This window comes from Apus apus, chromosome 4, assembly GCF_020740795.1.
Source record: "Apus apus isolate bApuApu2 chromosome 4, bApuApu2.pri.cur, whole genome shotgun sequence".
Taxonomy (NCBI): domain Eukaryota; kingdom Metazoa; phylum Chordata; class Aves; order Apodiformes; family Apodidae; genus Apus; species Apus apus.
The window spans coordinates 10,415,689-10,555,861 of record NC_067285.1 but is presented as its reverse complement, the minus strand read 5'-3'; the positions used below and the strand labels follow the sequence as shown (position 1 = coordinate 10,555,861).

General features: G+C 41.4%; 1 protein-coding gene across 4 annotated transcripts; it reads left to right on the top strand.

Annotated features, from left to right (window-relative positions):
• The first annotated feature begins 28,189 nt into the window (after window positions 1-28,189).
• Window positions 28,190-134,333, top strand: RBM20 (RNA binding motif protein 20). 4 transcript variants are annotated; one of them, XM_051617715.1, is made up of 14 exons: window positions 28,190-28,535; window positions 106,153-107,326; window positions 108,912-108,973; window positions 109,130-109,221; window positions 109,594-109,685; window positions 113,351-113,494; window positions 114,557-114,688; window positions 116,421-116,500; window positions 117,322-118,006; window positions 119,830-119,928; window positions 121,340-122,009; window positions 125,393-125,512; window positions 126,257-126,378; window positions 130,258-134,333. In XM_051617715.1, exons 1-14 carry the CDS (start codon window positions 28,390-28,392, stop codon window positions 130,366-130,368), a joined length of 3,729 nt encoding a protein of 1,242 aa, XP_051473675.1. In that variant the 5' UTR covers window positions 28,190-28,389; the 3' UTR covers window positions 130,369-134,333. The 4 variants fall into 4 exon arrangements, with proteins under 4 accessions (XP_051473675.1, XP_051473674.1, XP_051473676.1 ...); XM_051617714.1 differs by having other exon boundaries at window positions 117,319-118,006; XM_051617717.1 differs by lacking the exon at window positions 28,190-28,535 and adding an exon at window positions 52,243-52,291 and having other exon boundaries at window positions 117,319-118,006.
• Window positions 134,334-140,173: the final 5,840 nt, after the last annotated feature.

Sequence of the window (140,173 nt, the reverse complement as noted above, 5' to 3'; positions counted from 1 at the left end):
GTGTATATATACTTGCCATAAGAGGTGGGGTAAGAGGAAAATTCTAAAGTTGTTATGGAGTAACTTCCCCAGGGACTGATAATCCTGTCAGAATTGACCACCAGCAAAAAGACTTAAGCCAGAAGGATGATCACATATCTGACATAATAAAGCTTTCTGTGGTTCTAGGGAGTCCCTAGCTACATGGTAGAGTTCTTTCAGCGAAGAAGAGGGTAGAGTGCAAAACATGAAACAAACTTTTAAAGCCAAAGTGACCCAAATCTCCCCCAAATTTGTGGCATGTGACTAGACTTTGTATTTGAGAACCCTGAAGATTGTGAAATTTGTCCTCTGTGTACAGAGCTCTGAATATGCATTTAGGGTGGCTTCAGAGCAAAGCAAGATGACAAGAGGAGGCTGAGGGGGGACCTTATTGCTCTCTACAACTACCTGAAAGGAGGTTGTAGGGAGGTGGGAGTTGGCCTCTTTCATCAGATGAATAATGACAGGACCAGAGGAAATGGCCTAAAGTTGTGCCAGGGGAGGTTTAGACTGGGTATTAGAAAGAATTCATTTATTGAAAGAGTGATTAGAGAGGAACAAGCTGCCCAGGGAGGTGGTGGAGTCACTGTGCCTGGAAGATTTAAGAGAAATACAGATATAGTGCTTAGCAGCATGATTTAAGCACTGAGTGGGTAGATTAGGTTATGGTAGGAGGATTTAGGTTATGGTTGGACTAGATCTGGAACGATTCTGTCCAGGGTTAGGACTCTAGTGTTAAGGGTCAAGGTTTAACTGTCTAGGTGTAAGCGTCTTTAGATTAAATGGTCTAGGGTTAAGGGTCTAGGGTAAATGATCTAGGTGATGTGGTGGTGTTAGGTCATAGGCTGGACTTGATGAGCTCAAGGGTCTTTTCCAGCCTTGGCAATTCTCTGATTCCTGAATTACTCACAGATGAGTTCAAAATCTAGAGAACAACCTAAAGAACTAAGGTTACTGATTTCATGCTGTTTGATCCAGTGCATGTAAGGACACACTTGAAGTGCCTGTAGTCTATGACCATGGAATGCAGGCCTTGCCAGTGGTAACAGCAGGCTGCACTCCTAGCTAACACACTAGGATTGCCAGTGCTAGGGCATCAGCTTGACTGTTCTTAGAATTTTGGAAGAGAGAAGCAGTTTGTAGGCCATGAAGCAGATTACTGTGCTTATTAACAAGTGTCATACTAAATCCATCTAAGTGGTCATGAATTGAATCAAATAATCTAATTAAAGTGGAAGTAGTTTAGTACAGCAGATTTTTTTTGTACAGTGCTCAGCATAATAAAGCCTAAATGAAGCTGAGTAACTTTCAGCTGTGTTAGTGATTTTCTTCTGGGTTGAGTCTAGCATTGAGTTTGTTATAAAGCACAGTAGGAAAGTGGGTAACTAGCAAGCTGGTGGAAACAACTGAACACTGGGTCAATACTAATCAGGGTGAGAGTAGACAAGCCTTTAGCTATCACTTCTATTCCTTGTCTGCTAAAGACCAAGGTTTAGAACTACTTGCATAAAACTTGCAAGAGGTATCAAGACTCGGAATCCCTTTTCAAGGTAAGTTTGGGGGATGGTGGTAATTTTTTTGTTGTTGTTGTTTAAACCTATGTGAGTACTAAGCTTTATCCTGTAACTGACATTTCTAGAGAGGCTGCTTCCTTAGTTGGTACCTTGTTTTCCATACCCCTTCTCACATGCTCATTGTGGGTGCTTTGATGCCTCTGCTGTGCAGCCACATCCTGCAAGAGTGAAAAAACCTGATGGCATCAGTTCCTTCATCTGGGTCGCTGAGGGAGTGTGCTGCCAGTAGTGCTGCTGTGTATGGGACTGGAATGGGAAATGCTGAAAGAACTTGCACAGCCTTGGTGTGGTGCTGCAGGTGAGACTGATGCCCTACAGGAAGCTTGGGGTTGCTGAGTTTAAAGCTAGTTAGAATCTTTAGTTAGAATTAGGGAGGGCCTCGAACAGGGTTGTGATAAGATAAGAGGATTTAGCAAAATCCATACCAGCTCACTACATTGGAAAACAAATTGCGTGAGAGAACTGTGTGAAAATAAGAAAATCAGAAACCTCATTTCTTGTATGTTTAAGGAAGGTCCTGGTACAAAGCAGAAATAACTACCTTGATGAATTTCCACTACGTACAACCTAAAGGAGGATTTTATTTTCCTAGCCTGGTTTTTGCCATGGTTAAGATCAGGAGTGGCAGAAAAGTTTTGTTTGCTGTCTGCCCCGTAATGACTTGCTCCTGATTGCTGCATAAATCTGAAGATCTGACACAGCTATTGCAAAATGCGGTGATTGGAGTGATAGGTTTACAAGGTGTTTGTGTTTGTTGTGTTCTGTTTGTGATGGTTCGTATCAGGTCCATCTGCCTTCTCTGATTGTCAGTGTTTTACATTCTTCCTTAAAAATAGGGACACCGGAACTCTCAACAAAGCTTAAGTTTCTTCACATGCATCCTCTTGGTTCCACCTGGGAGTTTAAGGCAGGATTTAGTGAAACTATACACTTGCTCTGAACTATAGGACATCCCAGAAGTTGTAGGCATCATGGGTGTCCCAGGGTACTCCAGCTCTTTATGCCCAGGGAGCCTGGGCTTAGATGTATTGACTGCAGGGTCTGTGAAGTGGCTTTGGGAGATGCTTCTCAGAAACATGGCAACGTGGGATTGGTGGTTGTATTCTGAGTCGCCATCAGCACAGCTTCTGTTGCCCAAGTGTCCTAGGAGAATGTCACTGGTGGCATGGTCCAGAAACATGAAACTTCAGAATATTACCTTTTTATTTTCATTTTTCTGGGTATATTTGTCCTTTCAGTAAAGCAATTCAATTGTTTTCTGGATGTCTAACGGGCTGCATTTCCTACTGTAAGCTGGAATGTCACCTGGGAAAGTACCGATGTTGTAACTGCTCAGTGTCTCCATTATATCTGTTCAGCTGTTCATTATCAACATGTAAAACCTATCAACTGAATCCATGATAATTTCTGATAGGATAGTTTTAATCCAAAGCAAACGTTTTTCAAATGCTTTGTAAGATTGAAGCCTTTGAATTATGTTTTTTAATCTTATGTAAATGTTACAAGATGCAGTTTGTATCTTTGGGCAGCAGATGGGGCCAAACTGGACTAACTGGAAAAAAAAAAATATTGATTTATTGCGTTGAAAAATTCAATAAAATTTGAAAATCAAAGCTATTTTGTGAGGTTTCTGGAATTCCAGAGACTTAAAATGGTCACAAGGATTCTGAACAAACAGAGTGATGCAAATTAGAAATAGTTTTACTTGGACAAGAATGTAAGTAAATGGGAATAAGTAATTTTAAAATTATTTCCAAAAATTATTGAAGCCTTTAAGATTTTAATAATATGCTAAAATGTTCTTATTGGGTAAAAATGTGCTATTCCAGAAAAATATATGCATATATTTATGTAAAAACAAGCACCGTACAGGTAAAGAAAAAAAAATACTCTGAAAAATTGTCACAAAAGTATAAGAATCTGATTCTTCTATGAAGAATGATTAAGAATTCTTTCTAGTGAATGAAGTCATCATTATCTTCTTGCAGCTGAACCTGTAGGTGTGGGAGGTGGTGATTCCCAAGGCAGGGATGAACAGAGGGAGTGAGCTGATTCTGTTAGAGTTCTTCCCTCACGTTGGAGGTATGAAGTGAGTTCCCTGACTGCTGGAGTTGGCAACTGCTGGGATCCTTTCAGCTGCTCCCATCTGGGTGATTTTATCCATAGGCACACAAGAGCAGCTGCTCTGATTTTGGAGCACCAGGTTCTCATAGATCACAGCTCTTCACCTTGGGGGAATGGCACTTTTTTATTGACTTTTAGTGGACCCCTACTGATTTTACAAGCTGAGAGTCTTCAGATGTTGTTTCAAAATATATACTTAGGAAAAGGTAACCACAGACTCTGAAAGCTCTGTATTTCCAGCATCTGCCTTCATTCCTCATTAGGCACAATTGATGTTTTTACTGCCTCCCTAATAGTCAATAAAAGCATCCCCAGTAATAAAAAAATTATTTTTTCACAGTTATACTTTAGGTTTTTCACTAGTGATACTGTCTTGTTTATCAGAGGGTTATAAAGGAGTAGATTTTGTTTTTATAGGAAAGCAAACACTTCATTTTAGTTTTACTTGTTTTAATTGGAGGCCTTTTTCACCTTGTTCCTGGCATGATGTCTCTTTTCTCCTTACAGCCAGCTGAAGTGCAGAAAGAAGACAGTTAAGCTGAGATCCTTATTTCTAGTTATTCTGCCTTACTATCCCTTCAGTGTATTTTTTTCTCTGTTTGTCATTCGTTTGCTGCCTTTGGCTGGAACCACGAGGGGGCATCTCTTGTTTTTCTTAACCTTGATTGCCTGAAGTTCAGCTTCTTAAAATTTAGTTTTCTGCCTGTGTATTTTGCCTCAGACAAGCATTTCTTACATGTTGCAGCAACGATGACGGACAAAATCATTGGTCAGTCGTCCTTGGATTCCTCTGTTGCTGCAGTTTGAGCCAAGTGTTCACTGTGTTCAGAGAGGATACATTTAGCCTGAGAATTTTTATAACAACGCCGAGCCCAGCATCGGTTTTCAGTGCTACTGAGTCAGCAGCAGCTTCAAGTTGCACTTCAGTTCTAGGAGAATTACATTATTCTTCTGAAATACTTCCAAACCTCTATTTGCTAAGGGAAAAGAAGAACTTGGGATTTCTTATTACAGTCATGGCTTGCATTTGGGATAGCTTTATTACTGTGTGGAAATGTAAAGATGATAAATGACATGCACATTCTCAGGTTCTGATGCCTGACATTTCCCACCATTCTAGAAATGAGATTTACATGGGGTAGGATCATCATTTAGAATCCACTTCTGCAACTATGCTCAAGAGGATGTATCAGGAAGACGTTTGTTGGGTTACAGGACCTCACTGATACATCATCTGTGTATACTCTGCTTTAATAAGATGTTGTGTGAATCAGAAGTACAACATCTGATTGCTGTTGATATCACTAAAGGTTGTAGGTAGATGCTGCTGGGGCTTTGAGCACAATGAAAATCTGCCTCTGTCTCTCCAGTAAAGCTTGAGTCCTTCTACTTAGTTTAAGAATAAAAATGCATCCATGAACTTCAGTGTTCAGATCACCTAAACAGCATCTAGCCAGCTGGATGCAGGACCCCACCGTGCAGGGGAAAACACCTTCTTGCTTAAAAGGGGGATGTCTGAGCTTGTAAATGAATTTCTGGTCAGTTTTAGATTTCAAACATAAGTATTGAGTAGGTGGAATATTTCAAGTACAGCTGTAGTTGCAACACTGGCAACTTGGGAATAAATTGCATTCCCAGTGTTCTGTAATTACTACTGACAGAGAGATGTACTAGTGTACTAGGGTTCCTCTGTGTAGCTGCTGTAACAGCTAGGAGGGATTAATACATTTTAGAATATATATGTATATTATATGTTATATATGTATTACAAAGTATTATTATAATAATACAAAATATATTTAGAATATATAAAGACATTTAAAAAGAAAGATTCTTTTTCACTTTACCCTAGTGCTAGATTCACTATTTTGTCTGAAATGGAACCGAACAGCATAGGGTTTGTTTGCTTAGATGATAAAATTTTAATGTAGAGGAGATATTTACACATAGGTATTACAATGGTGGTATCTAAAAACTATTAAAAAAAAAACACAACAAAACACAAACAGCATTTTTCCTTATTTTTTAAAAAGACTCAAAAAACGTGCTAGGACAGTTTTGGAGTCCTCACAGTTTTTGCCTGTTGGACTTGCCTACAAAACTATCATGTAGATTTGTCACAAGATCAGAGTTTGGGGGTATCTGATGGGTTATGATGTTGATGATTTGTCTTGAAAAGATAACAAGTCACTCATCATTGTTATGGTTAGAGCCTCTTTAAAAAAAAAAAAAACAAACAAAAAAAACCACCCAAAAAAACACCAACACAACAGTCTTTTTGCTAAGCTTCTGTATTTTATGCATGATAATTTTTTGACTGCTTCTCAGTCATTGCCCCAGTATGAATTTTCTGCAGGACTTACCAAGGTGATAGAGACTGAGGATGATGTTCAAGCTGATCTTCCTTGATTGGTGCCAGATCCTGGCCATTATTTGGTTTGTTCTTTGATTCATTCAGAGAACAAACTTCCAGGAGAAAAATGCTCTGGTGCACCAGATAGTGCTTCTGAGCCCAAGCTTTAAATTACTCAGCCTCTTTGTCCCTTCATGAGTTCTCTCTTAAGGCCACAAAAATAGTTATGCTGAAGCTTGTAAGTTGGCTCTGGTTCTAAAGAAAGAGATTCAGATGGGTACCTAGGTAGGTAGACAGATGCACAACTTGGAAGCATGACAGCATTCAAATCTCTTGTTCAATAAGAGATACTCTAAAAGGAGTGTTCACAACTGTACTTACAGAATATATGTAAAAGCTTTAATACATAATGGTCTGTGTATCTAGATTAAGTCTGTAAAAAGTCTTGCATGTTTTGGGGTTAATAAGAGAAGGGAACTCACACATTTGTGCAACTTCAAAAGAGGTGAGGAAGTAAAATAATGGGTTGTTCTAGTATCAGTCACCTGAACTCCTAATGCCCATTTGGAGCTGTCTCCTGAGGGAGGCGTCTCCATCTGCTACACAAAACATCAAGGGTCCAAGCTGTAAGAGAATCACACATAGATTATTGGCTCAAGGTAGAGCATGTAAATGCTCCCTCCAGTGTAAAGGAAAGCAAGGAGATCACAAACTGGGTGGAGCAAGAGGACTAGTTTTGGTGAATTGATAGTGTGATGGGCACCTGGAGGAAGCAGGGAAAATTGTAGAACGCTTGCTTGCTTTCTGCTTTTTAGTTCCTTCTCTTCTCCCTCTTCCTCAGGAGGCTGGAGCATTCTCTGGATGTTGAGTAGTTCTTCAGTGAGTAAAATGTTCCCTGTTAGAACAGGGATTGGCTAGCAATGTTCAGCACAGCACACTTCTGCTTTGTTGTCTAATTCCTCCTTGGTTTTGAGCTGCTGAGTGAGGTGGCTTGGGCTGATTTCTGGAATGTGCAGCGAGATGAGGGGAAAGCATGGATGGATACAGCTGGCACAATAAAACTGGAGAGGAGTTTCCCAGGATAGCCTGGCTTTCTGGGTGTTCTTATTATCTTCACTATGTAAGAGTTCAAGGGAAAGTGGCTTCACTGTGGGAGCCCATGGGGTCTCGCAGGTAGCAGAAAGGTGTGTTATTCTGGTTCTCTGACATACCACCAACTTCTAGGACAGCAACCAAGAATCATGAACTTGAAGACCAGCAGTCAAGTAAGGACACTTGGACTATCAAGTGTATTTGCTTATTGAACCTATTTGCATGGACAAGTCCCTTCTCCTGTCTGTTCCTTCTGAGGTCACTTGGCAGTAAAAGGGAGGACTGCTCAGGGGGCTGCAGTTTCAGATTGGTGACAAGAATTTGCAGTTAATACCGTGTGCTCCTAAGGAATCCCTGAATGGAGCCCTTGGATCTATGTGTGGGCTTTTACATTGGCTCCTGGTGGAGGTTGTATTAATAACTCTTTGTTGTATAAGTGCATAGTAAGTGTTGTGTCAGTGGCCAGCAGAGAAAGGGGCTGGACAAAGACTGTGATAAAGCTCTGGCACTTGCTTTGTGACATTCAGCAACTCAGTGACTGCTGTTGTCTTTGTAGGGAAGTTGTGCTCACAGAACTGCTTGGGAGCACTCAGCCTGTGCTACAAACAGCATTATTGATACTCCCTTTCCTTGCTCTCTGAGAATTTCTAGGTGCCAAAAAATCCAAGGCAGGACTCTCCTGATTCTTCATTCTCCTTGCAAAGAAACTGAAGAACATGGTATGGGGAAGCCTCCATTTGGTCTGCATGCCATCACTCTTGAGCAGTGTCACCAGCATTGACAGTTCCTATGAGGTACTCTGCATAGTGACTAGAGCACTTTATTTAGGAGGACACGCAATCAGGCAGCTCCAACTGGGAAACTACTAAGAGCAAAATTTTTTTAAATGGTATTGAAAGAAGCTAATTATGTACATAGTATCTAGAATCACATCCATAGATAACTTAGTTATGCATTGCATACATGCATTGTTTATGAATAGACTGTAATATCCTGTCAGTCCCTAACTTCTACATGCTTTTCGTTCCACCAGGGCTTGGATAATCATTTTATGAACAAATTTCCTGAGAGCTGAGCACCCTTTATGCTTTGTAGTTTCTCCTGACTTCACCTTTCAGAAGCTATGCACAGTGACTGCAGTATGGATGTGTGTATAATGTCTTGGCAGGCCTCCACAGCTGTGGAATTTACAATCATTGCTGTGTGTGTAATGCTTTGGAACAGCTTTTTTTTTTATTTCTGGTGGATGATGAATGAGGCCATCTGTCTCCAATGTCTGCCGACCCTTCTCCCCTACTCTCCTCTTGCCTGGTATGTTGGCACTGTCACACAGTCAGCCAAGGTCAAGGTCTGGAGCCTGGGTCTGCGACCTTCACTGCTGAGACCACGACAGCTCAGTCCTCAATTTCCTGGGGTAATTCTCCAGCATGTAATGCACCCACAGGTCTGAGATGCCATGCAAGGAGGAGGGATCCATTTACAGTAACATTAAGAATGCGATAAGAGCAACTTCCTTCATGCATGTGTCTAATACTTGAAGAGTACTTTATTTAGGCCTAAAGTTAACTAAGGGCTGGTTATAGCATAAGCGGGACACTTCCTGATTGGCACAAAAAAAGGCAGAGGACACTTGAAATCAAATTATTTGAACACAAGTCTGAAAATGTTAAATGCAGACACACTTAGACATCACTGAGACAGATGGAAGCTTTGATGAAACAGAAATAGAAAGCCAAATAAATTTGTCTCGTTTCATTCCATTTTGCCCTTTGCCTGAAATAAAAATATAGGATAGTGATGTAAGTAGCAGCAGCCAAGCAGGTACAAAGGGTTGCCCCTATAAACCAAGGTCATATTAGTAACTGTAGAACGTGAGTCAAAGCTTTCTGAGACTAACAGGAACTTTTCTACTGAGTGTATTTGGCTTTGGATTAAGTGCATAGATGCAAAAGGCTTTACCTCATAGTTTGCAGTGGTAAAGATTTCTGCAAGCACTTTGAGAATATTTTGGGAAGCTTTTCTCTAAGCAGCTAGATCTTTAGCATGGGTTTAAGACTGAAAGGCTTATTTACTACTGTTGGCCTTCATCTTGAGGATACATGATGAGCACCTGTGCAGCTCTGCAGGAAAGGAACTTTTGTGATATTCCCAGTGGTGTTACAAAATGATGAGTTAAATATATATAAAAAGATAAAATAAAATAAAATAATGGAGAGTATGAAAATCATGGGGCTTTGTTTTTAAGTAGAAGGTATTAGATTCTTTCCATTTGATGCTTCCCTTTTGTGCATGCACACCACACATCAAAAGCAGTTGTGTGTACCTAGGAAGGCCTGGAACTTCTTTTTAATTGAAATTTGAAATTCCTGTGCAGCAATATGACTCCATCACATAAGGCTAAAAGACAGTACAGAGTATAATGACAATTGCATTAACATTTTTGGAAGAGGTGATACTGAGCTAGTGGAGAGAATGATAGAGAGATTTGATGGAGCTGACCAACAACGAGGAAGAAGGGGAAATTCCTACACGTGAAAAGTAATCAAAACACAACATCTGATGACAGATGTGGAATGCTTGGAAAAGAGTAACTCTCTTGTGATTTTAGATCAGGAATACCTCCGACAAGGAAAAAATATGAGTCGTGCTATGCAAATTCTATGCACAATATTATTTAGCTCAACAGATCCAAGAGGCTGTTGGTTTTCACCTCTTTTTTTTTCACTTGGCTAATTTCAAGTCTGTTTTTGCACCTGTTTTGGCTGCAGTGTTCAGAAGTTTGCCTGGTGGGTCCAAGCAATCCTGAAGTGCCTGGATGCTGAAGGATGGTAACTGTAAAGATAAACACCTGCTCTCACCCCCTTGAGGAAACCCACCCTCTTTTAAAGATCACAGCCTGCATAGACTCTCCTGTGGTTGTGTATTGGCAGATGAGATTGCTGCTCTGAGATGAGACCCTGTCTGTTCTGCACCAAAGGGTTGATTTTGGGGTGGTTGCAGGTATGTGAGTCCCCATGCTTGCCTGCTGTGGCACACAGGGCAGCTCCACCAAGTTGGATGCTGTGCTGCTATCTGACATGTGGTCCAGAGCGTATGTTCAAAAGCAGTTGCAGGACCATGGTAAGGAGAATGAGTAGTTCTGACATGAGAGAGCCTCCTTGGCCTTCCTATCGGAGCCAGCACAGACATAGCCTTGGCTTTTCCTCCTGGGATTTAGCTTAAAAAACCCGTAAGCCTCTTTCTTTGTGACTTCACTAGGACTCCTCATTATGGAGTAGCCTGGAGGAAGAGAAAATTAATAGACTGCATGTAAACCCAACGTGAGGAAAAGGGGGTGGTAGTGTTGGTGTGATTGATAAAAAGTTCAATGAGACTGTTTTCTTGATGCTTTTCATTAGTCTTGAACTGTTAATGAGCCTTTGAGACTGGGCAAATTTTGATCAGATCTTAGTCTCTACCACAGAATAAGGGATCTCAGTTTCAAGAACAGAGACAGGCTTACGAGTTGATATGGAACATTCCCTTCATTGTTTTTATAATAGTTTCTCTGTCTTAATAGTCCTTTGAAGACCAAAGTAGAAAATGTTTTGCTCCTTGTAGGGAAGAAAAATTTGGAACCATAACATTCAGATTACTTTGAGACTTCTGTCTCTCTGAATTGACCAACTGACAGAAAATTAGATGACATCAAAGAATCATTAGAAAGGGGCTTATTTGGTTTTGAAATGTATTGGAAATTGTCACATGGCTGTAATACTAACAGCTGCTTTAGTGTCACTTTACCAAAAAAGAGAAAGGCATTATGCCTGGCTAAGGGTATAAAAGCTGAAGCTGTGAGCTTCATGCTTCCATGAACTCCATGGTGAGATGCACCATGAACTTTCTGGGACACACAATCAGTTAACTCCACTGTCTGCACTACACGTGTTAAGGGCTCAAAAGTGCAGGAGTTTAATATTTTTTTTTTCATAGTGCTACTCTTAGAATGAATTAAATCAATTATTAAGTTAAAAGAATGTTAAAGACCGTTCAGAGGAGGCATGGAAATAACAATCCTGTCATAACAAAGAGCTGGAAAAATATTTATCTTTCAGGCTTTTTTTTTAAAAGACCTCGAAGATACATCTATTCAATTTGAGTTTTCTCTGTGCAAACTTGGGGTTTGAGAAAAATGCAACCCTTTTTTGAGAACAGAAGACAATTCTTCAGGTACTCAGAATTGACACCATACTGCAAGTTGGGTGAGAGATTTCCAAGACATTCCCACTTTTAAAGACCTTTGCAATTGTTGGTTCACTCTGCTTCATGAACTGGTTCCTCAGCCTGTCTCATCTTTCAACCAGATTGAAATGAAAAGAGTGATGATATGTGGCTTTGTAAGAAAAGTGAAATGTTTTAAAGCAGTCAATTTTGAGTTAAATTCCTCAGGATACTTAGCTGTAATTTCCCAGTTAAAGTCCATGCTGGTGTGAGGACCTGAATAACAATTTTTACTATATCTATTTTACTATATCTGTAATATCTATCTATTACATATTCTTTGCAGATTTGATCTACAGTTGCTATTGATCTCTGGAAAAATATTTCAGCAGTTACTTAAAAATATTTGAGAAGGTAAAATAAATGCTTTCCACAGAATCAGGAATGGACACAAGGTGAAGGAACACACTGTGAACATTGGAGAAGTGTCTAAATGCTCCATAGGAAGCTCACCCCTCCTGTAATTTCTACACATTGATCTGGGTCATAGGTTTTTAAGGAAGAAACTTCAAAGGGAAAGCAGTTGACATAAAAGATCAGCTGTAGGCAAACACTCCCTAGTTCTGGCAATAAAGTCTACTTTGGTTTAGTTTATTGGTCCTTCACCACCTGTGATTTGGGTGGCTTACCACACAACTACTGGATGCCTTGAAAGATCTTTGGAAAGCAGACTGAGAGAGTATGCCTCTAATGAAGCAGCAGGGTTTGAGGCACAGTGTATTTCTGAAGGATTATCAGAGGCCTTGGGCATGCAGTGAGAGACAAGGCTGTAGGCCAAGTGCTTTCAACCCCTATCAGTGTAACAATCCATACAAAATGTGCCATCTTGCCTGTCTAATGGTAGAATTTACAGAGAGAGAGAAAGAAATCAAAGCCAAAACTGTGTAGGGTGTATAAATTACTTGTCTGAAAGGCTAACTTGTTTTCAAATTTTCACATGTACCCTATGACCTAAAAGAACAGCTCCTTAAAAGTACTTCTAAAGCCCAATAAAACTCATGGGCTCTACCAGTTCTCTACAGTGAGACTTTAAGAGCATCCATGTGTATTAGTGGGATCCCTGCTGGAGTATATCTGAGATGGGGACTTGGGTGCTCCGCTTGTTTTAACTTTATTTCTACCAAAACTGACATCCTTAGAACAGAACCAGAAACTGCCCTAATGAAAAATCTTATCATAGATGATTGAAAAAAAAGTTTTAAGACTAATCATTTATTGTTCATTTAAAGTAGTACAGTTTGTAACAGCAGAGCTGCAATGATGATGAAGATCTCTCACCTGCTGCTTAGCCTGCCAGGAATACTGGGAGGTGGGAAGGCAAATATGGGTTCAGAACAGGCTAGGGGAAGACTTCTAGCTGGGCAGTGTGATTGCTATGAGTTTTTAGGCCTTGCCATCCCTTGCCTTTGTGTATAGGATGTTCTTTCCACTGAAATTCCTTCTGGAATATTCAGTGAGGATGCTGAGAAAACAGCTTCCCTGAGTGTATTATGCAATCTATTATGTGGAATCAGAGCTGAAACAGCCTGTCCAGTGGGAATGCATTTGTTTTGTGTTATCCTTCCAGCAGGGGTTTATTCATGTGTGCTGGAAATTACAATATTAACTGCTCCAGCATGGAAATTTTGTGTGAGGATTATCGGACTTAAATTTTCTCAGTGCATTGCAGCCCGAGGCTCCTGCTGGCACAAGAGTCCTCTGGAGCTTCCTCTGCAAAGGTTTTGAAACACTGCCTGAAATCACAAAATCTGGCCTCTGTGGAAGAAAAACAGAAAAGAATATTATCTCTGTTTCACTCCTTCTGCATGACAATGCCTATTAAAAACCTTTGCTCTTCTCTCACTTCCCTCAAGTGATTTGTTTAAACCTTCCCACCTGAAACAGCCCCAGCATTTAGTAGAATGGCTCTGTTTTCCTAAATGGCCAGACTTGGGTACCAAAAAGTTGTGGGGTTTTTTTTTGTGGTGTTTTTTTGTTTGTTTGTTTGTTTTTTTCTTTGCTCCAGATTTATGCATAAAATATATGTACAGAGAGCGCTGAGGTGTTTCAGATACTGAGTGTATCAGCACCCTCTCCTGAGCTGGGGCGAGGATGGTCATCTGCAAACGAAGCAAAGGCAGCTTCTCTCCTCAAAGTAAAGCTTCAGTTGCTTGCTGTTGCCACCTTCTTCTGCTGGATACATCTTGGCACATCCAAGGTCAGTTCTTCCCATTCTCCTGTATGTGTGGGGGGGGGGGGGGCTGTGAGTGTTCACATCCGATTCCTTGGGACCAAGTCCCCAGTCCAGTGCTGAGAGCTGTCCGAGCGGCAGCACATGTCTAATCTTAAAACACATCCACCAGATGTCCAGTAAACTGAGGCAGTGTGATCATTTAGTCACGATTGTTTTTATTTAGGTTTTAGACAGCAGTGCAATTGTGCTGTTTTTTGGTTTTTTGTTTTTTTTTTTAATTCTGTGGTCTTCTCAATAACTGCACCCAGTGCTGGGAGGCAGTTGTTCCTGAATCCATGTGATCTATCCCTACCACGTGCTTGGTGCCTTGCTGCTGGCCTGGTCCTGTGAGGTGTTCATCACAGTCCCAAAATAAAACTTGCTCACAGTGTGATGTATGGAATAGTCTTACAGGGGAAGAGAGAGCTTTATAGCTTGTATCACTTGACATTGGGACTGCATGAAAACTGGAAAATATTACACCACAGTACTAGCCTTTCAAATCACCTCTGGGTTCAGCAGCAGCGCTTACAAAGCTTTGTAATATAGTATAAAGCTTTTTTTTCATCTTTCCATTAGCTTTTGTTTGGAGAGTTCCTTTCTTCTAGTGAATGTCAGGTAGTCCAGAGGGTAAGGGGATGGTTTCTGAAAAACAGTTGCTCATGTTTCTATTGAATTCTCTGTGAAAAGGTTAAATTAACAAACAAATGATTGTTATAAACAAATGAAATTCCATCACTTGGCTGCACAGTCCTAGCATTTCACTGCCATCAGTTTGAGCTACAGCTATTGCCTCTTCAGCCTCCCTCTGCTGAGGCTGCAGTGCTCATGCAATAAAACAATTGGTCACACCTCATTATTGAGGTTATTTGCAATATTGTACAAAAGACCAACGAACAGATGTTTTGAAATGGTTAATCAATTGTTATAGATTTAATTAAGTTGATGCCTGCACATCTTTCCAATGTGATTTTTTTTTTTTTTACCAAAGCTGGGGAAAGGATCTTAATTACACATTCAGTCAAACCTCTGTGAGGCTCAAGCTTCAACTTTGTAGCATAAATATTGCTTGCATGCAATCACGATACTCTATTTTGGCCACCTAACACTGGAGTTTTGCATCTCTGAATTTCGCTCTTGGAAAGTTACATTTGGACTTAGATGTATGACACTTGTTATTTGGAGTGACACACACAAATCCCCATACACCAGAATGAAAATTCAGCCCTAATCATCAAAGGGAAGTGAGGACTAAATGAATGAATGTCATGCGTATCCAGTTTCTCCACTGATCATCCAGAGAAAATAAATCACAACGGATGTCCTTCCATTTCTTCTTTGATAAATAGCTAGAAGGAGCTGTGTGTTAAAGTCACTCTGGGTTTCCCCAGGGAATACTAAAATAAATTAATATTGGCTGACTAAAAGTTTCGACCCATATTAAAGCCACTGGAAAATGATAGGCCTAGTTTGTCATGGCAGCACTCCAGCTTTTTTGGTGTACTACTGGAATCAGAGCATAAGACTGGAGAAGCACATCTCAACTAAATTAATAACCAATTTAATCAATTTTTAACAAATCCTTTTTCTGGGACTGTACTCTTTGAGATAGATTTCTGGTGCATCAGTCTCTTAGTGCTGCCTAGTGTCCAGCTGTGCTAGGATCTCCTGTCATCTGCCCATCATGCATCTTAGAAAAGACAGCAAAAGTGATCCACAGAAAAAGAGATAAAAATGGGGAAAGGCACTGCAGAAAGATCTGGCTTGATTAAGGGGAAAATTTTAAAAGGCACAAATTGCAGATAGGTAACCCAGTGGTACTGATTTTCAATGAGAATAGCATAGCTTGCAGTCCCTCATCTCTCTGAAATGTTCCCTTACACCCTAAGGCAATTTAATTTGGAAAGAATTGTTGGAAGAAATCTGATAGGTGTATAAAATGAGCAGTATAAAAAGCATGCTGTCACAGCAAGGGCAGTGCCCCGAGACTTGGAACCTGCTCAAGAGTTAATTCAAATCAATTGGAAAGACTTCTGTTGACTTAAATAAGCTCTGGATGAGCCCTAGGGAGAACTAGTTGCAATACCCAGGTTTACCACAAATTTCTTGAATGGCTGAGGGCAAGTCACTCAGGGCCAAATCCAGCATGGGGGCCGGATATGGTAATGGGATGCTTGAAGGAAGGAGAATGGGAAACCTTCTCCACACAGCCTCACATTTTAGGGCTCTTTTAAGAAGTGGGTTAAGAAGCTGCTAACGTAAAACAAATAAAGGCAGCACAATTAAAAAACATCTTGAAAATGAGGATTTAGGCATCTAGGATTATAAGAACGGCATCTGTAGTCAGATTAGCTTGGATAAAATCCCAGGGGCCACTAATCCTAGTGTTTCAGAGCATAAACTCACCACCAGCTGGAAGCAGATACCTCAAGGAATCAATATGTTACTGTTAAGCAATTTAAAGCATCATTTACTATGTTCTGCCATCCAGCCATACCTTTAGGTGTCCGCTCCCTTGGAAGAGGGTCTTTTCTCACTGCCTGGGGAATGCCAGAGCTGTCCATAACTCACATGACTGGAGCTGACTCTGTGGGATGAGGGAGGCTCCTGGTGGGTGCTGCACCCCTCAGACCCACTGGGCTGGATTCTTCTGGCTGCTCTAAATGCTCATAAGGTCCAGCAGTGACTTTGGTGCTGTCAGGAAGGCTCTGCCAGCTACAGGAGCTGGGCAGTGCTTTGCAGGATGGAGCCTTAGCTACCTGTCCTGGTTCAAAAAGTGTAAATATATACACATCCCTATGTCTCTCTGGGGTCTCCTGTTGGAATTGCCTGTTTGTGCTAAATTCCAGATCCAGGGTGATGTTCCTGCTGCAATGCTTCATCACTGCTCAGGCCAGGGGCCCTGGGGGTGAGTGTTTGAATGCCTCTTGAGCCTCTGAGAGCTGGGGTTCCCCTACCTACAGTTTGCTTGGTTGGTTGCTGCTTTGCCAAGAGGTACCCAGGGGAGCCCATCCTGGAAGTCCACCCAGTCCTTGGCTCCCTCTACCTCCTAACTTCTGTCCATTTTCATCCACAGCTGCCTCCCCACTGGCTCCCAGTCCTACTTTCCTCTTTCAGCACTCCAGGCAATAAGGTGCAAAAGCTGCACCTTTCCACTACCTCCCCCCAGTCTGGTGCAGCACTTCTCCCCTGCAGGGGGCCCAGCAGAAAGGCTGCTCCTGTCAGCAGGAGATGGGCCCACAGTCACTCTGTCTTGTGTTGCCTCAGCCAGCAGCAGCAGTTGTGGTTTGGGAAGCCAGGATGAGCATTAACAGCTCTTGGCTGAACGCACTCAGCACAAGGTGGGTGCTGATCACCACCAGCTAAGTCACTGATGGCTCAGCCAAGTCCAATGAGAGGAAAGCAGGAGATTGTTCAGATGACTGAGAAAAAACATTTTTACACAACACTAATAAGGCAGAAGATTTACTAGGAAAAAAGATGGGATTTAAGGAAATGCAACACAGAGATTGCAATTTTTCCCAAGCTTTGAGGCAGAGAGGACAGGGAGAAGGAGTCACCAACTTCTGAAAATTTTTGGATCTCCTCTTTCAAGAGGATTTTGTTGCTAGGTAGAAGTTTTCTGACATTTTTCTGAGCTGCCTAAGGTTACCTAGGGAGGCTGGTGCCAGCTTACTTCAACATATCTAATACCTATTGTCTTCCAGGCCATGATAATGGCTGCAAGCCCTACATATTTAAGTTACTGAAAGTTCAATCACAATTAGGGCTCTTGGCTTTTCTTTCCTACATCAAGAACAGAGCAGAAGTGTTTTATTGGAAAATACACAGGAAATAAAAGTATGCTATCAAACTGCAATGTTTGATAGGCAGTTTGAGCATCACGATCTGTGCTACTAGAGCAGAATTTCTGGTGGGCTCATTGCTTAGTTCTGATGTGCCTCTGGTGATAACTCCACTGAGCCTCAGGTAGCTAGGCCAGGAAAAAGATTAAGAGTGATTGTATGTCCCTACATTGTTTCCAGCACCCTGGGATACCAGATACCTGCAGCTTTGCGTGTTGCAGCCAGCGCAAGACGAGCAGCCTTTGTTCCTGCTGCCTACAAGTCCCACAGACCTTTTACAATTAGGGCCTTCTAGGAAGGGTCTGTGGCTTGGTGGATATGCTGAGGCAGGTGGGGTGTATAATATAACCCATGTTGAGCCAACTCCTGTCACCAATTTGTACGGAAGAGGACTTGGTTCCATGCTGACCAACTTTTTTCCTACCATCACTTCTACTCCATAATATGTCCTGGAAAAGCAAATATACTTCTGCCTTCAGCATGTCTATCCTCCACAGTGTGGAGATGCCGAATTTCTTTATGAAAAGTTTGGAAAGTTGTTTTTCACAATGCGAACAAAATAATACATTGCTCTGTACTTGTGTCCTAGGAAAGGACAGATGTTTTAGCTGAAGACCTTCAAAAAGATCATCTGGAAACAAATAGTGCAGCCGAAGAACTGCTGCTGGTCATTAGCCCAACTCCATTTTGTTTTAGCTTGACCTAAAATATAACTTGTATGACAATATTTTGAGAACTGAAGGAAGTTGTTTTACACTTGGATATTAATTCCAAAACAAAGAGAAAGAAAAATAATTTCTGATCTTGTGGAGGCTTCACCAGAAGTCAGACCTAGGGAGAAGTGATGTACATATGACATGAATTCCTGCTGCTTTGCCTTTTGGGTGTTTGTATTAGCTGAAGCAGCTGCAGTTCAAAAGAGACCAGTCCCAGAAACCTAGCAGACTGGTATCTCTGGAGACATGAGGAAGTTCAAATTCATGCTCTGAAAAGGCAGAGGAGTTTGAACTTTTCTGACTAAGACTTTTGACTGCTTTATTAAGAACTGGTTTTAGTTACTTACAGTTTTATCAAACTGAAGCTATTCAGGATTAAATCTCTCTTACCTTTGGCTGTACTTACCACTGGCTTTTTTTTATATCATAGATGCCCTGAGCAGTTCCCTTGCTTCCCTTCAGCATGTCACCTCACTTGTAATGGCTGTGATGCTACTTAAAGTTTTCGGGTCTGTTTTGAAACTGAGAGGGTAATGGACACAACCGTGACTGTGATAAAATTGAAGATGAATGATATAATTCTTCCAGGAATGTTACCTTTCTGATGGGGTGAGTTCAACATGAGCTGATTGATAAGTTTGCCTGAGGCTGCATTTTTTTATGGCAATTGATCTGCTTACTGGAAAAGACCATGTGAAATGTCCTCTACAAAAAAAAATTAAAAGTGAAAAGGGAAAAAAAAATAGTAAAGGTATGATTTTAAAATTTACTTTTTCTTTTTTATAGATTTTTGTCCTACAGGTGCCCAATTAAAGAAAAAATATGGAAAATTCTGTATGTTGTAACTACAGTCTAACGAATTTCTTTGTAATCTACTAAAGCTAAGGAAGTTTCAGTGCCTAAACAGATCGTGTGTTGTTTGGTTCAAGGAGATTACTGTATGTTTTCCTAGTTTTGTAACTGAGCATTTCTGGAAATCAGAATTCATTCCATAAGTGATTTCAGGTAAGGATTTCACCTGCCTGAAGAGTGTTTGGTTTTGTTTTTCCCTTGAATCCTGGGACTGAACTCTGTTTATGGGCTGTATGGTAGTTCTTGTGTTCCAGATGGTATGTGTGTGGTGTTGGGAAGACTAGTAATGATGTGTTATCACAGCCAAGGGCAGCACAAGTGAAAGTTTCATGGCTGTGACTGATGACAGGGGCTTATGCCACTGCTTTTGGTGCAGGATTACTGGCCACGTTCTCATCACACATCTTTTTTTGATGGTGGAGGGAAAAGGGGCTGGGTTTATGAGAGGATTAAAGCATCTGACTCTGTTCAGCCGGGATTCTTTTTAGGTGCAGAGTATCCTGACACAACAGTATTTATTTTGTATGTTGTATGTGGAGACATGGCTTCTTTGGGGCTCCTGCTTAAACAGATACTGCCTATTAGATAAAATATTTAATCATTTGGACTTAAACAAGTGTCAGTTACACCAAGCTTTCCTTAGGCTCTGGTTCAAGGTTTCATGGATGGAGCTGAACTTTAGACACATTCCATGTGTGAAATCTTGCTTTCTGTTAAGGACCTGTGCCTGCAATGGCTCCTGTGTCTGGTAGAGGGAGTTGGTCCATGACTTACCTTCTCACTAGATAGAGAACAAATTTTTTAAATGTGTGATCTCCACTTTTGTCTCTCTCCCTAATAGAATGTCCTTTTCTTCTTCCCTACTTCGACTATGTCTATTTGTTACTTACAAGTCCCTCTTTTGATGTGTGGTTTTACCATTTATCAACACAAACTGTTGGCCATCTTAAAACCTCCTGAACTGTGGGCTTGTAAGGACTGTGAAGAATTGCTGGAGCCTGCAAACTACACAGGCTGTATCAACTTTTGCACTTATTGCTTTCCGAGGTGTTTCGCGTATTTCATTGCAACCCCAGAGTCTGCCCACTCCTGTAGTTATGCAAAATGTGACACCTAGGAGTGATCTAATCCCTCCTCCTGCCCCAAAGGTGGATCATATTTAAATCATTCCTGAGATATGTTTCGTGAAACCTATTTTTAAAACTGCTCCTGTAAGAGGTTTCAAAATTTGGCATACTCTCTTGTTTGCCGTTAGGAGGTTTAATCTGAACTTTCACTGCTGTAATTTAAGTCTGCTTTCTTCCATCTTCTTTCCATTCCATTATTTTGTAAAGGTTATTTTCTGTCCTCAGTCTTCTCATTTCTACACTGAACAATACCCTTTCCATCATCCTTTTTTGTTGCTCTTCTTTTGTAGCCTTTTGATGAGTCCTATCCTTTCTTCTGAGCTGCTCAGTCCACTTCCAGCTGCCAGACTGAACATCGCGTTCTAACTGGGGCCTTAATGCCACCGAGGAAAAAAAAAGGAATTGCGTCAGACAAAACCTCCTATTTGTACAGCTCAGGTTGATGCCTTCTTTGTAACAGCATGATACTGTTGACTCATGTTCAGCTTTGATCCTCTGTCATACTCCCCAAGTCCGGTTCAGAACAACTGTTACCCGCCTAGTCATTCCCCATCCTCTGCTTTCTCAGACAGTATTTTCCCTTCCTAAGTACAGGACTTAGCACCTGTCCTTGCTCAGTTGAATCTTGTGTTTTTCAGACCTTTTTTCTGATCTCTCCAAATCATTCTGAAAACTCTTTCTCTGCTGCAGTTTTTGCCTCCAGTACCTTACCCCACATGCACATTTTAAATATGTTACCTGTTCTATTATCCAGACTGTTGAATAACAATATAGGAAAAGGACTTAACCCTTACAGATTCCCAAATGATACACTTTTCTAGTTTGACAGTAAACTATTCGTACTAGCTGTGACTGAAGTTTTTCAAGAAGCTGTGCATCCAGCTTCTTGTAGCCTCATCTGCAGTATGCCACTAGTTTTCTTTTAAGGATATTTTCTGAGATAGGGAAAATTTTGCTGTGTTACCTGTGACCGTGACTTATTGCTCTTCATGTTTCTTTTTACCCCAGCATTTGTCCTTGCTGTTCCTTTTCTGTGCCAGTTCTCACAAGATGCTGATAAAGAAAGTGGGAAACTTGCTGCTAAAGTGGGAAATAACAAAGAAGGTTAAGTCAAGGTTTTAAAAATTCTTATTATTTCCCTATACTAGATGTCATATGTTTCAATAAACTAATCTGCCCTCAAGATAATAATTGTTACTTTTTTCCTCACTGGTTGCAATAATGGTGGTTTGTTTTTCTTTTTCCCTCCATAGTTGTCTGTCTCTCAAGACTGCTTTGTTATTTTTCAGTCTTTGTGGTAATTATTAAAAAACGTCTGTGTCTAGAATCCAGTGGAGAGTCTTCAGATAGCCAGTAGGAATATGACTTTAAAAGCTCTTTAACTTTTCTAGAAGAGAAGGACCTGGCTAAAGGTTGGCAGCTGTGGTAGTTCAGTGGAAGAAGCAAGAACTGTAGGTTCTGAACTGAAAGGCTAATTTTAGAAGATAACCTCAACAGGTGAGCAGATCATCAGGTAACTTCAGAGTCCCCTTGCTTCTCTGCATTAAATGTCACTGTGAATTTGTTGACTCTGAATATATAGGACGTGGGAGCTGAGCTGCATTCCAGGTCAGCAAGATCATGTCTTCCACTGTAAGCATTCCAGATGATGATCAACATCATCAAATAACTCCAGGCTCACCATAAATGTAGATGGCAGCATACCTCAGTCTTCAGAGACATGTAGTCTCACCTACCTTATGTGTGTGCCACGAGAGGCGTTTGCAGTCAGTGTAGTATCTATGCAGCAGGGATCCAGCACATTTTTCCAAGACGTTTTCCGCTGCAGCCCTGGCATCGCAGTCCCTCCGTGCGTGGCTGTGGGGCAGCACGTCCTTGCATTCCCCACTCTTCTGCTCACTCAGGGCCCACGGTTCCCTCAAGAAGGCTGTCTACATGTAATGGCTCAGCGCCACTGTCTGGCATGCAGAACATTCCTGGTTTGTCTCTGGAGATCCGCAACGCAAGTGCTGACATGTCACACCACAGCTGTGCAATTTGTCAGCAGACCAGGGGGAAGGCGCTCCCGCGGGGTCCGTGGGGAGGCAGTGCAGCCCCGGCGGTCGTACTGCCCCAGCCTGGCACCTGCCCCAGCCTGGCACCTTCCCAGAGTCTCAGCACCCAGGCAGGGCGTGCCGTGCCGTGCCATGCCGTGCCATGCCAGCAGACCGGCCTTGGACAAGTGGCCTGTCAGAAACTCGGTCCTGCAGAACATCTTTTGCAAGTGAGAGGTCCCAGGAATAGAGCCGTTTGCCATGGAGCAGCACAGTGTCTGTCAGTCGTTCTAGAGCAGACCAGCCTTCCTGACAGGGAGAGGTCTCTCATCCCTGGCTACTTTCAGTGATATTTATTTTTTTCCCATTGCCCATAACATGCTGGGCTCTAAGGACACTAGAGCAAAACTCAGGCATGATAACTTCATCAGTCTCCAGATGTTTCCAATAAGTGGATCAGAGAAAATTCTCATCAGAAAAATAATAAAAAATAAATCAATCTGATTTTGTTTGTGTTGGAGACAGCATGCTGAGCACAAAGCCCATGTGGACTGTACTTCATAAGGAAATACAAGGTTTTCTTGATAGCTGCTCACTCCTCTTTCTTGTTTGAAAACCCAGATACTCAGCTTAGTCCCTGCTGTGGTTCAGCATCCGTAGCAGAGTAAAAGAGCAATCAAGTGCATCTCTTAAGTGAAGAAGGGCTTGATTTGATACTAAGAAGACTTGCAGCAAAAGTAATGCAGGACATCTATGATTAAATTAGTATTTTGCTTGGTTAATAAGGACCCAGTTCTACAAGATAATAAAATCATCATGGCCAAACATCAGCTATAGGCTCATAAGATGTGCAGTGGTTGGACCTGAACTGCTTGGATGTACTTTTAGAAATCAGCTGTCTTCCTATAAAATTTAAAAAGGCCTTACTTTGCCTTTATGTTCTGTTTGCCTTTGAATGTCAGTAGTATTCATCCCTATCAACTGGTACCCAGCAGTTTTGCAAAAATCAGGTTTTCCATGGGGAAAGAAGATATTAAGGCTTAGACTTTACCTCCAACTTTGCATAGATCCATAGAACTTGAATGCACAGAAAGAAGAATTAGTATTTAGTGGCTTGAAAAATAATTTTTAAGGGCTAGTTATTATTTCTGATATAAGAAGCTTAAAAAGTAAAAATTACTGAAATAAAATCTGTACTAAATATATTCATTTTGGCTATGTTTACTAATAGTAAAGGGGTACTGCTTATTATCCACAATTTTGGGGATGAAATGGAAAAAAAGTCTGCAAATATAAGTGCACATGCATTAGAAAGGCGTAGAGTAAACAAGTAAATAAACAATTATTCTAAATTCTCTTGTGCTTCTGAGGTCATGAAGGATGAGAACCAGAAGTGAGGATGACTAGAAGCAGACCAGTTATGCCGTGATAGGAGCTGAAGTATGTAATAGTGAAGGCAGGGAAAGATAAGTTGGGCTATTAGCGCGCGTGTTTTGGTTATCTCAAGAGCCAAAAGTAACATCAAGGACTTTTTAAAAAGCACAGTTGTGCCTCAGAGTAATTTAAGATTCATTTTTTTACTGTGCCCGTTATGCTTGCTTTGCTTCCTTTTAGCTTATCTTTAAGCGGATGGCTAATTTAGTTAAATGGTAAATATTTGCCATTTCTGAAGCTAGAAAGGAGCATGACACAAGCCATTAATGACATAAGCCAGTATTTTGGGATCAAACAGCATGTGTAAACATCCTAGGTATGATCAGTTGCACATTCCAGTCTTTTCTAAATTTACAATATGTGAATTGAGGATTATACTGTCACTGCCTTGAGGTGCTGAGGGAGTGCACGGCTTCTCACAGTACGTGCAAAAGCACAACATTTATTTCACATTGTTCTGCATCAGGACTGAAATTCTACAGTACTTCCCTTTCATTAGCTGGCTGCCCTGTCATATTTGAAAGTGTCAGCTCTCTGTGGTTGAGTGTCTGCTAGCTTGTCTCTGAAAGTTATCCTTTCATATCTGGATCTGCTCGAGTCTTGAAGGCACATGGACATCACTGCAGTGGTCAGCCCTGCTCCTGAGTTTTTTTTTCTCCTTTTGCAGATCTGCAACAAGGCTGTCTTTCTTGGCCTTCACTTTCTGGTTGTTCATAAGGTAATTAATCTGCTTTCAACCTAACGTGTTTAGTCAAGTTTTTCAGGTGATGCTGTTCCCCTGTGAAAACATCAGCTAAATACTTTTAAAGAACTAGATCTCCCCTGTGTTTCCCTTCCAAGCCATTAGGAAACTTTCCGGTACTTTAAAAAGTCAGACTTTGTTTGTTTGTTTGCTTATAAAGCAACCTGTGGCCTTGAGCTTAATTTTACCTGGTTCTTTGTAAATGCACCCTGAGTATTTCTGAACATCACCATTCCACTGACATGCAGTCATGGGCAGCGCAGCCTGCGCAGGTGCGGGCCAAGGCAAAGCAGGATTAACTGCAGAAGAACCTACCAGTTGTGGCCACCTGTTTGCATTCACATCCAGTGAAAAGAAAATCACCAAAAAGGAACAACTTAAAAGTGGTGCTGACTGAAATATCTGTCAGGAGAAGCTGATAGGAAAAGCTCATAAAAGCCAATACTTTATAAACATGAATTAAAATTCCTGTGCGCTGTAGTAACAGGAAAAAAACAGAGTTTATTTTCCATTATTTCTGGGTGCTTTACCCAGTCTGGGAATGAGCCACGTTATGTGTGCAGTGGTACCTAAACTGATTCTGTACTTGGCAGCTTAATGGAGCAGGGCATTTACACTAGGGCACAATGCTCATGAACACACCAACCCTGGTCCAGAAGTACCTGTTGTATCTAAGTTTTCCACCTTTCAGTTTTCTCAGCCCCCTGCTTCCCCTGCTAATGGAGGGTTGATTATATAATAATTTCACAGAGGGTTACACTTAGGCTATTGAATTCACAAAAGATAAAATTTCGGGTCACAGAGAAACAGGTTCAGGTCTGAAGCAAAGAAAGCTCTTAGTCAAACTAATAAGCGTATTTGCTTGATATTTTATTCTTAGTTGTGCTTCCTTGCTACTGTGTAACTCCATGGTTAATTGAGCTCTTAAAGCAATGAAGTTACAGCTATTTTTGTTATTTGATGCTGAACTATTCAGGGACACAGTATCCTGTGTGTGCCTGGCTCCATCACTTTCCTACTTTGTTACCCCTTTCTTTTTCTCGAGTTCTGCCTGTGCCTTTGTTGATCTAACAATTATATATTCTGGCTGTGATTTCATGTATACCAGAGAGCTGCATCTGATTTATACTCATGCAAGTTAGAACAGAAGCTAGATCAGGATTTCAGTTTTATCATGTAGACTCCTTCAACTGAAAAACCACAAATGGCATTGTAAAAGGTGGGGGTTGTTTTTAATCATGTTTGGAGATGCAGTGGGCATATTAATCTCAGCTGAAATTATTACCTAGGAGTGATTTTTGCAGGACTGTTCAGTAACATGCATGGCAGAGATAGTTTGGGAAAAAATCAACTGTTTAAATTCATAGACATTTCATAAATTGGACATCAGCAACAGGAAAGCCAAGTTTTGCCAAGTTCATTGCTAAAATCACCATTAGCTGAGAGTTACACTAACAATGTGACTCTAGCCAGGGAAAAAAGCTACCGATTATCCATGTGCCTAAGTAGCCACATTCCATATGAGGAGAACAGGAATCACTTGTTTAGCAGTCTGCACTTGTTCCGTTCTACTGTAAAATCCAGACCCTAAAACTATGTTGTTTGGCCCAGCTACTGTTCTTCCTCTCTCCTGTGGCAGCGCTCCAGAAATATGGCAAGGCTTGGAGAGAAAAATGTTGATGTCTTGAACAAGAATGTCCACAAACCTTAGTCAGTCTGTGCCTGCTCACAAGCAGTCATACACCCACCCATTTATTTTCACGTAGGACAACCAGCAAAATACCCCTGCATCCAAGGAGCTTTGTGGTAGTGTCTTATGGTAGGGCAGGGACCAGCTCAGGGTGGGGGTGAGGGGACAGTGCTCCTGCCATACCAGGTTGTGCCAAGCCAAACACCACAGTGTGCCAGAAAAAGAGAAAAAACCTGGGCAAAAGAGCATACTTGGGGATGAGGACTCTAGCTTTAAAGGCAGCAAGTAGAGTGTTAAGACCCTGTGCTGAGTCTGAATGCTGAGTTGTACACTGTGTGTATTAAATGCAGAAATAGTAGTGCCTAGTAAAACACACTTGATCCATTTTTACAAGTGATGTAATATAACTGTCTGTGCAAAGTAACACGTTCTTGTAACTATCCACCTTCTAATCCAGGGCCATGCATTAGTGTCATAGCTGTGCTCTTGCTGCCCTCTGAGCCATGAGTCACCATCTTTCACTTCCTCAAATAATAACAGGCAGCAGAAGGTGGCTGTTGCTTGGTCTCTCAAGGGCTTCCTCTGCTGGTGGGACAAGAAGAAAACTCATACAAAGCCGTTTTTCTGTGGATGATCAGTGGACAACAGAGACTCACTTTAAACCTCAGGCAAAGATAGCACCACATGCTTAACTTGTTTTCTTCACCTGTCTGCCAGATCCTACCTTTCCTATTCTGGAAGATCAGCCATCTATGAACTACACAGACCTGACCACCCCTTGGCCCTCCTCTGAAGTAGAAAACAAATAATGTTGCGAAATTTTCTTCCTTGGGGGAAAGGATGTGAGGCTTTGTTGTTTGCATTTCTCGGAATACAGTGTAAGCTGATGTGTATAACCAAGTACTGACTGCCATTCATTTTTAGAAGGTGCATTTAGTGTTACATTACTGCTAAGTAACTGTGCAACAGAAATACAGCCTGATTCTCCGCTATGCTGCACCCTGGTTAGTGCTTTCCATTTGTAAAGTGCAAAGTACGTGATAAATGCAAATAACTTAACATTTTCCAGTCACTGGTGGGAGTATTTTGTACCCACTTACAAGGCTATGTACTGGTAAATGACTATGCCAGGTGCAGAGGGGAGGAGAACCTGCCCCCTCCCAAATGGATCTTTCCCCTGAATAAGGATTAATTTTTCAAAGAAGCCAGGATGTTTCTGCTTTCCTCTGCGTGTGTTAGGAGGAGGGTGCCTAGAACAGAAAGTCAGGGCAAGAGCAAGTAGCTGCAATGGCCTTCGACTCAGCCCTCTTCACAGATGGAGCATGTTGCAAGCAAGAAGACCTGAGATGAACGTTTTCAGTGGTGCTTCTTTGGTATGAGCAGCACAATTTCTGAAATTCTGAAACATCCTCCCAACTTAGTGCAGGAAAACCTTTCTGTCACCCTGTACCACTGAGCAGCAGTTCCAACCCTGCATGATTACAGCAGTGCGTAGAGCCTTGCTGGGTAGGTCTTGACTCCAGTAGTGTGTGTGTGTTTGGAAGATGGTCGCCCAAGACTGACAACCTGTTATTAAAAGCAGGTTCTTGGTTGGGCCCAGACTGGGGATGTGCTTTAGGGGCGGCTGTTACTCGAGAAGGTTTGTGTTGTTGGCCGGGGCATACTCTCCTCTCCTCTTTTGTATCAGCTGACAGAGCCTATGTCTGATAAATGACTAATAACATTTTTGCAGAGGTGTTACTGGAGAGGGATTAAAATAATATGCACACTTTTCCCCCCTGCCCTTGGGAAGGGGAAAGATTTTATGTTTGTAAACCACTGCCGGGGGCTGACAGGGCCGCTGCCGCTCACTCCGCAGCACGCAGCCCTTCCCTTCCCGAGCACAGCCCCCGGGCGAGCCCCCGGGGCGGCCAGGTGCCCCCCGCCCGCGGGACACGGGCCAGACCCGCCTGTGCCGGCCCTCGGGGCGGGGGTCCCTGCGGCCCGGCAGGTGCTGGCGGAGGGAGGAGCGGGCCCAGCGCCCAGGTGGGGCCGGCGCGGGGGGCGGGGGGGGCCGGCCCCGGGGGCACCGCCCGCCCCTCCGGCCCCGCCGAGGATCCCGAGCGGCGCCGGCCGCCCCCGGCCCCCCGGAACCGCAGCCCTCCCGCAGGGCGGGCTCAGCCGCCGGGGGCTGCCTGTCCCGCCGTCGCCAGCCCGGCGGGGGGAGCGCGGTCGCCTCCGGGGCCGGTCCTCTGCCCCCTCCCTCCCTCCCTCCCTCCGCCCCGGCGGAGGGCTGCGCGGCCACCCGCGCCTCCCGCCGCAGGGCCCTCCCCGCATGGTCCCCGCCGCTGCCATGAGCCAGGCTCCGGCCCCCCGCGGCGCTGACCCGTCGGAGAGCGATGCCCGCAGCGGGGCCCCCGGCCGGGGCGCGGGCCGAGGGATGATGCCGCAGCCGCCCAGCCTGCCCCAGCTCCTCCACAAGTAAGAGCCGCCCCGCGTTCCGCCGGTCGCTCTCCCTCCGGGGCGGCGGTGCCCCCGGCCCTGCCCTGCCCTCCCCCGCGCCCAGACTGACAGCCGGGCGGGCGGGGGGTCGGCCCGGCCCCGCTCAGCCGAGCGGCTGCCCCGCGGGGCCGTGCCCGCTGATGCCGGGCCCTTCTCCCCCTTTAACACCCGCACCGCGCCCGCTTCCCAGCCGAAGTTTTCCGCCCCCTCAAAAAAAAAAAAGCTCCTCGGGTGGGTTTTCCAAGGGCACCGCTTTTCCTCCGGGCCGCCCGGGAGGTCGGTCGGGAAAGTTTTCTTCGCCTTCCCGTGGAAGCTGCCGTGCGTGCCGCCCCTGCCCGGCTCCGTCTGCGGGCGGGCTGGGCTGGCCCCTCCTCGGGCCGGAGCGAGGGGGCTCGGCTGCTGTCAGAAGCGGCCGCATCCCTGCAAAACTGTCACAGAAAGTGTAACCTGTGCATGCGTGGAAGGCGTGTTAATGAGGGCGGCGATGCTAACGGTGTTTTGCTGTTTTCGTTTTCCCTTCGGGAAGAGAGGGGGGGGAAAAGCACTTCGGCGACACCGATGCAGTGATGTGAACGGTACTTTTCTGGTTGAAGGAGAAGCTTGAAGACAAACCGAGCGCTCCGTAGTTAGTGCTTGAATCCTGGGTAACGCAGGAATGGATCTGTGCTGATTCAAGATGGTTGCAGGCGCTGAATCTGTTTTTTCCAGAGTTGTAACGTGTTAAAAGTCTTGGGGCTTCTAGGAGAGCGGGAGATCCACTATCGATCGCCCGGTTGTGGAGCCGTTAGAATTGTCGTCTATGACTTTAAGGTTCGAGCTTTGCTGCTGGCGGTGCCGAGCAGGACGGGGCGGCGGCGTTGGTGGAGAAACGCTGGTGACATTGTGTCCCAGGCCACCAAGTGGACTGAGCCTGTCCTGGGCCCGCAAGCAAATCGCGAGTATGACAAAGCACTGCCGAGCTGCGGCCTGGCAGCTGGGCTGGGCTGCTCCCCTCCTTGCTGAAGGGCGCTGCCTTAGGCATCTCCTTTATCCCTTTTGTCAACAAAACCCAACAATGTAACTATCAGAGGAAGCTGCTTCAGTCCTCTCACTTGCGTTTTCAAAATATTTACATACATGTAAAGGAATACGCCCGTGCAGGCAGGCTTTAACTCTACAGCAAACTTACAGGATGGAAGTTATTTTAAGTGGAGAATCATATGATCTTCTGTAAATATGTGTGAGACTGGGCTTCTAAAGTTGCTGTGGAGCGTGGCCCATGAATTTGTTGATGCTTGGTTTTCTTTTTGTCTGTTTGCTTCTAAATAACGATAGTATTGTAACTTAATTGTGAAAACGTTGACAATTTATGTTACCCACGTTTTTCTTCCTAATTGGAAATACAGGCTTGGGAGTTTGCACTGGAACAGAAACGTTAATGGTTTCTTCCTAAATCCTCTGGGCAGCTGCAGTGCTGCATGTTAATCATTGTGCAACCAGAAGGTAATTTGCACTTACTCCAAATCAGTCTTTAATTTTAAACGATGATGTCTGAGGACGGCCATTACTTTTTCACGTTTATGAAGACACGGTGTGGATGCGCGTTTCAAGTTAGGTTGGTGAGGCTGTCAAGACTGCTTAGTGGTTGTGTTTCTGACGCGGTGAATATTACTTACAAAGGCATCATGGTTTTTCAGTCGTGCCTGCTAGCACGTTATGGGTAGGAAAACTTGAAACGGTTTGTTTTTGAGCCTGTCTTTAATGGAAAGATTTGAGAGAGGTGCCGTGTTCTGACCACTCTTTGTCATGGTAATGTGACTCGGAATGGCAAATGTCAAACGTCTCCATGTAAGATCCTGCAACTTGATCATACAGTTTTGCAACCATACAGCATGACTTGATGTGCACTTCTGTGTTTACCTGGTCATCAGTAAATCTCCACTCTGCATTTCATTGGAAATGCAGGCAAATTATATTTTGCTTTCGTGATAGAAGCTTGGTGTTTTTTAATCTGAACTGGAAATTCAGTGATTGTTAGGAAGTAAGATGTTAGGGAATATCTGAAATTGCTCTTCTGAATCTTTTTCTAATAAGCTAGAACAGGTATTATGACTGGCAAAACAAGATGGAAAAGAAAGCAGTAATTCTTCTACCAAATGAAGTCATGATTTCTTTACTTGGAAAGAAAACATAGACCTCTTTTTCTCCAGCATTTTTATTTTATTGAATTTTTTTTTTTAAACAACAATTGCAGTCTTTTTGCTTTGTGAGCTGCAGTAAACAAGTGTGCAGTCAGAGAATGCTAATTCAGAGCAGTGTAGGTCAGAATATTGTGTGGTGTGTAAGTGGGATCTCCCTGTTTCAACACTTTGGTTTTTCCATGTACCATTTAAACTTGAAAAGCTCTCTGGATTCCTTCTTCCTTCCTCCTAATACTTATGCAAGAAATTTTTACAGATGTTAGGTGAAAACCAGTGTAAGTTTAAAAAAATGGCTTCCTACATGGGTAGCTGGGAAACTTTTACTGTGAGCACTGAGTGCTGAAGCAGGATTCAAATTTAGCTAAACTGAAATGTTTTTGCTAGCAGCTATGTTGGCTGAACTCATGCAGTGCAGGTAGCATGTACAATATCCTTAAATGTCCCTCTGCTTTAAGATATATGATGTAACTTTAATACTAAAATATGACTGAATCCCTAGTTTAAAATTCCATGCTGATAGTACCCAAATACAATATGATACAAATTGAAATATGCTGTCTACAAGTTGTATGTTTGCCCGAGTGACAACGTCATTTCGGTTGATAATAAATGTCCAATCATAAGATTTACAGAGCAGTTAAAGCTTTCTATTTGTGCAGGTTGTTGTGGTGTTTGCTGGGAAAATACTTTTTGTTTTCCAAAAGTAAGAGCCTTATTGCAGTCAAAGCCCTTAGGCAAAGCCCTGAGGATGAGAAGCTGGTGGGGAAGGGAGACCTGAATTTGAGGACTGAGGAGGATGAGTTGCCAAACTATACGCTTCCAGAACACCGAAGACTGAGAAGGAGGAGAAGGACAGTGGTGGTGTTGGTTAGTGTCCATAACCTGTCTCTACTGTGGTTGTGAGGAAGGAGTGGAAAAACAGGGTAGGGCCTGTCACGCCAGCTAGTGAAACATGTTTGGGAAATCCCTGGAAAGACCCTCTTTGCAGAGAAAGGTTTTAATATGTTTTTGGAATTGCTGTTTTTGCTTTGGTTTTGTTTTCTTCTCTCTTTAGGTAAGTCTGTGCTCTTGTGAGAAGGTTTTTATTTAGGATTTGGAGGTAGTGTTGCAAAATGTAATTTTTAGATGACAGCTCAGTGTATGACAAATTTTAGCACCTGCTGTTAGATTGACTGAAGTGCCTAAGCAGCATGAGAGGGTGGAGACTTTTATTAATAATTCCAGGTGTGTGATTCATTGCAGTCTGATGGAGCAACTAGCTGAAAATAATTGAGAGAAAGGACCGAGTGGTGGCTGTGGGCTAACTGTAAAGGTGTCGCATGAAGTGCTGTGAAAGTTCTCTCCTAAAACATGCTGCAAGTAAACTTATAGGAGACGTAACTGTATTGAAATGCAATCTCTTTGTACATTTTAATGGCTGGTTGCATGCTTCCAGTTCTAATGATTTGTCATGGGTAATATCTGTCCAGTGGAAATGAAGTAGTTTTTAACTCCCTGTGTTGGTATAGGACTATATGTTTGTTTTACTAATTGAACAAAGATGTCTTAAAACAATGGGGAGAAAACCAAAGTTCATATTTTTTCTTCTAAGGGGTTGTGCCCTGGAGATTTTGAGCTCTTCTGGAAAGAAGATGGAATTTCCAACATCTGTGCCCAAGTCGTCATCAGTTTGTGCCAGTTCTGGGGGCAAACAGGAGTAAGCAGGCTGGTGCTGAACACTTTAGAGTTCTTTATTTCCTATAGAAGTGAGGAGGAAACTCGTAGGGAAAAATTAACTTATTTAATAACTTTTTTTAAAAAAACTTGAACCCGTTATGTTTAAACATGTGCTCTTTTATTTGCTTCCTTATGTGTTTATTTTGTGTAAAGTGTGTTGTTTTCTTTTTCTTATTTTCTTTTTTTTTTTTTTTCTCCAACTCAAGGTCTCTCAGGAGAGATAAAATATGAAATGTACTCCCATTATGTACATTAGTCATGGCGAATAGTTTGGCATATATGGCACAGGCCAAACTGACACTTAACAAGGGGACATTAGGAGAAACACTGGTTTTACTGTTTCTCTTCTTACTGTTACTGATCCAGGCTTCCCATATTTATTTGCATTTTAAAGTACATCTCCAAAAATCTGAGCTGCTTCCCTACCTGTCAGAGCCTTGAAAACTCATGGAGTTTGTGTTGTAACAACTGTAACAGCCCTGAATGGAAATGAAAACAAAACAGAAAGTGCTGTAGCCGACTTAGCCGAGAAGCTTTACCAAAAAGGGGGGACAGGATCTGAAAAAACAGGCTGCATGGTGTGGGACTCACCAGAGAATGTGGGAACTAAACGTATGCTATTAAACTCCTCCTCATGTTTCCCATTCATCGTTAAGAAACACACAGTGGGAGAACCTCATTTTTTGTGGAATTGTCTGGCTCTGGGCTGTGCAATTTTTGAGTTTTTTTTCTTAGACCTCACCTGATATTAAAATCAAGACTTAAAATGTGTGTACCAAGTGGGGTGGTGGAAGCAGAGACAGTGAGACCTGGAGGGTGCTTCACTTTTAAGCTTAGTTGCTTACCAAAGTAGCATCAGTGGTGGGAATTACCTTCAAGTCAGGTAGTTAAAACTTCTCTTTTCTTGTAACATTTTTCATTTAAAATACTTTTTACATTTTTCTTTTTGATATTTTTTTTTTTTTCGTGGAAACCAGGGACTCCTCCAGAATATCAAATATGACCCAAAATTTAAAGATCAATTAATCATATGGATGTTCTCGGCTTTAAACAAAAAATGGCTCAAAGTGTGGATTTATCTGTCTTGAAGTATTTTGTGTTTGTTTGCTTCTTTGTTTAAAAAAAACCCCACAAACTAGAACAACCTCTCATTTGAAACCCAAAAGCTTGTTGGGAGAAAAGCACAATAAAATTGAATTTAAGGCTTGAAGAGGGAATACAGAGGTTCAAAGTGGAAACGGATCAGAAAATACAAAAAAATTAGAAGGAATGCCTTGCATACAAACATCTCCATGTATTCTGGCTTGTATTATCAGTTAACAATCAATGTTTAGTTGCCCAGAAATGTCAACATTCTTTCACATATTTTAGTGGAGAGACAGATAACACCAGTGGTAATAGCTTTAGTAAAATGTACTTTGTAAGAAGTAATGTAATATGTGTTTTTTTGACCACAATACATGACCATGGAGACCTTTTTACTGAAACTAAGTTGCCTGGATATTGCTCTTTTATGGGAAATCTAATACTACTGTTCCCATCAATGGGAAGACTGGGAAATGTGTTCTCTTGGTTTTACTCTTAATCCAGCCCTTGTCCATTCAAAGCTGCCTGCACCTGACAGCGGGTAGTTACATGTGACCTGCTGAGCTACTGCGATGCTGTGGTGATGATGTTAAAATCTTTCTGACCCCATCTGGAGGAAAGAAAAAGGGAGATGGGTAAAAACCTCAATACCTTGTAGTTCTCATCCTTTCTGGGGGTTCTCAAAATGGGAGGAGCTAGGTCTTCAAAGATATATTTATACTTCATGTAATTGTGAAGTTACTGCAGAAATTTGTTTAGGAGGGTAAAAAATTGATTGTTTGCACAACTTTAAAAGTACTTCTTCAAATAGAATGTTGTTGGGTTTGTTTGTGTTTGTTTTGTTTTTCCTGAAAAGTAAACTGTCTTGATTTTTTTTAATGTAAACTAACTCCTTAGATCTGATTTGCAGCTCGGCGCTTTATCAGACTGACTTTATTGCCCTGAATACGCTTCTCCCTTTTTTCCCCCCTCTTCATCCTTTGTAACGATTTATAGTTGATTTAAGGATGTAATTGCTCTGTTAGCCTCTGCCCCTCTATGTCCAGCTGCTTTCTCTTTGTCACACTAATGACCCATCACAGTGAAGCTGCCAATTGACATGCTGAGTGAAACCAGAAAACCTGCCCCTTTGGGTTTTAGAAACGTTTAATATCTGTCCTGTTCTGACATCTGAAGCCTAGCCCGTTTTACAAATGCCTCTTGCCTATTTAGAAAAAAATGCCAAATAAAAGCTTTGGGTATTCTGTTGCAGGAAGAGGGCAAAGACTTGTTTTCCTAAAGGATCAGTATTTATGAGTGCACGGGCAATTATTTTGTTGCAGGCTTACTGCATGGGGGTTTTTTTGTGCGCGTGTGTGTGTATGTAAACTGGTGATAACGCGAGTTTAATTGATGTTAATTGCACCAGAATCTGCTCACTTACCTCGTGCACCTGAGGAGCTACGAGGAGGATGGGTTTGCGGTTAGTTTTCTGCATATCCGTGCTGGGAGATGAGCTGAACGGGCAGCGGGTGTAGCTGGGGGGGAGTTGTGCCGTGCGGCTGCCGCGCTGCGTGGCCCCCGTCAGGTTTGTCCTCTCTCATCTCCTTTGTTTAAACTCGTGCAGGTGTCTCACCGGCCTTTGCAGAATGCTCCAAAGCTGCCGTGAGCCCTGCCTGGCTCTGGGATTGATACCAATCTGCGGTTATACTGGCTGTGTAGTCCACCTCCTGCAAGTTTCGAACTCTAAAAGCCTGTGTTACCTGCGATGTTAATGAAGGTGGCTGCATTAAGAGGGATGGGAGAATGTTCTGCTTCGTCACTTTGGATATACTTCTGACTCTGAAAAGACAGGGACAGGAATAAGGAAGCGTTTAACTCCTATTCCCTTGAGTAGTGTCTTTTGCTGGCCAGGATGGACAGAGAAAACGCTATCTTGGACAACTTGTGAGCAAGCCCCCCTGCTGATTTCTGGTCGCTTGGTCCCTTCCCTGGCTCACCGACTTTCGAGATACCTAAAGCATTTAATGTTATCCAGTCTTGGCTTTCCTCAACTTACCCCAAATCTGGTGATTTTCTGTACAGTAGGCTGTAGGGTAATAGAATTCGCTCAATGTAAAATGTCTGTAATTTGATGGTGTCCAAAGCTACAGTTTTTTGTGTTGTGGCTTTTTTCCTGGAGGAGGGAGGTGTGTGAGTTGATGGTGTTGGTGAGCTAGGGGCTCTTCTTTGGAATTGTGCAGGAGTTGTTCTTGCATTTTTACTTACATTTGAATCTTTGCTGGAAGAAATAGACTTTAAGTGCCTCTGCAACGTGTGTCTTGATGTTTCCTTCACCGAGATAACAAATACTCTTCTGTGGGCTTTTGCAGATTGTATGGTTGAAAAGCAGCAGTAAATTGACCACAGTCTGTTTCAGAAGTAAGAAATATAATTTCTGTCTCTGCTGATAGACTTGTTCTACTCTTAGTGGAAGATGTGCTAAGTAATTTTATTAGGTTGATGACACATACATTTAATTACACTGACCATTTTTTATTGTTCCCTATTTGGCCTCAGTTTAAAAAAAAAACAAAACACAACTTTAAAATAAAATTGTGAGATACTTACTGGGAACAAAATTACTTATAATGCTTTAATAATATTTTTTTCATCCTGCTTTCTGCTCTGCCTGGAACTAGAGGGAGAGCAGATTAACTTCTGGTACAGAGAGGTTTGCTCGAGTCCCTGCAGAGCTGTGCAAAGCTACGTGTGTTTGTGTGGTTTGCAGTCTGGATGCCAGAGCAGAGGTTGTCAGAGATTTTCTCTGCTCCCCCACATAAAATTCTTTGTCAGAGACTGCGCACAGTTCAGACGGAGGATGGGACTTGGAGAAAAGATGACTCTTGTCTCCTGAACCGCATAGAAAAATATTAGCAAACTAGGATGAGGGATTTTTTCAGCCCTAGGCTTCTCTTATCTTCCAAACTCTTCCCCTAACACATCTTAACTTTCACACTCCTGCTATCCATGTGCTATGTGCCATCCATTTGTGCTCCACTCATGGCACATTCTTGTAAGGTCACCTATGGCTTTCCAACGTCCTGCCAACCAACAACCAAACATTGAGCTCTTTTCTTTATTTACTGCTTCATTCAAGGTCACCATTCTGTCCTGCAGCAACAACCTTCTCCTCACGGTACAGGCAGGACTTGCCTTTTTGCTGGCATCTTTCTGTTGACTCTGAGATAGCCCAAGAGGTTTGCCTCAGGTTACTCTGATGTGCATTACACTTAGGAAAGTGTCATTGATGTGTCTAGAGGTGAACATGTTTGCAACTAATACAGAAGAATAGTGGTTGGCTGGGATGGTGTTTATAGATACCCCTGCTGGCAGCATTGGCAAACAGGTTTATATGTAAAGTCATATAAACGAGAACAACAGAAGTTCTGTACTACTTGAATCCAAGCCAACTCTTGTATTTTCTGCACTGTTTTCGGTATTATTTGAACATACCTTCTCTTTTCCAGCTCCTGGAGAACTAAAAAAGTGCTAACTAGTTACTTCAAATTTGACAGTAAATTTTAAGTTAATCACATATCAGTGTATCTTTAGTAGATCAGTTTTCTAAAACACAAGGGATCATTCTGTTCAATCTAGAATTTGTAGGCTTTCTGCATTGGAAGGTATTAAAGGATTGAATTTCCTTAAAAAAAAAATTAAAATAGAAATTTGTAAGGGCTAGAAGTGATTGAGTAATTTTAAGTTATATCTGTGCACAGTAAAGCAACACATCTTATATATTACATAAATATGTTAGGTGGCCAAGCCAGTTTAGCTTGTCAGTGGTAAATCAGACTTAAATTCCTCTTTGGATATAGTGTATATATTATGAGACTGATCTTGCAAAGCCTTATTCATACACATGAGGATTATTTATGTGTGTAAAGCTTTAGAGGATCAGATCCTTTGATCCTGGTTGCACAGGAAAGACATGGAGCTGTTGGAGAGGGTCCAGAGAAGGGCCATGAAGATCAAAGGGCTGGAGCACCCCTGCTATGAAAGCAGGCTGAGAGAGTTGGGAGCCTGGAGCAGAGAAGGCTCCAGGGAGGTCTTACAGCAGCCTTTCCAGTACCTGAAGGGGCTACAGAAAAGCTGGGGAGGGACTTTTCACCAGAGAGGGAAGTGATAGGACAAGGGGTAATGGTTTTAAATTGAAGGAGGGTAGATTTAGGTCAGACATCAGGAAGAAATTCTTCACCATGAGGGTAGTGAGGTGCTGGAATAGGTTGCCTAGGGAGGTTGTTGAGGTTCCCTTCCTGGAGGTATTTAAGGCCAGGCTGGATGAGGCTTGTGCAACCTGGTCTAGTGTGAGGTGTCCCTGCTCATGGCAGGGAGGTTGGAACCTGATGATTTTTAAGGTCCCTTCCAACCTTAACCATTCTGTGGTTCTATGATCCTATCATCTTAAGTCTGCAAAGCTTCATGACTATTTACTACTTGGGTTTTCTTCCACAACCCATCCCCACCCCAGGGCACTAGGAATCCTGCATAGAAATGTTAAGAGCAGTAATTGCTGACAGGAGAGACTTCATACAGCAGAAGTCACAGAAAATATCGGACCATTACCTTGTGTTTCAGCACTGAGGCTTCAGTTTTGAAAGAGAGCGTGGAGATGTGCAGAGAGCAGATGAATCCATGCTCCTTTGTGCTTCTTAGTAGCTTATTAATAGCCTGACATGTTTTAAAATCAATACCCTGGAGTGTCAAAGCCTCACCAGCCACAGGGATTTGTAGAGCTGGAGGTGGAGAGGGGTTTACAAAGAGCCCATCAGCTCCTCTGCACAGTGCTGCACTTCGAGGTGACCATCACTGCTGTGGCCATCACTTCTGATTGTGCTGAGCATTTGGGAGAAAAAAGACTTTCAGACCTCTCATCTAAGTTGGCTACTTACTGTTTTCTGTATAAGTTCGCTGGACTTCTTTGTTGTTACATTCACTGTGGTTTTTAAATTGAGTAACATGAAAATACCAGGTACAATTTTGTGGTATTTTCTGTTGTATTCAAAGAAGCTTTTATAAATTTTAAATTAAAAAACATTAAGTAACATTATTTTATTTTTATACCTTTTATATTTAAATATTTTAATTGTATTTTATTCTAATTCATATGGCAAGGACATAAAATATCAGCAACTAAGACTACTTTCTGGAGTGAATTTGCTCTAAACTGCAACACAGTCTTTTGTAGACTCTTCTGTACAACATCCTGCCCCTTACTGTGCATTTTGGCAGTGCTTAGCACCATTTGTTTTTCACTTGTCCTGCTCTGTGGAATATAAGAACCTTTTACACAAAGATGCAAACATACCACAGAGACTCCCCACACATTTCTTATTGATCTGTTCACTATGATAGATTTTTCTTTTGTGTGTCCTCCTTTGGAGCATGAAACCCCACAGTTTTGCTTTGGCGCTTTTATAATTTCAAGCTATAGTAAATGGAAGTTGGTAGCAGTGTTCCAAAGCCGGGGACTTGATTGGCAAGTTTTAGCTGTGAGTAAATTTTCACAGCTGATCCATAAATCCCCGACAGACCATTAGGAGCTTCAGAGAGGCTCTGGCAAGCTCCCCTACAATAATTGTAGTTTTAAGTTTGATATATTTAGTTTTCTCACCTCTTAGCTGGATGCCAGGGGGACCTCATGAAAAGCAAACCAGCTCTGTGCGTTTTTGTTTCCTCCAAGTTGGCAGTTTGTACAAACAGCACAGCATGGGAGGAGGACTTGCTGGTTGACTCCTAGTGGACGAGGCAGAGACAGTCCAAGGATTCCAAACAGACCCTCAGATCTGGGGTTAGACACCTAGTAACTCAAGGAGAGTTAGAGTACATAATTTCTCTCTCCTCACATCCAGGCCCTGCTCTTAAAAAATAACAGGATCATCAAAGGAGGCAGAAAAAAATCAAGTTTAAACATGACAGAGTTGTATATAACTCTGTGAGACAGAGACACAGCTCTTAATTTAAATCCCCTGAGGTAATTATACTTATTTATCTGAAGTGAGGCTGGCTGAGTGACCAGTTTTAAGAGTGACTACTGCCCTAAGAACAGACCTGCATGGGTGGCAGTGGTGAGGGCAGCAGGCGTTTCTTTGGGGTGCCAGGGTTTGATGGTAATGATGTTGCTGGAGCAGCCGGAAGCCTGGCTGTGAGATCACATCCCCTTTAGGCTCGCTCCTCTATACACTCAGTAAAACCAGTGCTATAGAGACTATAGTGCATCTTTGATAAGCCCTGGAGAATGCTTCTTATGTCCTAGGGCCCCAACAGGCAGCCCAATAAAGCCTGAGGAAAGATTCCTGTCATTCCCCTGGATTTGGATCCTGCTAGATGGGCTCTGGAAGCAAACTCCGACTCAGCTGCTTGTTTGAGCAATTAATTAATATTTTGTATGTTTCCTTCTGAAATCTGAACCGCTTTGCCAAGGATGTACTTTCCACTTGGTGTAGTCTAGTGTGTTACCTTGCTGAAGGGGCAAGGGGACTGTGTAGAAAAGGGGGGTGTTTCTGCACTGTAAACTCTTCAAAGGGATTTTTCTTCTTTCATTGTAGAAGGAAAGATAAATTTAATCTCTTTATCCTCTGCTACATAAAACCAGCCTTTCATATCTGCAACCCATGAATGATTTATTTACACAGGAGGGTTATAGACAAGCTTTATCTGAACTATTTATAAGAAGTAGAGGAAGAAAAAAGGGTGGAGGTATTTTAACTGAATTTTCAATTTATTTTGGTTTTTTTTTGGTAGAACATGAAAATGAAAAATATAATTAATATTTAAAAGCTCCTTCAAACAAAAATTCCTCCATGTTAAAATCTTAATTTAGGTGGATCAGAAGCTTTGTTGATAAGGGTCTTGTTAGGGTAAGGATAGAGTAAGTAGCTATAAATAGTTATACAGTGAGTGATGATCTCGTCCTACAAACTTTGTGTTGCACTTAAGCAGGAGAAAGTAAAAATATCAGCTGACAACCTTCTTGCAAGGAGGCATCTCTGAATAAATCAGAAGAATCTTCAGTAAAATAATTTAAATTGATCATCTTTTCAGTCCTTAGTTTCAAGTGCTTTAACTTCATTTGATGCAAGAAGTCAAGTGGAAGATGTAATTTCTGTGGTGGGAGTAGAGTCCTGTTGATGCCTGGGGCAGTTTTGGTATCTGACACTTAAACTAGAAATGCCAGGAGTGATATGAGAAAATGAGCTAGTTACATGTGTACCAGTGAAATGCAGATCATGCTTCAGCTGGAAGGAAAGCTAATGCCCTTCATCTCTATATCACAATGGAAAAAAGTTTTCAGAAGGGTACGGAACTTCTAACTCCAAGTGGGATTAGGGTAGGATTGCAGAAAAAATATACAGTAATTAAAAATGGAAAATGGTTTTAAGATTAAACCCACAAGTTATCAGGTATATGGGTGTAAGCAAACTACCTACATCTTCCTAGGTTCACCTGCATAAGAGCTGTGATCTGCTTCATTTCCTCAAGAACTGAATGGATAGACAGCAAGTCACTAAGAGGGCAGCATGGAACTTTTTGGCAAACAGTTCACTAAGATAGCAGGGCATCCTTGCCTAGTGATTGCTGACCACTAGGATGTTAATGCAAACCTCCACTAATTTGTATTTAATCTCCCTAGCAAATAAAATTTGCAAATGCTTATTCACAGAAGTAGCTGGAGTGAATCAGTGACCAGTATTTACACATGTGAGAAGCTTACAGGTGGAGCCTAAGATGAATCCATAATTAAAAGCTAAACATAAGAGGGAGTGGATGAATCTAGAGTGTCACTGCTGATTGTTGCTCTAAAATACAAACGAGGGAATGCAACTGTGAAAGACCAGAGGAGAGCTTGTTAACCTCAGAGTTAACTCAGACTCCTGCCCAGGTGTTAACCATTACCATCTATCAAGCAAAATTAGTTAAAAAGGTGCTTTTGAGACAGTTGAGGACTTTGGGGAGAATCTTACTTTCACTTGGATAGCTGACACTTTGTGAAGAATGTTAGGGAAAATAATCTGTATGCTGACTGTCCTTCCATTTCTGCCATTCCCTGAAGTACAAAAAAGTTCTCCATGTGGTGCTGTTGATAAGGAAGTTTCAGCCCTGCCCTGCTACAACAGTTTGCCAGACTGAAACAGTGTTGGATGGGCTGGAGCCTGCCATGGGGAAGCTTGTGCTTGGGTTAGGTCAGTCAGGTATGTCAGGAAGTGTGTGAGGGAGCCATACCCAGAAGAAGAACCAATCTCTCTTTATGTGGGGAAAAGTGTACTTCCCCCAGCTTCTTTGGAAGAGCCTCAGCATTGTGCTCATGTTAAGTCAAGCAACTCTTTTCCTCCCTTCCCCCTTTCCTGCAATGTGGTCTTGGTCTGGCTGGTATCAATGTTTTCTTTTCCAGCTGTTAACTAAAATGAGAATGAAGTTAAGCTTACCTCAAGGTGCAAAGTCAGTTGTTTGCTCTTTCCTTGTCATGAGAGGAAAAAGTGGCATCATTACAGCTTTAGTAATTACAAGAGGTGACTGATGGGAAAATGAAGTAAGAGCCTTTTCCAGTGTGGATGTTTTATTTGCCTGTGAAGTGGCCGGGGCAGTTGGGATGTTCTCCAACTTGTGTTTGTGTCTTTGAGAGTACAACTGGTTTGAAGAAACAAGCCAGAACTTTTCCTGATTGAAAGGGTGCCTAAACTTATCTAGGGCTACAGCAGGATATTAATAGAACATACTGCATTTCCTTCGCATAAAAATACGAAGGGCACTTTGCTGAGAAAAAAAATCCTGCTGTGCCTTTCTGTCTTTGGGACTAGCTCATCACCCAGCTAAAATTAAAAGGTGAAGTCAGGCAGTTCTTGCTCTCTATTTTTAAACTGCTTCAGCATATGAATGTGAGTGTGAAATCTTTCTTTAGGCCTTTCTTAACTTAATTACCTACTTATTTAAAATATTCGCTTCTCAAATTGCTGAGCTATAATTCTATTCTTTTTTCCTGTGGACACTCTTTAGCTACTCAATGTTTGTTTTATTAGTTTTATGCTTAATTTGTAGTTCTGTAGTTATTTACAGTGATGGAAGCCTTGTGGTAAGTGTTCAAAATCTATCTAGATCTGTTAAAAAATTAGCAAGTAGATGTTGTTTTTGTATATCTGTTCCATCTTTTCCTTCTGGAAAATATAACGAGGATTTACACTTTAGAAAAAAGCAACAAAACAATAGAAAGATTTCAAATTAATAATTTTAGTTTGACCTTAATAATAGAAAATGATGTAATAACTAAAAACGTTTTGTAACACTTTCATTTCTTCATACCTTTTGTTCTGTGCAAGTTTGTTCCTCTTTTGTTGTGTTTATATGCCTTTTCTTCTGTTTGGGTGGAAGGGGCGATGTGGCCCCAGCACAGAAGATGCAGTGGAACTGCTTATAAACCATAAATTTGTACATTTTTTCTGCTGATTTGGGTATACTGAGTTCGTTTTCATTTCAGGGAATCTATGAAAAATCCCTGTCAACCACTTAGGAAGTTAAATTGTGTCCTCTTCGCTTGCCTATAGAAATACTCTTTCCCAGTCTCTCAGTGCCAGCCTGCAGAGGGGGTGCTTCCCTACTCTAAGCCACCATCTCCCAGCACCGCGCCCTACGCACCATCCCCCTAAAGCTGCCCTGAGAACCCGGCATTGCACCCAGGGGTAGGATCTGCTCTTCTCTGTCCCCTGTGATGCCTGTCCCTCGATTTCTTTGACTATCAGCTGTTGGAAGCATAGGCTGTGTGGGACTTCTTCCCACTGACCCCTTTCACAGTGAAAAGGACGCTCAGAGAACACCGTATCTTTGCAGCCTCTTTGGGATGGCTATTGAACCTAAACGTGTATAAAATGGAGATACATGTGCTTTCCTTCTCAGCGTCTTTCTGGTTCTTTGGTTTTTCTCAGTGGGAGCAGCTGTGTTGTTGGAGGTCTTGGGAGTCTTTTCCCTGCAGTTTCCATGTCTATCAAGCAGTGACCAGGCTCTTCTGGGTGAGGTGGTTAGTTTCAAAAGGCATTGCCTTCAACATCCACACACCCAGGAGTGTGATGTGGGAGTCTGATGTAGTCCTACAGCTACACGAGTGAACTACCTGCTGCAAACTGGCTGAGGGTGACTGGTGCCTGAGGTGGCAGTAAGTGTGGTTACATCTCCCAAGGCAAATCCGACATGCTGCTGATCTCACTGATACACTTCCACACACCTCCCTCTGCTACTTTTCAGAAATACTGGAGGTTTCATAGGCTTGGGTGTTAGATGACATTGCATTTGTATTGCTGGTGAGAAACATGTTGCTATTCTTGGTGTTTAGTGGCAGTATATATAGATGGCTAGACAGTGATGTTAAGTAGGATAAGCCTGGAGTCACAGTTTTCTGGACACATCTTGCCATGCCAGTCTTAATGTTTAGAACAGTTTGCCCATTAATTTGTTCTGAGCTTCCACTCCCTCCCTGCACTCTCCAGAAAACCCTTTTCAAACCATCTCTTCTGTAAGTCCTTCTGCCCCAGGTGACCACTGTCCCTCTGTTCATGCTGTTCTGTCTTGTTGTGCATCTGTCAGCTCAAAGATTTATGTGAGCATTTTACATCTTGTAAAGAAATACAAACTCCTTTCTGTGATGGAAAGGTGCATTTTAAGGCTTAAATACGGTCACGATGTTCTCTGCAGCTGGAGTTTGTAGTCCAGTATTGAAAATGCTACACTAACAAGTATCCACAGAACTTCTGGTGTTGTCATCTTGGTGTTCATCATCTGCTGCTGCTTACCTTTCAAAACTGATGGGTTTTGTTTGTTTTGTAAATGGACATTGTTATTGTGCATTAGCAAAACACATGCTTGACAAAAGCATCTTGACAAAATCAGTAGGTTTTAATGGTGTTCATGTACTTCTGTGCTTGAAATGGAGCCTGAAGAATTTGTCCTCTGGAATCTCACATTATGTTTTGGCCACTGGAAATGAAGCACCTGACAACATGAAGCTATCAAAAGGATTTCCAGTCATGGGCAAGCAGCCATTATGTTTATGTTAATCCACAGTAGGAGGTCTGGACAGCTTTTGATTTACTAGTGCTTCTCTGTTCAGTATAAGCTGGAGATCAGCACAGTAGCTGCCTTTAAAGTTGGTTGAAGAGTACTGAAGGGGAAAGGAGAATCTAGTAAAATTGTTAATTGTGCTTCTACGTAATCTTAAAAGTGCATTTCTCAAGGTGGCCAAAGGAACTGTTTTGTAATTGCTATGCCTTTTTTTGCTAGATCTTAACAATTTTGTCTAATTTTAAAGCATACACACTATTTAATGTACTTCTTAATAGATTAGTCTGAATAACTGGAGTACTAGAAACTTCATATGGTTTTTAGCAGCTTGAACATTTGAACATTTGTTTGAATGTTGCAGAGTCTATGTGAACAGATTTGTTGAGATAAACATATGGTTTTAAAACTAAGCTATAAAAATCCTTAGTTTTTTTTTTCATATTGTGGCTTCAAGTAGTTTTAATAGTAGACTTTATTAGAAGAGTTTGAAGCAACCTTGTTTATGTTTCCAAAAAAGATACATGAAATGTATTTCCTTAACTGGGTCATAAAATAAAAGAGCCAGGTCATAAAGTGTTGTTCACTAAAACATACAAAAATAATGCAAAGATTCCTGTCATGTGATCTGACAATGAAACCAGGGGAAATAACTGTCTTGTGTAGCATATTATGCAGGTGGAATAGAAAACATGTATTATCTCAATGTTAGTAATAAAGATGTATGGGATATATCAACATTTTAATGTGTGCATGTGTTTTTTGCTCTTTGTGTGTTTGTGCACTTACAGCTGTATATATTTATATAAATTATATATTTATTTTAAAGATCATTCACAATTGTAGCTATTAATATTGCTAAGCTTTCTCAACATGTAAATACTTTATGGTGGTCTCCCACACCGCTGTTGTGTTCTCCAAAAAGACCTGTGCTCCTTTAACCAGAGAATTGTGTAAAAATGGTGTTAGCACAACGATGCATATGATAAACTCTATTGTCCTAAAGGTCCATTGGTTTCTTGTCACATTTCTGGGGCATTCTGATCCAAAGCGCTAATACAATGGAAACTGTCTTTATATTGTCAGGGGATGATTTTAAAACCAAACAGACCTGAAGTGTTCCAGATTTCCCCCAACACTTAGAATTTTCCATCATTTGAGATTTCAGATTATTGCACGGCCTGTGGCATGACCTAACTTGTACAGCAGCTTCTGTAAGTTAGTCCTTCTATAGGTTTTACAAGATTTGTAATACATTTCTATGAGGTTAGCCTGAAGTGATTGTTTGGAGGGTTGGGGATTATGGATGAGTTGAGAATGCTGTATGGGCATGACTTTGTATAGAGAGAGTGTGTTTATGTATGTATACATATTTATGTATAGATGCACATACATAAATAGGTTTTCTTGAGCTGTGGATAATAACCCTGTTGTGTATCTCCTTAGGGATAGTGTAGTCTTGAAAGTAAAATGGGAATGGCTGTCTGGGAAAGCCAGTCCAGGTGTTTCATTTGCTGAGCTCTCTGCAGGTTGCCCTGTCAAGGGCTTGGCTTTGTCTTTCTGGAAAAAAAAACTCTCAAGGAGCATGGTGGGATGTGTCAGCCTAGGGCTATCTGTAAAGGGGATCCACTGTGAAATTAAACTGCTGTGTGTTGTTGACCCTTGTTGGCTTTGAGCCATAGTGCAAGTTTCATACAAATGGTTCTAAGTGCTGTTGTGTAAGCTTTGTTTCACATGTCAGAAGTGGTGCTAGTCCCTTGCTGGCAAGGAGCAAGTCCTGCAGCACACCCATCACGGGCCAGAAATAACATGGGATGCTGGGCATCCCTGATGGGAGATGTGGGTGATACTAAAGGCAACTGTGACTACACAAAACACAGTGTTTGGCTGCTGAGTTGCTCTCTGGTGCATTCTTGGGCAACTGACCATGAGCTGGTCTTTTTTTTTTTTTTTTTCCTGCCCCTTCCAGCACAGGAATAATGTATAGCACAGAAATAGCCTGTAGTCCCTGTGACTGCAGTGGCTCTGTCCACTGCCAGCCTGTCCCACCCACTCCCTGAGCTGGTTGGAGCACTGACCTTACATTTCTGTGGTGTTGTCAAATGCCATCACACTTCTGAAAATTGCTGCATACTCAATAGAAGTTGCTAACCAGTCCCTGGGGAATCTTTGAGTCACCTTGCTGGTCCTGGAGAGCTCTGTCCCAGTATGGTTTCTCTGAGCTAACTAATCCACCACAAGAATGGATTTAGCTAGACAATTTATCAGTAGGGTTTTGCATCAGTATAGGATTGGTTAAGGATATAAGCTGAATTTCAAATTTGTACTTAGATATGGTTTTTATTTAAAACAATATCCTACTTAGGATTTCAGTAACATATTTTACAAATCACTCTTCAGATGCTCTTTCTGGAGCTCTAGCAGTTACATTATAAATGAAGAACAGATTCGGGAGGCTTCACAGTATTACTGATTATCTTGTAATGTTTTCCAGATGGCAGAACATGATGTAATCCATACTGCCCAGTTTGTTTCACTGCAGTGTATCCTTTGTTATACCCAAAAAGTAACCAAGAGACTGTAAGAAGCTCATCAGGCTGTTCTGTTGGTAGCTGGTTAATCCAAATGTGCTTTATTGCATTATGAAAACTACAGATTAACAAATCACTTGTTGGTGAATGCAGGAAGATTGATTGCTACTCAGAGCTCTGTGAGAACAAGATATGCAACTTGGATTAGCTTAGATCCAGCTACACTTTGGTGAATGAATTCCATTTTCCTCAGGGCTATGAAGTAGTTTACATCTGTTCCATTGTAAATTTCTCTAGCAGGGTAATTTTGGTTCCTCTTCTTTGGAGACATGATGGGAATGTTTCTTTATCATTTGCATTGATCTGAAATAAAACCACAGCACTAGCATCACTGGATGTGTGGGCATGGTGGCTAAGATCATTGCAGCTTGCAGTTGCTCATAACTCTGCCAGTGTTCATGCAATAATGTTGTTTAATAACTGGTGCTTTTATTAGGCTGAGAGACCATCATTTGAATGGCAAACCCATCAAATTTATATAGGTACTTAGCTCAGGATTTTCTCAGCATTAATTGAAGGTGCCAGGGTACTGTGTTGGGACAGGTGCAGTCTTGCTGGGCACAGGCAGGATTTGAGGAGTACACGGGGAAGGAAAGCTCTTTGTGCATCCTGACATCCAGCTGTGTGGGGCTTCCCACTTGAACCCATGTTCAAGAAGTCTTCAAGGGAGATTAGGGCTGGGTGATGGTGTTTCAATCTACTGGCAGTTACCTTGTTAGAGTGGGTTTTGTAGTCACTTCTTTAGCCTATCTGATCCTTTGGGTAAGCCCAGAAAAATGGGATGGAGAGAAGAATAACAAAAGAGACACAAGTACATGGTATTAACTAGCTTCTGGGAAGGAGGAGAAAATTTCCTGAAGTGGTTTTAGTATCTTGTGATTGTTTCATACTCTGTGGAGCAGTTGCCCGTAGGTTGCCATTGGTAGGACACAGATGGTTGGGCTGGTTGATCTGATTTGGCATGGCACTTTTTGCCCTGTCTGTATGTTTTCAGGGAAGGAAAGCTGGATCAGGAGCTGAGCAACATTGAAAAGAAGAGCAACTTCCAACACAGTTGTCATTTTGATGGTTGTGCCATGTTTGCTTGTGTTACTGTTTCACCCAGTGACTTTCCTCATCTCTTTTTTGACATGTATGGCATTGCTTGGCTGGTAGATGTTCTTATTTCTCCTTTATTGTGTCTCTGGGGAATTTCATAGTTCAGTGTCAAAACATCCCCTTGCAGGGGAGGAGGGAAAGAGGGCAGGTTTACACGATGCACGTCTCATTTTACAGTTTCCCAATGGTCTTCAGTTTGGCTGCTTGTAAGGAGCATTTGCTGTTCAGAGTCACTCAGTCTGGGCTCATTTAGTGACTCAGGCTGTCTTTGCTCACTGCACTATTGCTGGTGATTGATGTGCTTTGCCCTTCTGATTTCTACAGCTCGTCCCGGGAAACAAAATTAATGGCAGTGGCTTTTGGAAATGGGAGAGTAGCAGAGTGCTAATTACACTTTTCATTAAATATTCCTCCCAGTCCAGGAGACTGGTAGCAGTGCTCAGTTTTACACAGTCTCTTTACTTCTTTCTCTGCATCTTTTGAAAAGAGTATGTGGAAAACGGGCTTTCCAATAAAATAAGGACTCGGAGAGGGGACAGAGGAGGGGAAAGAGTCCTGAAAGGATTGCATTTTCATGTCCTTCCTCCACAGCCTTTCTCCCTTTCCTTCCTTTAGCAACTTTTCCTTCAGGTTTTCTTCCCCACAAAAACCTTTCTTGTCTTCCTGATGCCCTGTCATGTCCTCATTTGCAAGATCCCTGGTTTCTCCTCTAGCAAACTTTCTTTGGCTTTAATTTTATTTGTGTAAGAATTGCTTGCTTCTTCCTGAACAGTTCAGCCTTGCATACAAAGAACAAATAAGAAATATCCATTGCTTTTTCCTGTTTGCAAAAAATGCCCCAGAGAATCACAGCAGACTTGACGTATGGCAAGGTTGGTTTTTTTTTGCTCAGTGTTCCAGCCCACTGACTGGGTTGAAGATGATGGGAATGCGAATTCAGCATTTGTCTGAGAGCGGCCAGAGATTTTCAGAATTGGTAGAAAGAGGAAACTTCATGTTCTGGGAAGGTAGCATTTATCAAAGGCCCCAAAATGCTCTATTATAGTGCTAGAAAGCTGCTGTTAGGTGCTCTGCTAAATAAATAAATAAATGGGCTTTTTGATTGAAGGGGTGAGCAACTGCAAAAGACATTACCTTCCTGGGGAGGAGTAGGGAGCCTTTCCTGTATTTTAAAGAGACTATAAAACAAGTTGCAGTCCTGCCTCAGAGGATATTTGGCTTGCAGAGATCTGCTGCAAGCACAGATTTTTGTGTCGGCTCAGCGCACAGACGCCGGGTCTCGTCACTGTGGGCGCAGAAGGGCAGGATTGTGTTTAGCCCAGAACCATCAACGCTGGGGGATACACTGTTAGTCATAGAAACCTGAGAAATTTGTGAAGATATTCCAAGTTTGATTTTTACATACTGGGACAGCTTTTGAAATTCTGTCACAGTTTGAAGTGGTAACGCCAGCAAGGAAGTCAGTTGATTGAGTGTTTTTGAAAAGATTTTACTCTTCTTCTACTTTGTGCAAGTTTACTGTCATTCTCTAATATTAAGACAAAAAAGTTATCTGTAAGTGTAAAAACTGTCTGTCTCGAAGTAAATTCTTTATGCTTAACATGGTTTAAATGCTTTCATGTAGCTTTTCAGTTGCAGGAGTAGTACAATGTCATTTTAGCAGCAATAGGTTAAAAAAAATTCAGATACAAGTAAGATTTTTTTAATGTTGCAAACATTCCTTTAAAATTCTGAAATATGTTTTTCTTCCCACCTCAGGCCCCAATTCCTAATTAATCCCAATTAGGCAATTTTTGTTAATCAGTCGTGCAGTGCCATATTTTGTCATTGTTTCCTAGGAGCTGTGCTTATGTAGATCAATTATGCGAAACTGTAACTTTGGTAGAAAATCTACAGAGCAAACCATGAACCACTTGTCCTGCATGAATCACTTATTTTAAACGAGGTTGTACATATTAGCCTCACCCTTTTGCTCTTTAAAGGTGGAGGTTTTTATGAACCAGTTATGTGTCATGGCATGGTCTCTCGAGTCTTTTTTTCTGTAAGTGAAACAAAAGAATAATTTTTGCAGAAATCACAGAACAAGCTCTCAAACTGTATTGCTCATTTTTTCCCCATTGACCATCGATAAAATCAAACTGATAACCATTTAGAAGTCTTTGTTCTGTGCAGAGAGACTCTTGAGTAAGCTGGGGGGGAGTGATGTGATATAGCAATGTGGTTGGGACAAACAGAATGGATAATCACTCATGTTTATCCATCAGTCAACAAAAATATACTGTGGCACATCAGACAATTTTACTGTAATTAAATATTTTCTATCTAGACACATTAAACAAAATAGTGTCTCAATGTTTGTTCATATTGTAGCTCATTCTTTCCTAACATATCAGTATTTCTGCTCTAAAAGGTGACTGCAAAAATGTCCCATTTTTGTGCTTATTCTCTAGATATGTTGAGCATGGAAATTTAAATAACTCAAGAAGCTGTTACTTTCTGAGAGATACTGGCTTATTCTTATTTTAAATTGTTTCACATTCTTGTATCTCGATGTAGTTCAGAAGGAAAAATATATGTTTTCATCTGCATCTCATCAATTCTAATGTCACTGAAAAAACCCTCTTCCAATAGGAGGATTTTTTTTTTTTTTCTGGAAAAGAAAGTCCTTTTGGGGTTAGAATCCCACATTGGAGACTGGCAGGTGAAATTCTTTATCATTTTTAAGCTGAACATAAATAACGTGAAAACTGGGCATGTTTGAGTCCCCATGACATTTTGAATTATTTTTCAGAGTACAAAACCTTGAAAATTTTTATACATTCAATAATTTTTAATTATTTGCTTTTTAATCAGACTTGGAAATAACTATTTAAATTTCTGAATCTTTTAAATAAGAGAAAATGTACATTCAGGAACAAATTTAACAAAATAATGCTAATTTTATCTGGTTTAGTACCAAATAATAGCTGTCCTGTCAGTTAATATGTACAGATTATTTTCCCTCTTTGATTTAATGAAATTTTTGTTATCTCTGCAGCTGTCCAGAATCTTAGAATCCCCCCTATACCTGAAGGTTTTTAAAGTAACATTAATTATTTTCTAAAGCTTTCTGTAAAATATCAAAGTTATTGATAGAATTTTCTTTTAGTAAAAATTCTAAGTAAAATGCAAATGATTTTTTACTTGTGCAGTTATAAAAATAATCCTTCAATACACCTTACAGTGAAGACATCTTTATGCAGCAATGCAGTCTAGTCACAGTGCAGAATTCCTAAACTATTACAACTTTTAAAGGTTTTTTTTTAAAAAAAAAACTTGATATCTGATACTGAATTTAAAAAACTTTATAGAAATTTGTTACTGTGTAGTCTTGAAAAAAATCTATCAGTTTATAGAATCTATAATATTTGCTTTTTAAATAGGAGCAAATATGTTCCTTAAAAAAAAGAGAGAGGTTTATAATGCAAGACAGCCTTGCAATGGAAAAAGCTTTGTTCTGCTGTTGGGAGAAGAAATCTGCATCTCAGCTAAAAAGCACACTATCTTTTTATTAATTAAATTGCATATCTCAGAAACTGGTTTATTTAATTTTGATGTGAAATTGTAAAACTCTGGTGGAGAAAGTGGCCCCAATACCTGCCTATTTGAAAGTGATTGAATTAATTGGTTAGTAATTGGTAACATCTTGTGGCAGATGATCCTGTCAATGCATTTACTTGATTGTTAATCTACAAACTCTAACAGAACATTAATTTACAGACTGTCCTGGCCTTAAGCTCTGTTTCAAGCAGTCTGTTTCCTTTCACAAGATGAACTTCCCATAGGCCAGTGTTTATCTGCCTGACTCCCCGGCAGGCTGAGATTTAAGCTATACAGGCCTGGGCAGCGCGTGCAGTTGAACCTTGCTAACCTGTGTGAGTGCTGAGGAAGAAGATGGGGAATTACTGAGCTGTTATCAGTAAGAGGAAAAGCTCAAATGCAATATAATGAATCAGAAAAGGTAGCGTATTCATTTAACTTGATGATACTGGTTTTTTATAATTGCTTAGCATAACATTTAATAGTTCATGATATTTATTTCCTAGGTCTGTTTAAAGGAAGAGAACGTAGGTTGTCTTACTGCTGGGTGGCTATTCCATTGTGTGCTGGGAGCTTTTGTGCCTCCAGTGTGCAATATTATTGTGTTGATTAGCAAAGGCAGGTGAAAGTTTTTGGTTTGAGTTCTTACTGTGAACGGGATGGTGGTGGCTTTGGCAATAAAGACATCTACCGAAAGCGTAACGCACTGACACACAGGAGAGGACTTCGAGGTAGGATTTATTTTTCTTAATTGTTCCTGCTGCCCCTGACCAACATGGGTTTTTTGTTTGTTTGTTTGTTTTGGGGCTTTTTTGTTGGTTTTGGTTTTCTTTTCTTCCCCCCCCCCAACATGATTCAGCATTGTTGCTCCCAAATGAGTTACAGCAGATACAGATGCTGTTATATGAAGTTTGAAAAACAACTAACAATGAGATAACAGTGGAAATGTTCCCTACTGCTTTCTGATGCAGACAGTCTATTTTTGACCTGGAGACCAATATCAAGCCCTGGATTTTGTCAGGTCAGGGGGTGGGCACTGAAGACCTTATCTCTATTTTTTTTTATTTTTTTTTTCCCTTTGTTGACAACATATCCTTATCCTTCTTGGGTCCTGGGGTCAGTGCTTGATAGTGCTGGTATTTAAAATACCTAAATAGGAGAAGTTCTTTTTTTCTATTTTTAAGGATGCTCATTAAAGTTGCTGGCAAGGGTCAGGGAGCCACAGGGGTGCGAGATGAGACTCGGTGAGAACACTCCTAGTGAGAACAGGGAGCTGCCTTCAACTGTGCTTTGTTAAACACAGATGTGTTAAAACCATAAATTAGTGTTACATAAGCATAAACAATTTACTTGTATTAAATATTTTAGACACATCTTCATTTATTGTTTTTATTGAATAGCTGTACATAAGGAAAAGTGATAATTTTCTGTGTATCTGGAAAGTTTTAAATGAAAGTTATTTTGTTTGCGTTTAAGGAGTATCACTGCAATTACATAATGTTTTGTTTAAGGAAAGTTACTTATGTGCTTTTTTTTTTTTAAGATTTACTATTAGCTAAACAGCAAAAACTCTCAGCTTCATAAAGGCAAAGAATTGAAGGAAACTTCAAAATAGTGAGTAGAAGGAGCACATCAAATTCTGTGCAAAACTGTAGAGCGTGTAGATGAGTGCTTGGTTTGTGTTGCAGTCTGGCAGGAGCCAGATTCACTCACATTATGTTAAATGAATTTTTTAAATTAACTGTTTGGTGTCTTGGCTCAACATGGCTTCCCTGCCCCAAGTTCTTGGTCCCTGCAGTGTTGTAAGGGCAAAGCAGCTTAAGTGCAGAGTTACTACTCTGCCTCTGTGGGTTAATAATAATTACATAACTAAGAAATTATATGTTTTAATTTGCTTTATTTATATTGGGAATTAAAACGAGAACAAAATAATGTAAACAAACAGTAACTCTGGGGATATTTACAAAATTTGCAGCTATAAATAATGCAGTTTTCCAGAAGAAATAATGAGTATTGACTCAGAAGAAAGAAGTATTGTAAGGGCTTGTGCATAGCTTCTTACTGTTATTGTATCGCTGCAGATAAATATTTGTGGTTTTGGCAAAAAATGGCAGTTTTTCTTCTGTTTTCAATCTCTTCATATCTTCCTTTACTGGAGGGTGGGGAGCAAAGGGAAAGAGAAGAAACAATTTATTTGGTATAGGCACTTAACTGGTAAATGGTTCCCTACCTGAAGATGTAGGAAAAATTTAAGCAGGACCTTGAAAGAGGAAATGAAAATGCATGAATTTATGTGTAACAGAAAAATGAATGCTCTTTAGTGTATTCAGATGGTATAAAAATGTAATTATTAATAATCTACAAGTTCCCTCTGTCTCTTCAAGTTAATCATACCATAATATATTACAGGAATATTTTCCTCATGGGAGCTATGGAATTTTCTTTTTGTTCAGTGGTTACTGAGGGTTTTTTATACTATTTTCTGGAATGCCTACTGTCACAAAGAGTCACTGTGTAGTCAGCAATAGTGGTGAATTATACCTGAAAACCAAAATTAAGGTGACAAATAATATGTACTTGAAGTTGTGTTAGCAAAGCCTGGCAGAAGCTAGTGTTTAATACATGCGTCTACATGATCTTATTAGGCAAATAGGTGCAGATCTGTGTCTGAGGAGGAAATACTGCTTTGAACCAAGGAAAACTGAAATTTTTTTGGTTTTCAATATAAGTTCTTAACTGGAGAAAACAGTGTAATTGCAGTGGCGGTTACACAGTCCAGTAGCTCATTTATAAGGTCTTCCCTGCACGTCTTCAATATGTTAGCTGCTGTATGTCTAAATTTTCATTATCTGCAATATTAGTCTTGTGGGGTTTTGTGTGAACTGGTTTTAAACAGTTGGAAACAGTTTTCTGAAATCTGAACAATGATAATATGACTCAGAATTAGTAAATGAAAACAAGTGCTACATGTTGGAACTGAGTAAGATTTGAAAGTAGTTAGAAAGGCTGAACGGATGTTCCTTGATGTTGTACTTCTTATTTATATCAGTGTAGATAATTTCTCAGTTAAAGTCTCAGGTGAAATTAGGAATTAAGTTAAAGCCACAGAATAAATCATAGCTAAATGATGTCCCTGTTTTTCCTGTAGCAACAAAGATCTTCATATTCTTCAGGAAAATGATAGTGTATCTTATTAGTTATTATTATGATAAATTATTTCTGTTGCAGCCATCCCGTAAGTACTACTCCTGTATTTACTACAAACAGTCCTAGTTGTTAACTAAAAAATCCAAATCACACAACTCAGTCTTTCCTTATCCTGGCAGTTGGTAATTCCAGCTACTGATTTGTTAAGTGTTCTCATAGAAAATATAAATGGAACAGCATAGATTGCTCTAAAAAGTTATCTTATCCTATGGATTTTAAGTGTAGATTAATCCCCAGTGACTCGCAGGACTAAACAAGTAGGTACAAAAGCATTTACTTGTTAAAAACTGTGCCATCTGTTTTTTAGTGGATTGTATGTGGTTGTTTCTGTTTAGACATCTGTAGAGTTGTCAATGGAATTGTTTATCTCTCTTAGTGTCATTCACCTGTCTTGAAGCTGTCACAAAAAAAAAGAAAATAAAAGAAAAAACTTAGGCGGGGGGGGGGGGGGGGGGGGGGAAAGAATTATAGTAAAGAATGAGCTGCTTTGGTCCCAGCCAGACCCCTCTCTACCTCTCCAGTTGAGATTTCTTCTTTAACCTACCTAGCTTTGAGAGTTTAAATGGCAAACACTTTCCATTTGGGTAGCAGAAATGGTTTAGCATCCACAATGTATTGGTATTTTTTATGTTAAAGTATGCCATGGTGACTTTTTACATTACCTGAACCAAAACTTCCAGGCTATTCTGTATCAAACAGATAATACAGGTCAGCAGAACTGTGCTGAGCATGGGAGATTGCTGTAATAGTATTTTACTGCCCTTTCACTCGGAGTTTGTTTTCTGAAGCAATGACCAGTGATTTCTACTTTTGCTTTAGCTGGAGTGAAAACTATAAAAGTTTCTTTTTAGTGGGTCTTACTGCTGATCTTCGATGTGGCTTGAGTCTAACGTTTCCCAGTGAATGGACTAGCAAAGAAAATCTAATCATCTCGCTGCTGATACAGGTTGTATGCCTGAAGACTGGAGTTGCTCAACTGTGAGATGAACTTTTCAGTGCTGGCAGCAACCTGCTGCATACAGCACTGTAAGCAAACTCGTGAAGGAGATTAAGCTGCAAAATACTCACTTGCATAGTATATCAAATATCACCTTGATAGAAAGTGAGATTTGTTTATCTTTTTAAAAAATATTCTGAGTCCATTAAGGTACACTAATAAAATCAGGAAGGAACTATATTCCTTAGGAATAATTAACTCTGGAGCAGTTCCTTACATGTGCCTTTGTACTGAGTGTGTATACATTATAGGCATATAACTAAGCAAATTGTGCAGTTTTAGAAAGCCTATTATTCCAAAAATTATATTCCACCTTATTATCCCCAAAGAGCAGCAGGAAGCATGAACTCTTCCTTTCAGGAACACACAAATACATTTCATGTTTCTTTCTGTCTCTTTATCATATATCACAGTGAGCTCATTCAAAAAAATAATATTTTAGGGACTCTGTTCAGCTCTCTCAGAATTGCACTTGCATGCAAGGTTGCCAATGACAGTTGATTGGGAGTTTTTTCTTTGTTATCCTTTAGTCCTACTGGAGTTTGAAAATTTCCTTTTTGAAATTAGTAGTTCTTTTTCTGAATTTTTGCTTGAGGAAACATGCCAGAGAATCCTCTACATTCTCTCTGCTGTCTAGGCAAAACAGAGTTAATGTCCAGTATTAAGCTTTATTAAACACCCCCCAGAATGAATAAATACTGAATTTCTCAAGAAAATTACTAAAAAAAGAATGGGAATCTTGGCTTTGTTGGGCAGGGATATAATCTCATTGTGCTCAGTGATTTCAAATGCTCCTTTATGAGTAACTGAAGTGGGACAATTTGAAGGCCAAGCCCCATTAATTCACATCGATGGATCTAAAATCTTAGAGCATTAACAGAAATTAATTCACTTACATCCTTTGGCTTGAGAGAAAAACAAAACAAAAATCACCTTGAAACAAGCCAGCTGATGAACCTGTGGAGGTGTTGGTAACCTTGGCCACTCTCATTAAAAGTGCCCCTTAAAGAGCTCGTAGAATTGGTGATTTTTTTTCCTTCGTAGCACAACTGGGACACAGAAACCCTGTTTTCTTTAGCGAGAATGCTTGGACGCCCTCCAATCGAGTGGGAACAAAGACTTGTCTGTCATGGTCCCGGGAGCCCCCACATCTGCTTTTTAAAACAGGATGTGGGGAAGGGGAAAATCCTCTCCATCTGTGACGCTAACACTGCTTTGAGAACACCTGGAATTACTAGACCTGGCATTTGAAGCTTATCACTGGAGCTGATTTCTGATGGACTAGCTGCTTTTAGGGCTGAATTTCCATGTTTCTGAGCTCGGTGTTAGGGCAGATTTTCTACTGGAGGATCTGGATCCTAAAATCTGAACCCAGTGCTACTTTGGAAAATTATAAAATAATTCCAACCATTAACTTCTAGAAGACTGTTCAGCCTGGTTTTAGATTTTATTTTTTTATTTTTAACCAAACTAACAACAACAAAAAATCCTTTGGGTAATTTTTTGCGCATTTCACTATCCACTCAGAATTTCATAAGCAAAAAATAAAATTTATGCCTTTATTTTTGGTAATTGCTTTTGGTTTAAGTTACTTTCACTTGTGTGAATGCCCAGCAAAGCAGCGAACATTACCCACGCAAACAGGTTGTTTAAGCAGAGTTCCTTTGGTGCTTAGAAGTGTATTTAAAAACGTTGTGTGTTTTCAGTAGAGCCTGAAGTTGTGATCAGTGAAACTCTGTTCAATGTGCAGTGAAAACAGTTCAAGTATGTAATTTTATCAATCAGCTTCAGTCAGCCTTTAACAGAATGTAATTTAACAGTTATTCAGATAATTTGCTAGCTAATAATAAGGAGAAATATTTTGGTGAAAGGAAAATTGTTTCTGGACTTCTTCATATTAATTAATAATCTGTTTTCAGCTCAAGATACTGTTGGTGAATTCTGTTAATAGCTTCAGATAATGATGATATTTTGATAATTTGATAAAAGTTGTTTTGGTCTGTGTATATCATGTCAGGAGGATTTGTTTGGTTTCTATTATTTTCTTTGTTTCATTTGCAATGGAGAAGCAATAATGGGCTACCGTGTCCTGACTCCAGCAGTTCAAGCTTTCAGGAATAGCAATAATAAAACTTGGCTGGGCAACTTACAAAAGCTCTGCTTTCTGTTTCAAAGATTGTTCGTTTAAATCAGTGGCCTAACTAGCTGCATATTTGTAATCGTAGATTTTCTTAACATGAAAATAATGTGGTTCAGAATGCGAATTACTATATATTTTAGAAAGCAGTCACAATAAAAAAAATGTTGCCATAGTCATCTTTATTTCTGGAATTTTAAAGTTTGCAGGGAAACTCTGAAATGGAAAGATGGGCAGCGTTAATTGTAATTATATGTTCTTGAAACTAGAGGGTGAGTATGTTAATGACTGCTTTTTGTATTCACTACTCATCATTTATGATGGCACGTAATCTTTAAAGTTATCAACTTGTGTTTGATGCTTTTAATATTAAAAAAATCCCCTGCCTGTTAAGGAGGATGTGCAGTATGGATTGAGAGGCAACCAAGTGCATTAATTCTTGTTGATTCATTTTTATGATAAATCCCAAATATTAAGGATACTCCTGGCTTTTTCAGTCAGCTGAGTTTGTGCTGGTATTCTCGGGTACAAGTCTGAATGATGTGCTCAGAGTTTTAAAATGTAATTGTTTTGAAAGTCAGCTTTCATTACTAAGAATGAATGTTAAATTTAATCTCTTGTATAATTTTCTTCTTAAAGAGAAATATTTAAATTGCCACAAACTGCGACAGAGTTGGTGCGAGCTGGGTTGACTGCATCCTTTTTAACAGCAAAGCCTGCAAAATACTGAAACTATAGCACTGGATGATTTTAATTCAGAAGTTCAATAAAGATAATAATAAGATTTTTTGAAGGATGAGTTTTAAAATTAAGAAATAGAGAATATGGCAAATGGAAAAAAAAATTATGAAATCAGCTGGTTGGAGGAAAATCCTGGTGACAGAAAATTTGTGTTAATCTGGCTCATGCTCACAGTTTGTCTTCACTCTCTCTTCTGACAGTCTTAATGTTGTATAATGCTCCATAGTCTAAAACTAGGTATGCACTTTCTCTGTGAAATAAAGTATCAACTAGAGAGAAAAAAATAAGAAAGAGTAACCATTAAAATAAATAATAACACGCCCCCAAAACAAAAACAACAAAACAACAATCCCAAACCCCCCAAAAAACCCCAACCCCATCCTGCATGTATCAGAGGTTTTTCTAATTACTTGGGAGAAAGTATCATAGCTGCTATAACTTTTCGAATAATTTTACATTACTGCTGGGTTATCTATTAAACATTTAAGGAATTTATGTTTCTGTGTTGCTGTTCTAAAAGGTTTGAGTTACAGATGCAGCCAGAAGCCACTGCACTGTTGGCTTGTTGAAAAAAAATACAGTCACAGTTTCCCTAGATGCTGGCTGTTATGGTAGAAATACTTTATTTAAAAGCCACTTGCTTCTCTGTGAGGGCACTGAAAGGATTTTTTTTTTTTATGTTAGAAGCTTGTTTTTAAATAAATAGTAACTCCTGTCTTGAATTGACACTTCAAAAAATTCTTTTCAGACAGATATTTTCCAAGTAATTTTAAAAGTAATTTTTCATTATATTGCTGTATATTTCTAGGAGGCACAGTATAACAAATATAAGAAAGATGAAGGACTATGGAATGGTGGTAAGGAAGAACAATCTCTTGAACAAGGCATTTCATCAATAGGTGAGAGTAGTCAAAATGTCACATAATTTCTGTTTCTTTTAAGTTAATATAGTCATCTTAATGCTGGCCTTAATAATTTTTCTTCAAATCCTCACTGAGCTCAGCAAGTAGAGTTTTGTGCTGTCCAGAGGGTAGAGGGGACGAATGCAAAAGCATTTTGATGTTACAATGAAGCGTCCGTCTACCACAACGGTGGAGCAACATGAGCTTTTCATGTCAGACAACGCTTTGGTGTGTTTGGCACTACGTTTTTTGAGGGAATGTAAGTGATATATTACATAAACACTTCTAATTACTATTAATGCACATATTAAAATCTAGAAGTCAGCTAACGATTGTGTTTAACTATTGCAGTGTTTTTAATGTTAGAATTTAAAATCGTAAAGGATAGAAATTTTGTTTTCCTTTGCATGAATTTAAATGTCTTGGAATATCTTCAATTTTCTTTCAGTTGTGAAGCTGTGCTTTTCCTTTATGGGAGCCAGTTTTGTTCTTTAGCTCAGGGGAAGGAGTTCACCATACAAAAGTGCCACAGTGTGTTCCCCATACCCTATAAAACAGTGGGAATACAGAGAATTATGGATTCCTTGTCTAGACAGACACATCATACTATCACTTCTTTCTTCTGTATATGGTGATTTTTAAAAAATTACTATTATTTTTTATTTTTGAAGATGAGTTTAGGAGGCTTAAACCTAGCAGGCTTTTCTGAAAAATAGTTTGTATTAGATTCCTTTTGATTTTTATATTCAAAGTGATTATCAGTGCTTTATTTTCAAGTACTTTTAAGGGATACACAAAACAGAAATACCTGAGAAATATCTGGTAGCTCCTGTGAGATTTGTGAAGACTGATGACTGGAATATATAGAGGATGAAATTACAGACAGGGTAATAATCTACCGTTACACTGCAATAACTAACTAAAAATGTCGTAACTAAGGAAAAGCAGGAGGACATTATCCTTCCCACAATACTTAGGGCAGAAGCAGCCTGTCGGTGCTAGGAAAAGAGTGGGCAGTTGCAGTAAAGCTGTGGTGTTACCCACCTGGCCATCGGCGTGCGGCAGGAGTCTTTGGGCACCAGGAGTGCTGCCGTGGCTGGGTGGTGGCATCTCTGGTGGGGCTGCAGCGGGTGGGTGCCCATCCCACCGCGCCGGGCTGTGCCCGCAGCCGCAGCGCTCGCCCGCCGTGTGGCACGGGTTGGCTTGTGCTGGGGCTTGGAGGTCTCGGTGCCATTCCCCTAGGCGATGGGCATGTCTAACGGGAGTGGCTGCCTCTACCTCAAAGACTTTGTTAGGGATTAGAGGGCTTTAGCAAGGATTGTGTGGTTTCATTGCTCTGAGCGTTGGAAAATGCAGTCGTGGCTTATGCGGGTAGAGGTCACAGTCGGGTTTGAAAGATGAGCTACGGGAGGTTCCCTGAATACTGTGAATTAAATAATGTGAGTTGAAGCACAACAGAGAAGATAATAAACATGGAGAGAACAAAGGAGAGGAATAACACCAAGAAGTAGACTGAGCACATGGACTAGTTCTGGGAGTAGTTTGGTTGCCTCGAGACAATAATAAACAATTTAATATTAATTTGCCAATATATATTTGGCTACTGATAAGGCCCTATGATATCTTGCATTCTTTTTCTTTTACATATTGATTAAAAATAGAACATACTGCTCTGTCTCATGTGAATGAACTGGGATACTCCCTGAGTGCACTCTAAAAGATCAGTATTATAATTTAAACCATAGAAAACACAGGTGCAGAGAACATAAATAAGATTGCGCATGCTTTGGCCATTCCATATCATGAACTGCTTAATTATACTTCTTTGCTTGTAACTGAATATAGCCAAACCAGGGTTGTGTTTATGAACACCAGTGGGTGATGTTTCTTTTGAGATTCCTTGATGAGATTGCTGTATCATCTGACACTCTTGACCAAAAGTCATTTTCTTACCTCCAAGCCTCTCAAGATCAGTAGACTTTTTTTATTTTTCACAGCTCGATGACAGATGAGACTAGTGTGCTGCACATGGGAATCTCCTTTGTGCTAATCTGCACATGATTGAGTTTTATAGCAGAGAGTTAAGAAGGCTTGTGCCTTTTTTTTATTTTTAATGAGCATGAAGAGCATTAATATAAGTCATTAAGAAAAGGCACCTGCCTGAGAGCTTCATGGGGATAGGGAAAGGCCATCTAAGTTCAGGCCATGATTTTGAGCTTAAAGCCTGGCTGGAATTATCTGAGGTTGGGTGTTTTTGGTGACTCTTGCACAGAAAACTGATAAGTCTGATTTAGATTCCCAGTGAATAATCATTGGTATCACAAAGCCTAGTTATTGGTCTCAGCAAAGGGAGACTGCATCACTTCAACCTCTGGAAGGAGTCAACATTCTCCGTTGTGTGGGAGCTACTTGAGTTTACTTTATCAATTCCTGGCTGTTTTGCTTCGTTTTGGTGCATCAGCAGGTTCCTGGTGGCCAGGCTGGATCTTTTCCCTGTAAACTCAGGACATTTATATTTCAGCCTTCTAGACAAGCAGGATTTACATGTGGGTTTCCATGGCCTTCTCAAGAGGCTAAAATGTTGTTCTAAGATTGCCCATCTCAGCCAGTCACAATTGGGCGTTTTCCATAGCTCATATAGAATGTGTTAGAGAGAAGGAAAATACGAAAAGGGGATGAAATTCCTGTTGAATCCAGTGGACTTCTGAAATCAGCGTCAGAATTGCAGTCAACTTGCTTGTTAGTAATTAAGAGTCACATTTGAGAAATGCCACCCCCCAAAAAAAAACCTCCAAACAGACCTGCCGTCTCAAACGAGATAAACATCACCTTTTCTGGAAGTTTATTAGGTGAGAGCAATTTACAGGCTTTTACATACTTTTTTTTTTTTTTTTCAATTTGGGGAGGAGCTAGGTTTTTTCACACCAGTGTTAGGCTGGAGAGAGGTTTGCAAAGAGGTCACCCTGCTGTTGGGAGGACATCCCTGCAGTTCACATGTTTGTCACTTCGGGGCACTGGAGTGATGATGTGGCTGGTTGATCTCTTCCAGAAACCTCTGGACTCCAAGAATAAGTTTAAAGGTGATTATAGTATGTTGTATCATTTACATAACTTATCTATCAGTATCACTTCCCATGTTGTCAAACGTGCATGTGTTTTTATATATGCCTGCTGAAAGGATCAGGTTCAAAGGATAAACTCTGACAGTGATGTGGACTCTATTTGACCTTGAAAAAGGTACCTCCTCCTTTGTTGTACTTTTTTCATAAAAGAGAAAGCAAATGCCTCCATTAGCCATTTCTTCTTCCACTGTGCAGGCTATGAAGGACTTGTGAGAAAAAGGAGCACATCAGATTATAGAAAGCGCTTGACTTAAGCTTTGACAACAATCTGGTTTGGTTTTTGTTCATAAGCAGTTTCTGTTGTTAAAGGCTCTACTCACCATTGGGATAAATGGCTGGAATAACAAGGATTTGAGTCACTGTTGATAGTCAGCAATGTCCTTAAGTGTGGCCTTTCACCAGGCTTCATGCCATATTAATCACAAAGTCGGAGAGTGGTGGTGCTGTCAGTCCCCCAGCCTGTGCACTGGACGTGGCAGCACAAGGCCCCTGGCAGATGGACGTGCTGCAGTAAATATGCAGAGTTACGGTTTAAGTGAAAAAGCTGTGGGAAAGGAAATACATTAATCCATCGTGGCTGTTTTTTTCTTTTAAGTGAGCCCCTGTAATAAATGGCGAGTTTTTCCTGGACTTACCCTTTATATTTCTAGGTTCCTTTCTTGAGTGAGGGAGGTAGTGGAATAGAAGTTCAACTGAAGCATAAAAAAATATTAAAATACAGAAGCAACTAAAAATTACATCAGGTTGTGCATGTGGAAAGAAATCTGTTCCATATGGTCTCTTTTGTGAACACGCTTCAGGAAATCCTGGTCTAGCAGATCATAGTGATGCACTATGCATGTGAGTGCATCATTTATCTAGGTGATGTGGAGGCAATGTTTGGAAAATGCTTTAAAAACAGAAAAAGTTTAATCCCCAGATCTAGGAGGAAATCAACTTGATGAATGATTGCATATGAGATTGCTTTTTGAAAGTGTACTAAACATTTGGTCTTTTAACTCTTTGGACTTCACATACCTTCTTCCTACATAATCAAAGTTTCATGTCTGGTCTTTCTTTTTTGCAGTTTTAAGAACACTTATGGCTAAAAAGGAGAGGATGTTGAATATTGTACAAAACATGTTTCAAATTCAAAACTATTAGTATAATTTTGAAAATCCTTTTGTTTCTCAGATGCCTAATTTTTATTCTTGTGTCATAATTTTGCTATTTTTCCAGTAGTTTCAGTTTTTATGTGCTAGAGGGACCAGATACAAGAAAGCAATTTCCGCTGGCATACAGATGTGGAGAAGGATAACAGAATCACAGAATGTTAGGGGTTGGAAGGGACCTCTGGAGGTCATAGAGTCCAACCCCTCTGCCAGAACAAGACCAAATCTAGGGCAGGTCACTCAGAAATCTATCCAGATGCATCTTGAAAGTCTCCAGAGAAGGAGAGTCCACATCATTTTCTTTCCCATTTCCCCTGCTTCTTTAGTTGTGAATCACCTCTGAGGTGCATGAAAACTTTATTCCTTACTTTTAAAAAAGCTATGGTCCCTGCTCAGTGTGGCAGTGACGTGGGATGTGTGCTGTTCCAGCTCAGGATCTCCTTCAGCTCTGGGGTGTCTCCATAGGGTTACGAGGGAGGTTCCTGCTCCCTGTGGATGCCGCAGCTGCTGTTGCTTTATGTGGCTCTGATAATTTGCCTGTTGGATGTTGACGTGGGTGTTGCTGCAAGGGCTGGTGGGGAAGTCGCTGTGCCCAGAGGACATGAGTAGCAGGAATCTCTAAACTTTCTCTGCAGAAGTGCCATTAAAATGGAATAAAATGCCTGCTCAAAGATGGGCTAAGAGCAACAGAGCCTGCACCCGAAGCTGAGCTCAGAGGTGGCACTGATCCAAGTCTAACGTATCGGCAAGCAGTGTCAGTGGCTTTTGGTACTTGTTGGGAGAGATGAAGCCATGGAAGAGCTCTGTGTTGTTACATGTAGAGACATTTCTTGTGCTCAAGTCAGTTTATTTTAAGCTTGCTTGAAACATCTCTGTGCTGTACCACTGTAGATAATGTATGTAAAGTATTTCACTGGTATCACTTGCATATTACTCTTCTGTCACATGGAAACCTTACAGGGGAAAAAAAAAGACAAATGGAAATAAATAATGTAAAACTTCAGCTAATCTGTTGCTGACTCTTTAAATATTGGTCTCTTGCTTTCCAGAAATTTTGTTGAAGCTGGAAATACTCTAGGAAAAGGTGGCCACCTAAGGACACTTGGCTGAATTAAGTCATGGCTTATGTGGGTTCTGTTGTGTCAGTAATTTCATATCCTCCTAAGAGCTTGTTGATCTTCTTACGAGGGTTTGATGTGAATAAAATCAGGACAGAAGCTGATGTAAAACGTATTACACGGCCAGGTCACACACAATTAAATGGGTAAACCCACATGCATTTGTCCTGAGGGTGCCTCCTCATTGGCTAAATGTTATTTTTGTCAGGTCTGGCATGGTACTTACATATGCATGATCAGTTTTGTTCACCTTCCGGTGGCTGTCTAATATTGAAAACACAGTGAAAGATGTGCAAATGTTACCCTAATAAGCTAAGATTCTGAAAAAATGTAGGAGAGCTGATTTTTTTTTTTTTTATGTCACTGAAGTACATTGTGAGCAGAATAGCTTCAAGTTCAACTCTCAAAGCAGCTTTTGTCCTTAGAGAAAAATCCCTTCCAAAGGAAAACTGGACGCTGGCTAGTGCTGGCTCTGCTGCGGATGGGGCACCTAATTCCCTTGTGAAGGAGAAATTGTAGCCATGTAAATAGGAAGAGATGCAGATGTTTTCCTTGTTCAGATCCGCTGCTCAGATAACGCTGTGCTGTGCACCATGTGTGCACCGTGCCATGTGGATCCTGCAATTCTCAGAAGGGCTTTCTTTAAACATACGCTGCTGCATTCCAGAGCTGTGGTGACATGGATGCCCATCACAACCTTTCTCCTTCATGCATCTTTTCTGCTGCTTGACCCATGCCAGATACATAAGTATCTTAGGAATTAAGCTTTTATGAACTAATTTTCCATGCTGCTTATTTTCTAATGTACATTTTATTATTTTTTCTTGCATGAGTTGTATTTGCTTTTATATTAAAGGTGCAGTGTCTTGTTCACAGCTGAGGGACTGCAGTCTGAAGCTTTGTTAATATTTGTGCAATTTTCTGCCCCCATTGTACTTTGAGATACCAAATTTCAATCTCCTCTACTCCATAAGCTGACAGGTTACTTCTGAAGCGTTTAATTGTTCTTTTGCTCATCAAAGTGAGATACTTCAGATGTCTCCCCCCTACCCCTGTAGGGGAGAAGCTTCCTTGACCTCAATAAAACAGACTCCTGTTTCTCTCAAGAAACAGTCTGATGATTTGTTGAGACAGTAAACCATGGTTCTGACCTCTTGTCTGAGTGCTTTGTGAGCAGTGCACCTAATGGAAATAGGTAAGTGGGGACTGAGAGGAAGGATCCTACTATGTTTTTGAGGTTATTTCAGCAATAAGGGAACAACTTCAGCTGGGGGACTGAAATCCTTATTATGTTGTATTTTGGGAAATAAGCTTCAACTTAATTACTTTAAAACATTTTGCAAGTACCTTTGTTGCATCAGAGGAAGAAAACACAGCAATCTTATACCAGCTGTTGTTTTGATAAATGCCCCTACATAGACTAGCAGAGGCTGTGACATTTCTTTTACCCCCTCTCGATAATCTGAAAATTTTCTGTGCTGAAACATCTGCTCCAGGATAGTAACATAGGAACGTCAGATAAATTTCGTGTTTCATTCCCTGGTGGATACATTGCCAGTGAGTTGTACAACAAGCCTGTGTGGGAAAAAGGGGTCACAGCAAAACCTAACGGGATGTCTTCCCTAGGAATTTGAAAATTAGGAGTATATTAATGGCAGTGCAGAAAGATATTGATGACTCGAAGAAATGGGACTGACTCATGACATGATTACATTATCTAAGAAGGAAATCTTATACTAATCTTCAGAAAGAGTATTGTAAGCCCACTGATTAGTCCCTGTATATCGCAGAGCCCTAGCCCTGCTGCACTTGAGCTGGAGAATTCCATTCTGCTGGGTGTTCAGTTTTCTGAGGACTCTAAAATCACAGAATCTTAGACGTTAGTAGTGACCTCGAAAGGTCATCTAGCCCAGCCCCCCTTCAGTATCTTTTCTTGGGCTGTCCTGAAACTTGGGGCCTCATTGTATGACAGGATAAACCTTTTAAGATTGCAGATCTTCTGTTGTGCTTCTCAAAATACAGCATCCCTTCACCATAAAAACTTGAATTTCAGCAAATCTCACCTTTTTTTTTTTTTTTTTTTTTTTTTTTTTTAATATGAACATGTGAGAATAACTCTACTGTTATGATCACACCCCAGAATCAATAGGATCACTTGTGTAGCATGGGACTTCCTTTAGCTTTAGCAGAACAAAGCTGAAAACTTGAAAATTAATTTGGAGGACAACAGAGCCAGAGGCTGATGTGCAGGAGATACAGATTTTCCTAGGTGTGCAAAGATCACACTGCCAGAAGGACTTTCAGTCTCTGAGATATCATCAGAGATGGATAGCCTGAGGAGATGTACAGCAGCCAATTGAACAGCATTTTTAACCAGTCAGTTCCTTACTACTGGTTGTCTTGATTTGTTTTAGCATGTTCATCAGAGGGATGTGAGGCTTTTAGCCTTCCTCTGAAGAGCTGACTGTTGTTGACAAATACGACAGGAGGTTTGTTCATCAGTGAATGATTATTTATTGTAAAGAATGAAATAAATTATTATTTTTAAATAGTAGTTGCAGCAATCAGTAAGTTCTAACAAAGTTAGCACCAGGTGCCCTGCTTTTCCTTTTGGTGAATCTGATCTCTGAAAGCCTGTTAGCACTCCATCTCTTAAGAGTTCCCCTGCTTTTCTGCAGAGACGTACATCAGTGACATCTTGTCCTTGTTCACCTCTCCTGTGCTCTGTTAGTGCCCAGAAGCTCTCCAGAGCCCCTGGCATTGCTCTTCAACCAGTTGTTCACGCATGCTGGAATGCAAAGTGATCTTCACTCTTAACTAATGCTATGGAGATCAGTGGAAATGCAGCAGCATACCCCAGGAGTAAATCTGGCATTCTTAATTTCAACAACACGTATTTTTCTAAATCAGTTGTGCAACTGGGTGAAACTGGGCTCCAGGTGGCTCAAAAGTCTAAGTTAATTCTAGAATTATGAATAAGTCTGATTTTTCGAAAGCTTCTTCAGCTCAAGCTGGGTTGACAGGAACACAGATTTTGAAGATATTTAACTGTGTCAAGAAACAATTGAATGCAACAGCCTAAAACTTAATTTACTTAAAACATTTTTTTGTAAAGCTTGACACCTGGCACAAGAGCTCCATAGCACAAAACTATGTGAGAAAAATGGATAATTATGTTGTTTCACAATCCAATGTGCTTGCCAAGGAGTAGAGAACTATAATCTTCATAGAAGAGGGAAACAGTAAGCTGTTCATGTATTTATTGCCCTAGCTACTAATATGTGCAAATGTCGGATTATTTTGAGAGGTACTTACATATGTGATTATATGTAATAAATAATTTCTTCCATGTTCCATTCCAGGACAAGATTATAATAATGTGCTGAATTTGGCACGAAACATGAAATCATTTACAAGATAAAGCCAGTGCAGAAAGTGTCAGCTTGCTTTTTAAAGCAAGTGAAAAAACACAGCCTGCATTGTGTGATCTGAACTAATGGGCTTTCTCTTGCAAACATTTAAGATATAGAATTACTCACTTGTCATTTTTTCCTTTCAAATGATCCAAGCAGGAGCTCTCTGCTTGGGAGACGCGCTGCCTCTGCATCCGTCGCTGCGCTGCAGCTGAAATCTTCCAGTTGCTTTGGCCTTTTGGCTCAGGAAGCTGAGGATGGAGGAGCTCTCTGCAGAGAAGCTGCAGGTCCTGATGACTTCAGCAGTGTGTCCCTGGGTTCCCAGGGCATTCCAGCCTCTGGCTGCAGAGCCAGGAGCCAAGCCCTAGCTGCAGCCAGTGCTGGAAGTTCCTGCCTCCACAAGTGCGGAGGTGTTGCCCAGCTGGTGTTGCCCAGCTCTTTGCTGAAGACTCAACAGATCAGTATCTTAAGGAATGAAGTTGAGGAATTCATGGTAATTATTTATATGGTAGATATTAATTCACTTTATAAAATTAACAGTTAGTGGTTGGACTCAATTATCTGAAAAGTCTTTTCCAGCCAAAGTAATCCTATGATTCTGTGATATTTCCATTAGTATTGATCTAAGCATGACAAGTGATAGAGACTAAGATTGGGTTCTCTGGACATTAATTGCTGAAGAATTGCATCCACCCAATAACAAATGACAATTCATCAAAAGTAATTTATATTGTGAACTCAGGTTAGTGAGGAATGAGGTAATCGTTGTGTTTTGGAAGTCAGAATTCAGATTTGTTTTCTGAGCTTAGAGAATGGCTTCCAGGTGAGGCTGTGTACCTGGTTTAGATGCAAGGTGACCTGTGTTTTATTTAACATGAATTCATTATGAACTGAAGAAAAACAGGAATCTAACTGTTTTGTCTTCAGGACCTCACATTCTGTTCATTAAGCTTATAAAGAAAAGACCAAACTTGGTTTTCTTGTGTCTAAGTCATGGATAAATGTTATGTTGTTCCCAATCTAGGCAATCTAAAATCCAGTTTATAACCTTCATGTGTCTTTATTTGTTGACCATCATCTTTATCTGTTGACTACAAAGGAAACTAAATGTAATCATGAATCTAGGCTCATCATATTTGTAGTGTGGTGGGTAAATACAATAATGCAGAATTCCCAGGGGGAATTACATTGATTTGCAAAAACATGCAATTCCTTCCCCCGTCCTTTGTATTGTTACTAGACTGAACAGTAGACCAGCTTTTCTGGCCTGAAATGCAGTCACTGTTTAAGAGCAGAAAAGACCCGAGTCCTGATCCTGTAAATCACTACCTATGATCAACTTATTGTGTTTCCCAAACCTGTTGAATTAAGATCTTCTTGCCTTTTACAACTTCCCTCAGCTCCTGTGCCCAAAGCAGTCAGCAAGGGAGAGGTCGACCAGGAGATTTCTTGAGGCAGCTTTTGATGAGTTTGCTGTAAGGAAATAGATAATGACAGACAACAGGAAATGAATGCAAACATAATAAGTAATAAAGGCAGTAGAGGAGATATTTGAAATACATGGCTTTGCATTTCATATTTGAATATTTCACAGGGATTTACAATCACCTGCAGGGTTAATTTGATATATTACCTGAAATAATACTGAAATTGGTAAAATGTGCAGTGGTGGATACTGAGTAATATATCTAGTTCTCAGGTTTGGGTCCGAACTTCTTTCCACTGCCTTCTGCAGATGGGCTTGTTTTGTTTTCCAGATAATTTATCTGCTGTCTCTAGGAGGTTTCCTGCAGGATTTTGGCTCTGCGTGTGTATTTGGCAGTTCCCACTTGAAGACCCAAGCAGCACGGAAAGCTTGTAACTCAGAGGTCAGCAATTACCCTGTTTGTTTCTATAGGCACAAGGATTAAGAAATACATTTGAGAAATGCTACAAAGGTCACTGCTGTAGTTTTCACTCAGAAGCTTTATGTCTGAGAGAGAAGAGTTAAAGTTATTTGTCTGTTGCAGAGTAATAAACAGTTGTCACTGATAATAAATTATCTAAACTGCAGGTGGTCTTTGGTAATGGCAAATTCAAACTTTATGACTCGTGTTCAAGCTAGTAAACACTTCAGTGCATCTCTGGGCTAGCTGGGTTAAAAATAGCCCCTAACCCCAGTGAAATCTGCTTTAAGGATTTCTGCACTTAAATAACATTTGTGTCTGGACTGCAAGTGAGAATGAGTAAGAGGGGAAGACCAAATTAGGTAAAACCATTATGGAAAATAAGAAAAGTCTAGGAGGCAAGTGATTACAGCAGTCTTGTGCAAAGGCTGATGGGTGACACTATAAACATTTGTTTATATTTGTGTATTTAAATTATGGCAGTGCTAGAAGCAAGAAAGCGGTTTCCCTGCAACATCTGTAAAATCTCTATTACCAAGACTGCCATTTGCTTTAAGTTGTTTCTTAGTGTTTAGAATATTTTTATGCCACAGGATAGTTATTTTTATATGATCATGATTCCAGTTAACTGTTAGAAATCTTGGAACTTCTGCATGTGGTTATTAATTGTAGTTGCGGGACAAAGAAACACAACAAGCCTTAGATAAGCGATCCTCTTTCCCTGAGATGTTTCTGGAAGTGGCAATTATTTGCCTTGTGCATTGTTTCAGTCAGTCTCTAGGTAAGCTTAAATGAGCAATGAACACCTTTGCTTCAGAGCACTGTTTACTGAACTTGTGGAAGGCTTCCTGAAGTCATATGGGTACACCTGCTAGTCAAACATGTGTGTTAACCTGATTTGTTTAAGAAAATGCCAGTGTTGTGGTCCTGCTTATGGTGACTTCGTTTTGTTTCTCTGCCTTCCCTCTCTTTGCTCACCTGTAAAATACACATTACACTCAATAGTCAACAAACCAAAACTGTAAACCATAACTTAGCAAAGATACTAAAGCACCCTGGAGTTATTGAATAAAGAAAAGACTTTGCAGGTGATTGGAACACCAAAGGTTCATTTTGGGGAGGCAAGACCAGCAATACAAAACTTAAAATGGTTAATCCAGATAGAAGTTATTACTCAACCTCTTATGAAGTTCTGGGACAACAAGAAGTTAGTTCTGGATGTGTTTCATAGTACCTACCAAACCCTCTATGTTTTGCTGTGGCTGCTAGCAACAAAGGCAGGATGAAGTGTTTTGCCTGGAATCTGTTTTATTCGTTCACTGGAAAGTCCTATCCCCGTGTCAGCAAGGATATTTGTGGAATGGGTGAGATTCAATCTATCTTTCTTCAGTAACACACTGAGTCAATTGCTTATCCCATGCTGGGAGTGGGAAGAGATAAGGACAATTTCTAAAACTTAGTGTGGGGAAGTGCTGAGAGTATTTCCAAAGAGCATTTTTGTTTTGTTTGCATTCTCTCATACAAATTAAGATGTACTGAAGTGTTTGGCCTAACAGACAAGTTTGTCTACTCACAGTTCCTTATTTTGAAGACTCCGTAGCTGCTAGGTTGACACTGTTCGTTCCAGTGCTGAGGTGAAGTCCATGCTGTCCCTTTTAATGAATGGTATAGGATGCCAGTAGTTGCAGACAGGTGTGTGTGCCATGTGGATCTCAGCAGTCCTTGCCTGCCTTCATCCACAGAGCTAAGTCATTAGACTGTAAAACCAGTAGACAAAATAAAAGTTAGTTTGTATAGAGTTAATTTAATTGAATTCTGGTCACATATGCTTCACTATGCCCTGTTCTGAAAGCATGTGTGCACACCTGCTCCAACAAGGGCCTGTAAGATAGGTTGTGGGAATAAAATTATTCCTGTGCTTTTATCTCTGCAGGATCAGGCTCTTGGTGTTGAACTACTCACAAATGGGTTTAAAATAACCCCAAAGGAAGAGGGGAGCTATACTGTTTCTATTGTAAAGCTATCTACAGAGAATGTTTGGTAAGAGTTACTTATGCTAAATTATGACTCTCAAAAGAATTTCTCTTCCTGTAACTACTTTGAATAGGGAAATGGAGAGAAAGAAAAAGGTTCCTCACAGTCTTTCTTGGATTCATGCTTTTTCAGTGTATTGAATGAGCTTCTTTTCTGTGCTCTGCAGCTTGTAACAATCACCCACTGCCCTTCTTGTGGGAATGTGCAATCCAGTCATGCTAGGTCTGTCTTGACTCTTGGGAAGCTAAAAACAGCTTGCCCATCCATGCGTAGATGTTGCACACTGTGATTTGCCCAGGGGCAAGTGAATCCCTTTTTTGCATCTGTTTCTGTGAAAGGTTTGGTGTTCCAGGCTATTTATATCCTGCAGTTATTGCCAAATATATGATGTAATTTCCTAACTTGCAGCCTCATGACTACTTGCTGATGCTATTCCATTTCACAAATAGCATGAATGAAATACAAACTTCATACACCTAAGAGAAAACTTGTCTTGTCTGCTTCTCCCACCTGTTGTCTTGCTGTACCCAAAGATGATGCTGCTGCCATCGCTGGCTTTAGAGATCACATGGCAAACTGCTCCTCCAAGGACAGGTCTTGTATCTACCAGCCTGTAAAAAATACAAAACACCTTTTCTCTTTTATACATGTGCATATCTTGCAGGTTCAGTGTTCGGACAGATCCCAAGATGCTGGTGCACATAGTTTGATCTGGTTACATGTGTATTTTTCCCAGTTCAATAGCCTTGCATTTCTTGAATTGGCAGGGTCAGGCAATTTTAAATCCACTGTCCTTGTAAAAACAATGATTTTATGGTTTATAGCTGTGTGGCGTGTGCACAGTAGGCTAAGCTGATTGGTAACACCAGGGTTTCCCGTGAAGCTGGTGGGATTGACAGCCACAGCTTGATGATGAAGACAGATGTAAATGTGCTGTGTCTGCAGCCAGTCATGCCCAGCAGGTTTTGAGGCAGCAGCTATGTGAGTACCAGTTGCACATCGAAGTCAGGGCCCCAAAACCCTGGTCCCTGGAACCAGCAGGATATGGAGGAATGAAAACAGCTTTCTCTTACTGCCTTTTATTGTTGCTCTGGAGAGGAAATGTAAGATGCAGATATTAAGACAAGCTGCAATTAATGCAGCAATCACATTGAGGTGAGCAGTGAAGGCTAGATATATTTATCATTCTTCACCTGGTGAAGAGCTAACCTACATCTGCTTCTGTGGTTGGTGTATTTGCTGAGTACATGTCAGGAGAAATTGCTTGTCTGGAATGTGTCCTCTTGTGCACTGGGCTGGAGCGGGTGACAGCCAGGGTGACTCTGTGATTGTATTTGGTGATGTATCATGGTTGTCTCTTCTGAGGCACTGGGACCCATATGTCAGTTGTAATCAATATGAGGAAAGTTTCCCTTATTCCTTTGAGTCTTTTGAGACAGATAACCAGAAGTGGCACTTTTTTTCTGATGAAGAATAGGAAAGCTTCTGTTTCATACCCATCTCTCATCTGCAAGAATATTAAAAAAACCACCAAATATTATTCTCATTTTCCTTTACATTTCACATATTTTGTTTGTTTTTTCCTTTCCACCAATTTTAAATCAAGATATAGACCATGTCAATGGGAAATATGTGATTCATTTCTCTATGTTTGCCTCCTTTTTTTAACATACAGATGCAGTCACTCTAAGTATGTGACAGTGTGAGACAGTTAAGTTATTTACTCTTACACATGAACAGCCATCCCTTAGTTCTGGTAGCCACCTTTAGTCTCTCCATCATCGTATAATTTTAGGTTTGCAGACTGGACCTTCCTAGCTATCTACTTATACTTGCAGAACATGTCTGTAGGTGTAGCTAAGAAAAAAATCTTGTTCTTCTTCATTCTGATCTACACAAAAGATAATTGCCAGGAGAAAGGAAGAAATATATGCAGCAGCTTGTAAACTGTTTCCTTATAAGCAAACTAAATTCATCCTGATAGCAGAGCCCAAGCCCAACTCTGGGCCATGTTGCAGGGAGCTGCAGAGCTCTCTGCATGTGGCAGCCTGTACCTGAGCACAGGTAGAGCCTGTCTGGACATTATAAGAAGCAAATACAAAGACATTGAATTAACATTTAATTTACAAGATTGTGTGTTGTCAAATGTGCAAACTGAGCTCAGCTTGCTGTGAACAAATTGATTCTGTATTATAAAATACGTGAGAAACTGCTCACATAGCACTGATGGGCTATGGAAGACCAGAAGGGGAGAAGTGATCTTCAGCAATTTTAGGAAATGTGTATCTCTGAAGCCTTGGAGAACTATTTGTGTGCCTAGGGTCATAAAACTTGTGGGATCCTTGGTGGATCCCACCAAGTGGTTGAACCAGAGCCAAGGCAGTTATCTTGATGGACAGTGGCTTTGAGCACAAGGTGCTCTCTCACAGAAGCCCCCATGGAAGCAAATTTACAACTGCCTAAGCTAGGGCTCTGTCATCAGGCTGTCTGGTCTTCAACTTGCTGTTTGGTGCCCATTCATTTCTCATCCTTTCAAAGGCACTGCTTGTTTGTGTGTGTCCAGTGCAATGCAGTTTGCTATGGGGTACGCTCTGTAACTCCTGTTTCTGCTCATGTGGTTGTCCATACTCTTAGAAAGGATGAGCATAAAAAAAGAAATGATGCTGTATGTTGTAAAGAACTGATGAGTAATTAGTATCCACTGAGTTTTGACTGCAAAAGTATTAATTTGATAACCAAGTTCTGGAAAAAATTCAGTTAAATAAAACCAGAGACCAGTGGGAACTAGTCTGTTGTATGGCAATGTGTGGGAGGAGAAGGAAAACAGATACGGAATATTTAAAAATGGGCCATTCAATATACCAGAGATCTGATGCAGCCAATAGTAGCATGCTTAGCACTGCTAAAAACAGATATTAATCTTTTAATAAGAAAAAACCCCCACAACCCAGCACACAATACCAGCTGAATCCATTTCAGACGTCATGAACAGGGATGCAGATGAATTGATCAAGGGAGTGAGATTTGGTGGTTGCCTAGGGACCAGTGAGCATGACCTACTTCCTGCTTCCCAATGAAGGGGCATATACTGGTTTGTATGAGCAACACAGTAGTTTGGTACTTTGGAAAGGCTGAATTTCATCACGCTGGGAAAAATCTTAGAGCAAAGTTGATTGAGAATTAAAAATAATAAGTGCATAAATTAAATTGTAGTTAATTTTAGCAAAGTATCTACTGCATTCCTCCTACTCAATAACTGTAAATCCAATAGGGATATTCTGGCTGAGAAGATAAAAATAAAGGAGTAAAATCCATGGTTGATGGAAGAATTTAAATGTTTCAGTAGAATGATGCTAAAAGTGAGGGAGATCCAGTACCAGATAAAGTCTGTAAAGTCACTAGGATTTATGCCCCCCCCAAAAGCAGAACTATTCACTAAATACCTCAATTTCTAATAAATACTTCATTTTTCTATTTGGAAAGGAGAAGGATAACCTAGTTGTATTGAATTAAATTGATACAGTACTCTGAAGTCAATATTGATTGAGGATATGGTAAAGTTTATCCTAGTAGAACTGCACTGAAAATCAAGCTGTCTGGTTAGCTGCACCAAAGAGTTGGGTCTGGAAGTTCCTTGAGATTTTTTTCCAGAAAGTTTAAACAATCATAGAATATGGGAATAAATCTAGACTGGTTAAGGACTAACCGTTGAAAAATGATGAGTCAGGTGGTCTGTGTAGCTGTAGTGTGGTTACTCTGATACAGGTAAGGGACAATATTACAGGATTTTTAAAGGTGAATACAATTGACAAAGAATAAAATGACAAAAGCTTAGAGAGTACAAGTATGATTATTTCAGTCAGTATAATCTGTTAAAATGAGTTAGAATATTTTTTCTTTAAACTTTTTAGTTTTGTTTACTAAAGGTAGATAAATAGATAATAAGATTTTGTTTGCCAAGGTATTTTGCTTCATACCTCCCAGTCTCTTGATTTTTAGGAAAAAAACCCCCACATTATCTGTGCAGCAGCTCCTAACAATTAAAAAACTCAAAACTTAAAGAATAGTCTGACAACCACTGCCAGTAGTGAATTTCCATCTTTTCAGCATGATGGCACAGAGACTCAGAAATAGTCTTATTCAGCATTTTTACCAACAGTTTGGAGTAAACCTAGATGCTGTCTACTAGAGGTAGAAAGATTTCTGCAGTTTTAAATAACAGTAGGACTGTAGCCTCAGTGTGTGTAGCGAGATGGGCTGTTGTTAACACAACACATTTTCATGCCAAATCCGAAGTAGTAAGTGCAGAAACTGATATTTAAATTGGAATGAAATTCCATTTTAATAGTAAGAGCAATTAGTCACTGCAACAAACCAAAAGGAGATGAACTAAAAATATTCTCCCTCTCTGGACTAACTTAGATCTTGACTGTGGTGTTTGGTGGGAAGTCTTGCTTTCAGCAAACACATGTTGCTGGGATAGCTGGGTGAAGCAACCCAGGCAGGGGCACGCAGGGTAATGCAGGGTCTACCTTTGGACTTTACAAAACTCTGACTTCTTGCAGCATTTTGATAGGAGTGGTTAAGGCAGATGAGGCAGAATCCAGATTGAACCAAAGCCTGCAAAAGGAGGAAAAGCTTGAACAAGCAGTTTCTAGGTTGAGGGAACTTGAATTGCATTTATCCAGAAGAGATGCAGTGAAAGGATTAGAAAGGGAGCAGTGGAAAAAAGTGGTATCAATTTCAAGTTGGCCCCAACTTCTTTGCTTCCTCCTTTGATTTCTGCCTCATGAGCAAATATTTCTGCTAAAATCCTGTTTCTGTTCCTTGTAGAGCCGTGGGAATGGTTTGATTGTCACTAGTCAGCCCCGAGTACTGGCTCCTCATGCCGTGGCATAGTGTCCTTTTGTGTTGCCCACACCCAGGTCAGAAATAAAACCATGAGACTTTGGGGATGACCCCAATTTGTCTGTTTTGCTAGAGCAAAGCAAGCTCCTGGTGAGGAATGCTGAGATATTTGATGGTTCAGATATGCCAGTCTCCAGGCTTTCAGACAGGGGCTAACCTGAAGTGATTTGTTGTTGCCATAAATAGGGTTGTCCACACGCTAGTGAGCTGCCCACCATGGGGTGTAATTACAAAGGTCACAAATCTATGAGTCTGTCTGCATCTTGTGTGTTTGCTGTCATAGTGCTGGAGACTTGTCAATAGTTTCCTCTCAGGCTGAAGAACTTCAGGTTCTGCAAAGGCATTTGTACTGGACAAGTAGACATCACATAAATACTGTATGCGACTCAGCTGTCGTATGTTGTCTTTGATATGGAGGAGGCTCACAACTTAATGGAGTGTGAATAGATGCTTATCTAGCTCATTTTGTTCATACTGAAAGATTAGCTCCTCTAAAGTGAGACTGTGTACATGTCACTGCTGGGATTTTTGCTTTTTTTTCCTGAACACTTTATCCTACAGTAAGGGTGGAGCAAAGGCTGCTCTGGAGTAAACATGTAAATGTAATACCATACTACAGAGATTCACTAACTTGTGGGGACTGAAGGCTAAATCCACTGAAGAATTTTAGTATTGTTTATACTGGAAGCATCAGAAGTGGTTATTTGAGTTATTCCACTGGCTTAAACCTGTCAGTAGCCCACTGAACGTTTGTCCTGGTTTGAGCCAGCATGAAGCCAATTTTCCTTTTACTGTTTTCTTTCTTTCTTTCTTTCTTTCCTTTCTTTCTTTCTTTCTTTCTTTCTTTCTTTCTTTCTTTCTTTCTTTCTTTCTTTCTTTCTTTCTTTCTTTCTTTCTTTCTTTCTTTCTTTCTTTCTTTCTTTCTTTCTTTCTTTCTTTCTTTCTTTCTTTCTTTCTTTCTTTCTTTCTTTCTTTCTTTCTTTCTTTCTTTCTTTCTTTCTTTCTTTCTTTCTTTCTTTCTTTCTTTCTTTCTTTCTTTCTTTCTTTCTTTCTTTCTTTCTTTCTTTCTTTCTTTCTTTCTTTCTTTCTTTCTTTCTTTCTTTCTTTCTTTCTTTCTTTCTTTCTTTCTTTCGTTGGTTTTTAGCGGTTTATTTTTTCCCTTCAGTAAGCTTTCTTTTAACTAGTAGCAGAGTGTTCCAATTAAGAGTGATAACAGTGGAATGTTTTTCTAACTGCTGGGTCTTCAAGGTTGCACTTTTACTCTGCTGGCTCAGACACTAAGGGGAGATCCGTGACCCCCCCTGTAGGAAGTTGAATTAAACAGCAAAACTGGCCAGAGATATTCCATTCCATATATCTACGTAAGCTCAGAGGAAGGTCAGAGATCACAGAAGACAACTTCCTTCGTGCTTCTTCTTCCCTTCTCTTCCATCCATGGCTGGTGTCCGAGGAGGACTCCATCCATCCATCACCATCGACCCCTGGGCTTGAGCTCTCCTGACCCTCATCACTCTCTGCTCTTCTCCAGCAGCAGTCTGGGATTTTTTGGGACTGTTTGCAGCTAAGGAGAGTGCTGTGGGAGTTGCTGGGGGTGGAAGGAGGTGAGTGACTTTTGCACATATCTGAACATATTTGTATATAATTGTATATATTTTCTTTTATCGTTAGTGTTTTATTAAAGCTGTGTAGTTTAGTTTTCAATCCATATGCTTCTGGGGCCTGGAAGAATTAGTGGTAAGCAAATAATCACGTTATTTTATAAGTGTTGTAATTGAAGTATGGTACAGCTTTTTCTTTGGCAAATTTTCAGCTCTAACCATGGGTGGTAATGCCACTTCAAAGATACTGGACTGTCTTGTGAGGGGATTTTATAAATAATTGGCACTAAAATCTTAAGTTTGTGGGCCTATTAGGTTGTTCAATTCAGCATGTGGGAAGGGAGATTTTTGTTTGTAACCTGTGACACAGCAGATCACAATTAGCAAGGTTCCTCTGTTCTTCACCTAAAGCAAGTTGCGTTAAGCTGAATGGGAGTCTTGGGCTGAAATTGCTCCAGGGGTGTAGAGGAGCCTGGGCTTTTGTTGAGGATGTAGATGGTTTGAAGCAATGTGAAGCCAGTGGGCTTTCCCCAGGGTCCACAAGGTGACACATTTGTTATTGGTAGACCAAACAGGTAAGTCTGAATTCAGAGCTCTAAGACCTTTCACAGGTAGAGGCTCTGTGTTCTTGTTAGTCTTCTTGCAAACATTGAGATCTTTTGCACACTCCACTTCTTAATAAGGACTGAATTTGTAGGCTCCAAGCAAACTCTTCCTTTTTGCTCTTTTGACAATCTTATGAACATCTAAAGGAAGAAAAGAAGGCATGGGTATTTACCACAGGTTTAATGAGTGGTTTAGAGTGTAACCTAGGTGGCCTTTGATGGTGAATGTGCAAGTCCCCTGACCTTCAGAGAACATCACAGTTTTAAAAAGCATTGCCACTCAACATGGGTAAAACTATCTGGAAGGAACAAGGCAGCCAGTGCTATGTGGTCTGCAGCTACACCAGGTCATAAAAATAATGTTGAGAATGTAGGCTTCTTAATGTATTTTGTGTATGTGTCTCTTAATGCGTGCATTATATTTGTAGTTGTTTATATTTGCACAGAGACATCCCTGCAGGTGTGCATAGTTCATCACAGGGACTTTTCATTTCTATTCCATTTCTACAGTTTCCAAGAGGCATTTGTCCTAATTTCAGTTACTCGTTTTTGTGTACATTGAAAAGTATTAAGAACTCAACTGCTGCTCATGAAAAACAGAACTTACAGTAGCGGTTTGACTGTTTTTCATATAAATGAGGCATGGTCAGAGGACATTTCTGGTGGGGTTTTTGAGTCCTGATGATTTCACACTGCCCTGTGCGGATGCCAGGATACTGATGTGGAATGTTAGCCCAAAATTCCTAGTGCTCAAGTGCTGGATGCAAGTTATGAGACTTTTACAGATGGTTGCAAGGTGGTTTTTAAGGCACTTTTGGGAATGCAAGAGCTGGCATAAAAATTATTTTGGAATGCAGTCCGTCAGAAAGATGTGATGCAAAACAGATTTCTGCGTGCTGTTACAAGTTAGTACAATATTAATCTGGTTTAATTAGTATCATCCAATATAAAGAGAGATTGTTCAGTGGTTTCTCACTGCTTTTTATGAGTCTGAAACACAGCAAGGCATAACAGAATGTTTGGAAATGAGCTTCATTTGTACTCTGGATAGTGTGTGAAGAGAAGGAACTTAAAGGGCTGCCTTCCTCACTGATGTGAATTCACAGTTTCACTGGAATTATGGCTACTGAACTGACAGTAAATGTGATAAAAAGCTGGTCCAGCAAACCTTCTTTAATTTTGGGTCTGATCCAAGGACCAGGCGGGAGACTGGGAGTACTTTACCAATCAGTGTTCTGAGTCAAATGCTCTATGAAAACAATTAACTGAATTTTTATGGCTTCATTTGTCCTGTGAATTACTAGGAACTGACATCCATAGGTGTAAAATGATTTACCAAATGTACCTCTTGAGAACTGGGACATGAAGTGTTTTAAAGTGGCAGCTTTGGTAGAAGATGTTAAACAATGAGCATTTGAGAATTTAAGTGAGATTCAGAGCTTTGCAAAGACTTGGCAGCAGAAGGGTGCTTTTCTGTGACAGAAAATCTAAATAGAGATAAAATTCTTATGTCCCAAAGTGTCATCCAAATCACATGCTGCAGCTTGCTTCTCTTTCTGGTGATGCTTTTTACAGCCAGCAACACCAAGTATGTTTTTTCCCATCCTCACCCTGTATGTGTCAACACATTTACAGCTGTGATTAAGAATCTTATGTTTTATGTTTCATATGTTTTTTTTTTATTCTATTACACTGAAATAAGCCAGTCTTCATCTGACAGTGCTAAATTACGTTTACATCCCACTGCTTCTCCATAATAAAAGAGCTTTGAGAATAAGCCATGTGTAAAATAACAAACTCCCAGAAGTCCACACCTAGGGAAAAGGTTGATGAGAAAGCTGAATACAAGTGTAGCTGAGCAGGAGTTTACTCCTACAGTATCTTGAAAAATGCCATAAATGTATTCACAAATTCTTTCAATTCTGGAGGGAGGCTGGAGGGTCTCTAACATGACAAGTGAAGATTTACTGCCATCTACTGTGCAGCTGAACACTGCTTATGCACAACACATTAAAAAAATTAAGTAATTGGGTTAGTGTATGTTTTGAAGGAGGATGTGGGTTAGGGTTTATTATCCCCAGCAGACTGGGGGGGTTTGAAGTTCAGCCTCAGCCATGGCAGGGCCGTGGCACTGAGCAGAAGCCAGTCACCATGTGTGTGACCAAGCAGCTGGGTACCACCCTGGGCTCTCCCACACAGGGTCACAGCTACAGATGCCAGGGGTTTCTTTAAAGATGTTGTCCTTCACGTGCTAGAAGAACCTGCAGGCATTTCTAGTGGATCTAGCTTTTACTATCTTCATAAGGTAGGTAATTAATCTTAAAAAAACCTACTGTGGGTGATATCTCTTAGCACATTTGTTACTGGACTCTTTCCCAGAGGTCGGGATTCCCTAAAATTTCTGCGTATTTGTTAAGGTAAAAGGGAAAATGCTGAGTGGGAAATAGTTAAAAAGCGTCTCAATGCCATGGCAGGAAGAGGAAACCTAGTAAGTAGCTTCTTGTTAGTTACTGCCCTCCTACGTGTAATAAGGAGCCTTCTGAACTTCTTTCACACACGTTTTGCCATGATACGTGACTTGTTACTGCAACACAAATCTCTAGTTAGTACATAAGTGAATGAGCTTCTGAGCACTTGCATCCTCCAACTGGAGCTGCAGGTCCCTTCACGTGGGCCAGGAGCACAGCCCTGTGGGTTGCTGAATTGCTGTGTTGCTCCCAGACCAGCTGCCTCCCTCCTTACACCTGCTGCAGGCTCTGCCCTGCCTCCTGGCAATGCAGGCTCGTTCCAAAACCTGGAAGATGCAGCGGCGGGTCCGGGTGGCCCTTCCAACTGCTTAATCCACACCCTCTCGCTGCGGCGGCCGGTGTTGAGGAGCCAGCGGGTGTTTGGCTGCAGCTGCTGCCCCCCAGACTTCCTTTTCCTCTTCTTTATTGGGCTTCGAACTTTTGCTAGACAGTTTTTTGTAATCTAAGAGAGAGAGGAAATGGTTCTCCAGTGTTAAGGCATCTTTTCTTTACATCAAAACCATGCATTTCTTTTAAGAATTATTTTGTCCTAAAATTGGCTTTAAGGTGCTTCCAGGCAATTGGGAAGTTGCAATAAATTGATCGAGGAATTCAGGCTGTTGTGAAATCCTTTAGTCTATCAAGCACAGAAGCCCCCAGTCTTTTTTACCTGTTTTTAGGTGCAAAGTAATTTGGGATAAAAACTTAAAGCTTAGTTTAATATGTAGAAAATAACCCCATTTATATTCATACCGTGGAAGGGCAAGAATCATTTAAGGAAGAAGCAAGAAGGATTCCTCTACCTTTTGCTTGTTGCAAGACTGTAATTTCATTCTCATACATTATACATTCTCATACATAGGTTCACAAATGACTCGGTGTGGTGCCTTGCAGTGTTTTGGCAGAGTGAGGAGTTTTAATTTTCTGCTATTTAGTATTCTTCTGCTGTACAGGATCCGTGCTGCTGGTCTTAATACAGCTGTGTAAAACTGGAGCTCTGTTGCATCTAGTTTTGTGTCTTTTACTGTAAATGTACAGCAAATTCTGATAAAGCTAATTATATCAGGAAGGAAAATAACCAGTGCTGGCCTTTCAGAGGAGTCCTTTTTCTCACTTCCAGGATGACATTACAGAGAGATGAATTTTTTTATTAAATTGTCTGAAAAAAAAATACTGCATCTCTCTCCTCTTATAATTTCTACTGTGTTGTGTCATCATCTATTCATCATCATTTATCTGGCAGTTTGCTACAAGTAGAAAAAAATCCAGAATGATAAAAATGCCTGGTTTCTAACAGAAGCTGTCACCATCTTCTACAGAGTGAGGGATGATGTGGATGTGCTCTTTCAAGTCCAGGAAAAATCAGTCACTGAAGCTCAGATGGATACTTGTGTGTGTGTATCAGCTGTTAGTTTAATTTTTCCTAATTCATTATCAGATTTCTTGATAGATCACTCCTGAGACCAGTATAAAAAGTATCTTAAAAAAAAAAGTCCCACTGTTTCCAGAAAACAGATCCTGGGAAACTAATGAAATATTCCAATCATCACGAAGGATGGTGTGGAAAGACAGATTTTTATGGCTTGCTGTGAGAAGTTCTGCTCAGCTTTATCATACTTAAGGCTTTTCACTGTGGTATTGGAGTTCACTGTGAAACTAACTGCACAGTAACTATTATGTTATAAATACAATTTGCCCCTGTCTGTCAGAGGAACATCTCAGGGTGCCTACTGTATGTGAGTTCCGTGTGCGTTTTTAGGTTATAACTGAACAAGATGCGCTAGAAATACCATTGTATCTTTATCTATGTATCTATTTATTTATTTACTTTTCTGGACTGCTTTGAATTGTGCTACTTAAAATTAATGGATATTTTTAATGGCAGTTTGGATTATCACATTTGAAAGAGAGTAATGTGGAATTCATTAATTTGGGGGAGGGATCTTACAGCATCTGCTCATCTTTTCTCTCTAGCTGTGCACCCTGCTGCTCTAAAACCTGTGGTTCCCCTGAGCATATTGGGGTTGCAAGATCCAGATGTAGAAGAGGGACAAGGATTCTTTTTCCAGTGGGATTTGGCTTTTTGGCAGGCGCTATAGGCAGACAGGTGTGAGCAACTTTGGAGCTGGCTTTAGGTCTGTCACTCGATAGGGCTGCTAATGAGCTGTTTTATTCTTCCTTGCTGTAGTGGATGATGTTGTAATTCCAAGGATGTTCTCAGGTTTCCTTTTGGGATCATTGTCCACAGCTCCTCAAGAGATCTTTGCACGGGATCTTTCATGGAGCTGTAGTTGAAGTTTTTTTTCTGATACTCGCATATAGTTATTCTTTGAATAAATCAGAGTGCCCACCCAGATACTAGCATGCTCATGCCTAATGCACTGAATTATTTTCTTCATGCCTGGTGGGAGGGGATTCCCCAGTGTAACTGGCTGCAAAGAGCACTGAGTGGGCCCAGCACATGGTGCCTGGCAAATGACAAACTGCCCCTTCACAGTCAGATGCAAGTGTGTGAGGGTCTGAGGTGAGCCTGGCTGAACATCCACCAGTGCCAATGTATGGAAGTTTTAGAACTGCAGCCAGTGCCTGTATTTGAAAGCAAGCTTGGGGAGCAATTTAAGGCATCCCAACTGGGTCTTGATCAGTTTACACAGTAACCTTGTCTTGCAGGTTGTTTTGAATATGTGTTTGAGAAGCAGATTAAAATGAGGTCTTTACATAACTATATTCTTAATCTGTCAATGTGGTGTGACATGTTGATGTGGAAATTTTCAACTAAATCTTGTACTGCAAATGCACTGAGGCTCCCATGTGAACATTAAGAGCGTCTTCTCAGATCTCAAATATGTTCCAGCAAGTTCCCAGTGGAGGGTGAGTCTATTCTGCTGAAAGCAATAAATATTTTCTCTTAGTCGACTGAGTTGAATGATAGATCAAGAATACAGCCTGCAGTGCTTTCTGTAGTTACCTTTATTTTCCAGTAAGTTGAAAGCCATGACAAAGAATGTCAGACATTATTTTTTTTGTTTGTTTTCTCGGAGTTTGAAAACCTGACCAAATATATGTCATCTCTGAAACATGGCTTTGGAAATAAATCTAAGATAGTCAGGAGTTGTTACTCTGCCAGGAGGTCGGGGAAGATGCACCATCACTTTGGTCTTGTCTGGAAATTTGCTGAAACTATGTATAGGTCTGTAGGGAAATACACACATTGACCCATTTCCCTTTTAGGAAAACACCACAAACCCTTTTCTACCTGTTTTCTTTCATGCTGTTTATCTGTTCCTTGCACAATATGAATCAATTCATTGGTCTTTCAATCCAGAGAAAAACAAGGCAAGTGCTTGGGTTCTTTCCTCTTTCTCTGCTTTCGTCTTCACTTCCTCTTCCCTTCCTTCTGCTGTTTCCCTTGTTTTGTTTTCCTTAGTCTGGAAAAGTTTTATCGCAGGGGGTCACCGAGGCTCCTCTTGGGTTAATTACATTTTGGTGCCAGATATCCCCATCTAGTGGTTGTTCCTCCTTCCCTCACCGACTACCAGTCTGGGGAGAAGGATGCACACACACACAACAGTCAGACCAGTTGTAGCCCCCCTATTATCGCAGTGCCATGAGTACAGAATCAAGTACTCACAACTTTTTTTTTCCCAAAATAAAATTGGTTTTACTACTTAGAATTTGCACGTGGAAAATAATTTCCTGCTATGTTGAAGGGAATCATTTTACTACTGCTTCTGATATAGCAAAGGCACATGGAAATCTTTGTCATCGTGACTGTAAGTGAAGTGAAAAAATAAAGGAGGATTGAGTTTGTTAACAACAAAATGACAAAAATATTTGGTTGTTAGACAGTACTTAATGAATTAAATTATTACATTAAAGTAAAATCATTGGGACTTTGTAGCATGTATATATAATATTACAGAATCATATTTCTGCTACATGCGACCCTTGGTGGCCTTTCAGAGAAAAACATAATAAGTTGTTTTTCTTGTTGGAGTCCTGTTCCCTGTAGGTTTCACCATTACTCTCTGGGTTTTGTCCTGTGTTGCTGTTGGGTGTCAGTGTTGGCTGTGAGCTGGGGGCATTTCAAGGCTGGTGTTTGAGATTTGTCCTCAGCTGTACAGCCCTCCCTGGTTGCAGGGAAATTGTGCCAACAAATGTGGTCAGGCTGTCACAATCTAAGATGAAGAGACATTTTTAGGACCTCCTGGGACTGGAGAGGGAAACAAGAAGAGAAACACCGTATCCCCCTACTCCCCATTACCTAAAGGCAAACTCAAAGTGTGTGCCAGGTTGGCGATAACCAACCCCTGGCTCCTTCCTCTCAAGAGGCTTTATAGCACTTTCTCCACTGCAGGGTGCACTCCACCCGTTGGCAAAGAAATCTTTCATGGTCTTAACTGCAGCAATGGAGCCAGAGTTTTCTATTTCTCCTCAATCTTGGCCTTCTAACTCCTTTTGCTTCTCTTCTTGAAGGCCCTCTTGATTTCTCTGCAAAGGCGCATGTTCAGAGTTCACATGATCCTTTTCCCTTCCCCAAATTAAAAACTCTTGTGGGCCACTTGGTATTTGCTTTATGTCAGTGTTTTATTACCAAAGTGTATCCAGGCTTACAGCTGCCTGCAGAGTTTTTGGGGGTACTATCCACATGGCTTCATCCATCCCATACCCAGCACTTGTCACAGCACCTGGGAATAAGTATTTTCTTGCTGTGAGAACTGAGCGCTGAGTTTCTCCCTCTGAAAATATGGGCTGGTTCTTAGATGTATGGGGGAAAATATGCTTGAAGGGCATGATCAGGGACTAGGGTGCATGGGAAATGAGGAAGCAGCTGTTTATCCCCTCTTCTGCAGTGGGGGAGCATCTTCCTATGTGCCCGGCTGAGTACTGGACACAGGAGCTGGTGTCCATGTGAGTTGAGTCACTCATCTATGTTCATTGCTGGAGACAATAGCTAGAGTATTCAGCTGAAATTCTGAGAACTTTTTCCATTTCCACCTTCTTCAAATGAATATTTTTTGTGTATATTTTATATAGTATTTTTTCATAAGATGTCTTTAGTGGAAGTGACCTATTCAGGCACAGTCTGTTCTCATAGCAGAAGCAGAACTGGTTCCACATTACATCTGTTTTGGTTTGGTTTGTTTTTTTAAAATCTGTTAATGACCAAAAAGCCATTGGGTGGCAGTATCAGCCAGCGAGCATCTCGGTTAGTTCCTGAGCTAAATGCACAAGTCTAGGTAGGAAAGATAAGAAATGTCAAGTTTCTTTAGATGGAAAAAAAGGGGTGGTTTGTATTTGAAAAGGTTGTGTTTAATTCCACATTATCTAAGTTTTGCAAATTTTTTTTAAAAAAACAATTATAACTAATGAAAACATATAATGCATTACAATAGATTTGTAGCTGCAAAGGCTTTTGGACCTACAGTTCTTTTTTGTGTCGAAGTTCAGCTGGAAAGTGAGAGGGTTCCTTCCCGTATTTATGGTCTAAGTGCAGTGAAATGTCAAAACCAAAACAGAACAAAACCCCCACCAATAAGAAAATAATTAACTCTCTGATTATATCAGCTACAGGAAGGTAGTTGGTAACTTTGCAATTGCTGCTAAGACAGGTGAGTTTTTAAGAAGGACTTGACAATAAAGAGTCAGCTAATGTCATTGCTTCATTGTTATTAAAGGAGTTATTCTGACCAGCTCAGACCTGGCCTGTTTTTAACCAGGTTGGTGACCTTTTTGTTCTAGTTTCTTCAAAAGCAGAAGTCTTAATTTGTAATCTCAAAAAATAATGTATTGGTTTTAAGTCCCTATGAATGTAGAAGAAATTTAATCACTAAGGGTAAGAGAAACTGCCATGCAGCAGCTCAGGGTGCCTTTAGAGTGTGCTTGCACAGGGGCTTAAGTGCTGTTTGAGCTTGGTGTTCCTGAGCTGTGCATACTCATCAGATTAACAGCATCTGGGCTTCACATCACACGTTTATTTTCCTTTTCTTTTTATTCACTTTTTAGTTAATGCAAAGCTCACTTATGTGTTCAGCTTCATGGCTGGTAAATATTTGTGATTACCCGCTATTTAATTCTACATTTGGAATCAGCAGGCTTTAAATATCAAGGCATTTGCAATGATGTAAAACTTGCAAAACTGACTAAAAGTGCCCACTTTAGGCTCTATTGCTAGATAAGGTTGTGTTTTCTGTAATAGGAATCATTGTTATTTTTATCCTGGTATATGGTGTCAGCTCAATTATAGGCTTTTTCACAGAGCTACTGTTCTTTAAGTTCATGTTGTTAACTCAGCACTCCCTTCTAAGTTCAAGCTGGCAAGGCTATGAAAACCGCAGGGAAGTTTTAACTTCCTAAGATCCTTCACTTCACAAACTCCATCCAAAGAGGAACATTTTGTGTGGTACCAAAAAAAAGCCCCACGATCATGCTGTTCACATCTTGCTTTCAAATGCACCAGATAATGCCACTTGTTTAGGCTTAGTCACGTCTGGGGGAATGGCAGCAGTCTGGATCACATGAGCTGCTCCTCAGATTTCGCATCCCATATTGGCATGTCTTCCTGGGGAGAAGCAGCATGGAGTTATTAAAATGACTCATCCTATATGTTAGTATTGATATTTAATTCTCAGGCTTATTCCTGTGGTTTTCATGCATCATTTCACTTTAACATCCAGCTGCTTAATCTGAAAATACTTTAGTATCTTTCTTTTCTTAAGGTGTATACATCAGATGGAAGAACATATATTCTAACTTACCACACTGCTTCTGTTCTTGTTGATATTTTCATTTCCTGCTCAGTCCCAAGACTTATCACCTTGGGGCAGGTTTGAACCTGCCTTTAACTTAATTTTAAACACTTCTATCCTCTCCACTGCCTGATCTGTTTAAAGACCTGGTGTTGCTTGTCCTCCTTTCCTCCTTGAGGGTCAGGAGGCCAAGAGGGCTGTTGGCATGCCCTTGCTGGTGTCCTGGGTCAGCAGCATTCTCCAGAGGAAACATAACATGTGATGGACAGGAGAAGAGCCTGATACAATCTGGCTTTGTTCCCTACTGTCTCCTGCCCTCAATGGTGCTAGCAATAAATGCACCATATACAGAATCTTGAGACACTCCAAACTGGGTAAATAGTTGAGCATCACTCTTTAGCATTGTTTTTGGATGCTCAAGTGCCACTGTATTCACCATGTAAGCTGCACAAGCCCTACAGAGAAGGAGAAGTGAGGATCCAAGAAGCCTGGCGGCACTGAGGCACTGGGCTGTCTTACGTCTTGCCACTGGGAGGCTTTTATTCAGGACAAAATCTGCTCAGTGTGTCTGACTCTGCCCCAGGGGAAGGTCCTGGCCCCATTCCCAGGGACTCTGATCCTGTTTCAAGAGTGAGAGGTTGATTGGCATTGCTTCCTGAGGCCTCCAGCATTTGCTTTGTCCATCCCATCCCCCCCAGTCCCTCCCCCGTAGTGCATGGGGAGTTGGACGCCCCACGTGTGCCCATATAGGGAAGGGTGTCACTGTCTTGTTGACATCGGCTAATCCAGCCAGGCATGCACAGGGACAGCAGAGTGTGATGCTCACATGTAGCAAGGCAGATGCCACTTGGGACTGGCTGTCTCCATCACACCCCCCAAGACAGACATAGAAGACAGATAAAGAGCCTTTTTGTATATCTCTACCTGCTCTTGACAAAGCTACCAAAGAGCTGGGCTGTGGTAGCCATGTGTATTGAGCCACACTCATTCCTAGAGAAAATTTAATCTTTCCTGTGCTGCAGATTAATGGCAGCCCTGCAATACTTGTACAAAATCCGTGCATTGTGTTAGGTGAAAACAGCTGCACAGAACAAGAAGTCTTGCAGGAAACACCATCCCGTACTGGTGAAAGCCTAGCTGACATTATCCTTCTTTTCCAGATGGATGGCCAAATGAGACAAAACCCAACTAAATGCTTTGTTACTGAGTTTTCACTGATGACTTCTGGGTAGCCCTCTTTAACTTATGCATATGCTAATGCTGGATTGGGCAGCAGAGCTTATTGTGTGTACTGTTCTCTTTCAAACTCCAGTGATGAATTGAGGCTTTGTCTTCAGTAGACAAATCAAGGGGTGAAAGCATCTGAAGGTATTACTGTCACAGAGACAACAGGCCAAATCACAGCCAGAAGACCCAACTGAAGGCTTACTAAATCTGATGAGAGAGAGAGACTTCAAGACTGATCTGTTATACTGGAGGCTTTTAGGTAAGCCAAGTTGGTAGTTCAAAAGCAAGGTACCTATGGAAACTGCTCAAGATATCTTTAGAATTGTGCTTAATGCTTACACTATCTTCAGCTGCTGCCCCATCCATCAGATTGTTTCCCTGTGTGATAATGACCCACTGCATCCACTGTGGACAATAATACAAAACCCAGTAGGAATAACTAAAAAAAATAATAAAATGTTAGAAAAGCTAATATGGGCCCATTTTAATATCTAGCAGCAGTTACACCCATAAACTTAGGAGACTATGGCAAGATTTGTCACTGCTTCTTGGATTCATGTTAAAAGTATTTATGAACTTTGAATGGGTTTGCTGGTGGTCCTCCAAAAATGTCAATATCCAGGCACCCCAAAATTTGGAATCACAGTTCTGTGGAGTACTTCTGGTCTTTAATTTATTGGTTGAGGTATAGACATGTAATACGGATGTTCAGTTTTCCTGTCATAAAGAAGCTGTTGATTTAAGTTGTGTGATTCCAGTCCCAGTAAGGAAGCTGTTTGTTGTCCTGGCCAAATCAGGCTGTTTTTAAAAATAGTTTGAGTAGTACTATACAGAGCAGGGTGAGAGCTCAGGAGGAGTGATGGGTTGCAAGTAAAAGCAGAAAAAAACACGTGTGAAGCTTTCTGCATGAACTTCTTTATCTTTTCTTTCTTGAGAGGAGAAAACAATGCCCTGTTTTACTGCATATATCATTAGAAGTTGAAATGGATGTAGCCAACTCCTTTAAAATAACTTATTTGATTATTATAGAGATACATACATTTTTACAGCAGATCCAACCACAATTCTGTCTGCCAATGTCTCATTTCTTAGGGTATTATAGAAAGCAAGACTATAGCTCTCATTTTTGCGTAATACAGATATAAGTTTCTTCCAACACCCACCCTGTAGATGGTGGTTTATGCCAGGACGCTTGCAGGCTCATGTTCCATCCATACATCAGAATGTGTAATTTATTCAGTGATCTTCTCTGACTGGGGATGCTCCCATATCTGGAGATTTCTGACCATTTGGTTTTTAATTCTGCTGTTTAAATATTCAAATTGATCCGTCACATCACTGCTTGGCTTGCAATGATGCATCTGACTTTTCAGGATGTTTTCCAAATGACGTACTGATGTAATACTATGATCCAGAAGCTCCAGAGATAGGGACAGAATCTGAATTTTTTTGTGCTTGCTGTAATAAAAAGTGATTTAAAAACGCATTAAGAGATATCAGAGTCCAGAGATTATGCTAGGGAATTATATTAAAAAAATAAACTTCTGAATTAGAAATTTATACCTAAACAATCCCCGACTACAGTTTTAGGGAGCAAAATGTCCTGAAAAGCTGCACTGCAGGACTTAACAGCTCCTCATCTGATATATTATTGCCTTTGACTCAAGGATTTCTTTCCACAAGAGCCAACTGCTCAGTTTAAATTTGTTCTCAGCAGCATTACTTCATCTTGGCTTTTTCTTTTGTGTGTGTGTGTGATACAAGTGGTCTGAATTATTTTTTTTCTTCCTTATCCCCACTAATACTCAAAGACTGCCAGTGAGCCTTTCTAGTCTCACTAGCCCCTGGAAGCATCATATTACCTTAGCAGAGGGCGTCAGGCGGCTGGCTGGGAGACCTTGGTGTGCCTACCAGGTGGGTGTTGAGACTAACACATCATTCCCATCTGAAAACAATGAAGAAGCTCCCAGCTGAAATTACCAGTTGGGAAGCTTCACTATCTCTCTCTGAAGTGGATTCACTTTTAAAAGTAATGTTTATTTTTGTTCATTTTTAATTAAGGTAGAAAAAAATGTATCAGAGTGAACATTAATGGATTCATTCTTAATGGCAGGTCTTCCCTGGATGGTGTATGAGGAAGGATTAGATGCTGGTCTCTTCTCTTCTCTTTCTCTTCTCTTTCTCTTCTCTTTCTCTTCTCTTTCTCTTCTCTTTCTCTTCTCTTTCTCTTCTCTTTCTCTTCTCTTTCTCTTCTCTTTCTCTTCTCTTTCTCTTCTCTTTCTCTTCTCTTTCTCTTCTCTTTCTCTTCTCTTTCTCTTCTCTTCTCTTTTTTTTTTTTTGTTTTTTTTTGTTTTCCTCCCCAGCTCAGCAGACAGATGAGGCGAGCACATGCCACAGGGATGAGATTTGTCAGACTGCCTGGGATGCTGTTGTTTTGGGGCAAGTTCTTTCCCTGGGTGTGAAGCGAAACACGAGTCTCTGCTGACAGATGAAAATGCAGGTTAGGGAAACCCAAAGAGCTGAGAAAGTGAATCTTTTTGCTCTCAGGAGAGATCAGTGAGAGTTCAGCCTGCATGCTAGGTAGTGTTTTCTGAAATCAAATCACCCGTGTTACTCGCCTCGTTTTCCTTCGTCATTGGTCTGCTCTGGCTCGGTGGAAAAAATGCAAGTCCATCTGCTGACATAGTCCAGTTGGCTGCCCCTGCCCATGCTGCTGATTGGGCCAGCAGCTGCAGACAGGGAGGAACCTGCAGTGTTCAGTCACAAGCCATATGCGGGCAGGGCTGGGGATTAGCTCTGTTCCTGGCCGGAAAGGTCCCAGCGCGGTTCCCAGGCTGAACTCACCATGTGTGTTTCACGTGACTGCGCTGAGGCTGACGTGAAATGGGGAGTTCAGACTCAAGTGAAAGCTGGTTTGTGTTTCTTTATCCTGTTTAATGTAATGCAGATGCAGAGAAGAGCGTGAGGGCATCTGTGCTGTGGGGGAGATGTGACAGGCTGTAGGAAAGCCCTCTAGGTTTTGCTCATTCCTTCTTCCCCAGAATTTTCTGCTGTTTCCTGATGAGAGTTGCATGTGTGAAGGAACACCCTTGGACCACCTGTTAGGCATCTTTCCCCTTTCAGTCACAGTCTCTGCCATCTCTTAAAGATAGGGCTTTTTTATTTGGAGACAAGCCAGAAACCTGAACAGTAGTTTTCTGCATTGGAGAGGTGGGGAGGACTCTCTGATGTGCCACAGGAAGGAAGAAAGAAGGCAAGAAAGAAAGTTAGAAAACTTGGATGGAGACCTTCCAGGCTCCTCTTTGTGTGAAGTATTGCAGAATTATGTTTTTTTTAAAGGTAAGAGGTGCATATTCACAGGCTGATTTTGTTTGTGGTTTGCCTCAGTGCAAAGTAATTTTGAAAACAGCATCTTCCATAGAAGGATCATGCCATTTATAGAATGCTGCTGCAGAATTTTTCCAGACTAATGCTGTTAATTGCAAAAAGAAAGTTTAACAAGCTCTTGCTGTGTCCCAGGAGGTTAGTAGAGTGGCTGACTAAACAGCTCTAAGGAGAGTTGTCTGATGGGCTGAAGGAGCTAATGTACTTAGGCAAAAATAGGAACGTTTGGCTTGTTTTGTTCTTTGGATATGGGGAAAACAGTTCATTTGTTACTTAATTGCCTTATATGCTGTGGTATGTTAGAAGCAGGGACAGGAAAATAGCATTTCTTGTGTCTATGTCAATTCTTAAATGACGTGACATATAACTAAGATCAATTTTGTTGACATCCAGATATAAAGTATAAAATATTTTGGTCAAGGAAGGTGTAAAACTTGGTCTTGAAAAGCTTTGGTTTAATGGGGATGGATCATCAACCAGGGGAGACCCACTGAGATAACTCATCAAATAGCACATTAAGGATGTGCAGGTTTTGTGTTGCCTCTTGCCCTGGCTTTAGAGTCCCAGCAGAACCCGTGGCACAGGTCAGCAGATCAAATGCAATTGGGCCAATGGATTAGTGCTGCATGAGGAATTTCCTTTCTTTAGACTGTTTCTGAGAAGGCAGCTAGCTGATTTTAGCAATGACATTAACCCAAATAACAGCAGCATCTTTCCTCAAAACCTCGACTGTCCTTGGGAGGCAGCAAGTTTGATCACAGACAAGTTGCTCCAGGGTTAAAACACAATGTATTTGAGTGCATGTTTTAAGAAATTGTTAAAACTTTAGCTGGGTAATGCTTGTTTCCTTCCAGAGAGAAGACTCGCTCTGTAAAAGTCAGCCCCTCTTGGTCTTCATTAGCATGCTGCATTTTTTCGCAGTTTGCGTAATTAGACTGTGACCCTGTCCCCAGAAGGATCCCATGGCATTATACTGTGCAGAAACAGGACTTCGGTGCTGATATGTGAAGAGACCAAAAACATATGGCACAAACATCAACCGATATTGTTTGCCATCCACCCTTGCTGCGTGTAATGCAACAAGACCGGCTCCCAGCGGCCACGTGATCCGCCTTCCAGTCCTCCATTTGGGCTGGGCTGGGGTGGGTTGTTTTGGGTTTTTTCATTCCTAAAGTTGTGACTTTCTGGAATAAAGCTTGGAAGTTGTCAGGGCTCCCAGATCAGGTAGAATGTCAGCGGGATGTTACCGGGAGGCACGTGCGCAACACTGACATTGGCTCCTGGCCGCGCTCCCTCCACACCCGGCAGCGCTCCATGTCGCAAGAAGGTAGGATCGCGTCGTGCCACCCGTGTCCTCCCACCGCCGTGCCGAAATGCCTGTCCCCCCTGTCCCCAGCAAGGAGGGACGTGATTCTGCCAAGCAGAGTGTCTTAGCAATCTTTAAAATTTAATTTTGAAATACAGCTCTTTCTGTAGTGAAGAGAAGAGGCAGGCGTGCGAGCTCTGGCGGTAGCAGCTCACTGGGATTTCAGATGAGCGATACGATCTCGTTTGTGCAGTAGCTTCTTGCAGTGCTTAGCTTTTTGTAATAGCAGGGCTTTTATACTTCAAAAGACGTTCCACACCAAATTGTGTCCTATTGATTTGCCATGGTTAACCACCCTGTAATAAGCCTCATAGTCTGTGTGAGTAGATTCAAAGCAGAATTACATTAATTCTGTTTTACGACCAGTGGGCAAATCGTTATTTGAAAAACGTGAAAGATGTCAAAATACGAAAACATTTCAAAGACATTGGAATTCCCAGTGGCTGTCATTAGTCTATGAATAGAATTCTTTGGGGAAAAAAAAAAATAACAAGAGAAAGATTATTAATTTTTTTCATATTTTTTTTTAATGTTGCTGTTTTGATTTTTTTAATAACTGATACTTTAAGCTTCAAGGCAGCTTTTTATTTTCAGAAGTATGATAAATAAATAAAATAATTTAAAAGAAAATAATTATATATTTTTAAAATGACAAGAACAGTAGTGGTCACAACTTTCTTAAACGTCTTTTCACACACAAAACTGAATCTGAGTCCCTGAGTGGTTTCGGATTAAAAGGTACATGAGTAACACAAGGTGTAGCATCTGTTATGTAGGCCAGGAGAATGAAATAAAACCTAATTTTCCTTAGTCATAGGAGCTACTTCAATGTATAGACTACAGCCACTCAGCAGAGCATGTGCGTTATAGTAGAAATGGGCAAAATCAGCAAGAAAAATTAAGCGGAAATAATGCACTGCTTAACCAAAAAGTAGTGGCCGGCCGTCTGCATTGACAGTGTTGTCAGTAGGACTGGGCAAATGCCCAGCTGAGTGTCATGGATGGGTTAATACCTTCACACTTTTTCCTTCCTCACAGCTGCCACATGCAGTGCTCTGAAACCTGATATTTTTCATCAAAAACTGACCCTATTTTCTGTCTTAGTATACTAATCAATTTTACCATGCAGGGCTTGGAGCATATTAACTGCCAGTAACTCCTAATTAATACTGAAGGCAGACAAAAAGAGAGAGCAAAATAATTGAAGTTATTTAATATAAAATGCCTCTCCCAGTTTTATTTCCTTCATGGAAAACTCTTTTGGTGCCTGTTCAAGATTTAAGGACTGGTCTGTTTCATTTCTGTTTCACAAGGTTGATTGAATGGCAGTTTATTATTTGAGACAATAAATTAAACTTCTCAAAGCCAAAGAGTTCCAGCAGTTCTGGCACGGGCTCTTTTCTGCCAGAAGGAACATGCTCAGATCTGATTCATACCAACTGTTGCCCTTTAACATACGAAAAATAAATAAAATCCCCTATAGCCATTAAAATTTCTTTAGCATAGAAATTGGGATGCATTAAAGAAAAAGTGAGCAACATTGATTGCAAAATAGATAATGGAAGTTTCTAGGCCAAAATATATGGTGTATTACTTCCACGTAACAGTATGAATATTATGGCCTAGTATTAAAGGCTAATTTCAAAGAGATCATGAAAAGACAGTGATCTTCTTTGATGTTTTCTGTTTAAATTAAATATAACCAAAAAGGGATCCAGGAGTAATGCTCTTCTACACTGAAGTCAGGAAAGTCTTTGCAGCACGCTTCAATAACAGCTGAGTTAGATCTGGGCTTTGTAAGATTCATATATGATTTATGTAATACCAGTAATGTGTGTGGATAGGTAAACAACAGGAATTTAGAATTTCAATGTACTTTTAAAATATACATTACAAAAATTGAGAAATGGGACTAGGTATAAATTTACGTAATATATGTATCTCAGGAAATCTGCAGAGGTTCTGGTTTTCTAACCAGAAATCTGATTTGAAAAATAAGCTGGCTTTTTGTTTGGTTTGGGTTGGGTTGTATGTGTGTGTTTTGTTTGCTTTTTGCTTGTTTGTTTTGGGCTTTTTTGTTTTGTTTTAAAATTACTTTACATTTCCTACTTTTAAATATTAGCGGTAAAGAGAAAGTAAATCGTGTTGGCCACTTTAGGTAGGAGCTATTCCGGTGTTTCTCCTTGTGCATTCTTGTTCCATGGTGGTTGGTAACATGTAGCACATGAACAGCTTTTAAAGGAGGTGGTGATACTACGCATTAATTACGAAATTACTGTGATGCTTCTGGGTGACTTCTAATGGCAAGCTGTTGCTTTTCGGCTGGCCTAGTGTGCGAACAGAAGAGCTCAGCTCTGAGAGCAATTTCTGTAGCCTGTGCCATTACTCTTATGAATGCTGACTAGTGCTCTCCTAGAGACTTAATTTACAAATACGCTTTTTCATTAATCTTTTCAAATATGGTATTGGGACTAATATTTTTAAATAAAAGGATAGAAAGGTGAGTTTAGTTTTTGGGGTTTTTTGGGTTTTTTGGTTTTTGTGTGTGTGTTGTGGTTTTTTTTCCCCACAAATGGCAATCCTTTCTTTGAGCACAAATTAAGCTACTTGGAAATAAAAATCCTTCCTATCACTTTACCCTTTTCACAGTTACATGTCATTTTCCTGTCTAAAAACTGAAGATACTGCTTTGTAAAAGGGCTTTTATATTGTCTTATATTACTATGAAATAGAAATGGTATATTCAAATGAGGAATTATCTGCCTATCACATTATGTTTCCTACTTGCAACACTCAAATGAAAATAGCTGTGCCTCCAGGCAGTGCAAGATATTGATGCATTTATATACTTATAGTTTCTGTAGTGCTTAACAATACCACTAAAAAAGTATTAGCAGAAGATGTGATGAAATATTACTGTGATATATTTTCTAGTAAGTACTATATGCTGGGGATTATTTTTCAGTTGGGCCTTTGTCTGTGTGCTTGCATAAAAAGCATTTTAAGGGTTTCTGACTTGTTGAGTTTTTTTTTTTGAAAGGCTGCGCTTTTCCTGAAGTTATAATAAGCTTTCCAGACAATTTCTCCCCAGCTCTCTTTATTTTCAAGGGGAGGCTGGGAGCAGAGCTGTGAGCACCGAGCCACGCGGTGGAGCAGCAGAGATGGTCATCGAAGCAGGGCTGCATTTGCTGGAGCTGCTTGCCCGTTTCCAAAGGGGTTACCTAGTTCTGCCAAAGCTAATCCCTGTCCCAGCCTTTTTGCTTCCCCTATGGCTTTGCTTTACAGGCCATCCCTGCCTTCCAGGCAAGCCTCTGGGGCTGTGCTATTCGCTGCTTGGGGTGGGAGCAGGAGAGGGCTTGGAGTATGGCCACACAGCACCCCAGCGCCGTCGTCCACATGAGGTCTGCAGTTGTTGGGGTGAAAGGGTTATTGGGGGACCCCAAATACCCCTTCTTACAGGAGCCCTGCTGGGATGCTGGTTGGTACGGATAATCTAGCTGGGGGACTTAACACTGTAATGGGTATTTGAAGTCTAGTTGGTAAGAGCTGTTGCAGGAAGGGTGCTGGGGAGGTAGCCACAGGCAGCGTAGCACTGCCAGACTGCTGCAGGTTGCCCTGAAAGCTGTGTAAATCTGTGACACCATTTCTCTGCTAATTTAGATCTTTGCAACGTGTTACGAGGGCACTGATCTAGAGCTACAGCTATTGTGGACTGTTTTTAGCATGCATTTAAAATATTTTTTTTAAAAAAAGTTTATTTAACTTCAGTAAATAAAGATTTAAATTTCCTTGGGAAGTAGTTGCAGATAAGACGGTCGCAGTATAGCTGAAGGAATTTGTATGGCTGCCTATTGAATTTTAAAATGTAGACCAGTGTTCATGTGTGTACACACTAATCCTCAGAGCATCCTTGACATACTATAGCACATCAGCAAAACCAAATAACATTTTAATGTCACAGAACAAAATTATAACTTTCCTAGCTTCTGAAAATTGTTACCTACAACCTTGGGTTTGGGTGGTACATTCGCTAGAATACATCCCTTACTTGAAAGGGGTTGAATTTCACCTAATTAAATATTTATGGAGAGATGTGTTGCATGAGGGAAAGCAGAAAAAAGCCCAGTATACACTCTGGAGTTCCACACAATACAAGAAATATATTTCCAGGGTAAAATTTAAACTGAATAATAGGAGGAAGTGTGAAGGCCAGTGCAAACTTTGGTGGTACCTGGTTTTGTTGTTCTCAAACTCTTGAGTGTAGATTGTTTTCTATGGCTTTGGATTCCACCTTTGAAAGCAGCTGAATCAAATACAAGCAAATGTTGCAGTAAAGAAACCAGAACATACTGTTGATTTTAAACAACAATCCAGAACTCTTGCAGAACTATACAGCAAGAGTCGTTAATAAAGAAACCAGTATTACCAGAGAAATCTACCCTTCTATTCTTGCAACTGCAAATAGGACAGTTGATTTTTATTTTTTTTAGCAGAAGTGACTCAGGAAGGAAAGAATATGGTCTCTTCAGCATGCAGAGCAGAGCTGTGAGGTGGGTAAAATATCCTTGAATTACTGGTAGTTGGAGAGAAAAGGGAAAGGTCCATCGTGGTTCCCTTCACAGGAACAGTCTTTAGTCTATTTGACACTTCATTGATGACCTGTGTGAACGAAACATCCATTAAATCTGCAGCTAGTGCCACGAGGAGAGCATTTACAAGTGCTCTGGAGGCAGCACAGGAATCCAGAGTAATCCTGACAAACCGGATCTGTCATAACCTGGGTACAATATTGGTGAGGAAAATATGAAATGGTGGTAACAAGAAATCCTTTAGACACTCACAAGGAAAAAGGACAGACCTAGCCTTCCCTCTGTAGATCCCTCCCAAACGTCTTCAGGCAACAGGTCTTCAGGAAAGGGGCTGGGTGTAACAGGGAACCACGAGGCTGTGCTGTTATGAAGAAAAGTGGCCATACTGGGCATTACAAACTGATGCATCACATACAATCTGCAGAGAAAGGAGGGCAGATGGTCATAGAGATTTGCTAGCAGCTGCAGGAAGGTAAGAGAAGCCTTCTCAGTCCTGTCAGCAGAGAACCACCATAGGCTTTAAGAGGAAATGTATAAGAATAAGGAGAGTTAAGCAGTTAATTGTCCTTGGAGGTCGTGAAATCCCCACCAAACAAAGCTCTGAAGAGCAGATCAAATAAATGTCAAGAGTGGCTGAGTTCAGTTTGATCCCACCTGAGGAGCTGGCCTAGTCATCCTCCTAAGATAACTTGCCATTTTATTTCTGTGATCACAGCTATTATTCAGGATATAGTCACTGTGTTTGTCCCTTTACCAGGGGACATTGCCTGACTTCTCTGCATATGAGCAAAGGCAGAGAACATTTTGGTGGAAAGTTTCAAATGAGCAAAAAGGGATCTCAGTAGGAGGCAGGCATCTGAGTCCGGTCAGCTTTGTAAACCTTGGGTTTAGCAGCTCTGTGGTAACATTTTACATCTTGTCTTCCAGCTAGCTGTTAGGTTGGATGATTGTCCATACAATAGAGTTTACCGTTGCCAAACGTATGCAAAATCACTTGGCAAAGCACGTGTGTACATTGGCTGATGTTTTATTTTACTCCCCCAATAGTGTAATGGAGGGGTTTAGAAATCATTATTTGGGATAAGAAGGGGTTTACTTGCAGCTTATAAATCTATTAAAGTAGCTTAAAGATTTTATTGCTCCTCGTCATTAACTGAACTTAGTGTGAAACATGATCTCTTTTTTCTATAATTTCTAATGAGAGCTCAGCAAAAAATAGGTTGGGCAACATATTATTTCAGAGCTCAAATCATAAAGGTTGGAGGGTTTTTCTCCTTTCAGCAGACTTTCCAAGCTTTTCTGACCAAGAAAGTAATTTCAATAAAACCCAAAGAAAATACTTCTTGTGGAGCTGAAGAGAAAGAAAACAGTCATTTAGTATTGGCCACATGAAGTCCAAGGTACAGACCGTGTCCGTTTTTTAACCAATACTCCAGTTTTTCTTGACGTACGTACTGGGTTTTTTTCCAACAAACAAAAATAAATGTGAAGCCTGTATTCTTAATGGGATCAACAAAACAGCATAACACAAAATATAATTATAATAATTATAATTATTAATAATTATTTGAATAATTAATATATTTTGTTGTTTAGATTGCTGAAGTTTGTCTTTATTTCTACTGGTATTTGGAATACAGCTTTGCAGTTCCCGTGATTCTGAATCTGAATTCTTTCCTCATATACAAACATGTAATCTCACTGAAGTACTGTCAAATGGTGCATTTTTATTTGAAAACTAGGTTTACTCTGAATATATTATCAACTTAATCTATATAATAATTTATTTGCTTAGTTTTAAGAGGAGTTTTTTTGTTCGCTCTTTTAATCCAATGGCAATTGTTTTGGATGAGTTTGGAGAAGGCAACCCCATGTTTCAAATAAATTCGCTACAGGGAAGGGATATTCACACTTCTGCATAACAGAATATAATTTTTTTGTGTGTTTGGATAATTAGGAAATGGTTCTCTTTTTGTCTGAGAGTCCTGAATTAAAAATGTAGTTTGCTAACTGTTAGAAAGAAAATTATTCAGGAGCAACTTGAATGGATGAAAAACCAGCATGCTGTTGCAAATACGGTCTCACATGTAATACTGTGCTAATGCCAAGTAGTCATACATGTAGGATGTCTTGGGTGTCTTAAAATCCTTGGCCATTTTAATTCTGAAATAAACACAGTGATACAGACAGCTTGGAAAAAAAAGTGCTCACTTTGGAACAAGAGATATCAGAAGTGTATCTTTCAAAGATTTTGACAGGTAGATGTAATTATATGTAAAGGCAGATGTGTCATAGGAGAGGGAATGCAAAAATCTTAGAAACTGTGCAAGATTAATGGAAAAAGCAAGAAAACAAATTCTGCACTGCTGTATATTCACTAAATTATACTGAATTAGTATTCAAATTCATACCCTTTGCAGCATTGAAAATATTTGTGAGTAAAAATGCTTCCTAAATAAATAGTTGCAGCTAAGATCATAAATTTATTAGTTCCGATTTTTTTATTTATCTCTTGATTTTGAAAGGTGCTAGGCAGCACATCAAAATCCTTCATTTTGTCATTTAAAAATTAAGCCCCAGGTTGTCGGTCTGCTCTAATAGATGTACTGTGTGTTCAGCCTTTTCATCACTCTTGTAGACAGGATTACTCAAATAAGCCAGCTATCTAGATACTTTACCTCCAACACTGTGTGTTGCTCACTGTTCTTGAATGCTAAAAGCGTAATAAGGATTACAGGGGTACCAGACAGGCTGAATTGGTTTCTAGCAATACCGCCTGGCCAGTGTTTGCCATCTCATTGTGAGTATTGTGATGGTTGATGCATATCTTCAACTTCTATCTTTCAGAGCTGTGTGAAAACTTGCCTGGTTTATAGCTTTCTTTGTGGAAACTGTACAGCAGCACTCCTGTTTGTCCTTATTTTGGTAAAGAAAGACCATTTCTGGCTTTCCTAGTTGTGCAAAGGAACTGCTGGTGTAGCCCAGCTGTACAACTGAAGTTATGTAAATAAATGAAGTGGACAACTCCCCTTTACTTTTTACATTGCTGACCTTATAATCGGGAATGTTTTGCATGGAATAGAGCTAACTTTGGCTGATGCAGGCTAATTATTCCCCGGGCACCCAGTGGAGAACGAGGGTTTCATTCAGCTGCTTTGAATCATCTTGTGGCAGAGACCCCCCACGAGCAGGCGGGGGCTGTGCTTTGGTAACCTGAGGAGGAGCTGGGTTGGGAGGTGTGTGTGTACCAGTGGTGAGCAGCCCCCACAAAATGCCTCAGCCGAGTGCTATCATCACCTCGTGTTTGCAATTTCCAATTGTTTACTATATCTGTAGCAGGGTTATTTGCAAAATTATGTTATCAACTACGTAAATATTATGATTGTAGAACAGAAAGAGGGAAAGAAATTTTCAAAGCTGAGTACACTGGTCCTGCATGTCTCTTAGGTCCTGTATTTTGTAAGCAAACAGAAATCTTCAAATTTGGTTGTTGCTCTAAAAGATGCTTTATACACAGCTCGAACCTCCCATCTGCATATCTGCTTTTCCCACTGACCCATGAACATGCCCTTCCTTCTTTGCCCTAATTAGATGATAAAATATTCTGTTTCTGCTGTGAGAGAATAAGGCATGCAACCTGAAACACCCTGAAATCTGGAAATTCATACCAGGCAGCTGGATTGTGAGGCTGTGGCCATTCCCTGACCTTTTGGTGCATGTTAGCGACCCTCTCACTAATTCTGTTCCTCCACGAGTGGCTTGGAGGCTGCAGCTTTTCCTCATGGCATTTGTTTTTTTCTGCAGAAAAAGCAGCTCCCAGCAGCTCCCCAGTTCTCCCACTGCTGGCTTGCAGTCTGGGGATGAAACTGGCAGGCACAGGGAGCAGGGTGCTGCCCTGCTCTGCAGCAGGGCCCAAAAGCTGTTGGCCTGAGCTGGTCAGAGGCAACCCACCTGTGCAGGGCACTCCTGCCCTTGTCTTCCCCAGGCCCAGCTGCAGAGCCCAGAAATTGCCACAGAGCTGGGGAGCAGCAAGTGCCTCAGGCATGTCCAGCCAGGGGAGCTCCGGCAGGGCTTTGTTTATGTGCTGGGGGATTCCTTAGAGGCTTTGGTCAAAATATGAGGAGCCTGAGAGAGCTGCAGGGCTCGTGGCAGTGTTGAGTGAGATGGTTTCACCGGAAAGAGGGAGCCAGTGCCTGAGTCCAGGAGGCAGCCACTGGACTTGGGAAGTGGCTGGAGCTGTTGCGATGCGCACAGTTCTGCGTAGGCTTGCAACATGGTGGAATTAGATTGCTGAGAGCAGGAGGCATCTGTCGCTCCTGAGCCTGCACACAATATGCTGGCTTCTGGCTTTCCTTTTTATTTGAAGAACACCAGGGTGTTCTTATTTGCGCACTCTGTAAAACTTCTGAAAATAGTTTTATGTCTTACTTGCCACACAAAAGGTATAACCAGCTGTAGAATGAAACAATTGTCAGGGCTGTGGCAAGTCCCATACAGCACATTGTAAGCCAGCATGCTTTCCAGATGCTAATGGCACAATACAGCCTGGGCACAGGTTCGTGCCATGTCACCTGGTGGTGACAACAGTGTGTGCAGCAGTGTGGATTCTGCTCGCTGAGCCTCTTGCAGCCCACAGGGCTCCTCAGTGGCTTTTGTGGGTCCTCAGCATCTCACAGGCTAAGGTTTCTGAGAGCCTCTGTGTTGTTTTGACTGTACTTATGCCCTGGCTGTCATCCGTAATAAAACTTACAGCAAACTGTGCTGTGAATGCAAGTGAGAGAGTGAGGAGTGGAAGCCCCCCAGGAAAACAAAAGGCACCTCAGCTCTGAGGCGCGCTGGTGTCAGCTTGTGCTGGCAGGGAGGCTCGTCATTACCCAGTGACGCACTTACCCAAACGGCGTCTCGTGTTTTGGGAGCCAGATGCGCCGTGCAGTTGCCAGTGGAAGTTAAACGTTAAATATGAAACCCATTCATTTTCTCTTAGTCATACTTTGGATTTAAGCAGATGTTTTCCTAATTTGTGGTTTTCAAATGTAGCATGCTGACAAGACATTTATCATTAACTACACTTCATCCATGCAGTTTAGCAAATTGGCCAATTATTAACAGTGAGGGTTGCGTGGCAGTTGATGCACAGTTCCTGCTGCTTTGAAAGGCCTAAATCGAAATTCTATACATTTTTACAATATAAATTAATTGAGCTGTGGACCACATCCCTGCTATTCCAGTGCTCCTTGCTCTCATTTTCAGAATCAACAGCCATGTATAGTGCACTGAGTATCTATGCTGTCTGTGAGCAGAGTCTCCTGGTGGTGGAAGAAGTGGTGGCTAACATTTCTCTAGTAGGGACATGAAAATGACTGATGGTATCCATGTGTAGGCAGCATGAGATGTGGAGAGTGTGGCCACAGGACGGTGTATGTACACATGGGTCCACGAGGCATCCTGGGAGGGTGCAGGGGGAGCAGTGCAGGCAGGGTGGGTGCAGCTGCCTGGAAGCTAGTGCTGCCTAGTATTTCCTCTGATTACATTTATCTTGCTTTAAACTTTGTTAGACTTTACCCCTTTTTATTTATTTTTTCCTGTTTTATGTTTGCAAGGTTTGATGGGGTGGGGGGTGGAAGGGTTGGTGGTGGTGCTATGAGCAGGTGAGATGTCCCAGAGATGCTTCCTAAAGCCAGGAACCACCATATGCCTGAAAATATAATTTCCTATTTTTCAGCTCTGGAATTCAAGCAGGCAATTTAGTCATCATTTATTCACCCTATGTACAAGACTTGAAGGAGAACAGTCAATGCACCTCTAATTTCTAGAAAGTATAAAGACCTTGATTTTTACCAGCTGGCACTGAGAAATTTTGCCTTACATTCCAGCTGAACTGGGAAAACTCTTCAGGATTGCTTGCTCTTAGTTGCTCCAGCTTCTGGCAAATAATTTGCTGTTTTCCCCTCCTCTGTATTTGCATCTGCACAACAGGAGCACTATATACTTTATTACAGAACCAGCTACCATGCAGATTAGTTAAATGCGAACTGTAAACGATTAAAATAAATACACTTAGTGTATTTCATCTTGCTTTATGCAGCCAGATGTGCTAGGTGTGAAGTACCTGTGGGGCTGGCCTTCCAGTCCCATTTGACCTCCTTTTCTTCACATCTCCCTGCTCTGTTGGAGAAGGGAATAATGGTAGCGTCACAAAATCAGTCAGGAGCATCGATGTCTCAGAAATGAGCCAGGAGGTTGCATAAGGTGCAGAGAAGAGAAGAGGAGGTTTGGGGGTGGCACGGGAGGACTTGTGTTGCCTCTGTTCCTGGTCTGCATTAGAATCCTATGGATGCTTAAAATGAGCTGAAGGGCTGATTGAGAGGGTTGGTGAGCGGTGTAGTGGGGGTTTTAAAGCAAGATCTTTGGCATAGTTGTCTCCCTAGTAACTTTTTGATTGAAAAGGGGACGGCGGCAGATGTTGAAGGGAAGATGATGCGTTATGGCTGCATTGTGGGTAACGGCTAACTTGCGTGCCTTGGGTTCAGATAAGCTCTATTTCCAGCAGTGGCTACGTATCCCATGTCAGGCTTTAGCAGGAGGCAAGCACAAGTAGACGTCGGGCGAACGCAGCTAACCCAGATCCTGATTCTTTGCAGCGCCGCCAAACTCCTGGAGAAGAGTCCGTTCTCTGTGGGCGCCCCAAGCCCCCTGCTCCCCTCGCCGGCAAGCCTGCAGCTGGCGCAGCTCCAGGCACAGCTCACGCTCCACAGGCTGAAGTTGGCTCAGACCGCCGTCACCAACAACCCGGCCGCCGCCACTGTCCTTAACCAGGTGCTGTCCAAAGTTGCCATGTCCCAGCCGCTCTTCAACCAGCTGAGGCATCCCACCGTGATGAGCGCCCCGCAGGGCCACGCCACGGGGCCGCCCCAGGGGCCTGGCATCGCTGGCGCCAGGTTCCCCTCCGGCGGGATCGCCTTTCCCGCCCAAAGCCCGGCCTTGGCTGCACAGGGGGGCAGCCTGGGGCCTGTCCAGGCCCAGGCTCCCAACGCCATCGTCATGAGTCCCTTTGGAGGCGTCATGGCTCCCACCTCTGGCCAGCAGCCCATGGTGATGGGTCTCAACAAGGCAGGTGCCTCCACCGCTGCCGCCGGAGGCTTTTATGAGTACAACAAACAAACTGCCAGCGCTGCCGGCCCTCAGGTGTACACCTCGGAGGGGGACCAGCACAGCTTCCTTGCTGGTGGTCCCCATGCAGCCTCCTCGGCAGCAGGATCACGCTACGAGGGTCACTTTGGGGCTCCCAGCCAGCTGCAGCACGAGGCGGCAGCCGCCTTTCCCAAGGAGGCCTACGGGGCAGCGGCTCCGGCGCCGCACGGGGTGGCGCGCGCCTTCCCCAGCGACCCGCACGCCGGCTCCCACCCTAAAGGAGACACCAGCCCTGTCTTACACGGCAGCGGTACGAGCAACCAGTGGGAAAATATCCCTAATTTCCCCAGCCAAAACAAGCCTGACCTTGTGCCCGGCGACAGCCTGTGGCCGTCAGCGAGTCAGCAGCAGTATGAAATAAGAAACGAGCTCTACAACCCTGAAGAGCCGACACCTGACACAAAGTTCAGCACAGCTGCCCCCCCCGCCTTTGGCCGCCTCAACCACAGCAAGCAGAGCTTCGGCAGCCCTCGCATGAGGCAGAAGGAGGAGCGGAGTGGTGGTGTGCCCGAGCTGCCTGCCCGTGCCCTGCAGCCACACCAGCTGGGTGACCTTCGCGGTGTGGCCCCCCTCCACTTCCCCCACGTCTGCACCCTGTGCGACAAGAAGATCTTCGATCTGAAGGTGAGTGGTTTGAAGGTGCCCCTGGGGCGTGCTTCGGATCCTTGAATGGCTGCCTGCTGATTTTTCTGGCCACAAGCTGCTGTCACCCCTTGCCACCAGTGTCCTTTGTCCTGAGAGGAGTGGGAACAAAGGGCCATAGTTTCGCTAAGGGTGTTGCACATCTGTTTCATGGCGATTACTGGGATTTCAAGATCTGGTTTGGTTTCACATCTCACTGTGAAAGGCCATGAGATTATGGCACCAGCGTGAGAAATGCAAGGTCCAGGCTGGGGTCATGGCTCATCTCATGGGCCCAAAGCTCGGGGAGGAGGAGCTTGAAGCCGATCCCCTGCTTCTCAAGCTGGTATTGTAACTGCATGTTTGCAGTTTCAAATGCTTTTCCCTTTCTCTTTACGTTTCTGATTCCAAAGCCTTCCCCCAACAGCCTTTTGGAAGCCAGTTGCTCAAATGAAATGGTGCATTTTGATAAAATTATTTTAGTAATTCCTATGTTGGGATCTTTTCCTCCTTCTAGTAGTTCTAAGGAAAATTTAGGACTCGGGGTCCCCAGCAACTTTCACCTGGAAGCAAGAAGCTGCTCAGCATGTGTAGTGCAGACCACACTCCCCCTTCTTTGCTCATACTGCCAGGGGAACTCCAAATTCAACCTCACCCTAAAGAAGAAGCTTCCTGCTTGCCCAGAGGGCCTGTGTGCTAGATCATGTTATATAGGTCAGGTCTGGAGAAGCCTTTGAGCCCTGCAGCCATACATGGGCACTGGCTGGCGTTATTCTGGCCTCCTGGTGAGCCCTGCTCAACAAGTCCTCACAGCTTTTTCCATCACATCGCAGGATTGGCACCTAACTGCGAAGGCATCTGTTTTCACACTGATGGTAGCCTGACAAAAATGTTGCAACACCATTTATATAGGAAGGAGGATGACCAGCAAATGAAACGGTGCCCAATACCTACACACCCTGGAGTATTGAGATATTTTAATATATTTGCTCCTTCAGCAGCTGTTTGCAAAAGGGTTTGCTGTGTTTGCTGCAGCTACAGAACTGGTCTAGGGCATGCTGAGCACTCTCTTTTTTTTGCATTAAACATTTTAGAAGAGCAGGAAAAATGTCATTATGGTGAGTTTTTTGTTGTTTTGTTGGTCCACTATCTCATTTGGATCATAAAACTGTAAATATCTAGATGTACTTTGACAATTTTTGCCAGTCTACTGAAATATAATAAGAACTGTCCTGGCTGCCCTGTGCATTGAGCACCTTGTTATGGAGATTGCAGGAGCTGAGTGTGCTCAGGGCCTTGCAGGATGAGCTCTTCAGCTAGAGTGAAATAATTGGATTAATAGAAATGTACTGGATGTAAAAACTAAGACAGAGAAGCTCCCCTTTTGTAAAGTAATGGCTAATGTAATGTTCAAATAACAAATCAGTAAATGCATTGGAAGAAGGTGTGCTTGTCTCCAGCATTACACAATTTCATCTTCAGCATCTCAGTATTGTTTTTAGAATAAGAACAATGAATGGAGAAGCAATCTCTTGTAAATTTGTCTCAGGATTTCTACTGTGCTCATCATCTCTTTGTTTCAACGTAGGACTGGGATCAGCACATTAAGGGAAGTCTTCACATCCAAAAATGTATGGCTTTTTCAGATAAGTAAGTATTATTTTAGTGACACTCTTCCAACTGAATTTCTAACAGAGCATCCCTTACTTCAGTGGCTTTACACCAGGAATTTACTGTCTAATAATTATGCTTTAATATTTATGGCATGTTATGCATGCTCCTAAAGTTCTTTTCTTTCTTTTCCAGCACTGGTATCCGGTGTGTGTTAAGCTCAGCAGATGGAACATTGCATTTATCACCAAATAATGCAGCAGTTTTCAATACAACTAATATCGAAGGTGAATCATTGTATATGCAAAAGTTTAAAACACCTTTATTTATTTATTTATTTGTTTGTTTGTTTGTTTATTTATTTTAATTGAAAGGGAAGTCAGTCTCTGGGGAAAAGTGGACATTTTAAATGAAATGTGATACAAGTTTCCAAGGAAAACTTTTTAGAGATTGTGCACAAAAGCCAATACTGTGCCTTTCAAAGTATGAATTTGTTTCTTTCAGGCAAAGATTTGTTTTCACAGTACAACTAAACAGTGTGTAATTTGCTGTAGAGACTATGAAATTAAGTTTTATGTAAATGGGACATTGCTTACTGAGCACACCAATGCAATTAATGAGTCAGGATTTTAATGAAATGTGTGTAATCTGTTACTTAGATTATCCACCAAATGTCGGCTCATCTTTTATCACGTCATCAGCAAGATCCTTTGGCCAACCAGGTCCTACATTTTCTTCTCCTTCATCAGGGGTAAGAGTGAGTAACTAAGCAAACTGATGTCTGTGTTGAGATTCTTACAGAAGCCACTTCCACTTGCTGGAGTTAAAATCACAAGGGATTCCTTTTAGACAATAATCTGAATATTCAGTCTGTTATTTCAACTTCCCATGTCTACGCTTTTGATTTTGGTGAAATCAAAACCTGATTGTAATTTATTTGTTGGGTGTTTTTTCCAGTGCTAAAAATTGTTTGCGTCTTAGAGAGATTTGTGGAGGAGGGTAAATCACTTTGCATGTATCCCATTGACTTTTTCTCCATTTTCTGAGCCTTTTCAACACAGGAAGGTCAGCTTCAGCTTGAAATGAATTTTTTAAATTAGTTTTTACTTAAACGACGTATTGATCCCAGCAAGCAGCCTGCCATCTCTCCAGTTATTTATTTGTAGCAATTGCTCTCTGCCCTCCTATGCTGAGGTCCTTCTCCCAGGAAGCAAGAGTAGCAAAGACAGTGGCTGCAGCTTTTCTAACCATTACTCACCTGGGGGTCCCAGATCAATTAATTATACTGGACTAGCTTTTTCTTAGTTTATTTTAGTGTATTATTTTTATATATGCATTTATAAACATAAAATTATATATTTTTAAAAAAGAAAACCAAGGAAAAAAGGCAAATTAAAACAAATTTTTAATATATATATATATATGTATATATATAATGGAAACACAAAATTGTTAGGATTTACATGAAGCTCAATATGTATCAGAAAGCTACAATTAAAGCTTGAGGCATTGAGAACTTGTGTTAGGGCGTTCATGGAATAGCAGCAGTAATCCAGGGCTTCAAGTTTTCACCTTGTTAACTTTTGTGTCTATATCCTGATGTGGTCTGGAAAGCCAGGCTGAGTTGTGTCCCTGTGCCACTGCAGTTTGCATCAGGCATTGCTTATAGAAGCACCACCCAGATTTGTTTAATTCAGCCAATTTTCTGCTTTGTGGTTTTGCTGTGACAGAGGTTATTTGAAGGAGTTTTAGCTTCTGCCTGTTCCCTGTGTGCAGGGAGCAAAGAGCAGAGCTGCTCATGACGGCTGCCTCCAAGGTCAGAGGTGGAGTAGCAGCGGGTGTGGAGGAATGTTCCTTTTCATCATGTCTGTCAACCTCAGAACAAATGAAATTACTGCTAATGCCAGTATCATTTCTCCTTAGAATCTGTCACTATTTATCATTTAAGCTGCCTGCAGAAGCCCTTTTTCTGAATGACCTGCGGTACTACGAGGGATAAAAGACACAGTAGCTTTGGTGTTCCAGAACACTATAAATCCTCTTTTTCTTCAGAAACTCATTGGGTGGACAGGGATGTCAGAGGCGTTAAGACTGAGTTTGCCAGCTGTCATTCACCCCACAACCCAGGTGGCTTATAATTTATTACACTTTGGTGTGGTAGTATTCACTTTCAGCTAAGCTGCTGCCATTTATTTGAGCAGTGGGAGATTATACTTGACCCTGCATGTAATCAGAAACAAAGTGTTCAGATTTCTGGAAGAGCTTGCTCTGTGCTATTCATCTGAAAATAACTTTATCCCTCTTCAAAAGGCAAATACAGTGCTACAAGTCTTCACTCAGGCATGGGAGAGCCATTAGCACTGTAGGGATGAGACTGTCAGTTTCTTCTTATCTTTAGAAAAGATTCATGTGACGCTCAAGAACAGGATAAAGAATTTGAAAAGCAAGAAACAAAAAATGGAAAAAAAAAAGCTGCAATAAAAATATAGTCACATTGGATTGGTGAAATAATATGGCAAATAGTATAAGGTGCATTTCACTGCTGTGCATCAAATTATTTTGGTGGTAGTTGTCAAACTGCATGGGTAAACCCCTGTAGGCATTGGTTGCAAAGAAAGTTAACTTAGAGTCTTATTGAAAATTACATTCAACACTTGACACAAAAGAGCTCCTCTAACTTTCTGAAAGTGGATATAGAAGGTGTATATTCCTTTTCTGGCTGTGATTTACAGCTCTGCTTAGTGAATGGATCCAATTTAACTGCAATAAGCTGACAACATTATTGCTTAGTACAGCCCATCAACTTCTGGTGTGAGTATGTGAGTACTTCTTAATCACAAATTACAGCAGATTTATGGCATAGCATTTTAATTTAAGCCATTGCCAATTGTGGGGAGGTGGCAACATCTTACAGTTGTTTGATTTAATGTACTGCTGAGCACGTGTCTGAACACGGGCTCTGGAGCCTACAAAGGGAACAGCTAAGGCTTTCTAGTCCCGTAGACCCTTAAAATACCATCTCCGAACAGATCTATCAAAACAGAGGTGCCAGGTGACCTGGGGTGATTCTACACTAGCAGTGCATTGGCTGTCAGGGAAGTTTCCTGTTCCCCTGCTAATTGTAGTTGTATTCTTCTGTTGATCAGGGCATGCTGCCCTGCCAGATGCAGGCATCACTTCCTTTTCTATCCAAGCGGTGTCATGTTGCTTCTCTTTTTTTCAGGATCAGGTCTTTGTTATTTTTCTGCTAGAGAAAATATCTTACTTCTGGACTTTGGCCATTCTTTAACTTGCCTTCTGCAGCTGGGCAGGTTCTGTAAGATGCAACACTGTGGGGGTCTTGCTGCAGCAAAAATAGACAAATGGTTAAGTCATGAAGCCTAAAGGGAGGGTGTAGACAAAGGTGTAAATAAGATAACATTAGCTCTGTAACTTGTGAACTTGCTGACAAGCCAAACATTTGTGATGGCTCTGGTGAACTTGATCCCACAAGATTACGTGATTTGCATCTTTCCTTGAATGGCACAATTTTAGCTGAAGGTTGAGTTACTTACTCGGTAACATCCTTACAGCAGAGGTCATAAGCAGGAAAGTAGTCTGGGAAAACTTAATCTTGTGTGAGCAATGTTTTGTGTGTTGTTAGCTGGGGTAAGTTATGTTCCTCCCTGAGTATATCTTGATTTTCTTCTTTGCACAAGAAGTGTAGAGCTTGCTTTCCATGTCAGGGAGATGGACAGCTCTTCGGGAACTGCACCAGCATTGGGAACTGCCCCAACACTCCAAAATAGACTTCCACCCTTGGGAAGCAATTACACTGGTGCCATGTTACTGTGCCAGCCCAATTCAGGAGCTCTGCCTCCCTGCATGTCCACTGGTCACTATAACCCCAGGGGAAAAGTCCTTCTGTGTGGTGTTGCAATGAAAGTAGTAGGTTTTCCAAGCTGAGGTACACTGTGTGTCCTCTCACAAGATAACCAGGGTCACTTTTGCCACTGGCCCAGTCTGGCACTGGTCACTTTTACCGCTGGCCTGTACCTGTGGCAACCCAGCCATCTGCTCTGACCTACCAGGGCTGTGAAGCCCTGGAGTCCATTAGATTTGAAGTGGCAAATTAGCTTTTGCAGGAACATCATTAATCCTGTTTGAATGAGAGCATCTCTTCTAGAAATCCTCTCTGGTCTTGGTAGTATCCAGGGATGGAGATTCCATTGCAAGTTGCACTGCAGCTAAACATTACCCTTCCCATTTGTATTTCTAAATCAGGATGTTAAAATACAAGGTTTTAAAGAAGGATATTTATAGCTAGGAACAGGTATGCTAAACAGTAGGTTTAATTTTTTGCAGAAATGTAAGGTCTTATCTAGTGGATGGAGTATCTAAGATAAAAACATTGTTTGGAGTTGTTTTTTTCCCCAGTTTCCCCAGAGGAAATCTACACTGGGTCGAGTTGTACACATCTGCAACCTCCCTGAGGGAAGCTGCACGGAGAATGATGTCATTAACCTGGGCCTCCCATTTGGGAAGGTCACCAACTATATCCTCATGAAATCCACTAATCAGGTACTGTGCATTTGGGGTCACTGGTGTTAACATATATTGACATAAAGACACATTGACAGGAAGACAGAGTCTTTGGGGAGAATATATATATATATATGTATATATATATATATATATAAAAATAGAAAGTTAACTGTATTAAATCTGGTCTTAAAGTGAAAAAAATAAGTTGGTGTTTGCTGTTCGAGTTGCTGGCATAAAGAGGCACAGGCTGGCAGCAGAGCCCCCAGGCTGTGGCTGTGCTGGGTGATCTGGCACACAAAAGCTGCAGGAAGGCTGTGCTCTTACAGAGGGCACTGACACCTCACTCTCTTTTATTCTGTACCAGATTGTAGTAGAGCTCTGTCTTCAAGGTAATTTAAGTAGCTTAAGTCTACCAGTGGTGACAGGCAGGGAAGATTATAAAATATCTTCTCATGTACCTGTAGCAGACAGTACAGATGGATGTAAAATCTACACCAGTGGGCAATGATTGAGATTGTAATGTTTCAAAATGCAAAGCTTTGAGTAGATTCCTTGACCAGTTAAACTGCAATCACAACAAATAAAATTTTAATGTAACTAAAAGTGCTAATTAATGCAGTTCAGATTTTTTAACTCTATTCTGGCTGCCTGTGCTCTGATTTTCTGCTCTTACCTGGTTCTGCAAAACTCAGCTGTCAATCTCAGGAGCAGTGCACACTGCATCATTGCAGTTCTGCATCTTGTCAGCAGCTGACCATGATGCACAAACGCCAGTGCGGAAGGGAGGGAAAGGTAATGCTTCCACAAATTAAGAAAGATTAGATTGCAATAATTTAGTTTTCAGCTAAATTGGCTTGTAAAGTTGCATATAAGCTTTAAGAGTTGGGTTGAAACCTTTCTTTGCAGTTAAAAAGAGGCTGTGCAATGGACTGAGTGTTACTATTTCAACTCCAGGGCAGGAAAGCTACCCCGTGCTGTTCTGTTGAAACATTTTGCATGAGAAGAATCCAAAAGAAAGTTATTTTGTTGCCTTTTCTCTCTTATCCTTTGTATTTTAAATTATGCAGTAGATTTTAAAGCTCTCCCCATTTGTGCTAGGCCTTTCTGGAAATGGCTTACAGTGAAGCAGCACAAGCCATGGTGCAGTACTACAAAGAAAAACCTGCTATGATAAATGATGACAAGTTACTTATTAGGATGTCTAAAAGATACAAGGAATTACAGCTGAAGGTGAGTCATTCCTGATCAGATTTTCTGAGTTTCCATGGCATGTGCTAGAGAATACATCAAAAAATCTTTGCTGATTGCTGATTTCTAATTAATGCTTTAATACTATGGAAAAAGAAATTAAGAAAGATAAATTAATGAATGTATGTTAATGATATTTTATACCTCACTGCTTGTTCTTTTCTAAATTTCAACTCTTGGAAAAGATCCTGTTTTCTCTGGTCCTCTCATACCATTATTTCAGAAGTACCTTCTGAGCTTTCTTCTGAGTGGCCTCCCCACACTGCTTGGTCTAACAAAGGTCTAAAACATAGTCATGTGTAAGATACAACATGTCAGCAGGTGTAAGATGGCCCTTTCCTTTTAGTCAGGCACTAAGCCTGAAGCAATGCTTTTCACTTCTTGCTTGCTTGAGCTGTAGTGCCATCTCTATACCAAGCAGTTGTGGCAGGGCTAAACATCACACTGACTTCTTTTACTTACTTTCTTGTGAAAGACCTAAATTAAAAAACAAGATTTTTTTTGTTATGTATAATTTACATGAAGTCAAAACAGCACGATAGTCTTTGGACTTTCTGTAGAGTGTGTGATGCTTCTGATGTAAACACCTGAGTGATGTCCAAAAATCAGTGCTCTTGTAAGCATATTTATGGAAGCTTATGTACTGCTATATGCAATCCTTAGAGGGTATGTTTTTTCATGGAGACTTGGACTGGAACTGGCAATGCAGAGTTGAAAATCTTCATATTATATTATCTAACATGGTACAAAGTTATTTTATAACATAATTCTGTAATGTTCCAAGTTAAGAGGTTAAGGAGGATTTTATGAGCCTTGAGGAAAAAAAAAAAAAGTAACTCAGATGATTTGTTTTCACCTTTGGAAAATTCTCTTTACTGTACACATATAATAGTATAAGGAGACTTAAAGGAGTTGCCAAAAGCCTGTAAACCAGGGCAGACTTTCTTAGGCAGGGTGAAGGGGTCCAGATGTAAGATGGCAGACTGTGCATCTTAACATAGAGGCAGAAGAGGAATTACCCAGGAGAGTGTGGGAGTTTGCCTAGACTTCAGGAATATTTTTCAGCCTTTCCAATGGCAGTTTTTCAGGTCAGGAAATTTTTCTTCTCTGAGCGAGAAACAGCCCTTTCTCTTTGTTAAAAACAAACACACAAACAAAAGTGCAACATCATAGGGGGAATATGCATGAACTATTTACCACTACAAACTGCTCTGAGTTCCTGCATGATTATGTTGCTCAGCTGTGCATGCTCCAAGTGTTTGATGAATTGCATGCACTCCAGCCTGGAGCAGTGCATCTTTTAGAAGTGATCTTGAATCTCAAGGGTCAGAGAAAGGCTGCCATACTTGTTGGATTCAGATATTATAGAAAATATCTGGTTTGTTTCCTCTTACCTCCAATTCCTAGAAAATACTCTTGTGATGAATGTGTACCAGGGAAGGACAAGCTAGTTTTCAACGCATCTTGGAGCAGCCGGGTATGAGGAGACAGTGCTACAACGTAATGGAGCAAATTTTCCATTTGTATCATTTTTCTTTTGAAGGTGTTATTGAGATACCAGCTGCAGAAAAGACTAACCACAACACCAAAACCAAATATTTTTCAGTAAAGGTATAATTAAATGATGCATGGATGCTGTTTCTTGAGAGACAAATCACCTATATTAGCTTGGAGAGTAGTGCAGCAGGCTGAGCAGTGTCTTTGTCTCATTTAGAAACCAGGTAAAAACGTGGCTGCTATCATCCAGGATATCCACTCGCAGAGGGAGAGGGACCTGCTGCGTGAAGTGGACAGGTAAAGTTTCTCCATAGTTTGGAACTGGGACCTGGATAAGTCTGTAAACCTACAGGCAGAAAATGTATTATCTGTGTGCTTCCCTCTCTTACCTAATTTGCTTCCTTAAAATGGATTTCACTTCAAATGCCTCTAAAAATATAAGTGGGTACAATAGTTGGTACAGGGTCTATGTAATGAGATCAGATGGAAATTGTGCGTGTTATGAAAAGAAATGAACTCTTTCCTACTGATGGTGATGACTCAGAAAATATGCCTGGCATGTGAAGAACACACAAATGAAGCTGTTCCACTCTGCTTCCCCTTGAGTGAAAAGTGTAATGGCTGGGGATGCTGTAAGACCTAGCCGGAAGGAGATGGTTCAGATTCAAATGTATTTTGGTATGTTTCTGATCTGCCTGACTTCTGGACCTTCCAGCAAAAATGAAGAGGAACCAGAGTCCTAAAACATCTCTCTTAAACAGATGACCTTTGTCACTTTTGTCTCAGAGATGCCCTAGGTAAGTATTAAGGGTACAGACATTAGGGTCATTGTAAACGTATTAATATATTAATAGCTTTTAATGCTAAATCTCTGAGAGAGACTTTTAGGAATGAATGAATGAATATACCCTTGACAGATCTGTGGGGATTTCATTAAACTCTGTGGATGTGATACTGCCTTCTCTCCTGTTCACTGTGTTTGCAGCTGTGCAGTGCATGTCTGTGAAAGGCCTCAGGCTCACAGGCAACAGGGCAGGCCCCGTGTGCTTCCAGTGTACAAGAACTCTGTGAACCACAGTGGGTCAGCCAGTTACAGCTGCCTTTTCCTTTTGCAGCAGGTACGGCACAGAGAGGCCCCGCTCTCGCAGCCCCATAAGCCGCTCCCTGTCACCCCGATCTCACACTCCCAGCTTTACTTCCTGCAGTTCACCCCACAGCCCGATGGGGACGGGCAGGACTGACTGGGGAAATGGGAGAGAGTCATGGGATCAGTCCCCATATTCTCGACGGGAAGAGGAAAGAGACAGCAGGGAATGGCGAGAGAATGGGGATGAGAAGAGGGACAGGACTGACATGTGGGTACATGAGAGGAAACATTATTCCCGACAGCTGGACAAGTTTGATTTGGATGAACGGATTGAAGGAGGCAGAGGGCACAGAGAAAAATATTTAAGGAGTGGTTCCCCTGGCTCTCTTCACCCTTTATCCGGCTACAAAAGCAGGGAAGATGACTATTACCGGAAAACCTCTAAGTCAAAATCTGACAAGTTTCAGAGGCAGCTGCAGGATTTACCTGGGAGATCTAAGAGAAAGGAAGAGGCAAAGTTAAGGGAACGCAGGCATTCTTACAGTGAGGATGCTGCCAGGGAGGAGGCAGCTGAACAGAAGCACAGCAAAGGGTCTGAGAGCTCCAAGCAAAAACAAAGTGACAAGAATAAGGTGAAGAAAGCTGAAAAAGACCATGAGGAAGATGCCGCTGCTGAAGGCAGTGATGTGAAGGAAACCAAACTTCCCGAGAATGAGGTAAATAAAGATCTCAAACTATATATAAGAAGGTAAATGCTGAAGTAATATATTTTCTGAAATGTTTCAGATCAGTTGTTATGGGTGTGGTGCTGCTGAAATACAATTTTTTGCCACAATAAAATCAGGAAATATAGTCCTTGGAGAGAGCTTGGGAGGTCATCTTGTCCATGTCTTTGCCCAGACTGTGCAGATCTATTACACTGTTGCAGGGTTGGGTACATGGACGTTGTCTTTCTGGGTCAAGCACAGAACCTCCGGGTAAACCAGTGAGGGGAAGGGGACAGACATCTCACAACAAAACCAAGTGACAATCTGCTGCTTGCGTGCAGGTTGTGTGTGTAGGCTTAATTGCCCTACTGCTCATATTACCTGTGCACAATACCCCATAGCTACTCTCTCTGCAACCGTCACCTCCTGCACAGATGCACAATATTTGTAGGAAGATACAGGGAACTGGTTGTTATACTGCTAAAATGGGGAGTGAACTTATAATGAGGAACATTTTCTTTTTGGTCCACTCAGCAGAGCAATTGGTCTCTATTAAGCGTAAGTCCCTGCCCTCACCTGTGGCAGGGATAATTCACACCATCCCCTTCCATGTGCTGTCAGGAATCAATCTCTTCCTGTGGCAGAACCACTGAATCATCTAATGTAAAATTACGGGATCTCTGGAGAAATACTCCTAGTTGGTAAAGAAGAGTGTTTGTGGGTTTGATTCTCCACTGGGAAACAGTGGAGAGGGAACAGATGATGATGCCTCATTTGCTCAGTCCCAGTACAGCCCATTCTTATGTACCCACCCAATGGGGATCTTGTTGCTGGCTCTTGGCCACCTTGCCTCCCTCAGTTCCCCCTGGTGATACACTGCCGCCATCCACCCCTGGGGATGCTGGCACAGGAGCCTGCAGAGCTGCTTTGCTGACCAGGGGCCCATCTCTAGCTTGTGACTTTGTGATGTCAGGGCCATCTTGGTTGTTTTTAGTTGACTTTGTATTTGTTCTTCTCACGGGGGAGGCAGTGTTGGTAGAAATCGCTAGATCTTGTAACTCAGCTAGTTTCTGTAACAGGCAGCAGCACTGCCTCATGCCATAGATATGTCTGTACCACCGTTTGTCATCTTTCTCTTTTGGCTGGTATTTCACTGTAATGGATGGTTCCTTGGAAGGAGAAGTCAGAGAGAAATGTCAGACAGCATCCTAAATCACCAGTGTTGCACATTCTGCATGCTTTTCAAGTTATTTTAAAGTGGTTTTGTTAAAGGCAGATTTCTCCAGGGAAAACTGCTAACTACTTATTTTAAAAGGAAGAAATAGGTTTGAATGTCATGACCTCACACTTTTGTTTTGCCCCTCTTTTACGAAGTACCAGGTAGTACTGTGGTTTTGTTCTTCCTGACTGTGTAAGAAGTTGCATTCTTGACTGATCCTACATCAATAAACTAAACAGTCAAGGTCTTTTGCAGAGTTTTAACACTGCTGCTCTCCTTACCATGTCTGAGCCAACATAACAGATGTGGGTAGAGAACAGAGGAGTGGAAATACTAGTTTATTAATATTCTCCTCTACCTGTCTTCTAGTCAGTTCTATGAAGTAAATTACATCTCTCTTATTTTGTTTATATTTGTTTCTTAATTCTCATTCTTGCAGCCTTGCTAATAGAATCCAATGCTTGAGTCTTTTCCCACAGCCCAGCTGACTTGCACAAACTTTAGAAATAAAGAATGTGACCTTGTGGTGACTTTGCTTCCCTAAACCCAGAATAGAAACATAATAGAGTACCACTATGTGTTGCCATACGTGTATATGTTGTATTTATTTTAGTTTGGAAAAGAGGAGCAAGTCCCAGAGATGAGCTCACCTTCAGCTAATAAGCAAGGAAAAGAATCTGGAGAGATTCTGGAAAACACAAGAAAAGAGAAGGTTGGTGACATTGTTGGTGCAGCTTCCATGACACAATGAGTGAAAACCCAGGTTTGGCAGCACATTCTTTCAACTGAAATATTTCACCTCCCTGGAAGAGCTGGTAAAGGAGTTATAAAAGGGGGCTGTCTAGATTAACTTGCCTTATCTTGACCTCTGCTTTAAGAGCTAGCTTTTCCTGAAGTCTCCAGAACTCTTTTATTAGTTTCTCTTTGCCCATGTACATTTCTTCACATGCATAGTCCTTGGCACTGGCCACTGTAAGTAACGTACGCCCAACTGAACTGTGTAACTCTGTGAACCATGCCCAAAAATAGGAGATGTGGTCAGTCAGTGGAGAAGGAGAAGACTAATGATGAAGACTTCTCAGAAAATTGTCCTTAGGTGGACTATGGAGAGTAGCCGCTTCTGACTGTTTCTGGTTTTAATTAAATGTCTTTACAGCACCCTTACTGCAGCATCGCTGTTGAGGACAGCAATGTCCTTGGAATTCCTCCAGCTTCATATCTGTAGGGTCATGGGTTGATGGTCAGATATGGAAGCTATTGATATCTGTTGCTGTAGAAAACTGATCTCCTGGCAAGAGCAGTGTCAACTTCCAGAGTTTTCGTGCTGGTTTAAGATTCTAGGAGGGGAAGTGTGGGAATGGCCAAATAGGAGGAGAATACAGATTATTAATAGATTATGTGTATGTGATGTGTCTGGGAGTTGAAATCTAAGCTGCAAGTGAGTTTTAAAAGTGGCATATACCTCATAATTCTAATACTTCTGAAGTCCAGTATTTGTGTCTGAGTCCTGTAAGTCTATAACTGCAAGTATGAGGTATTGCAGATTATGTACCTTGTATAACTTTTAAACCAATTTTTCCTAAGGTCTAGGCCAATGTCTACCAAGAGTCTCTGGCAGAAAACTCTCACTAGTAGAAGGAAATCACTACAGAAGGTAGCCACACATGCTCAGTGAAAGCCGCAGTGGCTAAACTGGAGTTCAGTATATTATTGCACTGCCTATTTCTCACCACCCTGGGATGGAGGTAGAGGAAGGGGAGAGGTTCATTTCCTTGGGGATCATATAGTAGAGTCAGTTGCATAATTAAGTATAACAGGTTGCATTTTGTTCCACTGCTTCTAGAAAAGTAAGGAGCAGGCAACTGGAGAAACCGTAATCCCCAAGGCAGATACAGGATCTCCACAAAGTGAAGTTGATGTGATAATTAAAGAGATTGCTTGTCCTTGTGGATAAGATTTAAAATTGCAACACCAAGGCATGTTGGTCTTTGAAACTAAGATACAAGGGGGTTTAGACATGGCCAGATCAAAGTTTTTCCTGTTTACTGATGTTCAAAGCCCATGTTTTAATAGTGCTGATCCATAATCACTGATCTCTCAAACATTTTACATCTCTGTGACAGGACCGAGACTGGGAGAGTGGAAGTGAGATAGAAGGTGAGACCTGGTATCCTGCTAACATGGAGGAATTAGTGACAGTAGATGAAGTAGGAGAAGACGATTTAATCATGGAGCCAGATATAACTGAACTTGAAGAAATAGTACCAGTTGATCAAAAAAATAAAACAGGTTCAGAAATGTGTCCCTGTGTGTCAACCATCTTAGAACTGGAAAACGATCAGAAACACTCAATGAGGAGTGAAGACAAATTTGCTCATACAGCTTTAGAAACAAACTTGAGATCAGCAAAGAGCAGTGTAGCTTCTAGTGGCTGTCAGGATGATGAGGAGGATGTTGATAATGATGATGCTGTAACTGAAGCATCAAGCCTAAATCTGGACCCTGAGCAGAAGCCAGATGAATTGCAAGAAGACCAATCTGCAAAGGAGTCTGATCCCCAGCAGAAGGAACAAAAAATGGGTAAGAGCTCTGACAGTCACTTGGAGCCTGAAGATCACCATCTACCTTCTGTTCATCTGAAAGAAGAGACTCTTCAGCTCCCTGATACATTTATAGATGATTACAAACAGATGGGATCACAAGGAGTTGAGAGCAAAGAAGTTACGGAAATGCTTATTAAAAACACTAGTGAAGAAACAAGACATGGAAGCCAAGAGTGTCCAGAGGCCAAGGGTAACTACTGTTTTGTTGTTTTTTTTCTTTTCAGCCCACAGAGAGCCTTGCATGTTTTCTCTGACAGTAGACTGAAATTTATTGCTAACAAGAATAAATGTTGCTAATAGTATCAAGACTTGTCCTTGGAGCAGCTCAGTAAAAGAACCCCAGTGCCTTTCGCCAAGCTAAACCATTAGAGGCTCTTAGCTGAATAGTGTAAAGGAAATATGATAAGCAGCTTGCAAGCTTTCTGAAAGGCATAAGCTGCTATAATTGTCATGGCAAGGTTCACATGAGTTTAGCTGAAATCTTTCAGTGCCCTGCTAAATTTATTTTGAATTGTCAATGAAATGAGTGACAGTCTCTGAAGGTCAGCAGAAAATTATCTGTAATGTCTGGCTGGCTCCTGGACAAGGTGGGTATTCTTACACACTGTACTGAAGTATTAGTAAGATGGAAATCATAGAATCATAGAATCATTAACGTTGGAAGGGACCTTAAAGATCATCAAGTTCCAACCTCCCTGCCATGAGCAGGGAATCTTACCACTAGACCAGGTTGCACAAAACCTCATCCAGCCTGGCCTTAAAAACCTCCAGGGATAGGGCATGAACAACCTCCCTGGGCAACCCATTCCAGTTCCTCACCACCCCTATAGTGAAGATTTCTTTCTAATATCTAACCTAAATCTCCCCTCTCTCAGTTTAAAACCATTGTCCCTTGTCCTATCACTACCTTCTCTGATGAAAAGCCCCTCCCCAGCTTTCCTGTAGCCCCTTTCAAGTACTGGAAAGCTGCTATAAGGTCTCCCTGGAGCCTTTGCTTCTCTAGGCTGAGCAGCCCCAACTCTCTCAGCCCGTCTTCATAGCAGAGGTGCTCCAGGCCTTTAATCATCTTGATGGCCCTTCTCTGGACCCTTTTGAACAGGTCCATGTCTTTCCTGTGTTGACAGCACCAGAGCTGCACACAGTATCCCAGGTGGGGTCTCACCAGAGCAGAGCAGAGGGGCAGAATCCCCTCCCTGGCCCTGCTGGCCACACTTCTTTTGATGCAGCCCAGGACACAATTGGCTCTCTGGGCTCCAGCACACACTGGTGGCTCATGTTGAGCTTCTCATCTACTACCACCCCCAAGTCATTCTCCTCCTGGCTGCTCTCCAGCCGTTCTTCCTCCAGCCTCTATTTGTGCCTGGGATTGTGCTGACTCAGGTGCAGGACCCTGCACTTGGCTTTGTTGAACTTCATGAGGCTGGCACTAGCCCACCTCTCCAGCCTGTCAAGGTTCCTCTGGATGGCATCCCTTCCCTCTTGGTTGTCAACCACACCACACAGCTTGGTATCATCAGCAATTTTGCTGAGGATACACTCAATCCCACTGTCCATGTCTCCAACAAAGATGTAGGCAATTATCTGTAGATTGTTACTTCTGAGTCTCTGTTCAGGCAAATATGTGCCTTTTGTCAGGACTTGTTGTATCATCTTCTGTTATCTACCACATGCTGCCTTTAATATAACTGATAGGACATGCTGTGAGATAATGCCAATAAATGTAATCACAGCTACCTATTATCTGTCAGGAAACAAACAAAAAAAATCTTCAGTGTTTGAAAGGGAGTTCAGTTCCTTGTCACACTTTCAAATGAAACTTGAGTGAATAGGCTGTGTATAATGAGGAGACGTGGAAAACAACATGGAACATGTTGGCCAGTAATGCTCTTTTTTCTTGCTATCAGTCTGTGTGATGGAGAAGGGTTTGTGAACAGGTGTTCTTGGAACATTTTTGAGGGTGCAGTTTCCACCAGGAAATCCTTGAACATTCAATGTGAATGTCTGATTTTGAACTTCTTCTAGGAGAGATTTGAAACTCACTCAGTTTCCAATACTTATCTCTTTGGTTTGAAGACACCTTTCCAGGCTTTGCCTATTTGGAGATTACACTGTCATGCAGGCTCCTTGGGACTGGGAATGGCAAGGTTGACTCCCCTGGGCTTCCAGCTTCACAGACAGGCAACTGATTAAAGAGTTGGGTATCCCAAGAGCACAGTTACTTTGGTGTTTTCAGCATCTCAGCTTCCAGCTTGCCAGCAGGGAGCCTGGAAGCTCCATGGGGAGCTTGTGCTTCCCAGAATTCTGCCATTGGCTTGGTATCTGAAATCTGCACTGCATGGCTCTAAGCTCTCTGCAAATGCAGCTGCCAGCTCAGAAGCCCAGAAATCAATGTAAGTTGCCACATAGGCCCTGGGTGTCTTGAGAAGAGCTAGCTGAAACTTGCTGGTTTTCCAGGATCTCTGCTGCAGATTTGGAAGCCTGGGATAGTCTTTAGTTAATTTGAAAGCCAAGCAGTCAGGATTTTACATTATTTTATTTTAAATTATGTAATAGATGCATTTAAAACAATTAAGAAAAATTCATTCTCATAGCCAGAAATTGCAGATCTTTGAACCACAAACTTGAAAGACAGGAAAGGTTTGGTTTGGGCAAAAATATATTTGCTTTATGAGAAAATACATCCCCTATCTAGGTGAAATTTGCAATGCAATAGAAATTTTGTCAGGTAAGGGAACTAGTTCTTTGATGTAAGAACTGAATAATAGAAATCAGACCAGTTTATCTGTAATTCTGTCCCTCTGTGATTAAAAAATCTTTTTTAGAAATAAAAACAATTCACATGTTGGGAAGGGAGAGCATCTGTTCTTTTGACTGGCTTTATCTGCCTCAGCAAATCAATCCACTGTTTTTCACACCTTGAATCAGCTGCCTGTGTCCATTATTGTTGGTCAGCAGGGACCAATCATCCCATCCCTACTGGTCAGGAAACAAAACCTTCAAGTGGCCAAGAGTCTTAAAACAGAAGCCATCCCTTGGAGAGCTGAGGATGGGAGAAGAGTAGCTCCAGGGAGAAGATGACAATGGTGCTACAGGTACCCTACCCGAGGAAGGTTTGCTCTGCACATGCAGCTCCTTATGCAGTTTGGGGATTTGCTCTCTGCAGGTCCTGCTTGCCCCCCCCTTTTCTCAGAAGCCATGTGTTGCCCCAGCTCCATCACTGGTCATGCCACCACATATCATATGCGGTTATGGAGCTGCAGTTGGACCATACTTGTGCCAGAGGCACATATAATGTTACAGATCTATTTAGAGGTTATAAAATGAAAAGAAAAAATGTAGTGTAAGTTAGATCAGAAATAGAAAAATGGTCTACTGGGAGAAATAGGGGTGATGGCACAGTGTAGTATAGCTGTTGGAGTTGAATTGAATAGGCCTCTGATTTGAATGGAAAAGCATTTTTTCTGGATTTTACTTCATTTATAGATCCACCCAGACTGTGTTTCCAAGAAGTTTACAAATGTCTTTTTAAACTAATAAACTGTTTTCCTTCAATACATTTTTTCATTTGTTAAGCAAATTCTAGGTACCTGGAAATGAGATCTCTGGAATACCCAGAGGTGGAGTCCAAGAGAAGGCACTCTCCACCAGGCTGGGAACAAGAGGATGTCTTCACTGAGCTCAGCATTCCCCTGGGTAGGTTGGGATGCCCTGGCCGCCCTTGGCCTGCCATGCCACCCACTGCAATACCTAGAGCTTACAACAAGATGTCACTTGAAGGCTACTTGCTATTTTCCAGAACAGTTGTGAGAAGAGTGGAGGAACAGGGTATAGGACAGAGGGGTAACTGTTGAAAAAAACTGGCTTTTAATTACAGGTCATTGCTAATTTCACTCTGGATGAGTGGCAAAATATTGCTGTTAATGTTGATGAGATGAAATAAGATCCTTGGATGATCTATGAAATATATATGAAAAATACTTAGTAATTTAAAAGCTTTTGTCATAAAAGTATTGATTATACTTTTAGTAAAAGTATTGGTTTTAGGGTGTAAACACTCATCATGAGTAAAACACCTGGAAGAAGCACATTCTAAAGAGCAAACTGTGTAACTTAAGCATGAATTTACTGCTAGTAAATACTATTGCTATTCTAGCCCTTGAGGTTACACAGTGAAATTCCCACTCAGTATTATGTGCGAGAAGGTACATTTTAAAATATGTATAATGTCTGAGAGAGAAGTGGAAAGTGTATTTGCAATGCACAGGATTTTAAACTGCAGCTCAATATTGCAAAATTAGGGAAATTAGAGAAGTGAATTCAGGCTTCTCATATCTATGTCATCTAACTAAACAGCACCTTTTTTCTTTGAAAACAAGTTTATTGTGGAGGGGAAGGGTTTCAACTGACATTTTAATGTAATTCTGAATTTCTCAATAGGTGTCGAATTTGTGGTGCCTAGAACTGGGTTTTACTGCAAGCTCTGTGGACTCTTCTACACAAATGAAGAAACAGCAAAGACAAGTCACTGCAGAAGCACTGTTCATTACAAAAATCTTCAGGTAAAAACACACTTGAAGCTAACAACTAGCTTATGGGGTGGACTGTGCACGAGAAAGCTGATGCTACAAAAAAATTAGGTTTTATACTGTGGTCAGAATTTAAAAAAAATGCAATTTAGATAAACAAAACCTTTCAGCAGTTCTAAATGCTAGCACACTAATTTCTCACTCCCAGGTCCTTGAAATCAACTTCTGGCTCATAAATAAAGTGGGGCTAGGTGATAATTTTATTTTCTCTATACAGCTGTATTCCTTGTCACTAGCACAGCAGGTCCCAGACATTTGTATCACTGGGAATGAGCCCAGCAGCAGCCTTCCTTATTCGTTTCAGGAGTCTATGAATGTTGCCAGACTTATTTTTGCATTAGTGTGAATTTCTGCAGCGCGTCTCAGCACGCAGAGCTTGGTGACGCACGGGCTCTCCGGGGCATTTCTGTGACCCTCTGAAATCACCTCCCTGTGCTACAGAACAGCACAGTGGCTCAGCCACGCAGAACACCATGACTGAATAATTTCTGTAAGAATATGCAGAAGCATGTAATTACTTGTATGGTTTCCACAAGCATATACCATAAGTGTATCAACACTTGATAACAGCCCATGGAGACCACAGGTGTTTGCAGTTCAGTCCAAAGACCCCACCTCTATGGCTTTTCAGATGCAAAGTTGATAGCAACAGTTGTGACAGTGTGAGCATTAACTACCCTGTGCTGAGGACTCCTTGGAGGAGGTGGCTTTGCCTCTCATCTCCTTGAGTCCCTGCTTGTGTGCAGGGTGTGCACACTGCAGAAGACACTTTTATTAGCAATTATTGGCACTCTTAGCAAAAGGCATGAAAGAGCAACACTGCTCCTTCTTTCCCTGTTCCTTCCCTCTGCCTGTAGTGAATGCTGGAGCTCTGCTTCTCTTCAAGTAATAACCACCTGTCCCTAGCTGGCTAGTAGGCATTAGCTTTTCCAGTGACACTCAGGAGCAAATGATTTCTCTGTGAGAATTTTCTTCTTGATTTCCCTGATGTTACGTAGCTGTAATCATACAAGGGCCTCTGGCTTTCAAAGACTGCCTGCAGAGCTGCAGTGCTTGCTGATAATGGATCTTCCAAGTGTCAGCTTGAAAAATAGGTCCCCAGTTTCATGCCTTTTTTTGCTTCATACAAAAAAAACAACCCAGAGGGATTCACCAGTGGCACCACTAAGTACAGGCTGTGTTTCCCATGTGAGTCCGGCCCAAAGAAACTCATCCTAAAGCAGAGATTGCAGCTCCAGCCCCTGCCCCTGGCAACTGGTCCCATGGGAAAAAGAGGGGTTTTTTTTCATTATCTAAGTTATTTTGTTGTACTCGTAGAAAAAAAGGTCCAGCTAAAACTGAGTCAGTGAAAGAACCCTCTTCTTCACCCAGATAAGACATTTCCCATGAGCACTGCCTAACACTGACTTGAGATAAAACAACAAAGACCACAAAAGCTTTTAAAATTACATCTGTCAAATATGGTAATGAAACAGATTGTTCTGTTGAGCCATACCTCTTACCTTACTAAATGGAGGAAGTAAATGTCTCATCCAGCTTTTGCCCACTCAAGTGGAAAATCACCTATTTTAAATAATTATTTTAAATAATTGTTCTGCATTGCTAGAACCATTTTAGTTGCAACGATGCTTATTTATGTCCTCTGCAAGAAATGTCAGTCTTCTGTGTTCGTGGAATTTAACGAGTGTATCCACCAACCTATGAAATATGGACTCTTAACATGTGCTGTCTGTGAAGCTATGGGACTGCTGCTGCAGACTGTCTTTCTGTTGTTTTGCCCACATGGTAAATGACTTTGTCCAGTGACAACGACGTTGTCCCAAATGCTCTCATGTCTTATACTTGATTTGCTACTTGTCATCTTTCATGTAATCTTCTTGGAGTCACATCCAAAATATATGTTAAGTGTTAGATTTGAATGCAAAACCAGTTTGTTTACCAGTTTTCTTCAAAAAGCCTTGCTTAGATGATAATGATTTTGTCTTGAAGTAAAACAGTCAGTTTCAGCTGAGTATGGTGCCCCTTGATGATCAGCAATCACTGAAAAAAAAAATAACTTTTTTCTTTGTCAGCCTTGCAGACTTTTTCTGATTTTTTCCATTCTCTTCAGCTTAATTATTTTCCCAAGTGGTATTTATATTTACAGATCCACTGCGTATTCCATATAAAAAAATAATTCCATAATTTGGCCATCCCTCCCACCACTACTACAAAAGCTGTCAGATTCATCTGGTGAAAGCTACCTTGGCAACTCAGAGCAGCATTTTATCCTGTTTTCCTCTGGTTCTATGCAGTATTCATCAAAACTTGTATTTAAATGGAAAGAATTTTTTTTCCTTGACTGTCATTTTGCTATAAATGAATCTGAGTAGTTTGTGATCTTCAAAACTGGTGATTGGTGGTAATCATGATAGCTGACAAAGTCAGCTAAAGGAGGTAGATAAACCTTAGACTTATATTGGTGGGTAATAATTAAAAAAAAAAGTTAAAAAAAAAGTGGGTTATCAGATCCAATGGCAAACGTTGGTGCTTTATTATGGTTCACGGTGTACAGAACACTTCTCCCAGCCTTTATGGACCCTATATCTCTGTATACTACTGTAATATTTACTCTGGCTTTCTGCCACATGGAGTTTTGTACCCCGGGGATCAAGACTGCGAGTTGTGTAGTTTCCACAGCCAAATCTCTGTATTAAGAGTAAAAAGGGTACAGTCATCATTTTGTCACAGATACGCCCATCTGTTACTGTTACTGAGTTCCTTTCAGATGTACCTCTTGCATCCAAAACTGATATTTATGTGAGACAACATGACAGTCCTAACATGGCCCTTAGTTGTTTTATATCCATTTCTTCCCCATGGATGCCAAAGAGTAAACTGTACTCTGGGGGAATCCAGCAAGTAGATAAAATTTTGCAGAAATGTAAGATGGTCTTTTCAAAACAGATCAGAATGAGTAACAGCAAGAAGAGACAGGTTTATGATCCTAATAACGTGCAGGTCAGTTATTCTTGCATGTGGTATATGTATAAGTCATTAGTAAGAACTTCTCTACATTATTATGTAGGAATTTCCCATGTGTGTCTCTGCAGTAGCTGCTGCTGAAGAAGCTCCTTTCCATCCATTTTTAAGTCTGTTGACCGTGAATAAATACTTTGAGCCCTGTTTTCAGACCCACACCAGTTCATCATCCATTTTGTGTGCAGCTCTGCCAACTAAGAGCACTGCGACAAGTGACCGTGTCTGTATTTTTAAATCATACTTAGTACTTAAAGTACTGAAAGGCTTTATCTTGGAGAAACAGAATAAATGTAAATACTCTAGGCAGACTGCTAAATTGTGTTAATTATTACCGAGTCTGATTATTTCCTTAAAACAAATGTTCTTGTGCAAAAGATATCTCTCTGAACTGGACATGCTGGAAATGTAATATACATGCTTTAAATTGTGACTCAGAAACTCATCTATTTTCTGATACTTCAGTCTTACACTAGCATAATCCAGTTCACTTAGTGGAGTTAGTTCCTGCCCTACAGCAAATGTGAGTAAAGGATTTGCAAGGAGAAGAGTGAGGCACAGAGTGATGGGGAATTGTGGTCCTCCTGATTCTGTCACCAGTTCCCCTTGTGGCACAGAGTAAATCACTGAACTTCCAAGGCTCTCTGTGTATCCAGATAGTTTTCCTGACAGACCAGATTGCCTGGCTTGGATTTTAAGTGAAGTGGGGGTTCTATGTGTTTTCTTCCCTTTTGAGATGCTGATAGAGTGTGACAGCTTTAAAAAGGTATAAAGCAACCCATGTTGAATGTTTTCAGTTTTGGTAACGATGCTTTGTTTTGGATGTGATTGCAGAAGTATCTATCCCAGCTTGCAGAGGAGAGCCTGAAAATGAAGGAAGAAGGCAGCCACCTGCCTCAGGATGAAACTGGCATTGTTCCTCACTTTGCGAAGAAAAAACTATGATGCGGATGAACTGGAAGTACTATAATGAGTGAATGCTGATACTTTATTTTTTTAATTTCTGTGATATAACTGTCAATTTGCACTGTACAGAGGAGGGGAAATAAAGAGGGCATCTATGCCCAGAGTGCCATTATAACCAAAATGCCTGAAACTGTTTCCCACGGTGAAGCAATGCTGGCATATCTGTAAGAAGTGGAGCAATTCTTTCTCACACTCTGTGTGCTGGGAGTGGTTTCCTAGATTAAATCAGAATTCTCAGGGATTCTTAAAGTTTTAATTCTGATGTGACACATCAGGTCAGGCGGAGTACTTAGAAGCACTCAGCATCCTCCAGTGGACGCTGGAAGGAAAGGAGATGTGACTATAAATAGGCTTTCATGTTGCTTAAAATATCTTCAGCCGTTTAACTCATTGCCCCAGTGAGAAGTAGGATTTGCATAGGACATCTAAAGCCATTGTGCTAGAACTAGTCAGTAGATGGCATAATGTAAACCCCATCAGGATCCACCTCCATGTGTCTTAGAGCTTGGTGAAATGATCAAACGTTTGTGTTGTTAAGCACCAACTGTACCCTGACTGTGTTGTGTGAATGCAGAGGGAGCCACAGTCTGTCCCAGGGACCTTATAGCCTGAGCCCAGCACAGTGAGAGCAGCTGGAGTGCCTGTGCTGACAGCTCAGCTGCTCTGGTTTGCAGCATTTTCTGTGGTGTGATCAGGATGTTCTCCAGGTATCGTTGTGTTTGAAACTCTTTTTGAAAATTTTAAAGGGTGCCAACTTTGAGTCTTACAGACTTGAAACTCTCACGAGAGGCTTTTAAAGTGCCACATGTTTGGACCATGTGTCTTTTAGACATTTTATTCAAGATCCTTGCTTTTTGGGTCTTTTTGTTTTCTTTCAAGCTTGCTTTTCCTCAGCTTGGCGACGTTGAATTTTCCTGGTTTTTCATGGAGAGAGGCCAGACTTCTAATATTGTTTTTGTATTTTATTTCCCTGAATTTTTCAAGGTGAATACAACAACTGATAGCTCACAGAGTGCTGCACTGAGAACACAGGATGCACCAGCAGCTCTGGCATTATTACGAGCTATTGTTTCTGCACAGTTGTCGCTTAGTGTTTTGCAAAGTCCCTTTGAAATGCACTGTACAAGGTTCTGGTTCATTTCAATAGGGCTTTGTGTAGTAAAGTGAACACGTATGCAAACCACTGCCAGAACTGATCCCAGAGTTATGCTTTTATAAAATGCCCTACGCAATCTAGACAGATGGGATTTTGTAGACGTGTTTCCATTCTTTGCCTGACTCTAATATGTATCACAGTACGTTCTGTAAAAATTGCTGGTGCTGATGTCCTGTTTAGATGTTGTGCAGAGGAAATAGTTTTCCCAGAGGTTCTAGCCATCCCTAAGAATCACACGGATGTCACAAAACATTGCGGAGTGGCTAAACGGCCCCAACTGCTTCCACCAAAGTATTTGTTGCATTATGTCTTGTGCCAGCAGCCCTGCTTGTTCTCTGAAATACCCTGTAGCCACGCAGTGCATCTCAGAGGTGCCTGGTGTTGTTTTCTGAAGCCCTGCTCCATTTCATGGCCTGGGTTTTCTCCTCATTTTTACCAGAGGTGGGTTCAGGTTTCTTATTTGGAATTCCTGCTTCTCGCAAGTTGAGGGGTTCTTTGCATCCCAGATTCAGATGCGACCTATCCAAAAGACAAGGGGAAATGAAAAACATTACAGCCTAAATCCTCCTTTGTCCAGACCTGAAGTGTGTTAAGATTTGGGTCCATCTTTGTTTTGAACAACTGTTTTGGTTATTTGTTTTGTTTTGTTTTCCCAATGAAAAAAAAAATAATCTATCAAACCTGGTATTTTTCCTTCAAGGGTTGAGTTTTTCCTTGACTGTTTGTTTTTCATATTGTAGTGAAATTTGAGCACAGGGCTGTTCGGGCGAGAGCTTGCACTGCGAGCTGTAAGATTACAAAAATGTCAGTAAAGATTGTGCAATTTTCTTCTAAAGCACAGCTCTCAAGCTGGTCATGTAGCATCTGAATATGAAGTTCCCTTCATGCCCTTCAGCACAATCTTGAGCACAAGGGAAGGAAATCACTACAAATGCAATCATCAAATCTTTGAAGCTAACCTGCTATCAAACTGGGGCTCTCACCGGCCTAATGGGAGCTTGTTAGACCATGTGGTTAAGCTTAATTGGATGTGAGACATAGCTGACTGTATATCAAAGTCATATGCCTCCAGCAACTTTATCCCCAGGTAACCTCAAATGAGAAAAGTATCACTGTTATTATTCTTTATTTGTATTGCAGTAGGAGCTATGGGTCCACTGCCTTTATTATAGGCACAGCACAAATCCACAACAAAGACTTTCCCAGGCCAAAGAGCTTTAAATCAGACTTTCCAAAAACAGACAACAGGTGGATACAGGCAGGCAGGGAGAGAAGTAGGTAACCATGAGATTTTGACTGGCAGCAGAAGAATAATTAAAATGAGTGTTTACCCAGGGGCTTATTTTTAAATTTACGGGAGATGATTCAAGCTACTTTTCCCCTTCTCTGGTTCTGAACCAGGTTCACTCCCATTATTCACAGCTTTCATACCTTTTTTTTTTTTTTTTCCCCTGGCCAGTTGCATTGGACACACCAAAAAATCCCTTCTTGAGAGAGTGGGCCTTGGTATCCTTCAGTTCCCAGTTGCTTAAGTTTCAATCTCCATCCAGGGCTGTAAAAGCTGGTGTCTTGACCGAATCTCACCAGGAACTGTCCTGGCTCTAGATACCCCTTTGGGGTCGTGGGTATAGGCCCTTGCTTGCCACTGAAGAAGGAGGAGGCTCCAGATGGTATCTCTGCCCTATGCAGTTTCCTCTTCTGGAGGTAGATGACTCAGGTGAGTGATGCAGGTGCAGTGCCCAGCCCCACAGACGTGATCAGACCCACACATTTGTTGAGGTTGTTTGGACACCCCATCCCTTTGGGCTCTGTCCTGACAAAACAGCAATCTGCAAAATCCTGGGTACAGCCGAACAGGCAATTCCATTCTGAGAAGGTCCTTTCTCCCTCTAAAAATCCATTTGAAAGCAGTTAAAAGCAATGCCAAGTCTCAACCAGCTCCTAATAATCCCTATGATCAGTTTTCAGCCTGATGCACTTTGAGAACTCAGAGATAATCTCCTTCCCTCTCCAACAGGCCATCAAGCAATGCTGACAGGCACTCAGCTCCTCAACTTCTCTCTTCTACCTATTCTGCTGAGAAAGAAGGCCACTGTAGGCAGCAGCTTACCTTTCTCAGCTTGTGTACAAAATGTGTTGTTTCTTTTGGTTTATTATATTTAAAATGACTTTTTTTTAGTTGGCATAATTTTTCGTCACTATAATCCACGCAGTTTATTAATACATATAAATATATATATAGCACAAAGCAGGCTCAGGTCTAGCCAGACAAATATTGATATTTTAAAAGGAGCTTCCTTAATATATACAAATAATTTAAACACATCTCAACCAAAGATTGCACTTTTTGAATAGGGACTATGTTTTTCATCTTTATGAAATCTGCATTGATCTCAAATAGTCTTTAATGTCAATCTGCAACTTACTTTCTTTGAAGTTAAAAAATAAAATCATTAAACATTTGCCCCATAAGATCAGACAAAGTTTCATGTTGGCTTTAACACTAAATTAGTGTTGGGCTGGTTATATTCAGGGTTTTTCTATTATCTAAGGATTAAGGCTGTGATTTGTTGAATTATACTTGAACTGGACCAGATGTACTATTTATTGAGCTTATATAATCTTGTTAATTTAAGTTTTGGCTTGTAAACAGTTGGAATTTGTTAGTACTTGTTTAATTATGTAGGAACTGTCACCAATATTAACTGATCTGTGTAACTGATTGCAAAGTGTTTCAATTTGTGTTTCTTAAAAAGAAAGATTTTAATAAAGAGAATTATAAAGCATATACATTTGTGGGAAATTGTCCCAGCAAACACGCTTCTAACTTCCCAGGGGATCTGTTAAAAACCAAAATGAATAAAAGATAGTTGAGTTGGGGAGGTAAGAAGGAAGTGGGAGGCCAAAAGATGTGCTTTTAAATATACTTTCTAGAAACTGTGATTCTTACTAGGTAGCTCCTGCTGTACAGATCACAACTGATTGCTGTCATCTGGTGCTAAAGTGAACACACCTCAGTGGCTCACTCTGCAATTATTATTAATTGTTACTACGCACTTCTGTCCCTCCAGATAGATCCTCACTTCCCTTTTTCTCTTTATTTCCAAATGAACTGAGCAAACTATCTGCCCCCATTGGCTTTTCTCTGTCTCCATCCAGGTTGATTTCTCATCCTTCTGAAAGCATCATATAAAATCATCCCCAGCCAAGCATCTTCTCTACCTCATCTCAACCTAAGTCCCCCTGTTCACCTGTTCCCCGTTTCCCTTATGCTCTCCCTCTGCCTTTGCTGATTTTTCTTCTTTTTGGCAGTCCGTGCTCCCTGGCACCTTCCCAAGCTCCACAAGGACTTTTCCCACTCCCTGGCCTTCTCCCTGGCTCACCTCCATCACCAGCAACCGGAGCTCCTGGAATAAAATACTCAGCCTCAGTCAGGGGGACATAAAGATATGCTTGTACTAAATATTTAAAGAATGCAATGAGGACAAAAGCTGAGGGGAAACTTTACCTCCAGCTTTGCTGCTCAGTGGAAAACATTAGGAGGAAAAGTGAGACAAGGCAAGGTCTAGTCTGTGTTCAAGGCAGGACATGGGGAAACCATGAGCTGTGATTCCCACCACCTGTCAAGGGAGGGAAATGAGTCTGTTTGCCCCACTGAATAGCTAGGGAAATGGGTCATGGGCAAAAAGACTGGCACTCAGGTTTTCTCACTCCCCATTTCATTAAATCAGTACATTAGCAGCCTTTAAATAACTGCTTTGCAGCTGAGACACATTTCATGTATTTTAAGCACAAATGGTTTCAGTTCTGTTCTGGATGTACTGAAACCTTCGTACATGTGATTTTGATACCATCTCATTGCAGCTATGAATTTGTCTTGCTCTAGAAATCAGGCAAATCAATTTTTAAAGTGTTAACTTGGCCTCACATATACATAACAAAAAAATTCCAAAGTGTGGTTTTCAAAATACAATGAGTTTCCAGTCCAAATTCTAGCATCTTTAATTTTCTTGGTGTAAAGGGGAACTCAGGTATGAAAAACATCACAAGTGAACACCAGCCTGCACCCAAATACCAGCTTGGCCTTTTGACACAAGGCTGACACCAATCTCACTTGGACAGCCAGGCTGTAGCCCTGCCATCCTGCCTGACCAGCCAAGTCCACCAGGTCAAGGCTGCCTGAAAATAGGAGCCCTCCCTGGCTGGGAGATGCTGCCTGGACACAAGCAGGGCCAGGCTGATGGGCAGCTTGCTGGAGTGGGTGCTGGTGTCGTGCGAAGCAGCATCTGTCCTCCTGCTTTGCAGCACTGCTGCAGCCTGGGACTCCGCTTTGTTTGTGCAGGTGGCACCCAGGGCAGGCTGAGAGAACAGGTTTGTCTTTGCTTACTCTTCTACATCTGACTCCACCAATCTCTGCTTATCTATGTCAATATTTTGAGCAGGTCTCTTGTACTAAGCTTGCCTGATGCAATGCCACGAGGTGAAGCCATGGGAGTATGCAGTAAGTATTCCTGAAGGAAAAGTTTCCCCTATTGTGGAGAGAAGGGGGACTGGGCAAGAACCAGGGATTCTTCCTACAACATCTTAGTGGAACTGGGTAATGTAGTAGAGAAACAAAAAAATACTGTTTTCCCTCGCACAAAAAGATATCCATATGGATCAGCCTTCTCATAGAGGGGCCTGAGCTGGCCTAACTGATCTGGTGGCAGGAATCCCCTAGACCTCTCCTGGCATGTCACACCTCCACTTTGCTTGCCTTCAGCAGAGCATTACAGCACTGGCAATCTGGCCCCAATCTTCATGAAACTCAGTCTTGTACTAACCAAATATATTCTCAGCACCATGGAAACTTGACTCCCCAGATGCTGAAGTGAAAGAAGCAGAGGTAGTTTTCATCTCTTCCTTCCTAGCAGTCACTTTTTACTGCTGATATATGAGGCTCAGGAGGTCCCTGCTGGGTGTCCCAGGGGCTTGGATGTGGGCAGGAGCATGGTGGGGCCACCAGGACCCATGCTGTGCCCACGCTGTGAAGTTGGTTTTCTTGGGGCTCATCTGCACACAATTGCATCAGCTTACTGCAGGGTGAGATTTTTAATGAGATACCCAAGTTGATTAAAGGCTGTGAGCTCTCTCAGTTCAAATTGGGCTTATTCTGGTTAAACAGCCATCTGTCAGGAGCTGTGTTTAGCTACCTGAAGTAGCTTCATTTAAACTGAAATAGGAGCATACGTCAATTTTTAATTAACTGGGTCAGATCTGAATGAGTGGGCATGTCCAAAAGCTTTCTGTGAACTAGAAAGCTGTGTAGGGCAGGCTGAATCCAGCCTGCTAAATGTTTAAATAACTGCCAGGCAGAGTCTTGGCCAATATTCCTCAAGGTAAGACCGTGTCAGCGGCACAGCCCTGAGTCAGGAGGCAGCACTTCTAGCCTGATTTCTTCCCAGTGCCTCAGAAACCAAGGTTCCTGTGTATAAGCTGTCCTCCCCTTATACCTGAGCCTTGTTTGAGGACATGCATATTAGTTCCACCTTCCTTAAACACAGTCTCGTTGTCTTTAGAGGACATAGGAAGCCTGTTCTGTTTGTGGGATTCTTCTCCAGCTGGGATGTGTTTGCACTGCAGGTAGTTTATCTTTGACAGATAGCAACTTGTTCTTGGCAGCAAACTTTCACCTTGAGCTCAGGGGGCGTAGCCATACCATGTTTTGCACACCTGTGGTGGGGGACTAGGAAAAAGTTGCCTGTTTGCATCATGGCTGAGGTGTTAAAACCAGTTTCACCGCAGTGCTGTTAGTGCTTTGCAGAGGTCCCAGCAGTGTGTGTGTGTGTGTGTGTGCATGAGCAGGACTTGTGCCTCCTTGTATGGACTTTAGCACCAAGCAGCTGGCCATTGGACCTACTTTGCTAACATTACAAGCACAAGTTATACTGTTTTGGTGTGTCCCCAAGCTGAGTTTCTACCCTCCTTATTTACCCTGTTCACTGTTACTTCCTGTAACACTACGGGCAGGTATGAGCTGTGCTGGTGAGCTTGCTGAACCACCGGGTGCAGCAAGACCCACATGGGGACTGGTACCTGTGTTCCCCAGGGCTGCTCTTCAGCCATCCACATGTCTCTTCCCAAACCCACTCCATGGGTTCCGATCCCAAAACCAGTGGTGACAGTCTGGTTGAATCAAGGGCTACCTGAGCCTTAAGAGAAGTTAAGTACTTGTTTACAACAGCATCAAATGCAAGCAGTGCCTATCAGTGTGAGAAAGCCCTGGGCCCTGTCAGCCCATTGAAAGGAGAAAAAACCTGAAGTGAAAGAAACCCTTCAGAAACATGGTTTGGGTAGGTTCCCCCTAGGAGCTGCTCCATCAGTCTGCACTTGGGGCTTGTTCACGCCATGGCAAGGGGTGGTGTGAACTCACTTTTAGTGAATAACTTCTTGTCAGCCAAGCAAAGTGGAAAGTAAATTATGTTTGCTTAAACCACCATGCAGGTGGTCTAAGCGAGTGTATGTTAGCTCAGAAGGAACAGGGGAGGTATGTGCACTGGGAGTTGGTGTGGGTCAGCTGACACAAGATAACAAGCACCACTGTGGTATCTTGATCACTTGTGATTGTGTAAACATGCCTGAAGATGCAGACAGTGTAAAGCTTATGAGGTTTTTGAAGCTCACATCTGCTCTTCTGGAGGCTTTCAGCAAAGACCACCCACTGAAACAAAGAATCATTTTCCTGAAATGCAAGAGACCAAGACATATTCAACTTTGTTCAATGCTCTTCTGTGACCTTGTAGAGCTTTTGAATTCCTCTTTGCCTACAAGAGGCAAAGTGCAAAATGAGCTCCTGGAGCAAAATGACACTCCTCTTTAAGGGGATATGGCTTGTTGAGGCTGTCAGGTCTTCTGTCTTTAATGCTTCAAGGAGAGTTGTCATAGGTTGCTAAAATAATCTTTTCCCACCACTTTCCTCATGTCAGCACTTCTAGAGCTCCGGTGTGTTGTGGCTGTGGTTGTTAGGTAAGGAGTTCTGAATGGCTGCAAAGTTCAAAGGCATATTGGCAACCCCAAGTCCCAAAAGCCAGGAGTCAGCCCAAGCCCTGCCCCACTTCCCAAGAAGTTGTTGTTTGCCAGCTATTTCTTTTCCCAACCTTTTTTATTATTAGCCAGCAAACTTCAGGATCTCTTTATTCACTTCCCAGTTTTTTAAGCATTTAAGTTGCACTAGTTTCATGTTTTGAAATCTTTCATCCACAACCTTGAGGGCTAGGGACATACTTTGTTTATAAATGAAAGCTACAATTCCCTTGTTTGAAGGAGCTGAGATTTTAGGATATGTTCCCCAAAGCACAAAAGTTGTGATAAAATCACAGGAGTTCCCAGCAGTGCACAGTCTCCTTTCTTTGGAAAAGGAGGCATTGGATTGCAGCGAGCTGCAGGCATCACTAGCTACTGTTGTGCTAGTGAGTCAAATAAAAACATTGTGGTTAAACATCAGCTCTGCAAGCCTGGCTGAAGAAGATAACCTCATCTCTTTCCAGCTGTGGTACTTCACAGAAGTGCTGCTTTTGTAATCTGGATTAATGTTCCCACTCAAGCGCTCCGTCCCAGAAGGCCCCCGCACCCCAGCAGAGTGCATTTAAAAGCATAAAACCCTCCCTGGGATGCTGGGGAGGCTGGTGCCAGCCAGGCACCTCCTGGGACACGTGGCTGTGGCTGCTTCCAAACTGAGAGCATTTCAGCCCAAGCCATCTTCCTCTCTTCCCTTTTGTTTCTCTTCCCCGTTGCTTTGATTTCAGGTGGGTGCCGCCTTTCAGGAAGCCCCCTCTCAGCTTGAATCAGATCCCTATTGTCTGTCTTGTCAACACAGCTGTTTGAATCCCTCCTCCCAGATACCCCTGCTTTCCAGATAACTCCTGCCTGCAAGGACCAGGTGCTATTCCAAGTTTGTGGCTTTTTGTCAGGTTCTGGGGCTGAGCTCAGATTCCTGTTTGGACCAGCACAATCCCCTTAAAAAAAGGAGTGTCTTTTTGCTCCAGGAACTCATTTTGCACTGTAGTAAACCTCTTGTGGGGATTTTAATGGAGACAAACTCAGGAAAATCCCCCACTTCAGCAAAGCCTGGTGCTCACTGGTGGCTCCAGCCTGAGACTGATGGGCAGTGCTGAGTGAAGTGAATGATTAGCATTATTAAAAATGCTCTGCAATTATACAGTGTCTTTTCATCTAAAGATTTCAAAGCTTCGTAGCACTCACACAAAGTTACTTATTATCCCTGGCATTTAGCAGTGTCAGGAAATGAAGGAGAGCAGCTAAGTGACTCGCCTCAGGTCACGCAGCAAGTCGGCGTCAGAGGTGGGAACTCGGCCCCGAAGTGCTGACTCCACCACGGCTCATGCCCCAACGCGAGGACACACCTTGCCCTTTCCTGTGCCAGGCCAGCTCCCCGGAGGAGCGCAGAGTTGGGGAAGCCCTCATCCCACCTGTAGGGTCATCACAGCCTGAGCAGTTCTCAAGAGGTGCTCTGGCCGGGAGCAGCACCCACCATTCCCTAGCCTTGCTCTTGCCAGGAGCCCCGAGCGCTCCGCAGAGGGGCTGCTGTGAGATCTGTTGTGCCTGAGGCTGCAGTCCAGCTTGCCACAG

What these genes read in the sequence shown, in the direction of transcription:
- RBM20 (XM_051617714.1), top strand. Translation starts at nt 28,390, where the DNA reads ATGGTCCCCGCCGCTGCCATGAGCCAGGCTCCGGCCCCCCGCGGCGCT. An exon ending in TGTATGGCTTTTTCAGATAA is followed by an intron (nt 108,974 to 109,129) that starts GTAAGTATTATT and finishes TTTCTTTTCCAG; the next exon opens with CACTGGTATCCGGTGTGTGT. An exon ending in TTCATTACAAAAATCTTCAG is followed by an intron (nt 126,379 to 130,257) that starts GTAAAAACACAC and finishes ATGTGATTGCAG; the next exon opens with AAGTATCTATCCCAGCTTGC.